Source organism: Salmo salar, chromosome ssa11 (genome assembly GCF_905237065.1).
Source record: "Salmo salar chromosome ssa11, Ssal_v3.1, whole genome shotgun sequence".
In the NCBI taxonomy this organism is placed as follows: domain Eukaryota; kingdom Metazoa; phylum Chordata; class Actinopteri; order Salmoniformes; family Salmonidae; genus Salmo; species Salmo salar.
Window position 1 is genome coordinate 20,120,157 of NC_059452.1, and position 120,213 is coordinate 20,240,369.

Genomic DNA, 120,213 nt, shown 5'->3' on the forward strand with positions numbered 1-120,213 from the left:
AAAGAAAAACTTGTAAAAGCTATCCCATGAGTGATCTAAATGTATCATACCGTGTATAATGCTTGTACAATATGGTCCTCTTTCAGAATAAATTCTTATTCAATTCAAAACTCTTCTTTGTCTGATTTGATTGCGCTACAATTTTTAGCCACAGCAAATGCGTTCTCCAACGTACCCAAAATCATCTGGTGTGATTCCCTCTGGAGTGACGGATCCAGACCCCTCTCCTATTGGCTGAGGGCTAAAGACGAATTTTCCATTTATGGATTGTTTGGTAAGGCTGTTCAGTCAGCTACCAGCCTCGAAGTTTAACTTCACCGCTCAAACATACAACAGCAGCATTCGGGAGCCCGAGTTCAGTTCCTATGTCGATTTATGTTTAGACTATAGCTACAGAATGGACAGAAGAAGCTGGTCCTGAGGAGAATCTGTGCGTTCCTGCTTGGAAGGCGTCTGCGATCCTATTGTTTATTTTGACTTTGTCTTGTTTGTTTTCTTAGCTGGCCAACTGCAAAAACAACGTTTTAAATTTTTTAGTAATAGACGACTACTGAGATAGCCCCTGTTCAATACGGAATACAAGGATACATTGTAACTGTCTGGGGAAGGAGAGAGAATGGTAAGATAACTTAGCTTTTACAGACCATTTTCTTCTGGATAACATGTCATATGGATATGAAGGAACACGATAATGTCTCTTCTTGAAAGGGACGTGAAAGTTCTTTATAGATTTTTAAATATATGGAGGTCTGATGGATTCGTGACACTATGACGTTAAATATCATGTCAACATTTTTATAAATCGCAAAATCAGCATATTTCTATTTCACAGATTAAATGTTAAATGCAAGGGTATATCATTTGTCTAAATTGTAAAATAAGGTTGAAATTGCATCCTGTAAATTGTCACCAGAATATTTTAAGAAATGTTTAACTAGTCGTTCAACAAGGTAATCTCGTCATGAGTCATAGTCTACTGAGGTGCTGCAAGGATCATTTTTACAGGCTAATGTGAAGTTGCCTATTTTTGCAACCAATAGCCTTTATGGTATTAATTGTCATAGAGAATAATAACATAGCGAGATGTATGAGTGCCTATTTCACGGAGTTATATATTTAAGTAGACAGGAATTGAAATCATTAGGTTTTGTTTTGCTACAGTGTAAAGTTAAATTCAAAGAACAACGTGGACTAAATGCCTCTTCTAGTCTCAATCCGACCTAGCAGGTTGTATGGAATGTTGATAAGAATGCAACAACAATCCAATCCACTATTTTTCCTCTCCTATTTGAGTAGTAACCTACCTACCATATGTTTGTGATAAAAGTTCTCTCTCACACTCTCTCTTGCCCTCCCTCTCTAACTGAGCAGGATTGTGTGTGTATATATAAAATGTTTTGGACAACAGTGTGTATCTGATACCAAAGCCTTAGTGAGACATGCTAAAGATGAAAATTGGATCTCTTGAGATCTAGAGGGCCCTGTGGAAACAGTCTGCCCTGTTTGTTGTTAAACTTGTTTGTTTACTCTCTCTGATACAGCTGGGTCACACTGCTCACAACTAAGCCAATATTGCATAATGGAAAAAAAACTTATCATTTTTAATTGTTGTCTACTCAACAACTTTCATCTCACTTACCATAAAAGTATACATCTGGGGGGGTGTTGTAAAAGAAAGGTGGCCTGCAGATACAGTCCCTATAGCAACCACCTATACTGACGGACAGTCACATGCAGCTCCCACTTCCTAGGTACAGTGTTGGCCCGGCCCTACTTTGAATAAAACAGGTTGGTCATGGAAGAGGAGACAGAGAGCAGCCTGTGTGTTATCCACATGGAGACCGGTTTCTCCTGCTTACTGAATGTCATCCCAGCAGTTTAAGCGTACCGGTGAGAGTTATGGAGAAAGTTGTCCCTGTTGCGTGGCCTCTTCCTTTGTGTTTAGATCACAGTTCATGAGGCCATTGCCATTGTGGCAGATATCCCACTGTGGGTATCAGCTAAAGTACTGTTTATTGAATCCAACAAGTCAACTGCAGTATTTTGATTTAATTAAAGGAGAAATCTTCTTTTTTAATCATTTGTTCTGCTTGAATTGCCCAAATCCACTGAATGACTTTGCTTGACTTGTAATGTCATGTACTGTACACTGAGTGTACAAAACATTAGGAACACCTGCTCTTTCCATGACATAGACTGACCAGTCGAATCCAGGTGAAAGCTATGATCCCTTATTGATGTCACTTGTTAAATCCACTTAAATCAGTTTATATGAAGGTGAGAAGACAGGTTAAAGAAGGATTTTTAAGCCTTGAGACAACTAAGACATGGATTGTGTATGTGTGCAATTCAGAAAGTGAATGGGAAAGACAAAAGATTTAAGTGCCTTTGAACAGAGTATGTCAGTAGGTGCCAGGCGCACCGGTTTGAGTGTGTCAAGAACTGCAACGCTGCTGGGTTCTTCACAATCAACAGTTTCCCGTGTGTATCAAGAATGGTCCACCACCAAAAGGACATCCAGCCAACTTGACACAACTGTGGGAAATATTGGAGTCAATATGGGCCAGCATCCCTGTGGAATGCTTTCGACACTTTGAAGTCCATGCCCCGGTGAATTGAGGCTGTTCTGAGGGCAAAACGGGAGGGGGGAGGGGTACAGAGCTCAGTTACGTGGTACTGAGGGTTTGTTCCTTGTGGGAAACCAGATCTACAGGCTATACATTTTACATTTACATTTTAGTCATTTAGCAGACGCTCTTATCCAGAGCGACTTACAAATTGGTGCATTCACCTATAATATCCAGTGGAACAACCACTTTACAATAGTGCATCTAAATCTTTTAAGGGGGGGGTTAGAAGGATTACTTTATCCTATCCCAGGTATTCCTTGAAGAGGTGGGGTTTCAGGTGTCTCCGGAAGGTGGTGATTGACTCCGCTGTCCTGGCGTCGTGAGGGAGCTTGTTCCACCATTGGGGTGCCAGAGCAGCGAACAGTTTTGACTGGGCTGAGCGGGAACTGTGCTTCCTCAGAGGTAGGGAGGCGAGCAGGCCAGAGGTGGATGAACGGAGTGCCCTTGTTTGGGTGTAGGGCCTGATCAGAGCCTGAAGGTACGGAGGTGCCGTTCCCCTCACAGCTCCGTAGGCAAGCACCATGGTCTTGTAGCGGATGCGAGCTTCGACTGGAAGCCAGTGGAGAGAGCGGAGGAGCGGGGTGACGTGAGAGAACTTGGGAAGGTTGAACACCAGACGGGCTGCGGCGTTCTGGATGAGTTGTAGGGGTTTAATGGCACAGGCAGGGAGCCCAGCCAACAGCGAGTTGCAGTAATCCAGACGGGAGATGACAAGTGCCTGGATTAGGACCTGCGCCGCTTCCTGTGTGAGGCAGGGTCGTACTCTGCGAATGTTGTAGAGCATGAACCTACAGGATCGGGTCACCGCCTTGATGTTGGTGGAGAACGACAGGGTGTTGTCCAGGGTCACGCCAAGGCTCTATACACTGAGCACTGGGAGCAGAGCAGACTGCATAACAGGGTTGACCTGTTCTAGAGAGACAACACGTGGGATATGGACATAGGGCAGGGTTGGTAATGACAGTATATACACAGTGTACAAAACATTAGGAAGGTGTTAGGAAGGTCCATATCGCACGTGTTGTCTCTCTAGAACAGGTCAACCCTGTTATGCAGTCTGCTCTGCTCCCAGTGCTCAGTGTATGGAGCCTGTAGATCTGGTTTCCCACAAGGGAATCCAAGGAACAAACCCTCAGTACCACGTAACTGAGTTCTGTACCTTGGCTAACAGTCGAGCTGAAAACGTAAAGTTATACAGTGCATTCGGGAAAGTATTCAGACCCATTGACTTTTTCCACATTTTATTACGTTACAGGCTTATTGATTAAATTGTTTTCTTTCCCTCAACAATCTACACACAATACCCCACAATGACAAAGCAAAAACAGGTTTTTAGAACATTTTGAAAATGTATACAAAAAAAACCAGATCACATTTACATAAGTATTCAGACCCTTTACTCAGGACTTTGTTGAAGCACCTTTGGCAGTGATTACAGCCTCGAGTCTTCTTGGGTATAACGCTACAAGCTTGGCACACATGTATTTGGGGAGTTCCTCACATTCTTCTCTGCAGATCCTCTCAAGCTCTGTCAGGTTGGATGGGGAGTGTCGCTGCACAGACTTTATCAGGTCTCTCCAGAGATGTTCAAGTCCGAGCTCTGGCTGGGCTACTCGAGGACATTGAGACCTTTAGCCACTCCTGTGTTGTTTTGGCTGTGTGCTTAGGGTTGTTGTCCTGTTGGAAGGTGAACCTTTGCCCCAGTCTGAGGTCCTGAGCGCTCTGGAGCAGGTTTTCATCAAGGATCTCTCTACTTTGATCCATTCATCTTTCCCTCGATCCTGACTAGTTTCCCAGGCCCTGTCGCTGAGAAACATCCCCACAGCATGATGCTGCCACCACCATGCTTCACCATTGGGATGGTGCCAGGTTTCCTCCAGATGTGACGCTTTTCATTCAGGCCAAAGAGTTCAATCTTGGTTTCATCAGACCAGAGAATCTTATTTCTCATGGTCTGAGAGTCTTTAGGTGCCTTTTGGCAAACTCCAGGTGGCCTTCATGTGCTTTTTACTGAGGAGTGGTTTCCGTCTGGCCACTCTACCATAAAGGCCTGGTTGGTGGAGTGCTGCAGAGATGGTTGTCCTTCTGGAAGGTTCTCCCATCTCCACAGAGGAACTCTGGAGCTCTGTCAAATTGACCATCGAGTTCTTGGTCACCTCCCTGACCAAGGCCCTTCTCCCCCGATTGCTCAGTTTGGCCGGGCGTTCAGCTCTAGGAAGAGACTTGGTGGTTCCAAACATCTTCCATTTAAGAATGATATAGGCCACTGTGTTCTTGGACATCCAATGCTGCAGACATTTTTTGGTACCCTTCCCCAGATCTTTGCCTCAACATAATCCTATTTTGGAGCTCTAAGGACAATTCCTTCGACCTCATGGCTTGGTTTTTGCTCAGACATGCACTGTCAACTGTGGGACCTTTATATAGACAGGTGTGTGCCTTTTTATAAATCATGTCCAATCAATTTAATTTACCACAGGTGGACTCCAATCAAGTTGTAGAAACATCTCAAGGAAGATCAATGGAAACAGAATGCACCTGAGGTCAACTTCGAATGCACTGTATTAGAACAATGTTACAATTACAGGAGTTCCAATATAACTATTTTACGTGATCTTCCATTGGGGTAAATCCATATGAATTCAATCACTTTTTGACAGTATCCCTTTTGATTTAAACAAAACTTTCCATACATGTTTGCCCATGGAAGAAGTGGTCAGAAAGTTACTTTTTGGACCTGAATGACAAAACATTCGGGTGATAGAGGTGCTCAGATTTGACCCATTTTCCATACCCCACCATACCATGTGACATCCATGTCTTCATCACTGGAAAAGATAAATGGTTTAGTTTGATATAATTTAAAACGTACGAACGGGGTTGTCAAACTATTTGATAATTTGTTAGACCCTACATCATCTGATATTTTTTGTGTTGTGCCCGATCATGGAAATATGGAAATCATGGAAATATCAATCTTATCCCTTAAGACAATTACAATTTAACTGGTACACCGTTGAAATTTGAATTAAAATTTTTACTTCTAATTACTACCACAAAGAGGACCGCCGGTCCACGCACCATCCAATGTCAACTTAAATGGTAATCTCTATTCTATGATTTCAAATTTCAATAGGTTTCCTATGGAGGATTGATAGTACAATTTAAAACAGATATTACCATTTTAAGTCAACGTAGTCTGATTTGTGGACCTCCAACCATCTTTGTGATACCATTTGAAAGTAATTAAAAAAAAAATAGTTTTCCCATTTTAGTACGTTTATTAGCCAAAACATGACACCCACCCTGTATTCAAGAGCATGTTGTGTCTCAACCGATGGCGGGCACAACACATAAAAAATGAAATTATTAAACAGTTTGACAACCCTGTTTGCAAGCTTTTAAATTATATAAATTTCAACTGTATAATTTCCAGTGATGAAGACATGGATATCTAATAGTATGGTGGGGTATGCAAAAAATATCAACTTTGAGCATCTTTATCTTTTGAAGCACTCTTTCTCTTTCTGACCATTTCTATAATGGGCAAATATCTATGGAAGGTTAAGTTCAAATCAAAAGAGGTCCTGTCAAAATTGATTGAATTCAAATGGTTTACCCATTGTCCTCCTGTATGAGGTACCATAAAATGCATGCATTTACATTGCTTGATGACTGGATGACCCCCTCTCTGTAGGCTCATGATGGTTTTAAAAACATTATCTTCATCCTTCTGTAGTAGATTCCAACGAATAAACCCAAATATGAGGATAGATAGATTTAGCATGCTGTGCACACATCTAGATGAGCCAGCATTCGACAACTTTTAGCCTTGAGGCACAATCTGACTCACTTCAGAGGTAATATGCTGCGGTGAACCCAAGTCCCCTAGATCTGCTGAAGTTGGAGATATTCTTATTTACACTAGCGCTTGTGGGCGGTTCCCTGGCATGGGTGCTGAATTGCATGCTGAATGACCAGAAGAAAATGGACTGGTTTCCTTCTGGTGAGGTAGCTTTAATGACAGTAGAACATATGTGCTCTATATACAGATCCCTTCATCAGCGACAGGTTTATTGAGCATAATATTCAGTAAGCAGAGAATGGAAAGGTTGAATTCAAAACAATATGAAACTGTTGGACACAACTGAATGTATCCTTTCATTGAACCAGGTGGAATACATTTAATACATCTTGCATCTTAACATTTTGCAGCACTGGAACAATTGGACATGAAAGGAGCAATTGTTTTTCCAGGTTTGCTCCAAAAGTAGGTAGCTGTTTTGCGTACAACGTCATCTGGATGTGTCAGAAGCTGGCTCGTCATAAAGACTTTCTGTCAAATAATAAACCTTCCCCAGATATTCTCCTCTCTTTAGTCTGATGTCAGAGATAAAGAATGAATGTAATGCACCAATGTGAAACACACTGCAGTTACTCAGTGCAAAACTCTACCTTTTTTAAAGGCTTTTTGGGGCCACATTGAGGGAACTCTAATATTTGGCTTGTGTGGAGAGAAGCAGTCTGTCACTCTGACTGTCTGGAGCACCAGACAGTAGCATCACTCACAGGCCCAACTCTGCCAGATGCTGAATACTAGGTCAGTATGACAGCACATGGTTTTTATCAGCTTTTCCTGCAGGGAGGTGAATGCTCATTAACATCGCTCCATTTCAAAGCCTGTGCTCCATTTTCCCACCCTGCAATACTGAAAAGATTTTTGCAGGAATTCGAGCCCCTCTTCTGGGGAACTTGTTCAATTTGTTCACAGAGATCCAGTTAACCTACACTCTCCTCTTTATCAATCCCACGCATATTGGTCTTTGTTACAAAGCTCCATCTTCATGTTCGTGGCGTTCCGTAAGCCATCACACAGGTTCTAAGTTCCGACTCACTGACTTTCAGAACAGATGGCAGAATCAGACTGGATCAAGAATCAGATTTATTAATGGATGTTAAACGCTTGTCTTAGCCTTACTATTCTGACAATGTTCTCACAGAAGCTCCTCTGAATGATATTTACTCATTAGTTGTAACCCCTTGTGGTTTGTTTGTGCAAAATGAAAAGTTAAAAGGAACGAATTAAAAACATAAAACTGGCTAAAATGAGCATTTCTTTAATTGAGCTTTTTATTGAAAGTTTAACATTTTCATTCGTTTTATAAAGAGCTGCTGTTGACCTGTCTTCAAACAGATATGCTGTCTGATGTGATGCCACATCCTGCCATGTCTTTTAAAGTGCATCACATTAGAGGATACCGCTTCATGGTGACCATTCATGATGCCATTAACACAGCAACTTCCTCTGTTTGGCACTTACTTAGTATTCCTCAGCAGTTGATCATGGTGGCAGTTTGTTCTCCAAACCAAAACCCCATTGTTCTTCACTGACAAGTAAATGTTACCTTTGTGCAAACTAATACCACCTGCTAACTGGCCATTGACACCTGTTTATAATGTCAATCTATTGGTTTTGGAGCAAGCAAAAATATAGAGGATTCTCCTTTTAGATCCAATTGTATACACATTTTCTGCCTCACCTTTTTGTAGTGAACGTTTCCATAAATCATCATTTTATTTTCTGCTTTCCTCAGTCGGTTCAGTGATGGCAGTGGGCCAGTAACTGGAAGGTTGCTGGATCGAATCCCCGAGCTGACAAGGTAGAAATCTGTCGTTCTGCCCCTGAGCAAGGCAATTAACCCACTGTTTCACGGGCGCCGAAGACGTGGATGTCGATTTTAAGGCAGCCCCCCGCACTTCTCTGATTCACAGGGGTTGGGTTAAATGTGGAATACGCATTTTAGTTGAATACATTGTTGGACAACTGACTAGGTATTTCCCTTTCCCTAATGCAGGCCTTTGATATTATTTGAAACACATCCCTCAGCAACCTGGGCCAGCTGTGAATGTGGTGGTCAGGTGAGGAACAGCCAGCTGCATTTTCCCCTCTGTAAAGTGATCTGGGTCTGTGTGTCCCGGCCAGCTCACTGTCAGCTCCCCTCTTCTCTTTTGGCTCGCCCAGGTTTCCTGCTGCCCAGCTCTTGGTACAGCACACCATTTGTGAGCCTGGCTCTCGCACCACTACCCACAGGACTGGGAGCCCAGCAGGCTACCCTCACTGGTGCTGCAGCCCAATGGAGAGCACAGTCTGTTCTCACAAGGAATGTCTCCCATTACCCCAGTGAGGGATGGGGAGGATTGTGCCAGGCAGCTCTTTGGTCCCATGCAGAGGAGGCCACTTGATCAGACTTCTAGGCTGATGTGATATCTTCTCTCTCACAGACAATACCCACCTGTTCTAGTCTGGGCCACAAATAAACAGCTGCTATGTTTTATAGGTGTCATGTGTAGTAAATGGAAACTCATGTTTTTCCTTGAAGTATGTAGGTTTGACATATATTTTAGGCAATTTCATGCTGTGAGACAAAGATTTCACAACATTTGTCACTATAATTTTCATATTTTCCAAAAGTAGTTACCGTGATATCAGCCCCATTGAGCACAGCTGGAGTCTTCTGTCTGCCTCTGGATATTTTCTGTCTTGTCTGTGGATCTGAGCTGAATTGACAGGGTTCTGTTTGCTCACTAGCATACAGACAAACATGCCCTGAATTCCATGGGGGATGCCTGCGTTCCAGTAAAAGGATAGCTCATCTCCCAGGTCTATCCATCTCTTTCCTGGGTGCACATATTAACCATCAGTTGCATGTTAATGTCACTTTAGGGTTACAGGTGCATAACTAATAATGCTTATTATAAAATGGGTGGTTCGAGCCCTGAATGCTGATTGGCTGACAGATGTGGTATATTAGGCCGTATACTACAGGTATTACAAAAAAATTATTTACTGCATTGGTAACCAGTTTCTAACAGCAGTAAGGCACCTCGGGGGTATGTGGTATTTGGCCAACTAACCACGGCTAAGGGCTGTATCCAGGCACTCCGAGTTCCTTAGTGGGTAAGAACAGCCCTTAGCCATGGTATATTGGCCATATACCACACCCCCTCGGGCCTTATTGCTTAATAATAAACAAGTAGCACCATAGTGAGAGACAAGTAGATGCTCTAGATGTCCTAATTTGCATGATCTGTTTTCCCTTATTTTGTGGTTGGTTGCTTTACCTTTGTAATTTTCAACAGATATCCACTGTCTACAGTCTCCCACACTAAGGAGGTGGAACTCTGTTCAGCAAGCTCTGACCTAACAAAATAGTAAACTAAGTCCTATCAGAAACTAATATTTGCTTGTGTTTTCTCACCCGTTAGGACAGCTGTGGAAATGGAAAAATGTCACGCACTGTCAGAGCTGAGTTCCATTTATCTGTTCAGCTTGTTTCCTTCCCACTGTCGCATTATGTCAAAAGATCATAGGCCTCTGATTCAGTGTTTGGGCTCTAGCAGTGCCCCATGGAGACGTTATCAACCCCCTCTGTCTGTCAACGTGCCCTAGGTCACCATTGTTTTCACCCTGCATCACTTCTCAGATTAAGTCTAATGGCTCATTATGTTTTTCCTATAATCATAAATTGTATACTATTGTGCCACACAGTTTCCCACTGTATTGTGCCAGTAATACCCATCATCTCATTAGCTACAGTACCAGTCAAAAATTTGGACACGCCTACTCATTCCAGAGTTTTTCTTTATTTTTGCTTTTTTCTAGATTGTAGAATAATAGTGAAGACATCAAAACCTATGAAATAACACATGGAATCATGTAGTAACCAAAAAAGTGTTAAACAATTCAAAATATTTTATATTTGAGATTTTGGCCTTGATGACAGCTTTGCACACTCTTGGCATTCTCTCAACGAACTTCATGAGGTAATCACCTGGAATGCATTTAAATTAACAGGTGTGCCTTGTTAATTTGTGGAATTTCTTTCCTTCTTAATGCGTTTTGAGCCAATCAGTTGTGTTGTGACATGGTAGGGGTAATATACAGAAGATAGCCATATTTGGTAAAATACCAAGTCCATATTATGGCAAGAACAGCTCAAATAAGCAAAGAGAAACGACAGTCCATCTTTACTTTAAGACATGAAGGTCAGTCAATCCGGGAAATTTCAAGAACTTTGAAAGTTTCTTCAAGTGCAGTTGCAAAAACCATCAAGTGCTTTGATGAAACTGGCTCTCATGAGGACCACCACAGTAAAGGAAGACCCAGAGTTACCTCTGCTGTAGAGTTCATTAGTGTTACCAGCCTCAGAAATTGTAGACCAAATAAATGCTTCAGAGTTAACAGACACATCTCAACATCTCCTGTTCAGAGGAGACATGGTTGAATTGCTGCAAAGAAACCACTACTAAAGGACACCAATAATAAGAAGAGACTTGCTTAGGCCAAGTAACACGAGAAATGGACATTAGACCGGTGGAAATCTGTCCTTTGGACTGATGAGTCCAAATGTGATAATTTTGGTTACAACCGCCGTGTCTTTGTGAGACACAGAGTAGGTGAACGGATTATCTCGGCATGTGTGGTTCCCACCGTGAAGCATGGAGGAGGAGTTGTGATGGTGTGGGGGTGCTTTGCTGGTGACACTGTCTGTGATTTTATTTAGAATTAACCAGCATGGCTACCACAGCATTCTGCAGCGATACGCCATCCCATCTGGTTTGCACTTAGTCCCACCATCATTTCTTTTTCAACAGGACAATGACCCAAAACACACCTCCAGGCTGTTTTTAAGGGCTATTTGACCAAGGAGAGTGATGGAGTGCTGCATCAGATGACCTGGCCTCCACAATCACCTGATCTCAACCCAATTGAGATCGTTTGGGATGAGTTGGACCACAGAGTGAAGGAAAAGCAGCCAACAAGTGCTCAGCATATTTGGGAACTCCGTTGGAAAAGCAATCCTCATGAAGCTGGTTGAGAGAATGCCAAGAGTGTGCAAAGCTGTCATCAAGGCAAAGGGGGGCTACTTTGAAGAATATAAAATATATTTTGATTTGTTTAACACTTTTTTTGGTTACTACATGATTCCATATATGTTATTTCATATTTTTGATGTCTTCACAATTATTTTACAACGTAGAAAATAGTACAAATAAAGAGAAACCCTTTTAATAAGTAGATGTGTCCAAACTTTTGACTGGTACTGTATGTGTATGTATGTATGTATGTCTTAACTGTCCATATCACTGAACCAAACATCAACTGTAACCCTCAATGAAAATATCTAAAGGGTGTGATTAATATCAGAGAATCAAGAGATCGTCAGCTGGAAATAATTGGAACTGTGTTATATTGTTCCCTTCAAAGCTGGAGAGGACTACAGACAGCCTACTGCAACATCTATCATTTTTATTCTTTTCACATTTTTACTGCAAAAACCCTTTGAAAGAACATTTTATGAGAAATGTGTCTAAAGGATTGCAGTGAAATCTGGTATGTGATTTTTGTCACAGTGAAGCTGATTGTGATTCATTAAGATTTGTCTTTGTGGAATGTAAATGTTGTCATTGGATTCATTGTGTATATTCAGAACAGTAAGTCATGAAGCTGTATTTGGGATCACTATTCTGTGTGTCTGTGACTGAGTTTGAGCTCTTTTCCATTTCTTTTTTAGACCTGGTCAGCTGCTTGGGCTGTTCAGACACAAAGTAAGTCGATGACGAAACAAAGTATTCCAAAATTAAGTATTTTATATTAGCTCTCTCTGGGCATGTGGTGTGGAAACACAGTGATAGACAGCAGCCTCATACCCAGTCCCAGACAGACTGTAAATGGATGGGTGTGTAAAGTAAAGGACTGTGCCGGTGTTCTGTTGGGTGAGCCAGGTTATTACCAGTGTTCTGTTGGGTGAGCCAGGTTATTAGGCCATACTTGGGGAGAGTGGAATGCTTTCTGGGGAGAGGCCTTTGTTGATGACTTCCTGAGTGTTTAACGTCAGCTCAGATGGGAGTTGTGCTGCTCTTGGTCGTCAGCCAGCACCCATTTCCCGGAGTGGCTGGGAGTAAGATGCTCTAGCCAGCATCATAAGTCTGCCTGTTTTCTATGCCATCAGGAGTACACACAGCCTTTAATCTCTCTGATGCTACCTTCCTGGGAGCCATGCTAGATGTTAGCATTTCAGGATAAATGATCACCCAATCTGGCTCTACTGTTCCCAGGACATCCCTGTTTTTTTTCATGCACCCAGTTGAATTTGAGTTTGACTATGGTGAATAATCCCTTTTAAAAAATTTTTTATTCAGGCCAAAAATAGATGGCAGAAAGAGGTTGAGTTCTTGCTAGTATTTAATAAAGCTCCCACATGTCTGGCTTTGATTAACTTCTCAGTTATGCTTCCCTTTTGTGGGCTGCTAATATCTCTTAAAAGCTGTTGTGTATCTGTATGAATCTGTCAAACTTTGTTTAGGCAGGGCAGTTTTATGGCAGGCTGTAATTTATGCACTCTAGTAGTGGACTTACTGTACATTTGGCACCTAGTGTGGCTTCCTCTCTGTATACGTACACAGCAGCAGCAGGGCCCAAAAAACAAATATTGACTTGTATAGAAGTCGCTTTGTCTTAGTTCACCTCTGTCGGACAGCTTATCACACAGCTGATGTTATTGACACAGGCGGTTTATGTGTCTTTGTGTGCTCTTAGTGAAATGAATGCGTTCTCTGCTGTTGCCTTGTTGGACTGATCACTACGTCAGGTAGAGGTCGACCGAATTAATCGGCATGGCCGATTTTTCAAGTTTTCATAACAATCGGTAATCGCCATTTTTGGACGCTGATTATGGCCGATGATATTGCAATCCACGAGGAGCCTGCGTGGCAGGCTGACCACCTGTTTCGCGAGTGCAGCAAGGAGCCAAGGTAAGTTGCTAGCTAGCATTAAACTTATCTTATAAAAAACAATCAATCTTCACTAGTTAACTACACATGGTTGATGATATTACTAGGTTAACTAGCATGTCCTGCATTGCGTATAATCAATGCGGTGCCTGTTAATTTATCATCGAATCACAGCCTACTTCGACCAAACGGGTGATGATTTAACAAAAGCACATTTGCGAAAAAAGCACGGTCGTTGCACGAATGTACCTAACCATAAACATCAATTCCTTTCTTAAAATCAATACACAGAAGTATATTGTTTAATACCTGCATATTTAGTTAAAATAAATTCCTGTTAGCAGGCAATATTAACTAGGGAAATTGTCACTTTTACGCTAAGTGCAAGCAGAGTCAGGGTATATGCAACAGTTTGGGTTCTCTGGCTCGTTGCGATTTAATTTTCCAGAATTCTACATAGTTATGACATAACATTGAAGGTTGTGCAATGTAACAGCAATATTTAGACTTAGGGTTGCCACCTGTTCTATAAATACGGAACGGTTCCGTATTTCACTGAAAGAATAAACGTTTTGTTTTCGAAAATTATAGTTTTTCGGATTTGACCATATTAATGACCTAAGGCTCTTATTTCTGTGTGTTTATTATATTATAATTAAGTCTATGATTTAATATTTGATAGAGCAGTCTGACTGAGCAGTGGTAGGCAGCAGCAGGCTCGTAAGCATTCATTCAAACTTTACTGTGTTTGCCAGCAGCTCTTAGCAATGCTTGAAGCACAGTGCTGTTTATGACTTCAAGCCTATCAACTCCTGAGATTAGGCTGGCAATACTAAAGTGTCTATTAGAACATAAAATAGTCAAAGGTATATGAAATGCAAATGGTATAGAGAGAAATAGTCGACGCGTCATAATTCCTATAATAACTACAACCTAAAACTTCTTAACTGGGAATATTGAACCACCAGCTTTCATATGTTCTGAGCAACGAACTTAAACGTTAGCTTTTTTACATGGCACATATTGCACTTTTACTTTCTTCTCCAACACTATGTTCTGCATTATTTAAACCAAATTGAGCATGTTTCATTATTTATTTGAGACTAAATAGATTTTATTTATGTATTTATATTAAGTTAAAATAAGTGTTCATTCAGTATTGTTGTAATTGTCATTATTACTATATATCTAAATCGGCCGATTTTAATCGGTATCGGCTTTTTTTGGCCCTCCAATAATCGGTATCGGTGTTGAAAAATCATAATCGGCCAACCTCTACTGTCAGGCATCTATTTGCCTCCTGAAAGGACTGGTTCATAAGCGGAGGAATGAACTTGGTGGAGCCAAAGGAGGAAAATGAACCATACATCCAATGTATAAACTGGGCCCTTATTCTATTTATACCATGAACAAGCACAAAGCATGCTTTGCTACACACCCAGCCAGCCACACCCCTTATGACGAGGTTCTCTTTCACATTTCTTTCTGACGTGTCACACCACCGCCTGTATCCCTCCTGTTCTGTCTCTGTCAAAGATATCTCTCTCACTCTCCGTTGCGGTGATAAAAATCCAGGCGCTGAAAGCACTCAACGTGTCTTAGAGAATATACATCCGCCTATCTTTGCTCCAGCCACACCATTTAACAGTGTTTGACCTTCACAGACCTATCCCACAGTAACTTGTGGCATCTGGGCTCATTTCAGCCGTGTTATGCCACAGCAGTACTGGGCCCAGGACCCAGACAGTTTTGGTACACATAGTAAAAACAACTACTGCTGCATTGATGTGTTTTCCAGTGAGTGGCCCTCCCTCTTCTCCTTCTCCCATTCAGGAGTTCTCCTGTCTAGGCCTGGGAGGTCCTTTGTCATATCTGTTTCAATGGGCCAATTAGTCCAGACCATAACCCATCACTGCTTCTGGGCTAAAGCCTCACTAATTCAGAGGAGGGTTTTTCTGTTTATAAGGCAATTGACTCTCCTCCTGGCAACAGTCTTATCACAAGAGGAGATACCTCCTGCATCAGGAAGAAGTTTGGTGACTCAGACCCTGAGGGTGGAGTCTTTACCATGTCATGAAAGACTTCTAAAGGTCTATCTTCAAGATACCCAGTGGATATTTAAGGGTGTATTGTATTTATGAGAAGTGGTTGGCTCCTGACTAGCAGGTGATTTCACAGCTGAGAAGCAGTATTTGGTATAATCCTTCAGTCATAGGGGTTTTCTTTGAGAAAACATAATTTTAGAGTGGTAATTTATGCTCTAAAAACACGTTGCTAACTGATTACATTGGGATAAAATCATATATGCCGCTCTATTTATGCGAAGGAAAACTTAAAATGACTTCCAGCTGATTTCCTGGTAATTAAAAAAAAAAAAGTACAGTCTTTTATGTCCAACAACAAATGTTTTTTTGGGGGGGGGACAAATAAAATCACCCAGGGGCCGAATTTGGCCCACGGGGTGCGTATTGGGGAACTTTGCAGTATGGTATTACTTGTTGGGAATGGGAGGGTATCCCTGCAGGTGTCACACCTCACACAATGGCATTTTGTAATCAGCCATGTTTACAGGAGCTAATTGAGGTCTACCTGATTTTAGAGAGTGAATGTTGTTGCCACAGCAATGTTAAGCAGTGCCATGGGACCCACTTAGATTTCCCTGAACTAGATCTCCTATGTGTGGCAAGCATCTACCCGGTAATGTATGGAAAGCTGAAAAAGAAGGACGGAATGTTCTCTTTGACAGAGAGAGCAAACCGCCATACAAAAACTGAGACCAGGGAGATATTGTCTTTGCAAAAATATATAATTCCTATTTTAGGTGCTGAACATTTGCAAAAATTCTCTTCCTATAGGAGGGCTCCTAGCTGGAAGCTGTGTGACTGAAACCTGAGACTTGTCTGGACAAATAGCAGCCACTGTGTGGCACAGAAAATCATTGGTATGAATGAGAGCCTACTGCAAATGGTTTGTTTACGTTCAAGCTGCAAGAAAAAGAGTGTGGCTGTTCTTAAGAGTAGGCCTACCCACGGCGACATCTAGCTTTTTTTTGGTCTTTCTAAGTTCCACCATATACCATAGCATGTGATATTACATTTAATTATTATTTTTATGTGGCTAGAAGTGAATCTTATCATAAACATTGTCATGTATTTAAGGGGGACTTATAAACCGTAGATGTATTCTCATGAAATATGACATTTCACATGAGTTTCCATGGATTCAGTACATAGGAGGAATCTCTCTTTTGAAACCTCTCCTCCTGTCTCAGCTTACATCTCTCCTTATCTCTGTTTGTTCTCCCTGGGGAGGACACAGGCACCCAGCTACCCAGCCCTACCTAGCCCTGCCCTACCTACCCTACCCTACCTAGCCCTGCCCTACCCTACCTAGCCCTGCCCTACCCTACCTAGCCCTGCCCTACCCTACCTAGCCCTGCCCTGCCCTACCTACCCTGCCCTACCTACCCTACCTAGTCCTGCCCTGCCCTACCTAGTCCTGCCCTGCCCTACCTAGCCCTGCCCTACCTGCCCTACCTAGCCCTGCTCTACCTAGCCCTGCCCTGCAGGCTACAGCTCTCTCCAGTTCACACTACCATCAGCGACTATCTAGAGTTGATTTAGTACAATTGTGTAACAAACTCTTTGAAAAATAGGGCCTCTTTTCACTTGTCTTATGTAAAAGCTTATTCAACGTGTACGTCAGCCCTGGCCCAGATAAACAGGATAAGAACTTAGACAGATAAGGAGTAGTGGTGGTTTTCTCTGCATTATTGATGTTGGTATATATTTTCTAAGCAGGTGAGTTCAGGGTAAGCTGCACAGCAGAATGAGAGAAGCACTGCAGCCTGGATTCTCATGTCTACCACCTACACCTAATAGATATAGACCGAACTGCATGTTTACAGGTGTTAATGTCTCTCAGACAAACACTGAATTGACTAATCGGTGTAAGTCATATTTTCATGCCCATGAGCTTTGGTAGCGGGGACTGTTTCCACTGGCATTGGGCTCTGGGTGTTTTTATTAATGGGGAGTTACGGGTGCCAGGCTAAGAGACTCAGACAGGGTCAGAAATGTTTTTACTTATTGATGCGAGACAACTATTAGTCCAAGTCTGGGTAGTGTTCTTAGGCTTGGCATGGATGTCTCCTCTACTGGCATGGTGCTGAGCAGTGGTGAAGCAGGCTCCCCGTTGGCTGTACCCTGGGTCTTGCTGCTATGATGACCATGGTCCAATCTGGGTCCAGATCCAGCTGAGGAAGAGGCTGCTGTCTAGGGTGCACTGTGACCCTAATGAATATCCCATCCCATGGAGAAGCTGTGCATGGCAACAGTCCCACACTGCTGCTTATTGTTACTTCTCTTTTCTCATCTTGAAATACCCAGGATGATGATTCAGACTGTTCAGTCTAATATTAGAGACACCACAGTATTCTCAGTCATCATCCAGGGTTTTTCAACCTCTCTCTCTTTGATTGCTTTGTTTTCTCCTCTTGACTTGTGGAAGGTTTACTCTCTGTCAGCACTCTGTTCCTGGCACTGCTCTGAAATGAGTGGTTTTTAAAAGTGCAGATACAGCAGTTAATCCAGAGAAGTGATAGAGTCCAGGTGGAAGCACTGCTTAGTGTTGGGCTTGATTTAGTTCTATTTAGTTTATGTCTGTTAAAGGGGCAATCCGCAGTTGAAATAATAACAATGCGCCCCTGTTTCGGTAAAAACTTGAGAGATGGCTGGAGAAACCACTCTGAAATATAATGTTGACATCCATGATATCAACATTATAGTTTTAACCATGTTTTGAGGCTATACAGTGTTTGTTTACATTTACTTTGTTTACAAACATTGACGTAAAACGAGCTGATATCTTGGGTTCTGAAGGGGTACGACAGTTGAACTAAGCTCATGAGGCATTTATAAGTTATAGTCTTCAAGAATCAATTAGTACGCACCAAAGATGGATGTTACAACTGCAAAGGTCATAGCTGATGTATGGCTGTGTGACCTGGCTGTGACCTGGGGTCATGGGGACAGGAAGTACTAACTGATATCATGCCTTCCAGTGCTAGATATAGTGTGGTTGGTGTGGAGGATATTTTCTTCAAGGTTTGGGGTGGTGGGAGGGGTTGGAATTTTTTTATCAACAAAATGCATGATGGCATTTCATACTGTAAGACTTAGTATATGTGCATCTGTCCAAAGCTTCTCAAATCTGTTTAAATTAAACCAAAAATCATTTATAAAATCCTAATCCTTCTTTGGGAAGGGAAACCTGACTGCTTTCAGAAATCAGGTCAATTGAACTGCTACATGGTAGCACATGTATGCACTTATCCAACACTGAGTAAAACCTTTGCATGAACAAAATACATTTGTAGCCTGATCCTGGCCACATCCCAAGCAATATCCACCAAGATTGTTACTGGAAAGAGATCCAGTTCTGTAGTAGAGTGCAGCACCCAGAAAGTGGTCTTCTTAACACATGGTGGGCTCTGTCAAATCCAAGGTTGGAAAAGGAGAACAGAGTAAAAGTGGGGAATGGGGGGGGGGAAAGTCCCGCCTGTTGTACTGAATCAAACCCAGCCATTTCCCGAACTCGGCTCTGTTCAGCACTCTCCATATATGGTAATGGTATTTGCATGAAAAAAAGCCTGACATTATGAATCTGGGGCTGATGCAGAAATTCCTCAACTGCTGTCGGGTTAACTTTAAGGAAAAGCTCTGGTCCCAAACCTGGGAGACTTTAAGGAGTTGATTGTTATTTCAGAGAGAGAATGAGATCAAGTAATGAATCAGGTTAATCCTAGATCTCTTTGGACAGAGGTCCCAATCATACTTCCTGGGATCAAGGTTGTTTTGACATCTGTGAAACACATAATATGTGACTGGAACTGTACAGAAGCAAAGATCATTAGTTATGACTGATGCTCTGTAGTATGCTGTTACTAAGGGCGGTCTGTGTGTAGAAGGTGGTTGTTAAGATGTGCTCAAAGTGAAGTCATATTATTGGTAGCTCCCAGTCCCATCTGTCCCCCAAAGGGACAGTATGCTCTCCGACCTCCAGCACTGACTGACTCTCACCTCAACTTTTCCACTAACCTGGGGAATCACTTACCAGAGAGAACAGCATTCTGCTCTAGGCTAGATCTCAGTCAAAACACATAGGTAGGTTTCAACCAGAGCCATACATTCGCAGTTTATGGCACAGCATCCAACAAGCAGTCAATGATTGGCTTTATAACCACTGTCATCAATAAGCCATTATACATTCTTATCAATATTTATTAACAATTTTATTGGTGTTTTAGCAAATTATTGTAAACATCTCAAAGTACCCAAGGTTCTCCTCTATCCCCCATGGAAAATACTCTGAACTTTTGGCTCCTGTGTTTCTGGCTTACATCCTCTCCCTCTTCAAATAGAACATTATCATTCCCAACAAAGCAGCAACAGGATGAATATAGCACTCTAAATAGCCTAGTGTGGTACTTCATTTTCATTTGTGGACGTCGGGTTGTGTCCTACAGCATACATGGTGTAGGATTTGCCTGGGGTTGTGCTATAGATCTGGACTGTTTTATGCATATTCGTGGTGGGCTCAACTGCGACATCTGTAGTAGATTCCAAGCACAATGCAGTTAATGTCATAGCTACTGCTTTAGAGCATAACAATGAGATGAAGCTGATGTGTTGGATTTCAGATGAGTATGGAAATACAACAGAGAAGCTCAGTATAATATGACATTATTACATGTTATTGATCAACTAGTCCTTTTTTTCTGAATATATATGATCGCTGCCTGGAAGACTGGACTGTTTATCTTGTGTAAAGGGCTCTGTGATCCTCTGACTTGGCTCATGCTTTATCAAGAGTGACTCAGACAGACTCACATACTTTGATTGTGATGTAGTCAAACATGGAAATGCAGTATAACAAATCAGCTGTCTGTGACTAGGTGAAGAAATCTTTCTAAGCCAAACCTTCATATCATAATCGCTACACACAGCCTACATCGTTGTCACCATATTAGCTAACGTCATAGTCAACATAGCTACTAGAACTAACATGTTAATAAACCTGCTACAATCATGCTGTATTGTCAGCAAGCAGTTTAGCAGTTACACTGGTGGGCCTTGTGGTAATAAATTAATAAAACCAAAAGTTTACCTTGACTTGGAAGCAGGGCCTAAAATTAACACCTGCCACGTCCCAATGCGGGTAGATTTAGGCATTGGCGGGTAAGGTGTCGATTTCACCTATTAAAAAATTATTTAACCTATTTTAGAATAAGTCTGTAACATAACAAAATGTGGGGAAGGGGTCTGAATACTTTCCAAATGCACTGTATATCTTCAAATTCCTGAGACACCAATTTCCCAGTGTCCCATCAATATTCTCTTCATTCACACATCTCCATCGAGGTGTTTATGAGCTCCCAGTGTATGGAATCACATGTAATGCACCCTGCTTAGCGCACCAATGAGAAGAGAAAGCAGCCTTTTCTTCTGTTTTAAATCTGATCCCGTTAGCGGGATCAAAATCCAGCGAAAAATCATATCGCCAATTAGCATTAAAAAATTATCATAATTTTTTACAAAAATAAAAAATATTTTTTTTTTTTTTTATAGATACACCTCTCCTGAATCGACCCACGTCGTCCGATTTCAAAAAGGTTTTACAGGAAAAGCAAATCATTAGATTATATTAGATGAGTCCATCGTAAAAAGCAGCTTCATAGCCATTTTCCGACCAACCACTTCCATCACATATTATCAATAAACAGCTAAATGTAGCACTAACCTTTTACAAACTTCATCAGATGGCACCCCTAGGACATCATGTTATACAATGCATGCATTCTTTTGTTCAATAAAGGTCATATTTATATATAAAAACAGCATTTTACATCTCTGTCTGACGTTGACTACCTAATTTCCCCTCAAAAGCGTCCCGGTAAACAATGCTACGTTTCAATAAATTGCTATACTATAACGATTTTTTAAATGTATATTGTCAATCTAACATTTATAGATGAATATCTCTTGAGAACACCCGTCATACCAGATTTTAAATTAACTTTACTGGGTAATCACACTTTGCGATAAAAGGAGATGCGATACTCAGAAAATCAGCTAATATACAGTGCTCGGCGCCATCTTGGATGCAACAGTATGAACCATCTCATCTTCAATAATATTGTCAATAATCGCCTACCTTTAGTTGTCTTCATCAGAAAGCATCCCAGGTCCACAACAGATGTATTTTCGGTCAAAAAGTCCATACTTCACGTTCCATTAGCCTGATGTTGGTAGCGCGTCCTATGGCTCTCTCCAAACGCAGCTCTGCACTTCATACTGAAAGCAATCCTCGCGCATGTAGGTTCGTTCAAACATGTCAAACGTTGTATAAAATAAATGTTCAGGGCCACTAACACCAAGAGAGCCAATAAGATTCGAGGGGGATGATTTCATTGCCTTTAAAACCGTTTCCAAAGGTGGGGGCAGACATGGCCGCCGGCGTCATAATGGTGATGGCCCATCCCCTGTGACCAATTTCAAACTCCTGTCATTCACTGAGTTTTGACTCTATAAGGCTCAAACCACTGTGAAAGGACTGGCGACATCTAGTGGAAGCAATAGGAAGTGCCAAAATATTCCTAAACCCCTGTGTTTTTCAATGGGATAGGTTAGAACTCAATACAACACATCAGGTATCCACTTCCTGTCAGAAAATGTCTCAGGGTTTTGCCTGCCAAATGAGTTCTGTTATACTCACAGACACCATTCAAACAGTTTTAGAAACTTTAGAGTGTTTTCTATCCATATATAATAAGTATATGCATGCCCTATCTTCTGAGTTTGATTAGTAGGCCGTTGAAAATGGGAACGATTTTTTTTCAAAATGCGCTGTGGCGCCCCCTATCCTAGGGTATCCTCAAGAGGTTAAAAAAAAAGTAGTAAAACATGATAATGGGAACTGTCTGGAAAATGAATGGAGCAGTAATTTATGTCTTGGCTCCTGAGGAAAATGCACATAGAAATAGTCTGAGAAGCTATTAACATTACTCACTATGTTCCATGCTAAGAGTGAGTCTGTAAAGAGAGGTTGTGGTATTTATTTTGTTGGTGTAAGAAAATTGAGCCACCCCTGAGAACGTTAAGGGTTCATTTGAGCAGTCTCTCTGCTTGACTTGGTACAAGTCAATTACTGAAAGTTACCATGGCTTTCCATTGGTGTATTAAATCTACTGTGCGTTACTATATTTTACTGTAATTTCACCATGGTTTTGCTCTGTGTTGCTTTGGTAGAGAAAGTACGTCTTAGTGCAACTGTACTTTTTGTCTTCAACCACAAATTGCCATTTAACAAGTGATTGTCACATTGTACCATTCAGTCTGTTGTAGCCTATGGAATCTGAAATATGGAAGTATTGCTGCCATCTAATCTATGCACCAGCCCTTTCCAATCTGAACCACTTCAAAAGTTGAAACATAGCATTCCAGAACCAGGAAGAAAAAACAGGCGTAGAAATACAAATCGTTCAGCCGTATGTAAAGCTGCCCTTCAGTTCAAAGGTAAACTAAAATAGAATAGGAGCGATTTTAAAATGCTCTTTCTCAGTGGAATCAGGAGGCAAACAATGCGTTAAATGGCATTGAGATGTGTCCAGTGTTGACTAATGTTCTGGTCTGTGGCTTTGATTGGTTCTCCATCCAGGAGAATAAGACTCACTCCTCACAGCACATTGTAATCCTTTCCTCAGTAGCCAGATGACATTGACTCACAGCACATGATGAATACCCTAAGCTTTCTGGAGACCCGCTCTCAGCAACAAAAAAAACCAACTGGAACGGAGGAAGAGAGGGGGAGGGAGGTAAAGGGAAAGGTCTGACAGCAGTCAGAACACAACATCAAAGAGCCAAAAACACACTGAAAGCACTTTTGGGAATCTTGACCTTGCACCTATTAGAAGTGTAAAAAAAATATATAAATAATAATAATCTAAACTCTGCATGGGTGAAAATGAGTTACTCAGGGGAAAGCCCAAATTCATTTCAGTTGTTGGACAGTTTTCTGCAAAAAGTTTTGGCTGCCTACTCCAGTACTCTCACCAAATGTGATTTCAGTCCTAGGTAAAGGTAAGCTTCTGCTAATTAAGTTTCTATGAGCTTATAGGGCCATGATTTTTGTCCTGGTCAGGTCACGTGGTCAGAAACTCCTAGCCTAGATATTATTCTGTCCTTTATAGTTTGATGTGGCTGCAAGCAGTCTGAAGGCATCAGTCTGAAGGCACTAACAGATGTGTATTGTGTTCCAGGGGAGCCGGGGCCACTACCGGTACCACTGGCAGAGCCACAATGTCAAGCAGAGTGGAGTGGACGACATGGTGCTCCTCTCCAAGATCAACGAGGACGCCATTGTGGACAACCTCAAGAAGAGATACATGGACGACTACATCTTTGTATCCTTCACATTCACACACCGTTCACACCTCGATGAAGAATGGCTAAGCCCTGCCATAGACACACTCCCACTGTTCCCAGAATAGCTGAGTGACCATTCACAGTGCTGTAATAACTCAGATTAATGATCTAGTGTTTGAGGCTCCAGACACTGGGCTACTCCCACCATGTATCGCCAGTGGTGAGGGGGAGACGGGCCTCTTTGCGCCCCTATCTGGACCCCTGACTTCAGCTTCCTTCTCCTCCAGGCTGGAATGGATCTTAATCAGGTTTACTCTGTTTTAATCTCACCATGCAGCAATGTGGAAAGAGGTTGGGGGGGGAAGGGTTGCTGAGAAATGCACAGTGAATGTGAGCAGTGCAGCTACTTTCCTACAACAGTAATGGTTTTGTGGGGCTGTGCTGAGAGCATTCAGGGCCAGATCTGTAAATGCCCCAGGCCCGTAGGCCTATACAATCCCTAAGAAGAGTATTCAGCTTCACTCTTACAGACCTCAAGAATATATTGAGGTTTAAAGTTTTGTTCTTGTGCCCATATAATGTATCCAAGTAGTGTTGAAATGTTTGGGTCTCTGAATGACCCTTTTGATGGAAGATGTTGAAAGTTCTGGAAGGAGCTCATTAATTAAAACCTCATCTGTGTCCTGGCAGTCTTTAGGATTATAGGGTTGAGCGGATGTTAGCCGTTTTAGATTGAAAACTCTGAGTCAATCCTCTGATTGTGGTCAGAAAATAACATCAACACAGAGTGTTTCAGCCAGTGACGTACTGGGGCTGGGGTCACTGCAGGGCGCCCTCAATACTAGCTTTATGTGCCGGGAGCTGCTTTGGGCTACAGGGCCAAAACCTCACATCACTACACTGCTGGGCTGTTCACTCTGATGTGTGAACACTGTCTTTACAGGGCTTGGGTCCAATCACCACACACTCCAGTGCTACCACACAGATGCACATTGCAATGATGTCATGGGCTCAATTACTCACAGTTAGGTCATTTTTCTCCAAGAGGGACTATGTCAAGATTTATAAATATCTTCTGAAACTGCATTGTCTTAAAGAGTAAAATGAGTGGAGGGTTGTCATTGGTGCTCAATGCAGATGACTAGTGAGCTCTGGGAATTCTTAGTTGTTTTTTTCCTTTGACTATGTGAGTCACTGGGACCTGAACGGTTGACATTACTGGTACATATGTTAGTATGACCCTTAACCTCTACAGACTTATATTGGCCCTGTTCTCATCTCTGTTAATCCGTTCAAGCAGATGCCATACTTTGGGGACAAGGAAGTGGAGATGTATCAGGGCGCGGTGAGCAGCCTTTTCTCTTTAGACAGGAGTATGAAAACTCTGCTATCAATGTATTCAACTTGTATCCTAATTATTTGCACAACATCACCTCATACTTGGAAAAGTTAAGATAAGTCATGTTTTTAAGATGTTATCAGTAGAAAGAACAATGTTTTAAATGAACTGGGTTAGGTGTGGTTCAGATATCTTTTCCAGCAGCACCCCTCAGTTGGAGCAGATTTAGAAACTTGCCTTACCCATTGAAAAGGCCTGGCAATACCTTCAGTTCAGCCTGTTCAAGTCGGTATTATTTAAAGTGTTCTTGGCCAGCCTACTGAAAGCTGCCTTGGCTGCCAAATCAGACGTTAACTATGCTTGATAAAAACAGTTAGCCCTCTAACTTTATTACTTCATTACGTGAATTACTCTTACTTCTTTACAGTCTTGCCTTTACAGTCAGTTTTCCACTTAGGACCAAGAAAATGGACCCACCCAGTTTTTCTTTTTACGAGATATTCTTATATCATGATCTCTGTTGAACTCCCAGGCCCAGTATGAGAACCCTCCTCACATCTACGCCCTGGCAGACAACATGTACAGAAACATGATGATCGACAGGGAGAACCAGTGTGTCATCATCAGGTGAGTCAGCCTGCCTGCTTTTCTCGTTATTATGTTTCAGGCACCTCCCCTCCCTTTTTCAGTGTTCGTGTATGGGGAGAAAGGGTGACAACTGACAACCATAACAACAGAGCTGGTATGTGGGAAATGCCTGTGAATGCGGCAGAAGTCGGGAGGCAGAAGTCGGGAGGGATAGGAGGAGACTGCATGGTGACAGGTGGAAGAGTGCTGCTGTTCAATGTGATGATAATAGATGGGAAGGGAACCAACAGGATACACCACCTGACTGGGAGGAGTGCTGCTGACTGATAGTGCCCTGCTCAGTCTGGGTTTTTCAACCAGTCTTAATCCACCCTCCTCATATCACAGCCTGCTGGGAAAGGCACACTGGGAAATACACCTTCTAAATATATGGCCTCAAGGCTCTTTTCTTGTGGCAGCTGGTTGATTTTTAGAAACGTTTCTCAGGATGTAGAATGAAAACAAACACAGCGTCTATTTATGCATTAGCTTCCTGCTTTTATAAAACAGGAATTGCACCTGCATAGTACTTTGTTGCCCATGCATAAGTCCTCTCTTACGATACAGGAAGGGGGAGGGACTGTTCCTCTGCTGTTATGGATTGAGAGCGGATGAGTAGTGACAATTAACACATTTGGGAGTATGCTGTATATTACACTCGGATACGGATTATTCGCCTCAGACAGACCGATGATCACAGACAGAGAAAATGTTATGGACTCTTTGGCCATGCCCCAAATACAGATTTCTTTCCTCTTTAGACCACTCAGCTGAAAATACTTGACATTTGAAAGCAATATGATTGAACCAAACCAAAGTCGGTCTTACCAAGCAGTGGTCAAGAAGGAAATGTAAAATGGCCTAACTGGCCATTAAAATGTGTTTGGTCACAGCCCTGGATTCCTGGAAGCTAGTGGTAGTCCAGAGATCCTTCCCTAGTGTTGTGAAGCCTATAGTGGGTAACATGACTGTACAATGGGTTCCCATGGGAGGAGGCCTCCCAAGGGAAAAGTGTTGTCTCATAGTTGGGGCTTTATGTTGTGGGCCAGTCACCTGGGGCCCGGACGGTTACTGTAGTGCTTACCTCATGGCGAATGGCCCCTGGTTCAGCACTTTCCTCCCGTTGTTTAGACAGCTGCCAGTACAGATTCCCACATAAAATGAATGGAAGTGGATTTGTGATGCACCAGATCAGCAAACAAAGCCCTTCATGAAATTGCTGTCCAGGCAGTGTGGTCAGCACTGTACTGTGTTGGACCTTTTTCTTTCCCACTTATTAAAGAAGTCATTCAACATGACATGAGTCATCTGACGTGGTCAAGTGGTGTTGACTGGGATTTCTGTCAATGTCTTGACTTCACAGATTTTTCTGCACTCACATTTTTGGGAGAGGAAAGCTAAGTTACAAAGGGCAATAAAGATGTAGAGTATTATTATAAAATAGTTAATACATTTTTTTTTTTAATCTATCTCCCTGAGTGGTTAAAACACAAATGATGCCATATGAAATATAGAAGTGCTTGCGCTTCTACAAACACTGACGCTGCAATATTTCAAATCCCATAGCACCATTTGTGTTGTGCAAAGTTTTTACCGTCCTTTTTTACCAAGGCTCTGGCCAGTGAGTTTACAGTTTTATCCCGCAAAGTGTGGCCTGAAATGTAGTGTCTAATGACACACTATATTCTACCCTCTGCTCATATAACAGTTTTCTTCTGCTTATTAGTTCTGTAGGGAAGTGTCTTTTCTCCCCCATTGATATGAAAGTCTTGGTAATGGGTCATTGTTTCCATGAAACAATGACATGGGAAATGGAGAATCCATCTAAGTTTTTTGTCACTGTTAATGGAAGGACCCTTCAGTTGCAGGAAATGATGCTATCTAACAAGTCGAAATGAAGCCAGACTTCAGTCACACCTCGTGTGTGTGTGTGTGTGTGTGTGTGTGTGTGTGTGTGTGTGTGTGTGTGTGTGTGTGTCATACAGTAGTGGCTTGGGAACACAATGTGCCTAATCATACAAATCTGCCGTAACTGGTATCCATCGTTCCAGATTATACTCGCCATGCATTCCGTTTCACTCATAGCTGATGTCTGTAATGATCACTTCAGGTGCTTTCTTTGTCAAGCTGAGCTGAGTGACATCAGTGAGCCCAGTGATTCAGCGCTGAATGTAGTACTTTACAGTCTGTAACGACATGACTCTCCTTCTGTCCTTGTTTGGCCAATAAATGGGAGAGGCAGTCAACAATGTGTTAAGCATCTACGTGCTGTGTAATTACAACAATGGGCGCACCCCTCAGGAGGGTAAAAATAGGATGTGATTCAAACTCCAGCCCCTAGCCTGCTCCAGCTGAAAAGAACATGCTCATAAGTCCACGTGTGCAGATGGGTTCTCTTAAGGGTGAAGGTCCTACAAATGCTTATTGGCAAAGATTAGAGGGAACATTGGATCACATTTGGTCGCTAGTCAGTGTACTGACTGTATTTTGAGTGCATTGTAGTGACCACTATATCTAGATCTGTTATCGTTGTTTTGAATAGCTGTGTAACAAGCTAGACTGAATACTATAGAGGAGCAGAGTCCAGTATCGGCCTTAGTGAGAAGAATAAGCATATAGAGTTGCTTTGATGACTTCTTATGGCTTCCTCTAACGGTCTGCAGCTGGGTCGTCTCAGAAGGGCATTACCGACATGACTCCCCTTCAAAAAATGAAATAAAAAAAACAGACTCCTGTCATCCACTGCCAAACCACATATGTCTAAATAAGTATGACCCTGGTGAAGTGAAAGGACAGGAGGAAAAATACAAGGAGAGGTTGAGGAAAGAGAAGGAAGAAAATAAACTGGGCAAATGTGACAAAACAGGATTAGTGTTAATAGCCCCTTCTAGAGTGGGAGGTTTACTGCTGAGATGAGTCTGATTTTGGTTGGCATAAACCACAGAGAAGGAGAGCTGAGTGAACATAGGAAGTGGAGTCTCTGTGGACAGGAAGTCAAGAGATGGTGTTTCACCTGGTCATTCTGGATGTTTGAAAAAAGTTGCTTTGAAGTAAAGGGTTTGGCTCAGCTGGGAGAATTCGAGGAAGAGCATTTTGACTGGCTCAACTTCTGTTCCTACATCGCACATTGAAGAGAAAAGAGCCCTGGGTCAAATTGAGAAATACCCTCCTTCAATAGTAGGCCACCTTCATGCTAATTGGGGATAAGAAGAGACAATAAAGCATCATTTTGGTAAACCCCTACTGACCCTCTTAAAACCAGGCTTAGAGGAGATTTTCATGGAGTGTTATTTAACATGCAACTGTCTGGTATCATAAATCTACAACTGCTTTTTCAGCTTCGCAGTTCAGTTAAATTTCCACAGAGAAAGTGTATACTCTCATTTACTTGTTATTTCCAGAACTGTGTGTTGCCAAGTGTGCTAAGAGGGACGTCCTCTTGAATAGCAAGGCAGGCAGAGTAATTACAGCATCTGGTTACTGACAGCCTTTAACTAACAACGTGGGCATCCTTGAATTGTACATTGTGTTTCAGAGGACTGCCCTGTTATATGGACCGTTCTGACCTCTCTACTCTGTGTTTCAGTGGAGAGAGTGGTGCAGGGAAGACTGTAGCAGCCAAATACATCATGGGCTACATCTCCAGAGTATCTGGAGGAGGACCCAAAGTGCAGGTGAGTCCAGAGAAGCTACTTCCATTTTACACCGTGAAACACAGCTCAACTACAGTTGTGAAAATGTAATTAATCTCAGACGATCACACATATCCACTGTCATTTACAATGTACCTTATGAGGTCAGTCCATCCTAATGACCGGATGCTGTTTCCTGTCTAAACCTCCCTTTTCCGCACCACCCAAACCGTCTCCTGCCATCCCTCCCTCTTATCTCCCATTATCAGCCCATCCAACCCCCAAATACCCTTGTTCCCAACCCCCCAGCAGCCATCTGTCCCCCACACTACTCAGCAGATGTCCTGTCCACAAGCCACCCCTCTCCACCAGCCTCCCTGGTATTAATGGCCCACTCAAAAGGGCTTGGAATTTCCAGTCTGTGGGAATATAAACTGGATCACAAGATGTCATTTTTCTGTCTGATTAGTATAGTGCTTTTTCCACCCTGGAATTATTGTACTTTAGTCAAGGTTTCAAGTTCAAAGCTAATATTAGCTATCACGCACTCAGTCATGTGGAAAAGGGTATATGCCTATTTACTGTAAATTTTCCATGTACAGTCCATTCCGAAAATGTATTCAGAGAAAATGTTGTTACGTTACAGCCTTTTTCTGAAATAGATTAAATTGTTCGTTTTTTTCTCATCAATCTACATACAATACCCCACAATGACAAAGCAAAAACAGGTTTCTTGATTTTTTTCCCAAATGTATTACAAATAAAAAAAATTGATTACATTTGCATAAGTATTCAGAACCTTTACTCTGTACTTTGTTGAAGCACCTTTGACAGCGAGTATGACGCTACAAGCTTGGTACACCTGTTTTCGCTTGGGAGTTTCTCCCATTCTTCTCTGCAGATCCTCTAAAGCTCTGTCAAGTTGGAAGGGGAGCGTCGCTGCATGGCTATTTTCAGGTCTCTCCAGAGATGTTCGATCGGGCTCAGGCTGAGCCACTCAAGGACATTCAGAGACTTGTCCCGAAGCCACTCCTGCATTGTCTTGGCTGTGTACTTAGGGTCGTTGTCCTGTTGGAAGGTGAACCTTCGCCTTCAGTCTGAGGTCCTGAGCGCTCTGGAGCAGGTTTTCATCAAGGATCTCTCAGCACTTTGCTCCGTTAATCTTTACCTCGACCCTGACTAGTCTCCCAGTCCCGGCTGCTGAAAAACATCTCCACAGCATGATGTTGCCACCACCATGCTTCACCGTAGGGATTGTAGTGGCCAGGTGATGAGCGATGCCTGGTTTCCTCCAGAAGTGACGCTTGGCATTCAGGCCAAAGAGTTTGATCTTGGTTTCATCAGACCAGAGAATCTTGTTTCTCATGGTCTGAGAGTCCTTTAGGTGCCTTTTACCAAACTCCAAGTGGGCTGTCATGTGCTTTTTACTGAGGAGTGGCTTCCGTCTGGCCACTCTACCATAAAAGCCTGATTGGTGGAGTGCTGCAGAGATGGTTGTCCTTCTGTAAGGTTCTCCCATCTCCACAGAGGCGCTCTGGAGCTCTGTCAGATTGACCATCAAGTTCTTGGTCACCTCCCTGACCAAGGCCCTTCTCCCCCGATTGCTCAGTTTGGCCGGGCGGCCAGCTCTTGGAAGAGTCTTGGTGAGTCCAAACTTCTTTCATTTAAGAATGATGGAGGTCACGGTGTTCTTGGAGCTTCAATGCTGCAGAATTTGTTTTAGGTAACCTTCCCCAGATCTGTCGCGTCTCGGAGCTCTACAGGCAATTCTTTTGTGACCTCATGGCTTGGTTTTTGCTTTGACATGCACTGTCAACTGTGGGACCTTATATAGACAGGTGTGTCTTTCCAAATCATGTCCAATCATTTGAATTTACCACAGGTGGACTCCAAGTTGTAGAAACATCTCAAGGATGATCAGTGAAAACAGGACGCACCTGAACTCAATTTCGAGTCTCATAGCAAAGGATCTGAATACTTATGTAAATAAGGTATTTCTGTTTTTTAATTTTGTAAATATTTCTAAAAACGTGTTTTCTCTTTGTCATTATGGGGTATTGTGTGTAGATTGATGGGGGGATGATTTAAACCAGTTTAGAATAACGTAACAAAATGGGGAAAAAGTAAAGGGTTGTGAATACTTTTTGAATGTCCTGTACATGGTTCTGCATTGTTACTGGCTATGAGTCTTCTGTGCCTTGCATCTTTTAAATCATTTTAAGATGTACTGAAAAGTGTGCTTGTAACTTTTGTTGAAGAATGTATTTCAAATAAATATGTGCGGTCTATGTAGTATATTACAGAAATTTCCCTTGGAATTTCTATTGTTTTATTGAATAATGTCTCCATTGTGTTGGAAACCCCCTACCTCTCTCAATACCCTTCCTGCCTAATTTGGCTTTGTCAATCCCTCTGTCCACATGTCTCATTCACATGGTCTCCCCAAGTCCTGTGTGCATGTGGTATGTGTAAGTGCTTGTGGAATGCATGCTTTGTGTGTATGGTGTAATGTTTTGTGAGTGACTGTCACTTCACTCCCCGTCTACTCAAACAGACAGACTGAACAGTAGAGTTGTTGTATGTGATTATCATCACCCTGTATCGGTTTCTGACTGAAGAATGCATATCAGATTACCATGCCCCTGAATCATATGCATGCAAATCGATGTGAGTGACAGATATAGCATGTGTTTTTAAACTGGGAATTGTATGTGTTTTGAAGTCTCTCAGGTGGCTCTCACAGAGCATTTTGATTAGTTACATACAGCTGAAGTCGGAAGTTTACATACACTTTAGTCAAATACATTTAAACTCTGTTTTTCACAAATCCTGACATTTAATCCTAGTAAAATGTCCCTGTCTTAGGTCAGTTAGGATCACCACTTTATTTTAAGAATGTGAAATGTCAGAATAATGGTACAGTGATTTATTTCAGCTTTTATTTCTTTCATCACATTCCCAGTGGGTCAGAAGTTTACATACACTCAATTAGTATTTGGTAGTTTTGCCTTTAAATTGTTTAACTTGGGTCAAACGTTTCAGGTAGCCTTCCACAAGCTTCCCACAATAAGTTGGGTGAATTTTGGCCCATTCCTTCAGACAGAGCTGGTGTAACTGAGTCAGGTTTGTAGGCGTCTTTGCTCGCACATGCTTTTTCTGTTCTGCCCACAAATTTACTATGGGATTGAGGTCAGAGCTTTGTGATGGCCACTCCAATACCTTGACTTTGTTGTCCTTTAGCCATTTTGCCACAACTTTGGAAATATGCTTGGGGTTATTGTCCATTTGGAAGACCCATTTGCGACCAAGCTTTAACTTCCTGACTGATGTCTTGAGATGTTGCGTCAATATATTCACATAATTTTCCTTCCCCATGGTGCCATCTATTTTGTGAAGTGCACCAGTCCCGCCTGCAGCAAAGCACCCCCACAACATGATGCTGCCACCCCCGTGCTTCACGGCTGGGATGGTGTTATTCGGCTTGCAAGCCTCCCCCTTTTTCCTCCAAACATAACAATGGTCATTATGGCCAAACAGTTCTATTTTTGTTTCATCAGACCAGAGGACATTTCTCCAAAAAGTATGATCTTTGTCCCCATGTGCAGTTGCAAACCAAAGTCAGGCTTTTTTTATGGCGGTTTTGGAGCAGTGGCTTTTTCCTTGCTGAGCGGCCTTTCAGGTTATGTCAATATAAGACTCGTTTTACTGTGGATATAGATACTTTTGTACCCGTTTCCTCCAGCATCTTCACAAGGTCCTTTGCTGTTCTGGGATTGATTTGCACATTTCGCACCAAAGTACATTAATCTCTAGGAGACAGAACGCATCTCCTTCCTGAGCGATATGATGGCTGTGTGGTCCCATGGTGTTTATACTTGCGTATTATTGTTTGGACAGATGAACGTGGTACCTTCAGGCGTTTGGAAATTGCTCCCAATGATGAACTAGACTTGTGGAGGTCTACCATTTTTTTTTCTGAGGTCTTGGCTGATTTCTTTTGATTTTCCCATGATGTCAAGCAAAGAGGCACTGAGTTTGAAGCAGGCCTTGAAATACATCCACTGGTACACCTCCAATTGACTCAAATAATGTCAATTAGCCTATCAGAAGCTTCTAAAGCCATGACATCCTTTTCTGGAATTTTCCAAGCTGTTTAAAGGCACAGTCAACTTAGTGTATGTAAACTTCTGACCCACTGGAATTGTGATACAGTGAATTATAAGTGAAATAATCTCTGTAAACAATTGTTGGAAAAATGACTTGTCATGCACAAAGTAGATGTCCTAACCAACTTGCCAAAACTATAGTTTGTTAACAAGAAATTTGTGGAGTGGTTGAAAAATTAGTTTTAATGACCCCAACCAAAGTGTATGTAAACTTCCGACTTCAACTGTATGTACGGTTTAACTGAGCCCTGGGGTTAAGTACAAAAAGCTGTTACACTCGAACCGCCATGCCACTAAAGTTTTTTTTCTTCATAGAGGACAATAGTTCAGGGACGCCAAAGGATTCAAAGAAATGCTACCATTCCACATTGAATAATAGATCGGTTAATAGTTCGGTCTCCACGACGCTGTGCTGATTTAAAACTCATGGGCTCCTGATATGCAGATGTCTCATGGGAAAGATAATGTGCTCCAGACGCTATGAGAGCGGAGCGACGTTGGAAAGTTCCAGAGATGGTGCATGTTGATCTGCCAGCAGGGATGTGGATCACTGCAGAGTGTAGTAGTGTCTCCCTACCCACTGTCTCTATACCCTACCTGTCAGTCACTAAAATGAGCCTACTGTCTGTCTGCTCCCTCACAGCACGTCAAAGACATCATCCTCCAGTCCAACCCCCTCCTGGAGGCCTTCGGGAACGCCAAGACAGTGAGGAACAACAACTCCAGCAGATTTGTAAGGGTCCCACATCTTTCCAAATCTCTCTTTTTTTTTTTATTAGCGGAATGGGGGCGCCTAACATCATATGGTTGGCACTGTGTTCTGCCCTGGAATGATTTGAAGGTGCTTCGCGGTCATTTCCGGAACCAAAGCAAACACAAGGACGTCCAGTGCAAATAGAGAAGAGAAAAAAAGGAGATAGTGAATACTGTGTTACTGCCTTCTCCCGTCTCCCCTTGGCTGGGGCTGCTAGCCTCGTGTGGCCTGGTTAACCAGGGCTGTGGGGACACACTGTCCAGAAAGAGTGGGGCACTCCACTGCCAGTAGAGATGCACATAGAAAAAAAAAATACTATACTTTAAAGACAGTTAGCTTGGAAAGAGGTTTTAAAGGCAGACTTTAGTGCCCTCTAAAGCCAGTTTACCCACTTACAGCATTCACAACAGAGCCTAGTGTTAAGTATTGTATTCATGTTGACAGACAAGGCAGTATTGTCTCTGTTCTTAGTTTTCCTGGTTTAGTTTGGGGAAAGTAAATTAGGTTTGACTCATGGTCTGAGAAATGGTTGAGGAAATCTCCCTGTATGAATAGTGTCTCAGTGTCTCAGTGCACTCTGGGGCTTCAGACCGGCTGGGAATGGGATAGACATTACAGAGGACAGACCTGTCTGGAGGAAAGAAGGAGAGAGCGGGAGAGAGAGAGAAAGGGTTCAAGCCTTAGTACACACACACCACTGGGCTGCAGGTGTGCACCTGAAGTACAACTCGTGATGGTTGTTATTTCCTGCTCGGAGAGGTCTGGGTTTTAGCTTTTGCAAGGCCTGCGCTGATACTAAAGCGCCACACTCTCCTCCTTCAGGGGAAATACTTTGAGATCCAGTTCAGCTCCGGCGGCGAGCCAGATGGAGGGAAAATCTCCAACTTCCTGTTGGAGAAATCGCGCGTCGTCATGAGGAATCCTGGAGAGAGGAGCTTCCATATATTCTATCAGGTGAGGGACTCCAGTAACGGTGCGTTTTTATCATTTTCCTGTTTAATAAGAGTGTTTATGCACATTTTAGAACTGGGGAAATGTGTACAGGAATTGTCTCGCAGTGTCCATGAGTGAAATTCAGCTTTCAGGACACTAACAAGTACACTCCGGTAAGACGAGGGGGGGCGGTCTGTGCATATTTGTAAACAACAGCTGGTGCACGAAATCTAAGGAAGTCTCTAGATTTTGCTCGCCTGAAGTAGAGTATATTGTGAAAAATTGCAGGGCACACTACTTGCCTAGAGTTTTCAGCTATACTTTTTGTGGCTGTTTATTTACCACCACAGACAGATAATGGCATTAAGACCGCACACAGTCAGCTGTATAAGGAAATAAGCAAACAGGAAACCACTCACCCAGAGGCAGCACTCCTAGTGGCCGGAGACTTTAATGCAGGGAAACTTAAATCAGTTTTACCAAATTTCCATCAGCATGTTAAATGTGCAACCAGAGGGGAAAACATTCTAGATCACCTGTACTCCACACACAGAGACGCGTACAAAGCTCTCCCTCACCATCCATTTGGTAAATCCGACCACAACTCTATCCTCCTGATTCCCGCTTACAAGCAAAAATTTAAGCAGGAAGCACCAGTGACTCGGTCTATAAAAAAGTGGTTAGATGAAGCAGATGCTAAACTACAGGACTGTTTTGCTATCACAGACTGGAACATGTTCCGGGATTCTTCCGATGGCATTGAGGAGCACACCACATCAGTCACCAGTTTTATCAATAATTGCATCGAGGACGTCGTCTCCACAGTGACTGTACGTACATACCCCAACCAGAAGCCATGGAATACAGGCAACATTCGCACTGAGCTAAAGGGTAGAGCTGCCACTTTCAAGGTGCGGGACTCTAACCCGGAAGCTTACAAGAAATCCTGCTATGCCCTTCGACGAACCATCAAACAGGCAAAGCGGCAATACAGGGCTAAGATTGAATCATACTACACCGGCTCCGATGCTTGTCTTATGTGGCAAGGCTTGCAAACTATTACGGACTACAAAGGGAAGCACAGCCGCGAGCTGCCCAGTGACACGAGCCTACCAGACGAGCTAAATCACTTCTATGCTGGCTTCGAGGCAAGCAACACTGAGGCATGCATGAGAGCATCAGCTGTTCCGGACGACTGTGTGATGCTCTCCGTAGCCGACGTAAGACCTTTCAACAGGTCAACATACACAAGGCTGCGGGGCCAGACGGATTACCAGGATGTGTGCTCCAGGCATGTGCTGACCAACTGGCAGGTGTCTTCACTGACATTTTCAACATGTCCCTGATTGAGTCTGTAATACCAACATGTTTCAAGCAGACCACCATAGTCCCTGTGCCCAAGAACACAAAGGCAACCTGCCTAAATGACTACAGACCCGTAGCACTCCCGTCCGTGGCCATGAAGTGCTTTGAAAGGTTGGTAATGGCTCACATCAACGCCATTATCCCAGAAACCCTAGACTCACTCCAATTTGCATACCGCCCAAACAGATCCACAGATGATCCAATCTCTATTGCACTCCACACTGCCCTTTCCCACCTGGACAAAAGGAACACTTATGTTAGAATGCTATTCATTGACTACAGCTCAGCGTTCAACACCATAGTACCCTCAAAGCTCATCACTAAGCTAAGGATCCTGGGACTAAACACCTCCCTCTGCAGCTGGATCCTGGACTTCCTGACGGGCCGCCCCCAGATGGTGAGGGTAGGTAGCAACACATCTGCCACGATTATCCTCAACTCTGGAGCTCCCCAGGGGTGTGTGCTCAGTCCCCTCCTGTACTCCCTGTTCACCCACGACTGCATGGCCAGGCATGACTCCAACACCGTCCTTAAGTTTGCAGACGACACAACAGTTGTAGGCCTGATCACCGACAACGACGAGACAACCTATAGGGAGGAGGTCAGAGACCTGGCTGGGTGGTGCCAGAATAACAACCTATCCCTCAACGTAACCAAGACTAAGGAGATGATTGTGGACTACAGGAAAAGGAGGACTGAGCATGCCCCCATTCTCATCGACGGGGCTGTAGTGGAGCAGGTTGAGAGCTTCAAGTTCCTTGGTGTCCACATCAACAACAAACTAGAATGGTCCAAACACACAAAGACAGTCGTGAAGAGGGCACAACAAAGCCTATTCCCCCTCGGGAAACTAAAAAGATTTGGCATGTGTCCTGAGATCCTCAAAAGGTTCTACAGCTGCAACAGCGAGAGCATCCTGACTGGTTGCATCACTCCCTGGTACGGCAATTGATTGACCTCTGACCGCAAAGCACTTCAGAGGGTAGTGCGTACGGCGAAGTACATCACTGGGGCAAAGCTGCCTGCCATCCAGGACCTCTACACCAGGCGGTGTCAGAGGAAGGCCCTAAAAATTGTCAAACACCCCAGCCCACCCCAGTCATAGTCTGTTTTCTCTGCTACCGCATGGCCAAGTCTAGGACAAAAAGGCTTCTCAACAGTTTTTACCCCGAAGCCATAAGACTCCAGAACAGGTAATCAAATGGCTACCTGGACTATTTGCATTATGTGCCCAACCCCTCTTTTTACGCTGCTGCTACTCTCTGTTTATCATATATGCATAGTCACTTTAACTATACATTCATGTACATACTACCTCAATTGGGCCGACCAACCAGTGCTCCTGCACATTGGCTAGCCGGGCTATCTGCATTGGGTCCCACCCGCCAACCCCTCTTTTACGCTACTGCTACTCTCTGTTCATCATATATGCATAGTCACTTTAACCATATCTACATGTACATACTACCTCAATCAGCCTGACTAACCGGTGTCTGTTTGTAGCCTCGCTACTGTATATAGCTTGTCTTTTTACTGTTGTTTTATTTCTTTACCTACCTATTGTTCACCTAATACCTTTTTTGCACTCTTGGTTAGAGCCTGTAAGTAAGGTCTACACCTGTTGTATTCAGTGCACGTGACAAATAAACTTTGATTTGATGTGCTATTTGGCTCCTGAAAGCTGGTCGAGTTGTTCTCACTGTGTACCACTTGAGGTCTCTGGAAGAGAGGTGGCGGTCAAACTCCCATAATGCAACTTTCTTGACATGTGAAAGGAGAATAAAGCATATATCTCTAAATTGGGTGTAAAATGTGTGGTGCTTTCACTTAATGAGCATGTGCGTATGGTGCTGCCTGTCTAAAAGACTTCTGTCACGTAGAAATGTGAGGAAAGACGATGCGAGTTCACAGGTTGAAAGCTCCTGTTGACCTTTTGAGTCTAGAATTACTGTATACAGGTTGTTACTTGACAGACGTGTAATCATCTAACACTGTCTTCTGTTTGTGCAGTTGATAGAGGGAGCCACTGGTGAACAGAAGAGCAGCCTTGGAATCACAAGCCTAGATTACTACAATTACCTCAATCAGTCTGGATCCTACAAAGTGGATGACATCAACGACAAAAGTGATTTTCAGGAAACTATGGTACGTTTACTTGGTATCTTTCCATTGTTATTGTCCTCTCTCTCTTTCTCTCTCTCTCTCTCTCTCTCTCTCTCTCTCTTTCTCTCTCTCTCTCTCTCTCTCTCTCTCTCTCTCTTCTCTCTCTCTCTCTCCTCTCTCTCTCTCTCTCTCTCTCTCTTCTTCTCGGCCTCTCTTCCATTCTCCTCTGTTGTTTTCATTCTGTACCCTGTACTGCACCTGTTTTTGCTTTACCAGTGAAACCACAACAGGAGTAATTAGAGGACATAGTTTAGGTAACACAGCACACGTTTTAATACTTACAGTGTCTTGCAAAAGTATTACCCCTCCTTGCCACTTTTCCTATTTTGATCCATTACAACCTGTAATTTAAATGGATTTTTATTTGGATTTCATGTAATGGACATACACAAAATAGTCCAAATTGGTGAAGTGAAATGAAAAAAATAACTTTCAAAAAAAAAAATAAAAAAAAAATGGAAAATGTATTCACCCCCTTTGCTATGAAGCCCCTAAACAAGATCTGTTGCAACTAATTACCTTCAGAAGTCACATAATTAGTTAGATTGCACACAGGTGGACTTTATTTAAGTGTCACATGATCTCAGTATATATACACCTGTTCTGAAAGGCCCCAGAGTCTGCACCGCCACTAAGCAAGGGGCACCGCCACTAAGCAAGGGGCACCGCCACTAAGCAAGGGGCACCGCCACTAAGCAAGGGGCACCGCCACTAAGCAAGGGGCACCGCCACTAAGCAAGGGGCACCGCCACTAAGCAAGGGGCACCGCCACTAAGCAAGGGGCACCGCCACTAGGCACTAAGCAAGGGCACCGCCACTAAGCAAGGGGCACCGCCACTAAGCAAGGGGCACCGCCACTAAGCAAGGGGCACCGCCACTAAGCAAGGGGCACCGCCACTAAGCAAGGGGCACCGCCACTAAGCAAGGGGCACCGCCACTAAGCAAGGGGCACTATGAAGACCAAGGAGCTCTCCAAACAGGTCAGAGACACAGTTGTGGAGAAGTACCGATCAAGGTTGGGTTATAAAAAATATCCAGAACTTTGAACATCCCACAGAGCACCATTAAATCCATTATTAAAAAATTGAAAGAATATGGAACCACAACAAACCTGCCAAGAGAGTGCCGCCCACCAAAACTCACGGACCAGGCAAGGAGGGCATTAATCAGAGAGGCAACAAAGAGACCAAAGATAACCCTGAAGGAGCTGCAAAGCTCCACAGTGGAGATTGGAGTATCTGTCCATAGGATCACTTTAAGCCGTACACTCCACAGAGCTGGGCTTTACGGAAGATTGTCAAGAAAGAATCCATTGCTTAAAGAAAAAAATAAGCAAACCCGTTTCGTGTTCGCCAAAAAGCACGTGGGAGAATCCCCAAACATATGGAAGAAAGTACTCTGGTCAGATGAGACTAAAATGTAGCTTTTTGGCCATCAAGGAAAATGTTATGTCTGGTGCAAACCCAACACCTCTCATCACCCCGAGAATTCCATCCCACAGTGAAGCATGGTGGTGGCAGCATCATGCCGGGGGGGATGTTTTTCATCGGCAGCTGACTGGGAAACTGGTCAGAATTGAAGGAATGATGGCTGGTGCTAAATACAGGGAAATTCTTGAGGGAAACCTGTTTCAGTCTTCCAGAGATTTGAGACTGGGACGGAGGTTCACCTTCCAGCAGGACAATGACCCTAAGCATACTGCTAAAGCAACACTCGAGTGGTTTAAGGGGAAACATTTAAATGTCTTGGAATGGCCTAGTCAAAGCCCAGACCTCAATCCAATTGAGAATCTGTGGTATGACTTAAAGATTGCTGTATACCAGCAGAACCCATCCAACTTGAAGGAGCTGGAGCAGTTTTTCCTTGAAGAATGGGCAAAAATCTCAGTGGCTAGATGTGCCAAGCTTATGGAGACATAAGCGACTTGCAGCTGTAACTGCTGCAAAAGGTGGCTCTACAAAGTATTGACTTTGGGGGGGGGGTGAATAGTTATGCATCTTCAAAGTGGTAGGCATGTTGTGTAAATCAAATGATACAAACCTCCAAAAAATCTATTTTAATTCCAGGTTGTAAGGTAACAAAATAGGAGAAATGCCAAGGGGGTGAATACTTTTGCAAGCCACTGTAAACCTGCATTTCAACCCTGGGTTCATGTCTCCTGTTCGGTCTCTGTCCACTACCAGCATGCCATGGAGGTGATTGGCATCTCGGGGGAGGACCGTGGCCTGGTGCTGCAGATCGTAGCCGGAGTCCTGCACCTTGGGAACATCAACTTCAGGGAAGCAGGGAACTACGCCGCTGTTGAGAGCGAGGAGTGTACGTACCAACCCATGTAACTTTGTTTATGTAGAGGGCTAGGTAGAGCTTGTTGCTTGCACCAATCCAGTCCTTTCACATCTGAGGGGAGTCAACAGGGTGTGGGAAGGGAGAAAGGGGTCAGACTCTCTCTGTGTCTCCAACCTCCAGACTGGCATGTCCCCCTAGCGTTCCTCTCCAGTGTCCTGGGCTGCCCTTTATGGGACGGGTTAGGTTAGGAAGCACATTTCTCAGCACGCTGCGCTGACTGTTTTCACTCCCCAAAGCTTCATTGTGTTAATGCAGGGCTGCAGCCAAGCTCCAGGCCACACTGAATTACCAGAGAAAATAAAAAACTATTTTCAATGTCTGAGCAAATTACATCACAGACTAAAATTACTCAGAGAAATGCAGCCTCTTCCTGCCCCACTCCTACTCTCCCCCCGCCCCTCTCTTCCCCTTCCTTCCTCCCTCCCTCCCTCCCTTTTTCTCTACTTCCTTGCCCGCCTCACAGCCACCCATCCAGGCTGAATTATGCAATGTAGCACCTCTGGTTAGCCAGGGTACAAAGCAGCGTTGTGTAGTCTCTGCGTTTCCTCTCCCCCCTCCCCCCTATCTCACTTCCTGTCTGACTGCAATGTGTTTCACATATCAAGACTCCCGTTGCCCCATATAAAACCACACCAACACAAGTCGACAAACAGCTGCTCACACTCAGCCAAACAAATCCCTGCCTCAGATCCACTAGAAAAAACACTCCCTTGTACAGTACATATAAACCTCTAACCATCCATCTGACTGGTATGGATCATTATTTTGGGTAAAGATGAACTGGCTGCTCGTCATTGATACTATCTATATCCTCTTTGAGGGAAAGGGCTACAGCAGGAGATGCAGCATGGTCCTGAGGATAGACTTGGCCTGTGCTGTGGTATGGAGTACAGTCGGTCACACCTTCATTTCCCAAACGGGGGCTATTTGATCCGTCTGATGCATTCTCAGACACCGTCAGACCCAGAGACTGAGAGCAGTTTCCTTCTGGGGGAAGTGACTCAGTGTAATGAGGAAGGGAGGGGCTCTCAGGAGAGTCCTAATGGCCCTCCACATGCTCAGGCCTCTGCTAGGAGAACCCAGTTGTTGTGGCTATGACAGGGAGGAGGGAGCAATGAGTCATCACCAGACTTGATTGTATTCCGTTTTGCTGTTGAACCCTTTGTTTCATTGTATCCAACATATTCAGAATGTACTGGTGTTTTGTTTCATGAGGAGGGTGTGTGCCACATCCGTAGAATGTCTCTTTCTTCATTCTCTCTTGTCTCTCTCTCTCTGCAGTTCTGGCCTTCCCTGCGTTTCTGCTGGGGATTGACCAGAAGCGGCTGAAGGAGAAGTTGACCAGCAGGAAGATGGACAGCAAGTGGGGCAGTTCCATGGAGTCCATCGACGTGACACTGAATGTGGAGCAGGCGTGTTACACACGGGACGCCCTGTCCAAGGCCCTGCACTCACGTGTTTTTGACTTCCTAGTAGAGGTATGAATGGACACTCCTTCTCCATGACCTGTTGACCTTTAGAATAATACCCGGTCCTCTCCCCTCTTAAATGGCCAAATGTAACAAAGCATTATTTTTTTCTGTTTCAGTCCATCAACAAAGCCATCGTGAAGGTTCATCAAGAGTTTAATATTGGCGTGTTGGATATCTATGGATTTGAAATATTCCAAGTAAGTTTTCTGCAGATTTGCCCTTTTTATGTTTTGTGATTTACATATAGAAATCATAGCATAAGGTGATACATGGTCACTACATCTCAATAATCATAGTAAAGTTTGGGTAGTTAAACAGCTTAAAGACACAGGATCAGACTGATTTTGTAAAGTGTCCGGATTATGTCCCATCTCTTGATTGGGACAGCATTCTTTAATGGACTTTTCTAATCTGATTAGCTGTTTGTTTAGGTTGCATTATTGGGGGTCTCACTGATGCCCCCTGAAAAGGACTGGCCTTGATTAAATAATGAAACAGGACAGCTTCAGTGTCGTAGCGTGGCTACAGTCTCAAACCATGATGTACCTGTCCTCTGATACCTAACATGAGCTAATGTTAAGCTGTATGTTTAGATGGCATACAATTGTTATCGAAACAGTGGTTGGGTCCGTTCACAGTTCTTGTGTTTATAGACAGGCCTATTACTAACGAAGCACAGAGAAAATAAACCTCAGTGCTCAGAGGGCCTGAGAAGGGAAATATTGGGTTTCTTTAGCTCAAACATTTGTCTCAGGTCCCAGGTCTATTGTGGTGTGAAGTATTGCGTGGATGTTTTCCTCTAGCCACACCAGGCTGACTGGTAGATAACCTCACCTCATAAACAGGGCCCATTCAGGAAGCCCAGAGGACTTCCCCAGCTCTCTGTGTCCGTACGGATGACTTCACTCTCACAGCCTCTCTGGTTTATCACTAATGCATCATCTCTTTCTGTGTAGAAAAATGGCTTTGAGCAGTTCTGCATCAACTTTGTAAATGAGAAACTGCAACAGATCTTCATTGAGCTCACGCTTAAAGCTGAGCAGGTAATGTTTTGGGCTTTTCACTCATTGTTCTCACACCTTTTCACCAGCAGAAGCTACTTGTCTCATGTTTAAGTAGAGAATTATCATCTGACCAATCACTCTCCTCCCCCCTCTCTCTCTAGGAGGAGTATGTACAAGAAGGCATCCGGTGGACTCCTATCGAATACTTTAACAACAAGATTGTCTGCGATCTCATTGAGAGCAAACTGGTAAGCAGAGTCCCCAGTGCCCACTATTAATTTAATGCACACCTTGAAGTCACACATAAATGGGATAACAGGAAACAGTTGTGAAACTGCTTTAGATAGATCTGTAGTTTGTTATGCCTGCCGTCTAAATGCTCCAAATAAGAGCAAACACTCTGCCAATTGAGTTACAGTAGGGCCACCGAAGCCTCCCCACTCTTCCCATGACCGGCAGTCTAACATCCTCAAACGTGCCGACATGCCTCTTAATTTGATTTATCCGTCCCGCTGAGAGGCTTAATCCATGAAATCCACAACAAGGGCGACCCTTAAACAAGCTGAGATCTGAGGCAGCCAAGCAGGGAGTCTGTGTCCAGTCTCTGACTCCTCTGTTTTAGACCAAGCCCAGTTGGCTACATCTGTGACTGTGGTAACTTTACCAGAGCTGCATTTCCACTAGTGACAAAAACCTGTGTTCTCTGTTTGTGACTTTGCCACAACTAAAGAGCCAGACACACTGCAATGACTGTCACCAGTGAAGGCCACTGGCCGCCGTGTCCATGGACACCGTGTGGAGCCAGATAGGGCAGCAGCTGTGTGTGTGTTGTGATGACATCATTCAGTGTGGGTGTGTGATGTTCTGGGATGCAACGCGGTAGATAATTGTGAATTGGCTCTGCTGTTATGCTTTGAGCTGGTGGAGTACACAACGAATACTGTAACCCATGTTTATCACTTTAGTCTATCTCTGACATTGATGTATTTATGTGGAATTCAGAAAGAGTGTCTAGTGTGTGGAGAAAGTTGGCATTGTCAGTAATAATCAAGATGGTCATGGGGGATATGTTAATGTTTTAGATCTGATGTCGTGGCTGAGGTTATTCTCTGTGTTCATCTCTTTGGTTCTCCTCCCAGAACCCCCCTGGCATCATGAGCATCCTGGATGACGTGTGTGCCACCATGCACGCGGTGGGCGAGGGGGCAGACCAGACCATGCTGCAGAAGCTGAGGGTGGCCATCAACTCCCATGAACACTTCAACAGCTGGAACCAAGGCTTCATCATCCACCACTATGCTGGCAAGGTCTGCAACACTGCAGTATACCTCTTCTCTTCTCTCCTTATCCCTCTCTCCTCTCATCTCTCCCCCTATCTTTCTCTCATTCTGTCTTTCATACTGTTGTGCTCTTCTTCTCATGTCGTCTCTTTCTCTTTTTCCAGTCCTTTTCTCACATGCCACAAGTCCTAATGAACCATGTCATAATGGCTTGGAGGGGTCCTACATCATCATGGATTAGAACATTCCTACAGTACCACCCCAGACTATAGTGGCTATACCAATGATCTATACACACTCTATGTATATGAAGCTGTAGTTGGGAAGCAAGCTTAAAAATGTAACATTGGTGGTCTTGCAGAGAACCTGTCATCAATCGATTCTCTTTTGTCAATGAGTTCTTTGTTGTTCTTAACATTCTCTGTTAATTTTGATAGGGCACCTGGATTGAGCTGACGGTACTAACTGCTATCTGAATGGGTTAACTTTGTGCTGTGATCGTCACTAACCCTCTAACATCTCTCCTCCAGGTGTCCTACGACGCAGAGGGCTTCTGTGAGAGGAACCGTGACGTCCTCTTCAGTGACCTCATCGAGTTGATGCAAAGCAGCGAAATGTAAGTCACTCATCACTTATGCAAGCATTAGAGAGCATATGCAGCTAGCTGTTCTTTCTGAGACCGGGCTGAGCATTTTGTTTAGAAGTCCACAAAGAGAGATCTTCTATTATGATGTATATGAATGGATGCATCTGAGACTTGCAGATTACTAGTGCAGCTGGAAAAGGCAGTTCAATAGGAGTGTGCAGGGCTGGAGGTGCTCTCCCCTCTCTTGGGGGTTTGCTCAGGACTTCTAAGGTCTGGCGAGTGTCTCACTGTCTCCCTAGGGAGCTACATTGAGGAGTAGACTCCCCTGACCGTCTTGTGCGTTCCTGGGCCTCCTTTGAGCCGCCAGTGGCCATCTGTGCAAACAGCCACCACAGCCTCTAAAGCCCTTTTGTGTGTAGCCTGCAGGGTGGGCCATGCCAAGACCCCAAAACCCCATTCAGACCCCAACCCCCACTCCCCACACACACACACACAGACGCAAATGTGTGGAGGGAAAGGAGCCTCATTCCTTAGCGCAGCAGGTCTGCTCAGAGAAGAAAGAAAATATCATTATAGTCAGCTGGACATTGTTAGCGTGCTGCTGGTCCATCTGCACACACAAAGTCCACTGATCCTCCCTTATGTCCACATGGCCTAGATTAAAAAGTTTAAGACCAGACAAATACTCATGCAGGGAAAGATGGTAGCTCTCATGTGTAAACGTTTGCACATTCTGTGTCCTGACAGTCCCTGTATTTGTTTTACATGACTAATATGTTTGTCAACAACAAATAAATAATTCCTTAAGCAGTAGATTTCTTGAACTTGAAACTTTGTTAGTTGTTATTTACAACGGGTTTATTTGAGGACTGCAAAATAAGCACTTTGAGCACTTCAAGTGATAAACAGAAAGGTTGAGATCAGAACTATTGAGAGGTTCTGGAATCCTGGCAACTATGTGCTACATTCTGACCAGCACACATCCATCATGGGTTTAGAGACCATGTTGTGAGTGAGGACATTCTGACTGTAGCATGATTAAAAGGAATGAGTATAAAGAAAATACCATATTTGCTGGTATAACTTTCCAGTCACAGTGCAATAAAAATGCACATTTCGAGGAAGTAAATGTCACAGTTTGGCAGGAGAGCAGCTAAAAACCACAGTTATTCAAACTTCAGCTCAGTTCCCTGAAGCTAAACAACAATGTGAGCTGAGCCACTGGCAGCCAGCTCAGAGATTCCACAGACCTGAGTTTGCTGCTTCTAAGAAAACTCAAGTGGAGAACAGTCTTAGCCTGGTCTTCTATATACGTTGTCCATCAGTCCTTATTACACCTGGTTCTCCTCTACAGAGCTTTCATCAGGGCCCTGTTTCCAGATAACCTCAACGCCGAAAAGAAAGGCCGGCCGACGACAGCGGGCAGTAAAATCAAGGTGTGTTGAGCTGCTGTGAGACGTGTGTTTGTACGCCGTACATCAGTGACATGGGTGTATCTATGGGCCACGCGCCTACCTGACCTTATCACTCTCTGTCAGGTGCAAATCCAGAGCATTCAGATGAAAAGCTCATTCACTCCAGTGTTGTTTTAGTGTCGTCTCTGTGTTCCAGTGATGACAGTTTTAATCAGGGACGTGGTGCCATGTCCTCTAACACCCATCAGTATCTCTCAAGCACAAAGATACCACCTTGTAATCAGTCGCGTCAGTGCTGTGTCCCTGAACACTACAGCTTGGAGTACAAACAGTTATTCAGCAACAACATGTCGATACAGTTTATATGTTTTAACCACAAACTATTCTTCATCCTCTCCCTCCTCCTCTTCTTCCTCCTACTTCTCCGTTCAGAAACAAGCGAATGACCTGGTCCAGACGCTGATGAAGTGCACCCCTCACTACATCCGCTGCATCAAACCCAACGAGACCAAGAAGCCCAAGGACTGGGAGGAGAGCCGGTGAGTGTCTGAACACTGAAATGTCAGGGAACTGCAAAACACATAGTCTTTGAGATGTGTGTGAAATAATTTACAGTCTGTTTTGGAGATTGTCAATTGATATTGAGCAGGATATCACATTACTCAACTCAATGTTGTTAGGTCTGCTTGTTGAATCACTCACTGGTATTGTATTTCCCTGTTCTGGCCTCTTTAAGACTGTGTGATGGAGGAAGTCTCTGAGACACTCTTACTCTGACTCCCTCTGTTTTTCCTTCCCGCTCTTTCTTCCCTGGCTGGGTACGAGATGTACTGATGCAGGGTGCTGTGTTGTTGGGGCCTAATGGTCTTCCTGTTGTGAGCAGCAGTGAGCTGGGCTCAGGCTCAGGTCGGGCTGGCCTAATTACCACCAGAACTGCTGTTTTCACAGGAAGCCTGGGTGCATTCTTTAGTTCCTTACAGTATCCTTAGTGTTGGAACATATCAATTATGTTATAGCCCCACCGTTAGGTTCAACATAAAATAGAATTGATCTATTTAGATTTATCTTAGAAATGGAGGTAGGTAGATGCTGACAGATGAACGTCTTCACTGCTATATCTTTGTGGTGAAGGGTTGGTTGAAGCATCTGACCAACCTTCTTCATACATCCCAGCCAGACTGACCCTGTATTCCCCTCTCTTCTTTCTTCAGGGTAAAGCACCAAGTGGAGTACCTGGGCCTGAAGGAGAACATCAGGGTGAGGCGTGCTGGCTATGCCTACCGCAGAGTCTTCAGGAAGTTCCTCAACAGGTAAGGCCCTTCCTTATGGGGGAGAGTGGCATAAAGGAATGAATGAATTCTACACTTTCAGTGTAAATCTAATTTTAATGGTCACATACACGTGTTTAGCAGATGTTACTGCAGGTGTAGCGAAATGCTTGTGCTTCTAGTTTCGACAGTGCAGCAATATCTAGAAAGTAATATCTAACAATTCCATAACATATACCCAATACACACAAATCTAAGTAAAGGAATGAAACTAAGAATATATATACTCAACAAAAAAAGAAACGTCCCTTTGTCAGGACCCTGTCTTTCAAAGATTATTTGTAAAAATCCAAATAACTTCACAGATCTTCATTGTAAAGGGTTTAAACACTGTTTCGCATGCTTGTTCAATGAACCATAAACAATTAATGAACATGCACCTGTGGAACGGTCGCTAAGACACTAACAGCTTACAGACGGTAGGCAATTAAGGTCACAGTAATGAAAACTTAGGGCACTAAAGAGGCCTTTCTACTGACTCTGAAAAACACCAAAAGAAAGATGACCAGGGTCCCTGCTCATCTGCGTGAACTTGCCTTAGGCATGCTGCAAGGAGGCATGAGGACTGCAGATGTACTGTGAGACGCCTAAGACAGCGCTACAGGGAGACAGGATGGACAGCTGACTGTCCTCGCAGTGGCAGACCACGTGTAACAACACCTGCACATCTGAACATCACACCTGCGGGACAGGTACAGGATGGCAACAACAACTGCCTGAGTTACACCAGGAACGCACAATCCCTCCATCAGTGCTCAGACTGTCCGCAAAAGGCTGAGAGAGGCTGGACTGAGGGCTTGTAGGCCTGTTGTAAGGCAAGTCCTCACCAGAAATCACTGGCAACAACGTCGCCTATGGGCACAAACCCACCGTCGCTGGACCAGACAGGACTGTCATTAAATACTCTCGACTGATGAGTTGCGATTTTGTCTCTCCAGGGGTGATGGTCGGATTCGCGTTTATCGTCGAAGGAATGAGCGTTACACTGAGGCCTGTACTCTGGAGCGGGATCGATTTGGAGGTGGAGGGTCCGTCATGGTCTGGGTCGGTGTGTCACAGCATCATCGGACTGAGCTTGTTGTCATTGCAAGCAATCTCAACGCTGTGCGTTACAGGGAAGACCTCCTCCTCCCTCATGTGGTACCCTTCCTGCAGACTCATCCTTACATGACCCTCCAGCATGACAATGCCACTGCTCGTTCTGTGCGTGATTTTCTGCAAGACAGGAATGTCAGTGTTCTGCCATGGCCAGCGAAGAGCCCGGATCTCACGAAGAGCCCCCCCCCCCCCCCCCAGAAATGTCCAGGAACTTGCAGGTGCCTTGGTGGAGTGGGGTAACATCTCACAGCAAGAACTGGCAAATCTGGTGCAGCCCATGAGGGAGATGCACTGCAGTACTTAATGCAGCTGATGGCAACACCAGATACTGACTGTTACTTTAGATTTTGATCCCCCCCCCCTTTGTTCAGGGACACATTATTCATATTCTGTTAGTCACATGTCTGTGGAACTTGTTCAGTTTATGTCTCGGTTGTTGAATCTTATGTTCATACAAATATTTACACATGTTAAGTTTGTTGAAAATAAACGCAGTTGACAGTGAGAGGACGTTTCTTTTTCTGCTGAGTTTAAATGTACAGTTGAAGTCGGAAGTTTACATGCACTTAGGTTGGAGTCATTTAAAACTCGTTTTTCAACCACTCCAGAAATTTCTTGTTAACAAACTATAGTTTTGGCAAGTCAGTTAGGACATCTACTTTGTGCATGACAAGTAATTTTTCCAACAATTGTTTACAGACAGATTATTTCACTTATAATTCACTGAATCACAATTCCAGTGCGTCAGAAGTTTACATACACTAAGTTGACTGTGCCTTTAAACAGCTTGGAAAATTCCAGAAATTGTCATGGCTTTCGAAGCTTCTGATGGGCTAATTGACATCATTTGAGTCAATTGGAGGTGTACCTGTGGATGTATTTTAAGGCCTACCTTCAAACTCAGTGCCTCTTTGTTTGACATCATGGGAAAATCAAAAGAAATCAGCCAAGGCTTCAGATTATTTTTTTTTGATCTCCAGAAGTATGGTTCATCCTTGAGAGCCATTTCCAAATGCCTGAAGGTACCATGTTCATCTGTACAAACAATTGTACACAAATATAAACACCATGGGACCACGCAGCCGTCATACCGCTCAGGAAGAAGACGCATTCTGTCTCCTAAAGATGAACGTACTTTGGTGCGAAAAGTGCAAATCAATCCCAAAACAGCAGCAAAGGACCTTGTGAAGATGCTGGAGGAAACGGGTACAAAAGTATCTATATCAACAGTAAAACGAGTCCTATATCGACATAACCTGAAAGGCCGCTCAGCAAGGAAGAAGCCACTGCTCCAAAACCGCCATAAAAAAGCCAGACTACAGTTTGCAACTGCACATGAGGACAAAGATCGTACTATTTGGAGAAATGTCCTCTGGTCTGATGAAACAAAAACAGAACTGTTTGGCCATAATGACCATCGTTATGTTTGAAGGAAAAAGGGGGAGGCGTGCAAGCCGAAGAACACCATCCCAACCGTGAAGCACAGGGGTGGCAGCATCATGTTGTGTGAGTGCTTTGATGCAGGAGGGACTGGTGCACTTCACAAAATAGATGGCATCATGAGGAAGGAAAATGATGTGGAGATTTTGACGCAACATCTCAAGACATCAGCCAGGAAGTTAAAGCTTGGTCGCAAATGGGTCTTCCAAATGGACAATGACCCCAAGCATACTTTGTGGCAAAATGGCTTAAGGACAATAAAGTCAAGGTATTGGAGTACAAACCTGACTCGGTTACACCAGCTCTGTCAGGAGGAATCGTCTGACCCACTGGGAATGTCATGAAAGAAATAAACGCTGAAATAAATCATTCTCTCTACTATTATTCTGACATTTCACATTCTTAAAATAAAGTGGTGATCCTAACTGACCTAAGACAGGGAATTTTTACTATGATTAAATGTCAGGGATTGTGAAAAACTGAGTTTAAATGTCTTTGGCTAAGGTGTATGTTAACTTCCGACTTCAACTGTATGAGTCTTTTTCGTGTGACACTATCTGCCCTGCCCTCCCAGAATAAGGACAGAGGTTGGTTTTGTATGCCCCTATCCCAGTCAGCAGCATAGTGTAGGGCGGTCTCTCTCTCATCTCTCTCAGGAAAAGGACACAGGGTCGGCATTTGGAGGCAGTCGGGAAGTGCTCACTTTGCTAATGTTAGTGTTGGCAGGTTCGAAGGAACAGGCTGTGGGGTGTGCTGAGCCTGCTGATGAGAACCACTGCTATAGAACACAGGGAGAACTCAGGGCTTCTGTTGTCGGATTTATACACATACTGTGTAAGAGTCATCGTGAAAAAGCACTGCTGAGTTTAGAGTTTGGTTACTGTATTGTTAGACTTGTGGTGTGGTGAATGTATTTTCTTAATGCGCCCCAGGCCTCTTTCTTCTCCCTTGCATCATATAGGACAAGGATAGCAATAGTATACGCTTAATCTCTCGCAAATGCTGCAACAACAACGTCCAAATTTTCAAAATGAGGGTTTAGTTGTGGATTTTTCTCTCAATCTTTCTCTTCATCTAATTATCTCTCTCTCCCTCATTATGTTCCTCAGGTATGCCATCCTGACTAAGGAGTCGTGGCCTACATGGCGTGGAGATGAGAAACAGGGTGTTCTTCATCTTCTACGTGCAGTCAACATGGACCAGGACCAGTTCCAGCTTGGATGCACAAAGGTCTTCATCAAAGCACCAGAGTCTGTAAGACCACCCCTCTCTGACCTGCCTACATACAGTTAAACCACTCCTCTCTCTGACCTGCCTACATGCAGTTAGATTACTCCTCTCTCTGACCTGCCTACATATAGTTAAACCACTCCTCTCTCTGACCTGCCTACATGCAGTTAGATTACTCCTCTCTCTGACCTGCCTACATACAGTTAAACCATTCCTCTCTCTGACCTGCCTACATGCAGTTAGATTACTCCTCTCTCTGACCTGCCTACATATAGTTAAACGACTCCTCTCTGACCTGCCTACATACAGTTAAACCACTCCTCTCTCTGACCTGCCTACATGCAGTTAATTACTTCTCTCTCTGACCTGCCTACATGCAGTTAGATTACTCCTCTCTCTGACCTGCCTACATACAGTTAAACCACTCCTCTCTGACCTGCCAACATACAGGGAATATGTACAGTGAATATGTACTGTAAACTGGCCTCTTCCAGTAAGTATACCCATTCAAGTAACCCATTCCATGAAACTGTACCACCAACCTGCCTTCGTCCAATGAAAATACCACCTACCTAACTTTCTTCTAATAGGTTAGAACCGGTGTAGAATTAGACCTCTCATAGGCTACAGGCTGCCATGGTGTTGTTGACATGTGCGTTGGCATGCAATAATTCTGTTGTCAGGGAGAGAAATCCAAGACTCAAGAGTTTTTAGACTGAACACCATAAAAGGTAGTAGTATGCAGGAACATGTCAGTATATCTGTGATTGGGGAGCAGGAAGGAGCGGGTTAGACACAGCTCTGGTGTCCACGTCAGAGCTGTTGAGTCAACACTACACTGGAACTCATACACAAGTGCGAGTCTGTGGTCAAGGAGGTGGTGGGACATTGGAGGGTGTTTTTTCCACCGTAACTGCACTTTTTCCCACTGCTACAATGAAAGCTGTGATTGTGGCTAGCCCTTGAGATCACTTATTGACATCTGTACACACATGCGTGAAGATACATTACATTACATTACATAGTCCTGAATCAGGCCTTGTGTGATTTCAGCAGCAGACTGCCAAGTTCCCCCTCCCCCCTCATTGCCCTACTGAGGTGTGCTTATGAAACACAAATATCACACAGGGGCGGACCCTGCGATTACCCAGCTGCCAGGCTTCTCAAAACAAACCTCCCTCTGATAAGACGCTGACACAAAGTCATTAGTTCATGGCTAAAGCATTTTTTTTCTCTTCATACAATTAGATGACATAGTTTGAGTCCAGGCCAAGAGTAGAATCACTCTCTCTTCAGAGTAGACTGTCTCACAAGGTGCTAATGGATAACCCTGTGAGACACTGTCAGAGGTGTCACACTGTCAGGTGCTGCTCAGAGTTAAAGGTCTGGATGGCTTAAGCACACTCCCAGCCCAGGTTAAACACTGGCTCCACATTCTCTTTAACAGTCATCTCCTTCCTTTCATAGTCATTTTTATCCTCACTATTGTTTTTTTCCCTTTTTTGTTTTACATGTATAAAGCAATCTTTATTTGTATAAATCAATCATACTTTATATTCTATTATGAACATACTACTCATACTTGTTTTTATTACTCTTATACAATTTTTGATTGTTATTGTTATTTTACTGCATTGTTGAGGAGTGTTAACAAGCAGGCATTTCACTGGACCGTGTGCATGTGACCAATAAACTTAGATTTGATTTGACATTCGGATCTAGTTTGAATTTGTTTAGTAACTATAGGGTAAATTGATAGGACAAGACCGAGCCTGTGTGGCCTGTGCCAGGGGTGGGGCAGTGCCAGGGCTGCATTGGGCGCGTGTGAGTGGGCATGATGTTTAGTCTGGGACAGGGCAGGGGGAGATTTGATGCTGGGTGTCTGGGGAGCCATCAGGAAATGAGAGGGAGGGAGCAGAGCCAGGGTGGGTTTAGGACTTGATGGCCCACCCACCCATAGCACTGTTACTACTGTATATGGGTCTGGACAAAATAGTGTATTAGGCAAGGCTCCTTTCAATGGATGGCTTATCTATCCAAAACCCATTTAGTCAAAGTGTTTTCGCTTTGGAGAGAACATTATAGTGTTATGCTATTATATACTCATAGGAATCTGAAAAAACCTGACAACTTGAAATTGTGTTTGTATATTCAGATTTCTTCAGGCATTAACAGTATGTCTGTTCAGTCATCCCTGTCATTGTATTTGGGTGTGTCTACTAATATATGAGGTATGCCCAGTATGTTTTGCTGTCACAGGTTGTTCAGGTATAAATGTTTTCATATCTGTGCCTCTTTCTACAGCTCTTCCTGTTGGAGGAGACGAGGGAACGTAAGTTTGACAGCCACGCCAGGGCCATCCAGAAAGCCTGGCGCAAGTATGTGGCCCGCAAGAAGTACGTTCAGATGAGGGAGGAAGGTGAGTGACAATCACGTTTTGAAAAAAACAAACTAGTCTAATCATCATGACTAATATTCAAACTTAGATTTTAAACAGTGTCAAGGTTCTGGTCTAATGCTTCTAAAAATGAACTGAATTGAGACTGTATGTATGCATTCTTGTCTGACTGCCTGTCCCCGTGTGTCCATCCCCAGCCTCTGACCTGCTGGTGAACAGGAAGGAGAGGAGGAGACACAGCCTCAACAGGAACTTTGTGGGGGACTACCTCGGTATGGACGACAGGCCTGAGCTACGACAGTTCCTGGCCAAGAGGGAAAAGATTGACTTCGCTGACAAAGTCACAAAATACGACCGTCGCTTCAAAGTAGGTGTCTTGAACAGCAGAATTCTCTGTTTGTTTGTTTGTTTGTGATATTGTTAGTCCAATGACCATTTGTCTCCTCTCTGTCCCTATGTGTTTCCAGGGCATTAAGAGAGACTTGATCCTGACCCCGAAGTGTATGTACCTGATTGGGAGAGAAAAAGTGAAGCAGGGCCCTGAGAAAGGTCAGGTGACCGAGGTGCTGAAGAGGCGGATTGATGTGGAGAAGATCCTGGCTGTGTCTCTCAGGTAAGACCCAGATATTATGACCCAGGTCCTGAGCTCCAGGAGCGGCTGGCAGGGTCTGCTTAGCCCCATACTGACTGTTTAGTGTTTATTCCCCTTAGGCAGTAAGAACACACAGGACCAGCAGACTCAAGGCCTCGCATAGTCAGCTAGTTAAAGTGTAACAGTTTTCACCAGCGGTCACAAATAGATAGTTGCACAATGTACTGTACATAGAGACTATTGGTCTTGTCAGTGACGTCATCCAAACGGTTGTACATTCATGGTATCCGGGTTTCGGTATTTTCAAGTACAAAAGATACTATTCACTGGGTCTCAATAGGAAAGTTGATAAACAGCTCAGGAATCAGCCCCCCATTACACATGAGATTGTTCTGTCAGCTCACAGAAACCCACCATGTTAAGCTACAGCTATCTGCAGAAATGTAAAAGCTACAAAGTCTGGATGTACGATCACTCAAGTCCCCATGTTCCTTTACATGTCACACATGGGGTATTACAAACATGGAATAGATTCAAACCTCTTGTATATGTCTGCTCCTGTGTGTGTGGGTGTGTAAAGGCTATATGAATACATGTTCTCAACACAACTACAAAGTACGCTTCAGAGTAATTATTTTATTCTACCAGGCAGGTCAATTAAGAACAAATTCTTATTTACAATGACGGCCATTTGTTTTGTTGAAGTCACCAGTAAAGACGAATAATACTGACAGCATCAGCCCAGAGGTCAGGTCAAGTCAATTATTACGACCCACATTACTCTGTGACCCACTAAGCTCGACATTTGCAATAAACCAGCGAGGGGGGAAAAAGGAAAAAAAAACTTGACTGGTCAAAGCTGTGTTTAACACTCAACTAGATTATGAGTGTAACTATGGGACTTGTATGATCATATAGCTTGTTGAATGTTGCACATGGGGCTTTGTTTTTGGTGGGGACATTATAGAAGACTTTGTAGAGGCTTTTGAGTCTGTGTGGGTGATTGTGGGGTTGTGGGTAATATGAACCAGGTGGTGCTGGGAGGGAAAGCAGGCATTGTAAAAAGCTCATTGGAGAAGTTCATTGGGGGGAAACAGTGCATCGCTGTGTGAGTTGCAGGAACAGGTTTCCCTCTCTCCTTAGTTACCTGCTGCTTTGTCTCTCGCTGGTTATATGCAAATGTCAAGATTAGTGGGTCATGAAGTAATGCGGGTCGTAATAATTTAGCTAACCTGACCTCTGGGCTGATGCTGTCAGTATTATTCGTCTTTACTGGTGACTTCAACAAAACAAATGGCTGGCATCGTAAATAATTTGTTCTTAATTGACCTGCCTGGTAAAATAAAATAATTAATCTGTGCCTTTTACATGCAAATGTACTATATTTACCTGAAGATAGAATCTGTGTTCTGACGATAGAATCGAATGTCGAATTCACAATCACTCGCCTCCAACATATCAGTTCAAACTTCAACTCAAACTTTATTCATATCTGTCACATTACAGTGCATGTCACAAAGTTTCTCCCCAGTCCCAACTGATTGGTCTGTCCCTGTCCCTCAGCACGATGCAGGACGACCTGCTGATCCTGCATGAGCAGGAGTATGACAGCCTGCTGGAGTGCACCTTTAAGACCGAGTTCATCAGCCTGCTGGCCCGCAGGTTTGAGGAGAGGACCCAGAGGAAGCTGCCGCTCAAGTTTGGCACCACGTACGTGCTGTAAACACAAACATGCATTTAAACAGACAGTGTTATATATCGGTGGAGCGAATGTAGACAAAGCTTTGGTCAACATGATTTACAATACTCTAGGGTAGTTCTGGAAATACTGCATTTGATTTGGTACTGAGATAACGGATGACATTTCTCTGGCAGTTTCCAGTGTATGGTTTGAGTCAGTGGTTGTAAGGGAGATCTCTTTGCTCTGTCTCTCAGACTGGAGCTGAAGCTGAAGAAGGAGAACTGGGGTTTCCTGAGTGGAGGCGGCTCCAGGCAGGTGATGTTTGTCCAGGGCCAGGGGGACGTGGCTGTCACAAAGCCCTCCAGTAAGACGCTGCAGGTCAGCATTGGAGCCGGGCTGCCCAAGAACACACGTGAGTATTACAGGAGTAGTGTGTACCATCCCTTCACATCAGGATTCAATAGACATGATGTTTTCTTAGTGTTGTCTGAAACATGCTGTTTACTGACTTAGTCCCCTTTGTAGGTCCCACCAAGAAAAGCTTCACTCAGAGTCGCTCCAACGTGTCCAGAACCCATCAGAACACTCCCACACGGGCTGCCCCTGGGCCTCCAGGTAGAATAATCATTAGATGATGTAGGCCCTCACCCCTGTACATAATAAAGCAGTTAGCAACAGTTAGCTGTTTCCACTTAATGACAACCATCTTCCTCTTTGTCACAGTTGCCCATCAGAATGGTGGTCCGAAAAACACCAACCACATAGCCAATCAGAGGAACGCCTCACAGTATTCCAATCAGAGGCTTCCGTCAACAGGCAATGGGTCCCGCCCCTTCCTGCCAAACAACGTCATTCTGAAGGAGAGAGGCAGCAGCCATCCTAAGCCCAACCAGCCAAACCTGGATTGTCTGAAGGTCCCTGACCAGGGGGCGGCAGGGTGAGTACTGGCAGCAATAACCCTGATTACCTCCCAATACAGAGCCCTTAGAACTGATAACTATAATGACTTACTATACAGGTACATTTGCTCTTACATAAACATGTAAATACTGAGGATGAGTATGGTGTGAAACATGGTGCAGTGCTGTTTGTGTGTGAGCCCACACACACACGTGTCCTGCTGTAACTTGGATGATGTATTCCTTTATAGTAACGGAGGCGCCCGGACAGCTTCGAATGGAGGAATGTGAGTCTGAGTGTTTGCGGTGTGTTGGTTCAGGCCTTAGCCAAGCCAGGCGCAGCTCACTGGCATGATGTGTATCTCTCCTGTAGCTAGATGCTCTCCTTCTTGCTTGTAGACATCTCTCTAACAGCTGATGTTGAATCAGAAGAAGGCAAAACCTATCATCTGATTGGACGAAACTACAGAACAAAGTCTGAGCCCAGTAACATGCTATCAATCATTCTGTTGTTGAAGAGTAATTTTGCTCCAGAATTATACCTTCAAAGGCATGATATGGATTCCTGATATGGAATCTATTCTCATATAATATCGCTAGATCCCACTGCTTGCAAATTACTGGGCTTACTTTTTTCTCCCAGAATTGGGTCTGGTGTCAGCTAACACGGAAAACCTTGATTGGGTACGTCTCAATGGTTTTGAGATATCCTGGATACAAATCTTGGGGAAGCAAGATATAACTTTTTTATTGGTGATTAATTTGGTGTGATAGTTTGGTTATTGGTTGACTTCGTGAAGGGGTTGTGTGTGTATTTTTCATCTCTAGCCTTCAAGTTAATTCATTGTATTTACAAACTACTTTCCAGTGTTTTACACCCCATAATACCATGAGACTTACCCCCACACCATGGGGTTACCAGTGTGTTATGCTAATGTAAGCTCTAATGTTGTTATTGTGACACTAAAGACTTGTGGTGCGCATAATCAACCACCTCTGCGAGAAGGCGTTAAAGTTCACTGTTAGCCATTGTTATGTACCAGCTGAAAAGTACCCAGGGCCTTGCCTTGGCTCCAATGCAGAGCAGGTCCACCGGAGCCATGGGTGCCGGCCTGCGTAGATGGAAACAGAAAAGTCTGAGCCTTCTGGGTAAAACACTGGGATCAATAGTGTTGTACTGAGACAAATCTATGGGATGGCTCGCCATCTTGTGGTAGAACTGTGCATATCAACTTCTATTTAGTCAGGTGTCTTTGAAAGAAACAATGGAGTAAGCACAAACCAATACTAACTACCACACAAACTCACATGGTATGTTCTTTCATCCCAATATCAATAACTTAACATCCTTTGCTAAAGCCACACAATAATCAAAAGCTTTCCTAATGACTGACTAGTGTTCTAGTCGGCCAGTAGAATAGTGTTACACTAATGAAGGATAGGAGACTATTTTCTTTGATAACTAAGGCTCGCTCCTGTTGTCTTTCTCTTTATTCCTCAGTGTCCAAAGACAGTCGGTCAGTAGACCACCCCCAGGAGGGGGGCGACCCAAACCTGCCCCCAAACCCAAGCCCCAGGTGCCCCAGTGCAAAGCCCTTTATGCCTATGATGCTCAGGACACAGATGAGCTCAGCTTCAATGCAGACGACGTCATCGACATCATCAAGGAAGGTAATATACAGGAGACAGAAATCATACCGTCATCGCACAAAGGGAAAATTATTGGATTTCGTTTGGTGCGGGGTGCACAAAACGTAACACTTTAGTCCCACTGTAAACTAAGTCTTCTTTCTTGATCAGATGCTTCTGGCTGGTGGACGGGGAGGCTACGGGCAAAGCAAGGCCTGTTCCCCAACAACTACGTCAGCAAGATCTAGGAGCTGCATGAAGAACAGCTGACTGTCAATCACCAGAAGAGAAGTACACACCTCTACAGACCAGAGGGTGGAGATAGAGCTACTAAACAAAACAGAGATTTTGTGAGACCGAGAAGAGAGAAACTGACATTTTCTCCACTCCTGCATTGTAGCGTTATTCTGGACAGACAAGAGGAGCATCAGGCTTGCAATGAAGTTCTATTTTTATGGGGATCTGAGGACAATACTTTTTTGTCCGGGGGCAAATCGCTACTCAATCCCTGTGAGCACTGAACAAAACTATTTATTGTATTTATATAGCTTTCTACATTCTCCCTTCCCTTTTTCACTTCGCTATGGTTTTATGGTGATATTTTGGATGCATAATATGTGGAACCAGGTTGCAATTACATTTTTCAAATTTCTCATTTTGGAAATGAAAGGGTTTTAACATGAATTCGGGGTTGTTTCCAAGAAGCCACTGTCTCTGTTTCAGTTTAATGGGGATTTGTGCTGCTAAAATGAATTTAGATGGTATTGGCTATAGAAATCTATGTAGACACATTTTTACTTTATGGACATTTATATAGTTCATTGCACTGTGATTTTATAAACTTCGGCAATGCATTTCCCTAGGAAAAGTGATCGAATGTGTTTGATAACCAATTCTTATTGGTCAACTAAACGGATGCAATCACTTTCGGGAAAAGGAAAATGTCTTCAGGAATCCCCCTGCTCTTATTTCCAAAATCCAAGTGATAACTCTAGGACCACACTGTACTGTACTCTGTGTATTGTCTGGTTTATAAGCACTTTATCAGTAGCTACAGGTACTAACTTGGACAGACTGGTAACTACTGCCACAGCTAGTAATCCTTGGATGTTTTGAAAGATTGCCAAACTAGTGATGGGCCTAGTTACTGGAAGATCATTTGTTTACATGGATCTAAAACGCCTGTATGCGCATCTCTTGACATTTAGGAATTAAGTCAATATTCTTTGTTACAATTTAAATTAAGTGTTTCACTGCAGGATTTAATTTTTATTCATAGTGCTCTGCTTTCCATTCCATGTAGCTTTAAGTGCACAGTATGGGTCATTAGACAGTGAATGGCATTTATTCTTTCAGGTGAAAGTAAAAATTCCACTGACCACACACTTATGGCACTGAATGATCTTTTCTTCCTGGTTTCCACAGTTTTTCAATATCGCTCACTTTATGCATCAAATCATTTAGGTCTGGACTCAATCCATTGACGCTCTGAAATAAGGTAAATCCCGATTGAGCATTTACCAATCACATCTTCAGCACTGGATTGAACTGTGGAATAAACAGTCAAGCATGTACTAATGTAGTTTCAATGCGCTAACTGGCCTCCTGTTCTGCCCTAGCTGGTCAGAACACTCCTTTCCCTACTAATTACCATAGCTGTGTCGGTAAGACTGTACATGCAAACAGATCTGGGACTACGCTACATTAGAAGCTGTTCATACTAATGACCTTCATTATGCTGTACTAAACTTAAGAGTTGATGTAAAGTGGCAGGCCCATATTGGAACAAACTATTAGTTATGTTCTAGTCATACTTCTGTAGGTTTGTTGAATAAGACTTGGTACTTTGACTACAGGTGGCGTTTTACCCTTCAAGAATAAAATTGAAACCACCGGCTGTGGCTTTTAATGACCATTTTCAACAGCAACTAAAACTTAGAAAATAATTGCTACACAGCCATGTTTAAAAGCATCTAGATTATTGGTCAACAAAGTTTATTTACATGTACTTAAGGCCATCTCACAATGGATTTTCTTAAAGATAAAGTGCAGCAGACTGTCCGCATTCGCGTTTAGGTTCTGGGAGCAGAGCAGCAGCCATGTCATTTACAAAGGTAGACTTCAGCTGATCGCACACTTGTTCTTGACAGCCTGGAACACAATTACTCAATGTTTCTTCCAAGATCTGACATGTAGCAATTTACCCAAACGTATAAGATTGGGTCACTACAGCAGGGTCAAGCCAGAGGACCACTTACCTGAAGGTTTGTTCGCCCTTCATTGACAATATTTTTGGCGATGTGCTCCATGATCGGCTTGAGGTGGTTCTCATTATAGGTAGAGTAATGCTCCTGTGTTGAGTCTGCACAGGGAGTGGAAACAATGACCATATGTTGCTAGCACCAAATCAGTTAGACAAACCAGGTTGAGTTTTGTAATTTATTTCTGATACACTGAGTGGACCATCCCAATAATTGCCACAAAACCGTACGTTACCCAGTTGAGCTCATCAAGCAGCAGCAATCTCAGAAGGGTGGTAGTGCACTATGTCATAGTCAAGGAGGGTCAGTCCCATGAGGTACTTGGCTAATGTGCTTCTCAACAGCCTGAAAAGACAACCACTGGTATTACTAACCTTCTGGTAACCTATCAGTGGTTGGCTATTCCACCTAACAAATAATTGCAGTTACTGTTGATGGGGTGATTTGAATAATGACACCCATAAAGAAATGTGTATGAAAACATGCATGTCATTGAGTAGCCTACATTGCCAGCCTTGGAGGCTCTCCTGAGGAAGTGTAGGGGTAGAGGCCACCCAAGCTCAAAGTTCAGACTTTGCAGAATCAGCTGCTCCATCTCCCGAATATGGGCCTTGGTGAATGCATTCTCTGTGATGTAAACGAAATCACTAGTCTCCGGGGAATACATCTCTTCATACTTGGACGCCAACATGGCAGTCACACCAACCAGCTGGAGCTTCTTGCGGCCAATAGTTTGCACCTAGATAGTAGTAAAAATAAATAAAAAAACATGGATCCGCTATTTTTTTGAGTTTTTTTTTTTACAAGGCTTACCTTGAGAAAACAATCCAGGACGGCCACCATCAGATAGTCTCCTGCTATAGCTGGAGCCTGGAGTGCACCTGAATCAGCCAGTCAAATCAGGAGAGCAGGCGTCCATTGATCTCATGGCCAGACAGACTGCTGGGTCTGTTAAGACATTTCAAGATTAACTTAGAGACCAGTACAAAATATTTAACGAGTCATCACCATGTTAGCCTAGAGAAAGCACAAGTTAACTCAAGGCGCTGCAGATATAGATTCAGAGCACGGTTGTGGCAAGTCTGACTCCCCTTCGTCAATGTCTGCTACTGAGAACGCCTGGCACAATGCCTCTTTCATGGACACGTTAGACATTGCAGGCTGAGGAACTTGAGGCCAAACAGTTGCTGGCTGGTCTTGGTTTATAGATTGTTCCTGCCAAAGTCTCAACCAAACAGTCTTCTGTAGAGAGTATAGAGAAGTATGTTTAATTTTTTTTATTTAATCTTTAAGCAGGTAGGCCAGTTGAGAACACGTTCTCATTTACAACTGCGACCTGGCCAAGATAAAGCAAAGCAGTGTGACAGAGTTACACATGGGATAAACGAACGTACAGTCAACACAATAGAAAGAGTATATACTGTGTGTGCAAATAGCGTGAGGTAAGGCAATAAATAGGCCATAGTAGCGAAGTAATTACATTTCAGCAAATTAACAGTGGAGTCATAGATGTACAAGTAGAAATACTAGTGTGCAAAAGAGTATCTAGTGAAATCAGACAGACAATGGACCAAACAACGCCGGGTAAGACAACATACCTTGAACGGCACCGCTTTGCTGGCATTGGGAAAGTTGGACAGTTCCCCAAACACAGCCCTTCTTGCTCCAGCTACGTTTGCTTTTCCCCCATTAAATGTTGAATGATTCTCCCCCCCCAAAAAAGGGAACACAAAACATACATCTAATTAACTTAAAGGTCGGCAGTTTTTGCCACGTTAGCTAGCAAGCGAAGGCTAACGCGTCAGCTAATGACAAATTATTTAGCCATGCGCAATTACTGTTACCTTAGCTAGCTAAATGTTTTAGCCGGTTAAGTAACTTTATTTTAGGCAAAGCATACGCTCGTTTGCCAGCGTGTATTTCCTAGTTGCTTAACGTTACCTACTAACTTAAATAGCACATTGGCTAGCTAACTATAGTAACGTTAGCTGTGAGTAACATGCACACAAACACATTAGCTGGTCCAAATTGTAAAAACTTAACGCAGAACGAACTTCTAATGACATCTTCACGCTTGGTTAAAAACAAGGCTATAATCGGCAAAAAGATGCTTTTAGTGCCTGCAGGCTTGCTGTTTACACAAGGCCCAAGTAAAGAAGTGTTAAAGTACCCTTCCACAGTCATTCAAATACCGCTCTGTTGATTCTAATGGTATACCGCGTCATAGAATGCATCTCTGTCATTGGTTACCTAAGAGGAATCACGAATGACGTCACACAGTCACAATCAGAACGGATATCTATGATAAGAACCAAACAAAAATTACACATATTTTTGATTGAATTTAACTATCTTATTAAAACATTATCCCTAGTGAACAACAACAAGAATAACATTTTCATGAATCTTTATAATGATATTTTTTCAGTGATTACAATTGCACTAGAATTGTTATTTTTTGTATTATTTCACAGATATTTTTGGGATGTTTTAGTATTTTCTTGTTAATACCTGCGTTCTGTTTTGTATGCTGTAGCAATGTAAGTTGTTGATCTGTATTATGAATAAAAATAAATAAATAGAAATCTATGATACGAACCCCCACCCGATTAGAAAACGATCACCCCAATCAAAGGGTTTCCACTAGTTACCACAGCTACAAGGTCACAATTGGCTATACAGTCAAAATTTATGAATACAATTAATGGTTAGGTTTAGGCATACGGTTAGCAGTGTGTTTAAAGTTAGGGTTAAGGTTATGTTTCAAATGACATTTTAAGAAGATCAATTGTAGAAATAGGCGGGTTTTGTGACTTTGTGGCTGGGGTAGCTAGCTAGTGACGACTCAATCAAAGAGAAATTGACACTACTCATCCAAAAACGACACTTTCCTTTTAAATTACAAAAAACAATGCATATTGTCATTTGAAGAAAAGAGAGAAAATAGTTGCATTAATGTTTGCAACACACACCATACCATTTACACAACCTTTGGCCCCAAGTGTCCTAGAGCGTTGGGTCAGTAACTGAAAGGTTGCTAGATCGAATCCCCGAGCTGACAAGGTACAAATCTGTCGTTCTGCCCCTGAACAAGGCAGTTAACCCACTGTTCCTAGGCCGTCATTGTAAATAAGAATTTGTTCTTAACTGCCTTGCCTAGTTAAATAAAGGAAAAATAAAAAAAATGTCTGCAGCATGGATTTATTGCTCAGCAGAGGACACATCTCAATATTGCTGATAAATCCACTTGGCCAAAATAACGTTCTATGAATTGACCAAAATGCTAATCTTGGCTACTCTAATTAAGAAACACTACACATGGTCTTCCCTGATTGATGAGTAGTAATAAGGGGAATATTCATAAAATCAACATAAAATGCATAAAATACGTTTTTGTATTCTTGCTGCAGACTCTTTCGATACATGGATGGATACTTCAGTTAATCTTTACTTGATGATTCGCCATAAGGCTTATAAACAGATTATAAACCGTTTCTATGCATTTTACTGTCATGGCACAAACCATTTTTTTTGGGGGGGGGGTTGAATAGGCATTTTTAGTACTGCTATATATTACATTATATTACATCCACAGTACCTTCAGAAAGTATTCATACCGCTTGACTAATTCAACATGTTGTTGTGTTACAGACTGATTTCCAAATGGATAAAATGTTTTTCTCTCACCCATCTAGTGAAAACATGTTTTTATAATTTTTTGCTAGTTTACTGTAAACAAAATACATAAATATCTAATTTACCTTAGTATTCACACCCTATCAATACATGTTACAATCACCTTTGGCAGCCTTTAAGGCAGCAATTACAGAGTCTTTCTGGGTAAGTCTCTAAAAGCTTTGCACAACTGGATTGTTCAATATTTGCTCATGATTTTTTTCTAAATTCTTCAAGCTCTGTCAAATTGGTTGTTGACCAATGCTAGACAACCATTTTCAAATCTTGCCATAGATTTTCAAGCAGAATTAAGTCAAAACTGTGACTCGGCCACTCAGAAACATGTACTGCCTTCTTTGTAAGCAACTGTGTTTTAGGTTATTGTCCTGCTGAAAGGTGAATTAATCTGTGTCTGGTGGAAAGCAGACTGAACCATGTTTTCGTCTAGGATTTTGCCTGTGCTTAGCTCCATTCCGTTCTTTTTTATCCTGAAAAACTCCCCAGTCCTTAATGATTACAAGCATACCCATAACATGATGCAGCCACCACTATTCTTGAAACTATGGAGAGTGGTATTCAGTAATGTGTTGTATTGGATTTGCCCCAAACATAACACTTTGTATTCAGGACAAGTAGTTCATTACTTTGTCACATCTTTTGCAATATTAATTTAGTGCCTTGTTGCAAACAGGATGCATGTTTTGGAATATTTTTATTCTGTACAGACTTCTTTTCACTCGGTCAACCTCCCTGGTCTTTGTGGTTGAAATTCACTGCTCAACTAAGGGACCTTACAGATAATGGTATGTGTGGAGTACAGAGATGAGGTAGTCATTCAAAAATCACAATAACACTAGAATTGCACACAGAGTCCATGCAACTTATGTGACTTAAGCACATTTTTACTCCTGAAATGTAGGCTTTCCATAACAAAAGGGTTGAAAACTTATTGACTCAAGACATTTCTGCTTTTCATTTTTAATTCATTAGTAAAAAAAAAATGTCAAACTTAATTCATTCCACTTTAACATTATGGGGTATTGTGTGGAGGCCAATGAGAAACATTTTAAATTCAAGCTATAGCACATTTGGAAAGAGTCTAGGGGTGTGAATACCAAGTGTTAACATTTTTTGTCAGTAGTAGACCCCTCAATGTGCAGTTGTGAAATATGGACAAACATGCATAGGTGAACGGTAAGGCACAAATAAAACAGACACAGGAAAGAGTTCTAACTTTATTAATATTATTTTAAAACTAATATAAATCCCATGGAATATCCTCCTGGTGCCATTAAGTCTATGAATGCATGGATACCTGCCATAAGTACTGCATTCCAACACTCCATTCAAAATTATTTTTTTTCCAAAACTCAGCAATCAGAGTGGAAATACATGGCCTCAGCGCACTCTCTTCACAACACTCCTGTCTGTTCTCTCCTGTGCAAGTATATGCAAGTTAGCAAGTCGAGAATAATATTAGTGTTATCTTTTCAATGGCAGCAAAGAGAGATTGCTGCTGCACAGCTAAAGAGAGAGAGGGAGAGAGAGAAAGTGTGGGTAAGAACAATGATCTGGGACGTAGGAATAATCAGCTACTTTTTTATTATTCTGAGCTGAGCGCTGTGTATTTCCCTCTGAAAAAAGAAACGGAGGATAAACGAAAAGCAAGGATAAACCAACGCCATTCCCAGTTTCCAAACAACAGATATCCCCAGGTTGTAGGCTCATGTGAAACTGGTTGCATCTGTGGGCCTGAGATCCCCTTATAGAACCCAGTTTTCCATCTGGGGCCTGTCTGAGTGAGAAATCCAAACAGAACACAAACTGTATCCTCAGCAGACCTCAACAATCATTCCATTGAAAAAGAACAGATGTGACATTCATTTTCTTTTTCTCTAAAATACATTAGATGACGTGTGAATGGTGTTTAGTCAAATCAAGGTGGTGCAGGAGAGGTGTAAGACACGCATGTGCATTTTCTGGGAGGTGAGGTGAAGCTTGAGTTTATTCCCACTCTAGAAATACTGTGTGAACATGAATACAGCAGCTGATCAGTTTAACATGATATTTTCCTAATTAAGGAATGTCTTGATTTACCTTCTTAGAAACGAAACGTCTTCCACTAGCAAACCACATTGTCTAAACATAAACTAATCAATACAATGATCGGTAAAATGAGTCCTGCAATGTTTTTAAATGGAGGTTAACGTTCTACTCCAGTAAAGCAAGGCATTAGGTATATAGAAATGCTTCTTTACTAGAGCAGCTATCCTCACCTGCAAGTTGTTAGGCCATGAGAAGCCCACAATATATGTGCAAAGAAGTGCATTGCGAGGAGCCATGCAAAAAATAAAACAAATAAAAATAAAATATGACACGAGGAAACAATCAAAAGCTACATAAAAGCTTTATAAATACAATAACATTTTAAATCCTTAATGGAGATGTCAATTCGAGCAGTATTGTACTGTGTGATAGCTGGCACTCTAGGCTCAATGCTTTTTTAGCCTGATGTTTTTATTTTCTCATAGTGGATCTGCGCAGGTAATTCATGCCCTCTTTGGTTGACTGCAGTACTGAAGAAAAATTCAAACAAAACAACAAATAAAGAAAATTCCAACAAAGAGTTGTTAGAAAAACAGCATCAACTCTCAACGGCAGACAACTGCGCCTCGATGTCCACTCTGCAGATGGGGCACTTCTTATTGGTGAGGAGCCATTGGTCCACACACAGTTGATGGAAAAGATGCATACAAGGTAGGCGTCTGTGGAAGAGAGAATATATTGTTAGACATAGACTTTGAATTCCATCTTCATAATGAAAAGATCCTGTAAAGTTGGAATGAAATGACAATGAATAAAATGTTTAATTTGGTTTGCTGAAAGATGGAAAATTATCATTTATACATTACAGTTCTTACATTACACCAACAGAGGGCAGAAACTCTTAAACTCACTTGATCACATGAGCACATATGTTGAGCTCCAGAAATGTCCTCTGAGACCAGTCATTTTCAGGCACTCAAAGGATTGGCTTATCTGCTGATTACTATACTTTTGGGTGTTGAGAAAATCTCCAAGGCATATCAAGAGAAAATGTGGAAAAAGAACTGGTAGTTCTCACACAAAAACAGCCCCGCATTAAAACACACACGCTACAGTATAACTGTACCTGACGTCTTCCCCTTCCTCCAGTATTGACAGACAGATGGTGCATTTCTCCTCTGTGTCTTCGTCCGCCCCCTCATCTTCTTCTTGCTTACCATGCAGCTTTCTCTGTTAATGGAAACATTGGAAAACACCATTATAGATACACAGCACCACAGTTTCCACAAAGACAACTTTTATTCACATTATAAAGACGTATTACAAACAGGGAAGGCTGAGACCATTTTATGAGGGTTACCGTCAAACACAATAAATTCAGGGTTCACAGGGTGTAAACATTACAGGTACAAACCAACTTGCGAATGAACTATCCTTTATGACTGATAGAGGGCTTACTGTATACAGTACAAGCATTATGAGGGTGAACAGATATCCCTATGAGGACAGAGAGAATGGTCATTTTGTCCTGGCTACAAAACATGTCATGTCATCCCTATGGATCAAGGTAATATGGATTTAAAAATATATATTTAAATAAATATTTACAAAAAAACCTAAAAAAAAAATCTATGAAATGTTTCTACTGCCGAATCCCCTTGCCCCCAACACTACTACCATTAACAACTATAAATGAGCAGAGACATGTTTCCAAATTGAATTTGTTCATTTTTTTTCTCACCGAGTCGGAGGTTGCGTGCATATTTTTCCCAATAGTTGCCCATGCTTCAGGGGTTAACTGTTCATCAATGTCTCGCTCAGTCTCCAACACCTTCTGTATTGGGCAGCAGGTTATTAGGTTACTTATTTAAATACATTTGGAAAACTAGGTGGAATCTTTCCCTACAATGTTTTCTAAGGCTGAAACTTTGGTTGAAAGGGACACCTTCTAGTTTCTACAGCATCTGGCTTAACGATAGCAATACATTCATATTTTGAAAGGAACACAAAATAACCACTGTGAGTGTGCACTCTGTACCAGAATAAAATCTTGTGCAGACATGCACAAAATGCATCACAGCAAACTACATTAAACAGGATGTGTTCTGAAACACACACACAGTTTTATAGGAGTGCTCTCACCTTTTTGTACTTGTGTGGGTAAGTGCACCTCTCTATAGTTCCCTGAGAGGCCCCTCGGTTCACAGTCCCCAATCTCTCCTCTAAATGCAGCAGATCCTGAGGAAATAGGGCAGGAAAACAACCCAACATGAGACTGAGCCAACCCAGTTCCACACAGCTCATAAGCCACAGCACTCTCTCAGCTCCTTCATAACTAATTACCAGGGCCAGGAGAGTTTCCTCACCACCTGGCGTGTGCAGGAAAAACTCCAGGCCCTAGTTAGTATATCTTTACTATTCGAGTGTTACCTCATAAGTTCGTCCAAATCCAGTCATTCTGGATGAGATGTAGCGAATGTGCGGGTAGGTTACTTCAGACATGCCAGTGTGCTGTGAGGGAGGCAAAACAATTCCATGGAAATATGTTCACTTCAGTGGAGTACAGTAATTTGTTTCTGTGGGCTACAGTTCATGAAGCACATATAGGGATATATAGCATTATCAACTAAATCTGCTGACACTGCTTGACTTGGGTATAAATTCCGGTTAGCATTACCGAAAACTGCATTTTTGATAACCACAGAAGTCTCACAATTTCATATCTTCTGACATTGTGCATTAACATCATTTCAAAGGGGCATCCATTGATTTCAGGCTGCTGGTTATGTTGAATATGCACTTGAAATGCCTTACGGGCCACCATTAATTGCCAATGCATTATTCATGTGGCCCAACAAACCATCCTTGAAATAACAGATGTTATAAATAGAGGGCCAGCATCATTAATCTAAGCCATACTTCAAAATTATTCTAATGTAGGCACGTGTGCTTAGAGTGAGGGTGCCAGTCATGCACCCACCATGAAGGGGATGGGGAAGTGGTGCAGTCTTGGGGGAGGGTGGTAATGGGGCAGGTGAGGGTGCAGGTGTCCTGAAGGATATGGCGCCACGGTCACTCCAGCCTCGATACCCAGCTCCCTACAGAAGAAAACCAGACCAACAACAGTCCTCATCAACTCGTAGACATTGACATCACAGGTGCCATTTTAACAGTGCAGGTGAGGGCATACATGACTGACTATATCCTTTGTGCACAGCAGGCCACACATACGTCGGTATTTTTTGTTTTAATACTCTTGGCCCTACACGCAAGGCACTGGACCTCCACTGCTCTAAATGGTACTAACCATGCAGTCCTCTGCTCAGATTGGCGTGGGTGGGACGACATGGTCTGGGGCACGTGGATGTGATGGCCATGGCCGTAGTTGGGGTGCATTCTGTGGGGGTGTGGAGGGGGGCGCTCATGTGCTCGTCTGGAGAAGAAAGAGAGGTGTATCAGAAACATGAGATGGAAAATACTATAATATTGTCCCTGTAATCAGACAATTGGAAGCTACTGTCTGTGCTTGCAATTATGTTGCTGCCATCAGACGGGTTGGACCGGGGCCAGAGGCTACACTCACGTGGGGTGTTGCATCATCCTGCGTCTCTGGACCTCCATCCTCTGCAGCATCTCGTGCTGGTGCAGCCTCTGCACGGAGGTCCCCAGCGCAGGCATGTGGCGCTGCAGGGCCTGGTGCTCCGCAGGCAGGTGTTGGGGAGCACTGGAGCCTGTGTGGTGGTGGGCAGGCAGAGGGGCAGGGGGGGCGGGGGCACGGCGTGGCCAGGGGGGTGGGAAGGCAGGGGCGTGTGGAAGGGATGGACGGGGTGGGGGATGACGTACTCACCCTGTGGAGCGGGCTGAGGAGGGGGAGGAGGGTTACCATGGGAATGGGGGCAGGTGTTAGAGGGCTGGTGGTGCAGGGAGCGTGCCAGGGGGGCGTCTGGGTGTCAGAGAGCGTGAGAATGGTGGGAAAAAGTTGAGAAGTAGTTAGTAACACCTTACCAGACTGCCTTTAAGTCCCCTTCCTTATGATGACACCTGATCATCATCATCAGTTATGACTCTCCACACTGAAACATGCTGCCTGGCTGTTCCCTGTGCTGAGCAGGTCTCCCACCTGAGACCGCGGACAGACCCAGCCTCTGCCTGTCTCCCTCCCTACTGCAGAGAGAAGGGGGCCGGAGCAGGAATGACTGTCTGACGTGACTGAGTGTAGGCACTAGACAGGTGCGACAAACAGTTCCTGTAAATATGGCCCCACCAGGGAGCCCCGCCACACTCCTTCTCATTCCACACAGAGATATTCTGAGGAGAATCAGCAATTAACAAGGCCTGTTTGGTAGCACACCCACAGCACTTAGCATATTAAACATCAGGTGTTTCTCTTAATTACTATTAGCACTGGCTTTCAAGAGTGCCGTTGTCGGCATAATCTTTCAAGGTCTGGTGGTAATAGTTACTGTATATATCCTAAAGGCTCACGTGTTTAGTACAGTAGTATGCAGGCTCTGCATGGGAATAACACACTATAGTTACTACTGCAGCATTTCATTTTCCTATCAAATCAACACTTAAACAAAAGAAACCACAAAATAATATCACCTCCCAAAATAAGAAGGCCATCTCCCATTTGGTGCAGATGTAGCTCTACTCACAGGAGGGGTGCATGAAGTGCCTGCAGGTGGATAGCTGTGGCTGTGGCTGAGGCTGGGCCACCATGGCTGAGCTGAAGGAGTCCACCACTGCGCTGGGCTGGTTGGGCCCTGTTGCATTCTGGGAGTTGTAGGCAGCGGGCCGCGACGTGGAGCCTGGGCAGCACGGGTCAAAGGCTGAGGTGCCATGGAAACTACCGGCCCCGCTGCCCCCGCCGCTCCGCAAGCCACTGTTGCTCAGGTCGACCGGCAGAGTCTGCTTGGGAGGGGAGAGACAGAGATAGGAGGGTTGGAGAGGAGAGGGGAATGGAAAAGGAAAGAATAGGTGAAAGAGATACAGGGAAGGGACGTATGGAGAGAGTAGAACCAGAATATGATGTTATGGTGCTACTGTCTGACTTTGATCTCTGTAGGTGACAGAATATATAACTAACCAGTAAAACACTAAACTAAAACCACAGGGCTTCATGGTCCAGCCAGCACAAGATACAGGTACAAGACAATTGGCTTTACAGATTAGACTACAGTAAACCGTCTGAGATAATGAAATCTAAGTGATGGAGTTTCAATTCATAGTAGCAGCCCTCCCTCGTTGAATTATTCAAATAAATAATAATATTTAGACTGATGCATAAAACATGACTTATTCACCTTATGCAGGCAGCATGTCTCCTTTCTCTGAGCTGTAGCTGAGGGTGGTATCTACATGTAGGCCAAGCCCATCAAAGGGCACAGCATTTTGCCTCACCCATGCAACTACTTCCTCCTTTTCATGGTAGAGACCTGATGGCACAGTTTTGAATACTTGCCCCAGCCCTGCATGAATTATGTAGGAATCAGAGAGTATCCAGACAGAGACGGAGGTCTATGGAGGGAGCCCCAAACCTGACCTGCAGACACAGCCCTCTCAACCCCACTACACTTTAACCACACACTCCTCCACTTTGATGGTAAATAATACAATTCAGCAGCTACTAACAAATTAGCACAATTGTAACTATTCAGCAGTGAATCTGGCTTCAAGGGAGGCTGCCAGCTAGATCCTTTGTAACGTTTATGTTAAGATACTAGTTATTTGTCTGTATCAGTTCCTATTCTGTTTTTTCCTTCTTAATCCTTCTTAATCACCTTGAATCTGATTCATTGGCTAGTGCAGATATTAACGGAACCTTTTGTTTAGATACACAAAGACTTGGTCAAAGATACATTTGAATGCGATGGTGCCATCTGCCAGGGAGAACATGGCTTGCATAGTTTACTAAAACTATAAATGATTTCTAATTTATCTCCAGCTATTGTCGGCGGAAAAGGCAACCTTTTATCTCCTCAGATACTATTCATTTCGCCTACTTTTATAGATTTGGGGAAAAAAATAAAATGATAAAATACTTTCAAGATTTAAGAAATCAAATTTTTCATATGGACTATATTTATAAAATGTTACTGCTATAAGAAATGCATAAATTCTCTGGTCGATATACACTGCTCAAAAAAATAAAGGGAACAGTTAAACAGCACAATGTAACTCCAAGTCAATCACACTTCTGTGAAATCAAACTGTCCACTTAGGAAGCAACACTGATTGACAATAAATTTCACATGCTGTTGTGCAAATGGAATAGACAACAGGTGGAAATTATAGGCAATTAGCAAGACACCCCCAATAAAGGAGTGGTTCTGCAGGTGGTAACCACAGACCACTTCTCAGTTCCTATGCTTCCTGGCTGATGTTTTGGTCACTTTTGAATGCTGGCGGTGCTTTCACTCTAGTGGTAGCATGAGACGGAGTCCACAACCCACACAAGTGGCTCAGGTAGTGCAGCTCATCCAGGATGGCACATCAATGCGAGCTGTGGCAAGAAGGTTTGCTGTGTCTGTCAGCGTAGTGTCCAGAGCATGGAGGCGCTACCAGGAGACAGGCCAGTACATCAGGAGACTTGGAGGAGGCCGTAGGAGGGCAACACCCCAGCAGCAGGACCGCTACCTCCGCCTTTGTGCAAGGAGGAGCAGGAGGAGCCCTGCAAAATGACCTCCAGCAGGCCACACATGTGCATGTGTCTGCTCAAACGGTCAGAAACAGACTCCATGAGGGTGGTATGAGGGCCCGACGTCCACAGGTGGGGGCTGTGCTTACAGCCCAACACCGTGCAGGACGTTTGGCATTTCCCAGAGAACACCAAGATTGGCAAATTCGCCACTGGCGCCCTGTGCTCTTCACAGATGAAAGCAGGTTCACACTGAGCGCGTGACAGACGTGACAGAGTCTGGAGACGCCGTGGAGAATGTTCTGCTGCCTGCAACATCCTCCAGCATGACCGGTTTGGCGGTGGGTCAGTCATGGTGTAGGGTGGCATTTCTTTGGGGGGCCGCACAGCCCTCCATGTGCTCGCCAGAGGTAGCCTGACTGCCATTAGGTACCGAGATGAGATCCTCAGACCCCTTGTGAGACCATATGCTGGTGCGGTTGGCCCTGGGTTCCTCCTAATGCAAGACAATGCTAGACCTCATGTGGCTGGAGTGTGTCAGCAGTTCCTGCAAGAGGAAGGCATTGATGCTTTGGACTGGCCCGCCCGTTCCCCAGACCTGAATCCAATTGAGCACATCTGGGACATCATGTCTCGCTCCATCCACCAACGCCACATTGCACCACAGACTGTCCAGGAGTTGGCGGATGCTTTAGTCCAGGTCTGGGAGGAGATCCCTCAGGAGACCATTCGCCACCTCATCAGGAGCATGCCCAGGCGTTGTAGGGAGGTCATACAGGCACGTGGAGGCCACACACACTACTGAGCCTCATTTTTACTTGTTTTAAGGACATTACATCAAAGTTGGATCAGCCTGTAGTGTGGTTTTCCACTAATTTTGAGTGCGACTCCAAATCCAGACCTCCATGGGTTGATAAATTGGATTTCCATAGATTATTTTTGTGTGATTTTGTTGTCAGCACATTCAACTATGTAAAGAAAAAAGTATTTAATAAGATTATTTCTTTCATTCAGATCTAGGATGTGTTGTTTAAGTGTTCCCTTTATTTTTTTGAGCAGTATATTAAAGTTGGGGAAACCAAAACAGGAAGCAGAAGTAACAGCCAAACCTCCAACAATACTACAATGTAAAAAACATAACAGGGTGTTGATGCTCAGGCCTACCTGGTCGTGGTATTGGGTGGAGCTGCTGATCCCTCCCCCTCTGCATGGTGCAGGCAGGGCAGTGGGCCTCTCTAGGGGGCAGCTGGGCTCAGGAAAGGGCAGAGTGGGTGGAGGTGGGTGCTGAGGCACGTGGTGATGGTGGTGGTGGAAGTGGTGGGCGTGGCTGTGCTGCTGGGAGCCTGGCTGCTGGGAGGGCTGGGCCTGCAGGCAGCTGGAATGGCCCAGGGTCATGTGACCAGGGGAGGGCCCGCCGCAGGGGGAGTGCTGCGGGCAGCAGGAGGGTAACCTGGGCATGGCCGCGCCCCCACTCTCTCCTGCCACGCCGGATGAGCCTCTTCTGCTCTCATCTGATAGAGAGATGGAAAACACCTTTAAGCTTCAATCATTATTCATAGATTACCCATAGGAAAAATTACTAAACTTATAAAGGCACACAAGGTTGACATCATGGCTTTCTGGAGAGTCTATGGTCTGTCTTACCCTCCGTGCCTGCGGTACCCCTTGATCCCTGTGCCAGCGTGCTGTCTGGGGCTGGGCCTTGACCAGGGCAGCTAGTGGAGGGGCCCGGAGCATCGTGGGGCTCTGAGGTAGAGTTATGATGAGAGGAGGAGGAAGAGGAGGAGCTGACAGTCTGAGGGTGAATGCTGTCAGAGGTGGATGGTACAACAGAGAGATCTGTGGTAGGGAAGAGAGACAGGTAAACAGAGTAAATGTGGGAATTTATTATGTAGCAAACATATCCATCTGTGTATGTGTGTGTGTAGCAGGGTTTCCGTCAGGAAAATGTGGCACCGGACATTTGACCGGCAGCATTTTAATTTACCGGACCCATACGCATTGGGTACATAACCTATTAGGGTGGCCACCCAAAGTGCTCAGAGTGACAAAAATCACATGTATATTATGGTAATTCATACAAACAGAACATGCAAATCAAGGACGCAATGATGTGCAGTCCTTCTTACCAAATTCTGATGTGCACTTTAAAGAGGTTAAAATAACTGTCCACATTTACTTTTCCTCAGCTAACAAGACAAGTAAAGAACAGCAAAATCACTAGCCTATGTCAATCTACTATCCCCCATAGTAGAACAGTGACCTATTCTATTGGTCAGCTTGTCGAGAAAGAAATAGCCTATTCCAAAAACTCGGACAATTGCGGGATGATAGATCCCAAATTCATACAACCAGTATGCCTAGGCTACATAAAACAAACGTTACAAAGCAATGAGTCTGATGAAACAGATTAGAACATTTAGCTTAAAATGTTGATAAACTATTATTTGCGCAGCAATGCGCACAAGGCAGTAAGCTACGCGCGAATGTTTGTTCCATAACCCAATTAGCGGGAAAACACCTATCAAAAGGGCACGTGATTGCAGAAATTTAGAAAGAGGGGAGATCTAATATGCAACACCTGCATGGTTTGCTAATATGACTAGGATTGTGCCTTTGGACACAGGACAACAAAATAAAGTTTATATCAAATGACTGCCTTCACGGATATGGTCTGAGTTTGGATAGGCTACTTTGAAGCAAATTAAGACATGCCTCATACAATGGCTTGCAAAAGTATTCACCCCCCATGGCATTTTTGCTATTTTGTTGCCTTACAACCTGGAATAAAAATAGATTTTTGGGGGGGTTTGTATCATTTGATTTACACAACATGCCTACCACTTTGAAGATGCAACATATTTTTTTTATTGTGAAACAAAAAATAAATAAGACAAAAAAAACAGAAAACTTCAGCGAAAAATACCTATTCACCCCCCAAAGTCAATACTTTGTAGAGCCACCTTTTGCAGCAATTACAGCTGCAAGACTCTTGGGGAATGTCTCCATAAGCTTGGCACATCTAGCCACTGGGATTTGCTTAGGGTCATTGTCCTGCTGGAAGGTGAACCTCCGTCTCAAATCTCTGGAAGACAAACAGGTTTCCCACAAGAATTTCCCTGTATTTAGCACCATCCATCATTCCTTCAATTCTGACCAGTTTCCCAGTCAGCTGCCGATGAAAAACATCCCCCCCCCGGCATGATGCTGCCACCACCATGCTTCACTGTGGGGATGGTATTCTCGGGGTGATGAGAGGTGTTGGGTTTGCACCAGACATAACGTTTTCCTTGATGGCCAAAAAGCTACATTTTAGTCTCATCTGACCAGAGTACCTTCTTCCATATGTCTGGGGAGTCTCCCACATGCTTTTTGGCGAACACGAAACGTGTTTTGCTTATTTATTTTCTTTAATTTATGGCTTTTTTCTTGCCACTCTTCCGTAAAGCCCAGCTCTGTGGAGTGTACAGCTTAAAGTGGTCCTATGGACAGATACGCCGATGTTCAAAGTTCCAGATATTTTTTTATTTTTTATAACCCAACCTTGATCTGTACTTCTCCACAACTTTGACCCTGACCTGTTTCGAGAGCTCCTTGGTCTTCATGGTGCCACTTGTTTGGTGGTGTTGCAGACTCTGGGGCCTTTCAGAACAGGTGTAAATATACTGAGATCACGTGACCGATCATGTGACACTTAGTTAAATAAAGTCCACCTGTGTGCAATCTAATTATGTTACTTCTGGGGGTAATTGGTTGCGCCAGATCTTATTTAGGGGCTTCATAGCAAAGGGGGTGAATACATATACACGCACCATTTTTTTCATTTCACCAATTTTGACTATTTTGTATATGTCTATTACAGGAAATCCAAATATAAATCAATTTAAATTACAGGTTGTAATGCAACAAAATAGGAAAAACGCTAGGGGGATGAATTATTTTGCAAGCCACTGTATGTATTAAAACGTTCAGGTTTCAAACAATTAAGTATATATTTTCAAAATGCATACTACCTCCAGCTAATTGCAAAGTGGTGTGTGATGCGCTGATGAAGAGCCTATGCTTTTGCTGTTTGAGATGCTGTAGCAGCAGCTCTCGCGCTCCGACAGATTTTCCACTCAAAGGCTCTGTATCTGTATGCTGTAGGCGTGTGATAAATAAGATATCCCTACATAACGAATATACACAGAGTGAACAAAACATGCTCCTTCCATGACAGACTGGCCAGGTGAATCCAGGTGAAAACTATGTCACTTGTTAAATCCACTTCATATCAGTGTAGATGAAGGGGAGGAGACACGTTAAAGAAGGATTTTTAAGCCTTGAGACAAGGATTGTGTATGTGTGCCATTCAGAGGGTGAATGGGCAAGACAAAATATTTAAGAGCCTTTGAACGGGGTATAGTAGTAGGAGCCAGCCGCACCGGTTTGTGTCAAGAACCGCAGCGCTGATGGGTTTTTCATGATCAACAGTTTCCTGTGTGTATCAAGAATGGTCCACCACCCAAAAGACATCCGGCCAACTTGACACAACTGTGGGAAGCATTGGAGTGAACATGGGCCAGCATCACTGTGGAACGCTTTCGACACTTTCTAGAGTCCATGCCCCGAAGAATTGAGTCTGTTCTGATGGCAAAAGCGGTTGCAACTGAATATTAAGAAGGTGTTGCTAACGTTTTGGACACTCAGTGTAAGCCTACTATACACATGGCAATTTGATCTGCTTTCTATTTATTTATTTTTTAAATTGGCCAAAAGCTGGCTATTACCGCCTAACAGAAACCCTGGTGTGTAGACTGGCTGCAGTGGCTTGGCAGCCAGGGAGAAGAAGAGACCTCATTAGCATTCCACAGTGTGCGCTCCATCTGCTTTTCATAGTCACAAATTAATTTCTCCTCCTCAAAAGAAATGCAAATAGGCTCACATCTCACACTGCTCTATTATTCTGTTATCAGTCACACGGTGCGAGACCATAAAGAAAATGCACCAAATTGGAGTTAAGTCACATTAATGCTTTGGTCTGGTTTGCTAATGCCTCAGGTTAGAGGGCAAACTGGTCTGGGAAAACATAGCCATTAGCCAGAGATATGTAGGATGTTGGAATGGTAAAGCCATTACAAAAACAGTCAGTCCACACATGATATATAATAACAAATTGAATGTATAATTTGCTTTTCATTGAAATAAATAAAAACAAACAACTAGACAGAGCAACTGAAACCAAGAAACCAGATGACACTACAAGGAACATATATATCTAATGGAGGACCTTCCTAAAGAGGAGGGTTTTCAGGTCATTTTTAAAAGGTGTATATGCAATGGCTTGGGGCTGTCATGAATGTATGAACTGAACTGGAGTAAGCCTATACATCTGGTGAGAATAATGTATGTACAGTTGAAGTCGGAAGTTTACATACACCTTAGCCAAATGCATTTAAACTCAGTTTTTCACAATTCCTGACATTTAATCCAAGTAAATATTCCCTGTTTTAGGTCAGTTAGGATCACCACTTTATTTTAAGAATGTGAAATGTCAGAATAATAGTAAAGAGAATGATTTATGTCAGCTTTTATTTCTTTCATCACATTCCCAGTGGGTCAGAAGTTTACATACACTCAATTAGTATTTGGTTGCATTGCCTTTAAATTGTTTAACTTGGGTCAAATGGTTTTGGGTAGCCTTCCACAAGCTTCCCACAATAAGTTGGGTGAATTTTGGCCCATTCCTCGTGACAGAGCTGATATAACTGAGTCAGGTTTGTAGGCCTCCTTGCTCACACGCACTTTTTCAGTTCTCCCTACATATTTTCTATGGGATTGAGGTCAGGGCTTTGTGATGGCCACTCCAATACCTTGACTTTGTTGTCCTTAAGCCATTTTGCCACAACTTTGGAAGTATGCTTGAGGTCATTGTCCAGTTGGAAGACCCATTTGCGACCAAGCTTTAACTTCCTGACTGATGTCTTGAGATGTTGCTTCAATATGTCCACATAATTTTCCTTTCTCATGATGCCATCTATTTTGTGAAGTGCACCAGTCCCTCCTGCAGCAAAGCACCCCCACAACATGATGCTGCCACCCCCGTGCTTCACGGTTGGGATGGTGTTCTTCGGGTTGCAAGCCTCCCCCTTTTCCCTCCAAACATAACGATGGTTATTATGGCCAAACAGTTCTATATTTGTTTCATCAAACCAGAGGACATTTCTCCAAAAAGTACGATCTTTACCCCCATGTGCAGTTGCAAACCGTAGTCTGGCTTTTTTTATGGCAGTTTTGGAGCAGTGGCTTTTTCCTTGCTGAGCGGCCTTTCAGGTTATGTCGATATAGGACTCATTTTACTGTGGATATAGATACTTTTGTAACCGTTTCCTCCTGCATCTTCACAAGGTCCTTTGCTGCTGTTCTGGGATTGATTTGCACAGAACGCGTCTCCTTCCTGAGCGGTATGACGGCTGCGTGGTCCCATGGTGTTTATACTTGCGTACTATTGTTTGTACAGATGAACGTGGTACCTTCAAGCGTTTGGAAATTGCTCCCAAGGATGAACCAGACTTGGAGGTCAACAATTTTCTTTGAGGTCTTGGCTGATTTCCCCATGATGTCAAGCAAAGAGGCACTGAGTTTGAAGGTAGGCCTTGAAATACATCCACAGGTACACCTCCAATTGACTCAAATGATGTCAATTAGCCTATCAGAAGCTTCTAAAGCCATGACATCCTTTTCTGGAATTTTCCAAGCTGTTTAAATGCACAGTCAATTTAGTGTATGTAAACTTCTGACCCACTGGAATAGTGATACAGTGAAATAATCTATCTGTAAACAATTGTTGGAAAAATTACTTGTGTCATGCACAAAGTAGATGTCCTAACCGACTTGCCAAAACTATAGTTTGTTAAAAAGAAATTTGTGGAGTGGTTGAAAAACAAGTTTTAATGACTCCAAGTGTAAGTGTAAACTTCCAACTTCAACTGTATATGAATTGGGGATGAATAAATACAGAGCTCTTCAAATGGACTTTGTAATTCAATGTAGGCTACACTCATCAGGAGTCGGCTGTCTGTCCCCTAAATCCAGAGTGAAACCCTTTACCCACATAAGCTTTAATACTGCCAGGTGTATTTCATTCATTGTGCCTAATGCCTCCACATTTACAATGAAGAGCATGCTTCTGGCTACTGCTCCAGTGGCTGGCATCGCTGTGACATTTTATCATGTTACAAACATGATAACATTGACAGTATGAAACAACATGCATCAGAAATGCATTGGGTTGATGAGTAAAAGCCAACCAATGAAAGAGCAGTCGCTCTCAGGGGCACGGTCGCTATTAATATCCCTCCATTTGATGAAAAGATACAGATGAATCATTATTAAACAGTGCTCGATGACGGGAACATTTCAAATTGAATTGTGATGACAAGACAATTCTTATTTCAAGTTAGCGACACCCACTCACTCCCAGGTTTGGAGAGTTGTGTGGAAGAAGCTAGCTAATCCTATTAAACAATAGAGTGTAAATGAGAGTATTTAATTTGACATGTAATATTTCCCAACCCCCTACGCAGTGTTGAGCTGGATCATGTAGGAAAGCATTAAACTCATCTAAATCCTAGTATTGGACGCCCACATTCATATGCTGTGCGACAGTCCGGCTATCGTATGCAGCATCTATGAAAAAGCTGTTCCCCAATGTAATTGATTTTTACACATATAATCACCAGATCTATTTTCTTTCTGCCTCGAGAGTATACTTGCTTCTCTGTATCCGTGTGTGTGTGAGTGACACACACACAGAGAGAGAGAGAGAGAGGAGAGAGAGGAGAGAGAGAGGAGAGAGAGAGAACGTGCAACCATTTGTATGTTGCTCATATAAAAATTACTGTCCCAGGGGACTACTGTAAACTCGCCTTTGTGTTGAAAGACGAATGAGCCTAGCTTTGAAAGAAAACACAGTGGAAAAACAGAGGCCTGAGTATAAGTCTAGGACGTCTATGTGACTGTTACATCATATAGTTCATCTCAGAGTGGTATTGGGGGTCGGCACGTCCTCATGCTCACCATCCTCGTCCACTGTGAGGTCCACCACCTCCCCGGCACTCTGGCGCAGCGGCTGGATGACAGTAGAGAGGCGGTGGCGGCTGCGCAGCTCCTGGGGTCGGTTCTGGGAGCAGCTGGGGCCCCAGTACATCCTGCCGTGGCCCCCCACCGAGCGAGGCCTGTGGACACAAACACACAGCCAGTTAGAGAGGAAGGAGAGGGGGGGTAAACAATCAGATTAAACAAGGCTTCAGTTTTCAGACTGACTGGGACCACGCTGATAATGCCAGGTTATCTGGACCCCGGGCCTGGGCTACGGTATTGTAACATTGTAACAATTCTATGAGATTGCTGACCACACAGCCCTCTCAATGGAGACCAGTGGTCAGTGGATGAGACCCAGTCCATAGGACTTCATGGAGAAGTGAGAAATTCCAGACAATTCAGCCCATTTTTCCTCCCAAAGCAAATCTCTTGCTTTTCCCAGCCTGATTGTCCTTTAAAGCAAATATATAAACAAAAGTTCATTTTATGATGTAATTTATCATGTAGTAAAAGGGAAAGTTGAAACGTTGTCATTTGGAGGCAGGGGATGGTCCCCACAGCTTTTTCTGTGTGATGAGCACAAATCAGCCTCACTTTGGGCGCTGCTGGAACGCCTGGCTGGAATGTAAATAAGAGCCAGCTGACATGAGTGCTAGCGCTGCAGCTAATTCATAAAGACAGTCTACACACAGCCGCGCGCATGAGAGACACACAGCTGTGCAAACCTTTGAGAACCACACAGAAAGATCATGTTTGTTTCACACACATGGTTTCTTCCACCACACCCACTAAACTACAAAACAAGCTTGTGGAAAACACAATTCAACATACAACACACAGAAACACCTCTACCTCATCAAGCCTCAGCTACCACACACACATTGGCTTAAGTCACAACCATTGTGCATCATTGACTGTGCTCTCTCCTCTCCCTTTTGCAGTCTTCCTCTCTCCCCATCTCACTGCCTCAGTCTTTCCTCCGGCCTTCCGCTATCTTGTGTGATGTGGGAGTCCAGAGAGTATCAGTGTGCCGTAAAGCAGGATGAGAGGGGGGAGCATAGGGGATAGAGTGCCTGCCGTAAAGCAGCCTGTCATGGAGAGATGAGGCTGGGGAAGAGAGAGAGAGCAGTGAACCAGGCTGAGGGCCAAGACCAGGCTGAGGGAAGGGGAGAGCCAGGAGCAGAGAGACTCCTGCTCCTCTCAACACAGGGCTGCTGCTGGAACCTCTAAACCACAGGTTGCATCATCAAAACAATAAGATTACAGACAAGCATGGTGGGCTGCTGCTATTCCAGTGAGACCAATGTGTGTGCACAACAATAGCAACGCCACACACACACACACACACACACACACACACACACACACACACACACACACACACACACACACACACACACACACACACACACACACACACACACACAGCCATGTAGGCCTAAGAAGTCCTTCTAATAAGCAGGCGTGTGAGAGAGTGTCCACTCACACTCAGTCTTCTCACACAATTCAGCAGAGGAAATGCCATTCTAACTGCTGTGGGCTGCATTGGTGCTGTGATGTGTGGGGGGGGTCCCATTAGCTCATACTGCTGTCCATTCCATTTCCTGTCAGACGGACATACTTCACAACAAACGAAAAAGAACGGAAGGCAACAAAAACCTATTAGTGCAACTTCTGATGTTGGCAATGCAGAAAAGAGGAAGAAAAGCCTCCATGGCATGTCCCATGGGGCAGTTCACCTCACCCCCCCATGTGGAGCAGTGAAGGTGGTACACACAGAGAGCCAGTACAGAAGGTGTGGCTTGATTGTACTGTAATTGGCACCTGCTCCTCCTCTCTCCCACCTCGGGGCCCGGGGAACAGGCTAGCCCACCTCGGGGCCCAGGGAGCAGGCTAGCCGACCTCGAGGCTCAGGGAACAGGCTAGCCCACCAGGGACAAGCACCTAATTACCCACAGCGTAGACCTGGGATTATTTTGTAAATACCTGTTTACCACAGTGGCCTCTGAGGGGTGGAGGCGAGGGGAAAACAGAACACAGTAAACATGAACACTGTGGGAACTGGGGGCTTGGCAGGACCAGGGTTTTGCCATCTCCACGCACACTCTGCCAAATGCCTGAGGGCTTAGAGGGCTCGACAGTGGGGCTAACTGCAGGGACGGGATCTATGGACTGTGTATAAAGGCTATGGTACTGGGGGGAGGAGGGAGAGGGCGACACAATTAAGGGACTAAATGGACTGTGTGTGGAAACAAACAATATGAAGCATCTGGTACTACATCACAGCAAGACAGAAGCGCAAGCTGCATGTTCTGCACCAAAATCCAAAGCCTTCACTGATACTGAATATGGCACTTACGCATACTCACACCCTCTATCCCAACCATTATCCTCTCTGCACTGTAAACAAATGATCTTTCAGCGGAAAACCGGTATTGCTCATCCTGCTGCCCTTTGACCTCCACATCCAGTACTCCTCGCTACACCTCCCCCTTCAGAAACAGCCCTTCTCTGCATTCTCCTGCAAGCCAGGGCAGCTCTGGGAGGTGCAGGCAGAGATAGGGAAATAAAACACACACACACACACACCCTCCCGTAACTAACTACACTCTGCTCATTCACTTCCCGGAAATACCTAGGGAGAATATGGTCAACCGAGCATGAAGAAAGAGGGAGAGAAGGAAGATAGAGAAGGGAGAGAGATAAGGGGAGAGAGAGCGAAGGGAGTGAGGGATATCTACAGGGAGAGAGAGGGAGTGATACAGTAAGAGAGCGGAGGGAGGGAGATTACGGAAGAGAGCGAGGGGGAGGCAGGAAGAGTGATAGAGCAAGTGAGGGAGCGCCAGAGAGGGAGGAGGGAGATAGAGAGCAAGGGCTGGGGTGAGGGAGAGAGAGAGAGAGAGCAATGCTTATGTAAACCCATCTGTATCACACTCCAAATATTTACAAGCTCTCTGAAAAAGACAGCCCTTTTCAATTTCTTAGAGGGCCCTTACTGATCTCCCTCCCTTTACTGATCTCCCCCCACCCTTTACTGATCTCTTTCCCCCCTTTACTGATCTCTTCCCCCCCTTTACTGATCTCTTTCCCCCCCTTTACTGATCTCTTTCCCCCCTTTACTGATCTCTTCCCCCCCCTTTACTGATCTCTTTCCCCCCACTTTACTGATCTCTTTCCCCACTTTACTGATCTCTCCCCCCCCCCTTTACTGATCTCTTTCCCCCCACTTTACTGATCTCTTTCCCCCCCTTTTCTGATCTCCCCCCCTTTACTGATCTCTTCCCCCCCCTTACTGATCTCTTTCCCCCCCCTTACTGATCCCTTTACCCCCTTTACTGGACCCCTTTCCCCCCTTTACTGGACCCCTTTCCCTCCTTTACCCCCTTCCCCCTTTACTGATCTCTCCCACCCCCCTTTACTGATCTCCCCCCCTTTACTGATCTCTCCCACCCCCCCTTTACTGATCTCTTTCCCCCACCCTTTACTGAACCCCCCTTACTGATCTCTTTCCCCCCCTTTACTGATCTCTTTCCCCCACCCTTTACTGAACCCCCCTTTACTGATCTCTTTCCCCCCCTTTACTGATCTCTTTCCCCCACCCTTTACTGAACCCCCCTTTACTGATCTCTTTCCCCCCCTTTACTGATCTCTTTCCCCCCTTTACTGATCTCTTCCCACCCCCTTACTGATCTCTTCCCCCCCCTTACTGATCTCTTTCCCCCCCCCTTTACTGATCTCTTTCCCCCCCCTTTACTGATCTCTTTCCCCCCCCTTTACTGATCTCTTTCCCCCCCTTTACTGATCTCTTTCCCCCCCCTTTACTGATCTCTTTCCCCCCCCTTTACTGATCTCTTTCCCCCCCCTTTACTGATCTCTTTCCCCCCCCTTTACTGATCTCTTTCCCCCCCCTTTACTGATCTCTTTCCCCCCCTTTACTGATCTCTTTCCCCCCTTTACTGATCTCTTTCCCCCCCTTACTGATCTCTTTCCCCCCCTTTACTGATCTCTTTCCCCCCCTTTACTGATCTCTTTCCCCCCTTTACTGATCTCTTTCCCCCCCCTTTACTGATCTCTTTCCCCCCCTTTACTGATCTCTTTCCCCCCTTTACTGATCTCTTTCCCCCCCTTTACTGATCTCTTTCCCCCCCCTTTACTGATCTCTTTCCCCCCCCTTTACTGATCTCTTTCCCCCCCTTTACTGATCTCTTTCCCCCCCTTTACTGATCTCTTTCCCCCCCTTTACTGATCTCTTTCCCCCCCTTTACTGATCTCTTTCCCCCCCCTTTACTGATCTCTTTCCCCCCCTTTACTGATCTCTTTCCCCCCCCTTTACTGATCTCTTTCCCCCCCCCTTTACTGATCTCTTTCCCCCCCTTTACTGATCTCTTTCCCCCCCTTTACTGATCTCTTTCCCCCCCTTTACTGATCTCTTTCCCCCCCTTTACTGATCTCTTTCCCCCCCCTTTACTGATCTCTTTCCCCCCCCTTTACTGATCTCTTTCCCCCCCCTTTACTGATCTCTTTCCCCCCCCTTTACTGATCTCTTTCCCCCCCTTTACTGATCTCTTTCCCCCCCCTTTACTGATCTCTTTCCCCCCCTTTACTGATCTCTTTCCCCCCCCTTTACTGATCTCTTTCCCCCCCTTTACTGATCTCTTCCCCCTGAATATTTCTGAAAAGGCCAGGCACGTTTAGCCTTATCAACTCCTGGATAACACCGTTTAAAATAAGTCACACTGCACAACCTGAATAGATCTACAGAGGAGCACTGTCAGGGAACAATCAATCACGGGCAAGCTAATCGCGTGTCTGTGGGACAGAGGGAACATGGGAGAAATTAACAGGGCCACTAAAGCTCCAGTCAGTCAAGCCAAGTGGGTGAAATTCTCCATTGGGGTTCCAGACCTGCAGAATGGGCTCACTGAGATGGTGAGCCCAAAGAGAGTGGTCAGATGAGCTGGCCTCTGGAAGGGGGGCTTGGCTTTACTGCTAAAAACAACCGGAGGCATGTGGCCTGATCCCCAGTGCAGCTCTTCTCTGGGTACGCTATGCACTATGCATTGCTATAGAGAGACCCTGCCTGCCCCCCTGCTATTCCACTCCACAGCAGCCTGAACTGGTCTCTAAACCGGTTCTTTAATTGCTCATCCACACTACTAATCAACTATGTTATTACTCTTCTTGTTCCTGCTCTGGTTCCTCTTCGCACACACACACTTTCCTGAGATGTTAAGACTTGATGCTATTACACCCCGGTTCCCCCCCACTCCCTGCATTCCACTCATAGCACACACACACAGAGAACTGGGAGCCTGGAGATGAGTCACGTCAACAGTCAGAGCCTGAGAGAGGGAGCGCCACCAACTGACCTTCGGTTTCACACAGAGGGTCCCATTCTGGGAACAGCAAGACACTACTCAACATTTCATTGCACTGCCCTACATACAGAACAAATATCCTACATCTAAAAACCTACCCTTGAAAACAACATGATCACATTCCTTGCAGGCACTAAATGTATTATACGATAGATACTGTAGGTCAATAACATAGGACTAACTGGGCAGATATGGAGTTGCCTATTTTAGTGTTGTTTGTAGAATGTGGAGGGGGCTCCTCTCATCCTGAAAATAATGGGAAGTGATGCCACATGACTGGTCATACCAGAGAGACAGGAGGCTTCTAGAACCTTCTCTGGCCCCAACGGGCCTGTTTAAACAGAACACTCCATGACATGGCTGTGCTGTGTACCTCCTCTCTAGCCTTCATAGAGGCGGCCATATTTGGCTGATTATCTTCCTGAAAGCATAACGACCGTGTTAAACAAAACATAAACGTATTGATAACAATGCTAGCATGCTATGCTAAGGATTACATTAGTAAGGAGCATAATTACACAAGGTGGATTAGCTAGCTAGTTAACACACTATACAGCGACAGGAACCAACCAATCCACTAACATGCACGTGAATGACACGGCCTCATTAAGTTTGCATTTATGTAGCTAGCTGAGTATTTACTGAAGCAAATTAGTGGCTCATTCAAGGACACAGCAGCTGGGAGGCTCACCTGGGATTACTAGCAAACTATCTCGTCTCCAGTCAGCCATCCATTCCCCTGATCAATAGGCCTTACTTACTGCCACCCTGAACATCTGCATGTCATTCAGATGAAATGGAAAAAACATGAAAATGCACTGGGCTCATTGGGCTGGCCACTCCTGATATCTTTAGACCTATGGTATGCTTTGTGCACATGTAGAGATTGGTGACAGACACAGGGTTGAGAAAATTTGCCTATTCAGAAAACCTTGAAGTATTTTTAAGTGTCAGAACAGTGTTTTGACCTGCAATGGGATAAAAGGATACATAAAATCAACTATGTAGGTTTATTTTGTTTACTTCACTCCCCAGATACCTAGCCATTACCTACAAGCAGGGGCGACCAGTCATTCAGGGCTGTTTGAGCCCCACCTGTTTAGCTTTTTTTGTTGCCCGTTTTGCATGTTGTTTTGGCATTCATTTGTGTCACATATCAGTTTGCAAACAATGTAAAAAAAAAAATAATATCACTGAGTTAATAAAGCCGCATACCAAGTTAGTCTCTTTTTTGCTTTCTTGAGAAGGGCAGCGCCAAAATGCAGGGGTTTCAGCCTAGCTCAGTGCTTTCGTGGGGTGGGGCAGCCAGGAGAAAATATGGAGCGTAAGGGTTGGTAGTGTTCTTGAGTTGCGCCGTGATTGGCTCAGTTTTCTGTCACGCTTGGGGACATTTAAAAAAATGTAACCTTTATTTACCTAGGCAAGTCAGTTAAGAACAAATTCTTAATTACAATGACAGTGTCAGAACAGTGTCAGCTGTGAACTACATCACTGCAAAATCTACGGGTAGAGCTCGAAAATTCAAGACCCTTGGGTGCTGCCATAAAATTACATTAGAAGTGTCCATCCAAGAAGGCTTAAGGTCATTGGCCACAGATAAAATGACATGAAATCACGTTAGATCTACAGTAGATTTGATTGGAATGAAAATGTTAGCTAGCAGTCATCATGAATCAAGTCGACAATCTGCTGGTAAATCCTTTTCAATCCCTGTCATATGAAGATAAATAATAATGAGAAATTATAGATAAAACGTATCGGTGCTCATCGGCCATAAACATTACACAAGTTGGAAATCGTAAATTCAACAATGAGTGGTTTGAAAGGGATCAGTGGCTAACTGCAAGCATTGCAAAGCAATCACTAGCCTGCTATTCAGTGGAGTGGGTGTGTGGTCCAACTCTGGGTTTAAGGGTCTCTTTTCCAAGCTTAAAAGGATAAACATTCAACATTGGCCATGCTGTCAATCCAGCATGACCTCTGCCGTGCTCAAAACTGGGAACTTTTAACTGGGAAATCTCTGACTTCAGTGAGTTCAAGACAACTGGGAACTCGGAAGAAAACGAGCTCCAAATGGGAAAATACATTTTGAATGGTAATCCAACGCACAATTGCAAGTTGGGAACTCGGGCCTATTTCTAGAGCTCCGACCTCAAGATCACGGACGTCATCATGATTCGCCACTGTTTGAAAAACATATATTTTTTTTCAGTTCCCAGCTGTCTTGAAAGCACCATAAATCCAGAGAATGCCAGACTTTGATGACAAAGTTTGATGACAAAATTTGCCCACGAAGGACCGCTGCACCACCTTTCTGTTCAAGTGAGCACAGCATAACACGGAGTCCAAAAATATCTTGTATGCTGCTGCATAAATGTAATATGCCAGGTAGATATGTATACTGTAGCTAAGAAAGTAATACTAAATGTATGTTGTGTAGTAAGCTGTTAGTAGCCCATGTGCCTCACTAATAATTTAATCTATTGTCACCTCTTAATTTCACCTACTGTTCTGACTTGGTGGTGCCTATAACCTGTTTTAGAGAAATGCAATCATTGAATATTGTAAGAGCTTTCATTGTCTGCCTATACGCCGCCTTTATTTGTCCTACGGTTCTGAATTGGTGTACAGGGAGAATACTGTAAGAACAGCCCATTTCAAAAGTGCTAAACAAATAGTTATATTGAAAACATCTGTCCTAACTCGCTCATTAATGTCTTAATCAAAATAACAGATTGCCTCATCCTCACGTCGTCCCCTTACTCCATAGTTTGAACATCTCAATTGTCAGTAGAAACCACATTTCTTTAAGCAGTCAGCCATATCAGCTGTTTTTTAAAGTCAGTAAATTAAGCTGACTGAACTGTTTCGCTGCCAGACAAGGCTCCGCTGATAGCCAGGAGTAGCAGTGGTAAGGTGTTGGGACTGCTGTTGGGACTCTGCTATTGGGACAGCTTTATGCATAGTGCATTTGTAAAGTTTTCAGACCCCTACATTTTTCCCACATTTTGTTATGTTTATTCTAAAATAGATTTAAAAAAATACTCATCACAATACCCCATAATGACAAAGCAAAAACTGTTTTTTAGAAATTATTGCAAATGTATTCTAACTAAAAAAACAAATATCACATTTACAATAGTATTCAGACCCTTTACTCAGTACTTTGCTGAAGCACCTTTGGCAAAGATTACAGCCTCTAGAGTATAAAGCTACAAGCTTGGCACATCTGTATTTGGGGAGTTTCTCCCATTCTTCTCTGCAGATCCTCTCAAGCTCTGTCAGATTGGATGGGGAGCGTCGCTGCGCAGCTAATTTCAGGTCTCTCCAGAGATGTTCGATCAGGTTCAAGTCCGGGCTCTGGCTGGGCCACTCAAGGACATTCAGAAACTTGTCCCGAAGCCACTGCTGCATTGTCTTGGCTGTGAGCTTAGGGTTGTTGTCCTGTTGGAAGGTAAACCGTCGGCCCAGTCTGAGGTCCTGAATGCTCTGGAGCAGGTTTTCAACATCCCCACAGCATGATGCTGACACCACCATGCTTCACCGTATGGGATCGTGCCAGGTTACCTCCAGAAGTGCCGCTTGGCATTCAGGCCAAAGAGTTTGATCTTGGTTTCATCAGTCCAGAGAATCTTGTTTCTCATGTTCTGAGTCCTTTAGGTGCCTTTTGGCAAACTCCAAGTGGGCTGTCATGTGCCTTTTACTGAGGAGTGGCTTCCGTCTGGCCACTCCACCATAAAGGCCTGATTGGTGGAGTGCTGCAGAGATGGTTGTCCTTCTGGAAGGTTCTCCCATCTCCACAGAGGAACTCAGGAGCTATGTCAGAGTGACCAAGTTTTTGGTCACCTCCCTGACCAAGGCCCTTCTCCAATCAATTGAATTTACCACAGGTGGAATCCAATCAAGTTGTAGAAACATCTCAATGATGATCAATGATAATAGGATGCACCTGAGCTCAATTTCAGCTCTCATAGTAATGTATTTTTAATACATTTAAAAAAATTCTAAAAACCTGTTTTCGCTTTGTCATTATGGGGTATTGTGTGTAGATTAATAAAAAAAAATGGTTTTAGCGAATTTAAAATGAGGCTCTAACGTAACATTTGGAAAAAGTCAAGGGGTCTGAATACTTTCCGAAAGCACTGTAGGCCCTAACAGTTTGTGGGCACCGTTTGTCACCGTTATAGTGCAATAAATGTATTGTTTAGTGTTGTGTTGTGGCTTTGCTGGCATGTATAAAGGTTTTCTACAAGATAAATGCTACAGTAACTGAAACCGACCATTTGATTTCCAGAGCAGAATTTCTGCTGGAATTCTGCTCATTTGTCTCACAAGAGACAACGCATATCACAAACAGAGTGCAATTCATTTGGGTTGACAGAGTGACTTTGCTGGCAGGAGTGAAATTCACAGGCTTGCTATTTCTGGCAGCAGAGGGTGGGATAATGAAATCAAGCTGGTGGAAATGATTCTCAGCGCTATGCACCAAGACACCTCAATAACAATTAAAGAGAGGAGAGGGGTTCAAGGAGAGAAAGACGAGGGGAGACGACTAGAAACAAATCCGAGAGGAACACCACTATAACAGTACCGATATAATGTAGCATAGCGCTCTCACACTGGCACTGCTGTAAAATCCCAATGCATGAGATCAACTCTCCTCAGGTCATGGCAGAGAGCATTTTCAGAAGACATCCCACATGAGTCAGATAGAGAAATCATGTAGGCCTAGGTCTATGTAGAAAGACTACACTCTGGGTACCCACTTCACAAAGCCTGCCAAAGGCCCTGGTGACCTGTAACCAGCTGGCATTTACCATGTTTTAGTAACCATATCGGTTCAGGAGAGCGTGCCGCGAGAAGAAAAGCAAATCCACCTGGATCTAATGTCCTGGTTCTTTAGATCAGAGACTGTACCAGAGAGACCCTTGAACTAGACCTGGAGTTCCCTGACAGGGGGATCAGAGGTAACTGGACCTGGATCAGAGTGAACTGAGGGTCAGATGAGAATGCCCTGGGGGGAGAGAGGGTCTCTCGTTAGATTGTTCATGGAGGATGGGGAGAGAGCTTGTGTATTACTGTATGGAAGCCTTGCCCTTGAAGAAGACAGCGATAGCAACAGCTGGGAGAGCTGTGGAATGCCAGTGCAATGCTGCAGCCTGCCAACTTCACGGCCAATCCCAGATGTGCATCATCTCCCCTGCCATAGCGATAGCAGCAACTTCTCCATAGGGGCCAAATAGCACTCCAAGAGCCTACACTGCATTTCTGAGGTATCCTGGAAAAACACTACCCCAGCCCAATGTGGCAGTCTCAGTAAATGTTATGACACTTGATGAGAAGCCAGTGCTCAGCAAGCCTCTATTAGACGCACCACAGTTGACTGATTATATCGACAGAGCCACGAGGATAAAGTACTGTCAGTACTGCAGGGCCAGGCTGTCTCAGGACACAAATGAAGGCTGGTGCCATTTAGATTACTGTCACAGCTTAAAGATGGGGGGAAATATTGAGATTTATGTTTTTTCTCCTGAGAGAGAGAATTTCACAGCCAAAGTACTTTACCATGTCACTTCATTCGATTTTCCACTGTGGTTCATTAGCTCTGTACAGCGTTGATCTCCTCAGAGAGGAGACAGGGGAAGGTGCTCACCTGAAGCCATCTCCCACGTTGACTATCTCCACCTCGCTGTCGGTGGAGGTGACGTTGATCTCCTCGCTGGCTGGGACAAGGGGTGCAGGGGTCGCCTCGATCACCACCACGTCTTCATCCAGAGAACCTGGAACACAACACAGTCAAATCAAAGTTATTCATCACATACGCCGAATCAAATCAATTTTTATTTTTATTTTTTTGTTACAGTGAAATGCTTACTTACAAGCCCTTAACCAATGATGCAGTTAAGAAAATAACGGAAAAATTTTAATTAAGAAAAAAGTAAGAGATAAGAAAAACAAATAATTAAAGAGCAGCAGTGAATAACAATAGCGGGGCTATAAACAGGGGGTACCGGTACAGAGTAAATGTGTCAATGCGCGGAGGCACTGGTGTCGAGGTAATTGAGATAATGATGTACATGCAGGAAGGGTTGTTAAATGAATACAACTAGTATAGACTATATAGTGAAATGCTTGCTTACGAGCCTTTCCAATTGATGCAGAGTAAAACAAAAAAATGTAACACGAGGAATAAAATAAAATACACAAGAATGGAGCTATATACAGGGAGTACCAGTACCAGATCACTGTGGAGCTATATACAGGAAGTACCAGTACCAGATCAATGTGGAGCTATATACAGGGAGTACCAGTACCAGATCACTGTGGAGCTATATACAGGGAGTACCAGTACCAGATCAATGTGGAGCTATATACAGGGAGTACCAGTACCAGATCAATGTGGAGCTAAATACAGGGAGTACCAGTACCAGATCAATGTGGAGCTATATACAGGGAGTACCAGTACCAGATCAATGTGGAGCTATATACAGGGAGTACCAGTACCAGATCAATGTGGAGCTAAATACAGGGAGTACCAGTACCAGATCAATGTGGAGCTAAATACAGGGAGTACCAGTACCAGATCAATGTGGAGCTAAATACAGGGAGTACCAGTACCAGATCAATGTGGAGCTATATACAGGGAGTACCAGTACCAGATCAATGTGCAGGGGTACGAGGTACTTGAGGTAGATATACTATATATATATACAAAAGTATGTGGACACCGCTTCAAATTAGTGGATTCTGCCATTTCAGCCACACTGGTTGCTAACAGTTGTATAAAATCGAGCACATAGCCATGCAATCTTTTTATTTATTTAACCTTTATTTATTTAACTAGGCAAGTCAGTTAAGAACAAATTCTTATTTACAATGACGGCCTACCCCGGCCAAACCCTAACAACGCTGGGCCAATTGTGCGTCGCCCTGTGGGACTCCCAACCACGGCCGGTTGTGATACAGCCTGGAATCGAACCAGGGTCTGCAGTGACGACTCTAGCACTAAGATGCAGTCTTAGACTGCTGCGCCACTCGGGAGCCAAAAGCTTTGAGACTTTCAACGTGGCACTGTCATAGGATGCCACCTTCCCAACAAGTCAGTTCGTCAGATTTCTGCCCTGCTAGAGCTGCCCCGGTCAACTCTAAGTGCTGTTATTGTGGAAATGTTTATGAGCAACAATGGCTCAGCCGCAAAGTGGTAGGCCACACAAGCCACAGAACAAGATAGCCAAGTGCTGAAGCGCGTAAAAAAATTGTCTGTCCTCGGTTGCAACACTCACTACTGAGTTCCAAACTGCCTTTGGAAGCAACATCAGCACAAGAACTGTTCGTCGGGAGCTTCATGAATTGGGTTTCCATGGCCAAGCAGCCACACACTAGCCTAAGATCATCATGAGCAATGCCAAGCGTCGGCTGGAGTGGTGTAAAGCTCACCACCATTGGACTCTTGAGCTGTGGAAACGCGATCTATGGAGTAATGAATCACGGTTCACCATCTGGCAGTCCGACAGATGAATGTGGGTTTGGCGAATGCCAGGAGAACGCTACCTGCCTGAATGCATAATGCAAACTGTAAAGTTTGGTGGAGGAGGAATAATGATCTGGAGCTGTTTCACGGTTTGGTCTAGGCCCCTTAGTTCCAGTGAAGGGAAATATTAACGCTACAGCATACAATTACATTCTAGACGATTCTGTGCTTCCAATTTTGTGGCAGCAGTTTGGGGAAGGCCCTCACAAAGCGAGGTACAAACAGAAATGGTTTGTCGAGATCGGTGTGGAGGAACTTGACTGGCCTGAACAGAGCCCTGACCTCAACCCCATCGTCCACCTTTGGGATGAATTGGAACACCGACTACGAGCCAGGCATAATCGCCCAACATCAATGCCCGACCTCACTAATGCTTATGTGGCTGAATGGAAGCAAGTCCCCACAGGAATGTTCAAACATCTAGTGGAAAGCCTTCCTAGAAGAATGGAGGCTGTTCTAGCAGCTAAGAGGGGACCAGCACCATATTAATAACCAATGATTTTGAAATTAGATGTTCGACGAGCAGGTGTCCACATACGTTTGGTAATGTAGTATATGTCCATGAAGGCAGGGTAAAGTGACTAAGCATCCGAATAGATAAGAGTATACTGGGGAGAGAGACATCCAGCAATTTGACCTGTAAATCCTGATGTAAACATTGTTGAACTGATAATGATCAAATGAGACTCTTTGCTACGTGAGAACCTTGGACTGTATTCATATAAAGTGGCCAGAAATTCTCTTTACGTAAATAAAATTGCAGCCGTTGTAGTACGCAGTTAATTCCATAGAGGTTATACTGTACATGTCTGTTGCTGTATATAGCAGGCTCTGTTGCTAAGATGGCTGGTTGACAACACATCAGCTCATGTGTGTTACGCAGCAACAAACAACCTCCACCAGCATCTTCTGGTGGTTCTTCCTCACCAGGGGAGAAACACACCCAAAGCTAAATAGGAGTATCAGTATCAGTATAAATGAATAGTGATTGTGGTGTGGGTGTGCAGGCTAACAGTCTGTGTACTGGGCCTGTGTGAAATGTAGGTCAGTAAATGCTGCTCTGCTCTCCACTGTCTGCAGGATTTGCAGTGCAATCTCTGCATCTGCACTCTGATTGGTCCCCTGTCCACTGTCTCTCATTCCAGTTCTCATTTCAGCCATGCCTGACCTCACTGTCAGGAAGAGGCCTGGAGTGTGTTCAATACACTTAACATTTCTTAACATCGCAACCAGGAAGGCAAGAGGCTTGTTGTTTTTGTCACACCACCCCAAACAGCTAGTCCTAAATGTGGCCCTTAAACTCGCTGTCTGTTAAATCTACAGACATAACTTACAAGATTAAAATGTACAGTTCAAAAACGAAATTCATTCTAGTCCAGTGTATTATTACTATACTGAAATGATTTTCTAACATTAGGTTCAACTGTGCCATGTGTTGCCTCATAGCTGCTGTGTTGTTTGTGTGTTTCTGTGTAGTGTGCAGTGGCTTGTTGCTCTAGTGAACATCAGCACTCCCAAGTGAGTTCTATTGCAGTGGTCCACTGGGTGCTGCTGCTTAGCACCCTCTCCTAGGCTAGCTACCTCTCTCCCTCATGAAACATACTGCTCTACACAAACACTTCCTGGTTTAGGGAATGTAAATAAGAAGACTATATTACCTCACATCTAAACTGTGAACAATGGCCGATGTGACTATTGACATGGACAAATAAGAGAAATGTCCTGGCTGCTAGCTTTGAATAGAGATCTATTTCAGTGTGTAGTGTCTGCATTCTCAATTTTGCAGTTGAGAGAAGGCAGATTGTGACCTGAGGGGTGTATGCAGCTTGGTCTAACACACAGTATGGTCAGTTGCAGATAGAAATGTAATATATAGAACTGTCATGATTTCCATAGCCTACTGCATGGCATATGTCTATATTGTGACATGAATACAGGAATTAAAGTACTAAAACACTCCTGTCATGTCCATGTATTTAAAGTCTTGTGAATAGGCAGCTTTGTGATTGGGCCTTTTTATGTCCATTACATTCATCCCCTCCTCTGGCCAATAGAGATCCATCTCTACTGACTGCCCCCCCCCTCTCATCTGCTGAACAATGGCATAGTTTCTCCTCAGAGCCCTTGTTGTTAGCAGGCTACAGTGGGGATTAGAGCTCAGTGCTTGAGTCAGTCCTCTCCACCCACCTACTTCCCATAGCAAAAGACACAGAGAGAGGCAGCCTTGCCCCATGACCCCCTCGATCCTTCCCCAGGTCCTTAGCTACATGAAGACATTAAACAGAGAGGTGAAAGAGGGTCAGGCAGGAACGGAAAATTAAGAGTTCCTTGAAAAATTGCGTTCTTTGGCTTGTGTTGTAGCGGTGCAGCTCAGGAAACAGCGGGTGGTTGTCAGAAGCGTGCTGTGCTGCTCTACTGTGGTGTGTTGTGGGAGGAAAGGCTGGGTGCATAAACCCAGACACCTGCGGCTCAGACCGAGGAAGAGGCCTGGTTTCTGGGCTGCCAGGTTTGGAGCTCCGGGTAGCAGAGCGGAGACACATGCCCTTTTGGTGCGAGGTTGGTTAGTCCCCCATCAGCAGTACCTACCTACCTTGCGTGCAAAGTCTATTTTTCATACATATTCACAGGTCAGGGTGACTCAGGGGTGTGATAGAGCGAACCAGTGAGTGACCTCGGTAGAACAAAGAGAATGTGCTACATAATAATGACTGTGTGCAAGACTGAGATATGTGGGAGGGAAGGTGCTATTGCATTTACATTTTAGTCATTTAGCAGACACTCTTATCCAGAGCGACTTACAGTAGTGAATGCATACATTTCATTTCATACATTTTTTTTTTTTTTCTGTGCTGGCCCCCCGTGGGAATCGAACCCACAACCCTGGCGTTGCAAACACTATGCTCTACCAACTGAGCTACAGGGAAATGCTACTCAACAGGCTACTCAACAGGAAATTCAAATGTGCATATATAGTCGAACTTGAAATGTGTGTGTACAGCACCGGGCCATTCTATAGCACCTTTTATAGCGAGCGACGCACGCCCTCATTTGTATGTCTCAAAGTGAAACACATACATTAGAGCTCCATCAAAGCATGTATATTCATGGTAACTGCTGAAGTGCTAGCCTCAGAGGTTCCTAAAGAGGTGTATGAATATGAGAGGAAAAAAAACTAATGTCTCTTGAACATAGGCTGAAAATGCCTGAAACAAAGAGGGCTATGTAAATGTATAAAAATCCTAACAGGCTTGGCCATGCCCAGGGGTCATATTCCAGAAACCCTTGGGCTTAACTTCGCTGTGTGTATTCCACTGCACAAGAGCTATGTCAAAAGAATGGAAAATGCTGGACTTCTCACTGCATCTACCCCTGGCACCTACAAAGATGCATAGAGCTCAAACACTGGACAGAATGTTTTTTAAAACAACTGATTCTTCAATACCCACAGATACATCCACAGAGATGGTCGCCTCGCTTCGAGTCCTTAGGAAACTATGCAGTATTGTTTTTAAATTACTATCGCCACCTGTAGCACTCACTTGTCATAATGAAGTGCTTTGAGAGACTAGCCTCCAGTATTTATGCTGCAGTAGTTTGTGTCAGGGGGCTAGGGTCAGTCTGTTATATCTGGAGTATTTCTCCTGTCTTATCCGGTGTCCTGTGTGAACTTAAGTATGCTCTCTCTAATTCTCTCTTTCTTTCTCTCTCTCGGAGGACGTGAGCCCTAGGACCATGCCTCAGGACTACCTGGCATGATGACTCCTTGCTGTCCCCAGTCCACCTGGTCGTGCTGTTGCTCCAGTTTCAATTGTTCTGCCTATGGCTATGGAACCCTAACCTGTTCACCGGACGTGCTACTTGTCCCAGACCTGCTGTATTCAACTCTAGAGAAACAGCAGGAGCGGTAGAGATACTCTGAATGATCGGCTATGAAAAGCCAACTGACATTTACTCCTGAGGTGCAGACCTGTTGCACCCTCGACAACCATTGCGGCCATGTTCTGTTATAATCTCCACCCGGCACAGCTAGAAGAGGACTGGCCACCCCTCATAGCCTGGTTCCTCTCTAGGTTTCTTCCGAGGTTCTGGCCTTTCTAGGGAGTTTTTCCTAGCCGCCATGCTTCTACACCTGCATTGCTTGCTGTTTGGGGTTTTAGGCTGGATTTCTGTACAGCACTTTGACATCAGCTGATGTAAGAAGGGCTTTATAAATACATTTCATTGATTGATTGACGAAACAGCCTACTGGGAGGAGGTGAGGGCACTCGGAGTGTGGTGTCAGGATAACTACCTCTCACTCAACATCAACAAAACAAAGGAGATGATCATGGACTTCAGGAAACAGCAGAGGGAGCACCCCCCTATCCACATCGAAGGGACAGTAGTGGAGAAGCTAGAAAGTTAGGTTCCTCTGCGTACGCGCCTCTTCAACCTCAAGAGGCTGAAGAAATGTGGCTTGTCACCCAAAACCCTGACAAACTTTTACAGATGCACAATCGAGAGAATCCTGTCAGGCTGTATCACAGCCTGGTACAGCAACTGCACCACCCACAACCGCTAGGCTCTCCAGAGAGTGGTGCGGTCTGCACAACGCATCACCGGGGGCAAACTACCTGCCCTCCAGGACACATACAGCACCCGATGTCACAGGAAAGCCAAAAAGATTGCTAAGGACAACAACCACTGCTTGTTCACCCCACTACCATCCAGAAGACGAGGTCAGTACTGGTGCATCAAAGCTGGGACCGAGAGATTGAAGAACAGCTTCTATTTCAAGGCCATCAGACTGTTAAACAGCCATCACTAACACAGAGAGGCTGCTGCCTACATACAGAATAAAATCAGTAGCCACTTTAATAAATGGATCACTAGTTACTTTATACAATGCCACTTTAATAATGTTTACATGGGCCTCCCGGTTGGCGCAGTGGTCTAAGGCACTGTATCGCAGTGCTAGCTGTGCCACCAGAGATTCTGGGTTCAAGCCCAGGCTCTGCCGCAGCCGGCCGCGACCGGGAGGCTCATGGGGTGACGCACAATTGGCCCAGCGTCGTCCGGGTTAGGGAGGGTTTGGCCGGCAGGGATATCCTTGTCTCATCGCGCACTAGCGACTCCTGTGGCGGGCCGGGCGCAGTGCCCGCTGGCCAGGTGGCTAGGCGTATGGTGTTTCCTCCGACACATTGGTGCGGCTGGCTTCCAGGTTGTATGTGCGTTGTGTCAAAAAGCAGTGCGGCTTGGTTGGGATGTGTTTCGGAGGACGCATGGCTCTCGACCTTCGCCTCTCCCCAGTCCGTACGGGAGTTGCAGCAATGAGACAAGACTACCAATTGGATACCACGAAATTGGGGAGAAAAAGGCAGACATATTTTTTTTATTTTTTTTTTACGTCGGAAGTTTACATACACTTACGTTGAAGTCATTAAAACACGTTTTTCAACCACTCCACAAATTTCTTGTTAACAAACTATAGTTTTGGCAAGTCGGTTGGACATCTACTTTGTGCATGACAAGTAATTTTTCCATCAATTGTTTACAGATAGATTATTTCACTGTATCACTATTCCAGTGGGTCAAAAGTTTACATACACTAAGTTGCCTGTGCCTTTAAACAGCTTGGAAAATTCCAGAAAATGATGTCATGGCTTTAGAAGCTTCTGATAGGGTAATTGACATCATTTGAGTCAATTGGAAGTGTACCTGTGGATGTATTTCAAGGCCTACCTTCAAACTCAGTGCCTCTTTGCTTGATCATGGGGAAATCAGCCAACAAATTGTAGTCCTCCACAAGTCTGGTTCATCCTTGGGAGCAATTTCCAAACGCCTGAAAGTACCATGTTCATATGTACAAACAATAGTACGCAAATATAAACACCATGGGACCACGCAGCCGTCATACCGCTCATTAAGGAGACGCGTTCTGTCTCCTAGAGATGAACGTACTTTGGTGCGAAAAGTGAAAATCAATCCCAGAACAGCAGCAAGGACGTTGTTAAGATGCTGGCGGTAACAGGTACAAAAGTATCTATATCCACAGTAAAATGAGTCCTATGTCGACATAACCTGAAAGGCCGCTCAGCAAGGAAGAAGCCACTGCTTCAAAACCGCCATAAAAAAAGCCAGACTACGGTTTGCAACTGCACATGGGGACAAAGACCGTACTTTTTGGAGAAATGTCCTCTGGTCTGATGAAACAAATATAACTGTTTGGTCATAATGACCATCGTTATGTTTGGAGGAAAAAGAGGGAGGCGTGCAAGCCAAAGAACACCATCCCAACTGTGAAGCACGGGGGTGGCAGCATCATGTTGTGGGGGTGCTTTGTTGCAGGAGGGACTGGTGCACTTCACAAAATAGATGGCATCATGAGAAAGGAAAATTATGTGGATATATTGAAGCAACATCTCAAGACATCAGTCAGGAAGTAAAAGCTCGGTCGCAAATGGGTCTTCCAAACGGACAATGACCCCAAGCATACTTCCAAAGTTGTGGCAAAATGGCTTAAGGACAACAATGTCAAGGTATTGGAGTGGCCATCACGAAGCCCTAACCTCAATCCTATAGAAAGTTTGTGGGCAGAACTGAAAAAGCGTGTGCGAGCAAGGATGCCTACAAACCTGACTCAGTTACACCAGCTCTGTCAGGATGAATGGGCGAAAATTGTGGGAAGCTTGTGGATTGCTACCCGAAATGTTTGACCCAAGTTAAACAATTTAAAGGCAATGCTACCAAATACTAATTGAGTGTATGTAAACTTCTGACCCACTGGGAATGTGATGAAAGAAATTAAAGCTGAAATAAATCACACTCTGTACTATTATTCTGACATTTCACATTCTTAAAATAAAGTGGTGATCTAACTGACCTAAGACAGGGATTTTTTACTAGGATTAAATGTCAGGAATTGTGAAAAACTGAGTTTAAATGGATTTGGCTAAGGTGTATGTAAACTTGCGAATTCAACTGTGTTTTCTACCATCTCTTGCATCTTGCCTATGCCACCCAGCCATTGCTCATACATAAATACATACATACATACTGCTCAAAAAAATAAAGTAAACACTAAAATAACACATCCTAGATCTTAATGAATGAAAAAATCTTATTAAATACTTTTTTCTTTACATAGTTGAATGTGCTGACAACAAAATCACAAAAATAATCAATGGAAATCCAATTTATCAACCCATGGAGGTCTGGATTTGGAGTCACACTCAAAATTAAAGTGGAAAACCACACTACAGGCTGATCCAACTTTGATGTAATGTCCTAAAAACAAGTCAAAATTAGGCTCAGTAGTGTGTGTGGCCTCCACGTGCCTGTATGACCTCCCTACAATGCCTGGGCATGCTCCTGATGAGGTGGCGGATGGTCTCCTGAGGGATCTCCTCCCAGACCTGGACTAAAGCATCCGCCAACTCCTGGACAGTATGTGGTGCAACGCGGCGTTGGTGGATGGAGTGAGACATGATGTCCCAGATGTGCTCAGTTGGATTCAGGTCTGTGGAACGGGCGGGCCAGTCCATAGCATCAATGCCTTCTTCTTGCAGGAACTGCTGACACACTCCAGCCACATGAGGTCTAGCATCGTCTTGCATTAGGAGGAACCCAGGGCCAACCGCACCAGCATATGGTCTCACAAGGGGTCTGAGGATCTCATCTCGGTACCTAATGGCAGTCAGGCTACCTCTGGTGAGCACATGGAGGGCTGTGCGGCCCCCCAAAGACATGCCACCCCACACCATGACTGACCCACCGCCAAACCGGTCATGCTGGAGGATGTTGCAGGCAGCAGAACATTCTCCACGGTGTCTCCATTCTCTGTCACGTCTGTCACGTGCTCAGTGTGAATCTGCTTTTATCTGTGAAGAGCACAGGGCGCCAGTGGTGAATTTGCCAATCTTGGTCTTCTCTGGCAAATGCCAAACGTCCTGCACGGTGTTGGGCTGTAAGCACAACCCCCACCTGTGGACGTCGGGCCGTCATACCACCCTCATGGAGTCTGTTTCTGACCGTTTGAGCAGACACATGCACATTTGTGGCCTGCTGGAGGTCATTTTGGTAGGGCTCTGGCAGTGCTTATCCTGCTCCTCCTTGCACAAAGGCGGAGGTAGCGGTCCTGCTGCTGGGTTGTTGCCCTCCTACGGCCTCCTCCACGTCTCCTGATGTACTGGCCTGTCTCCTGGTAGCGCCTCCATGCTCTGGACACTACGCTGACAGACACAGCAAACCTTCTTGCCACAGCTCGCATTGATGTGCCATCCTGGATGAGCTGCACTACCTGAGCCACTTGTGTGGGTTGTAGACTCCGTCTCATGCTACCACTAGAGTGAAAGCACCGCCAGCATTCAAAAGTGACCAAAACATCAGCCAGGAAGCATAGGAACTGAGAAGTGGTCTGTGGTCCCCACCTGCAGAACCACTCCTTTATTGGGGGTGTCTTGCTAATTGCCTATAATTTCCACCTGTTGTCTATTCCATTTGCACAACAGCATGTGAAATGTATTGTCAATCAGTGTTGCTTCCTAAGTGGACAGTTTGATTTCACAGAAGTGTGATTGACTTGGAGTTACATTGTGTTGTTTAAGTGTTCCCTTTATCGGATGAGCGATGGCTGGGTGGCATAGGCAAGATGCAAGAGATGGTAGAAAACACAGTTGAATTCAGCCAAATATATATATTTTTTACCTTTATTTAACTAGGCAAGTCAGTTAAGAACAAATTCTTATTTTCAATGATGTTCTAGAAACAGTGGGTTAACTGCCTTCTTCAGAGGTAGAACGACAGAGTTTTACCTTGTCAGCTCGGGGATGACAGTTAACAGAAGAAAAGAAAGAGAAAATCAGGACAGAAGAAAAAGGATATCAAAGTGAAACAGTTCTCTAAAGACACAGGAGACAATAATACAAGAAACAACACTTCTGTAGCTTGTCAACTATGTGTCTGTCTATCCCTGTTCTCTCCTCTCTGCACAGGCCATACAAACGCTTCACACCGCGTGGCCGCTGCCACTCTAACCTGGTGGTCCCAGCGCGCACGACCCACGTGGAGTTCCAGGTCTCCGGCAGCCTCTGGAACTGCCGGTCTGCAGCCAACAAGGCTGAGTTCATCTCAGCCTATACTACCCTCCAGTCCCTAGACTTCCTGGCGCTGACGGAAACATGGATTACCACAGATAACACTGCTACTCCTACTGCTCTCTCTTCGTCTGCCCACGTGTTCTCGCATACCCCTAGAGCATCGAGCCAGCGGGGTGGTGGCACTGGAATCCTCATCTCTCCCAAGTGGACATTCTCTCTTTCTCCCCTGACCCATCTGTCTATCTCCTCATTTGAATTCCATGCTGTCACAGTTACCAGCCCTTTCAAGCTTAACATCCTTATCATTTATCGCCCTCCAGGTTCCCTTGGAGAGTTCATCAATGAGCTTGACGCCTTGATAAGTTCCTTTCCTGAGGATGGCTCACCTCTCACAGTTCTGGGTGACTTTAACCTCCCCACGTCTACCTTTGACTCATTCCTCTCTGCCTCCTTCTTTCCACTCCTCTCCTCTTTTGACCTCACCCTCTCACCTTCCCCCCCTACTCACAAGGCAGGCAATACGCTTGACCTCATCATTACTAGATGCTGTTCTTCCACTAATCTCATTGCAACTCCCCTCCAAATCTCCGACCACTACCTTGTATCCTTTTCCCTCTTGCTCTCATCCAACACTTCTCACTATGCCCCTACTCGGATGGTATTGCGCCGTCCCAACCTTCGCTCTCTCTCTCCCGCTACTCTCTCCTCTTCCATCCTATCATCTCTTCCCTCTGCTCAAACCTTCTCCAACCTATCTCCTGATTCTGCCTCCTCAACCCTCCTCTCCTCCCTTTCTGCATCCTTTGATTTTCTCTGTCCCCTATCCTCCAGGCCGGCTCGGTCCTCCCCTCCTGCTCCGTGGCTCGACGACTCACTACGAGCTCACAGAACAAGGCTCCGGGCAGCCGAGCGGAAATGGAGGAAAACTCGCCTCCCCTGCGGACCTGGCATCCTTTCACTCACTCCTCTCTACATTCTCCTCTTCTGTCTCTGCTGCTAAAGCCACTTTCTACCACTCTAAATTCCAAGCATCTGCCTCTAACCCTAGGAAGCTCTTTGCTACCTTCTCCTCCCTCCTGAATCCTCCTCCCCCTCCCCCCCTCCTCCCTCTCTGCGGATGACTTCGTCAACCATTTTGAAAAGAAGGTTGACGATATCCGATCCTCGTTTGCTAAGTCAAACGACACCGCTGGTCCTGCTCACACTGCCCTACCCTGTGCTTTGACCTCTTTCTCCCCTCTCTCTCCAGATGAAATCTTGCGTCTTGTGACGGCCGGCCGCCCAACAACCTGCCCACTTGACCCTATCCCCTCCTCTCTTCTCCAGACCATTTCCGGAGACCTTCTCCCCTTCCTCACCTCGCTCATCAACTCATCCTTGACCGCTGGCTACGTCCCTTCCGTCTTCAAGAGAGCGAGAGTTGCACCCCTTCTGAAAAAACCTACACTCGATCCCTCCGATGTCAACAACTACAGACCAGTATCCCTTCTTTCTTTTCTCTCCAAAACTCTTGAACGTGCCGTCCTTGGCCAGCTCTCCTGCTATCTCTCTCAGAATGACCTTCTTGATCCTAATCAGTCAGGTTTCAAGACTGGGCATTCAACTGAGACTGCTCTTCTCTGTGTCACGGAGGCTCTCCGCACTGCTAAAGCTAACTCTCTCTCCTCTGCTCTCATCCTTCTAGACCTATCTGCTGCCTTTGATACTGTGAACCATCAGATCCTCCTCTCCACCCTCTCCGAGTTGGGCATCTCCGGCGCGGCCCACGCTTGGATTGCGTCCTACCTGACAGGTCGCTCCTACCAGGTGGCGTGGCGAGAATCTGTCTCCGCACCATGCGCTCTCACCACTGGTGTCCCCCAGGGCTCTGTTCTAGGCCCTCTCCTATTCTCGCTATACACCAAGTCACTTGGCTCTGTCATATCCTCACATGGTCTCTCCTATCATTGCTATGCAGACGACACACAATTAATCTTCTCCTTTCCCCCTTCTGATAACCAGGCGGCGAATCGCATCTCTGCATGTCTGTCAGACATATCAGTGTGGATGACGGATCACCAGCTCAAGCTGAACCTCGGCAAGACGGAGCTGCTCTTCCTCCCGGGGAAGGACTGCCCGTTCCATGATCTCGCCATCACGGTTGACAACTCCCTTGTGTCCTCCTCCCAGAGTGCTAAGAACCTTGGCGTGATCCTGGACAACACCCTGTCGTTCTCCACTAACATCAAGGCGGTGACCCGATCCTGTAGGTTCATGCTCTACAACATTCGCAGAGTACGACCCTGCCTCACACAGGAAGCGGCGCAGGTCCTAATCCAGGCACTTGTCATCTCCCGTCTGGATTACTGCAACTCGCTGTTGGCTGGGCTCCCTGCCTGTGCCATTAAACCCCTACAACTCATCCAGAACGCCGCAGCCCGTCTGGTGTTCAACCTTCCCAAGTTCTCTCACGTCACCCCGCTCCTCCGCTCTCTCCACTGGCTTCCAGTTGAAGCTCGCATCCGCTACAAGACCATGGTGATTGCCTACGGAGCTGTGAAGGGAACGGCACCTCCATACCTTCAGGCTCTGATCAGGCCCTACACCCAAACAAGGGCACTGCGTTCATCCACCACTGGCCTGCTGGCCCCCTACCTCTGAGGAAGCACAGTTCCCGCTCAGCCCAGTCAAAACTGTTTGCTGCTCTGGCACCCCAATGGTGGAACAAGCTCCCTCACGACGCCAGGACAGCGGAGTCAATCACCACCTTCCGGAGACACCTGAAACCCCACCTCTTTAAGGAATACCTAGGATAGGATAAAGTAATCCTTCTAACCCCCCCCCCTTAAAAGATTTAGATGCACTATTGTAAAGTGGTTGTTCCACTGGATATCATAAGGTGAATGCACCATTTTGTAAGTCGCTCTGGATAAGAGCGTCTGCTAAATGACTTAAATGTAAATGTAATGATCTTGCAACCTTTCGGTTACTAGTTCAACTCTCTAACCACTAGGCTACCTGCAGCCCCATATATTTATGTACATATTCTTATTCCATCCCTTTACGTGTGTGTATTAGGTAGATGTGAAATTAGTAAATTACTTACTAGATATTACTATTACTGCACTGTCAGAAATAGAAGCACAAGCATTTCGCTACACTTGCATTAACATCTGGTAACCATGTGTATGTGACCAATAAAATTTGATACACCCACAGACACACCCACACCCATCCTAGTCCTGTGATATTGTGCTTTGTTCATAAAATAGCCTAGCTCTGACTGTGAGCTAATTCATCAATCAATATATAGGCAGCTTTTCTCATTGCTGTTGAGCACACAGAGCAGGCAAGGTCTGACACAAAACAAACTTGGCTCAGGGATTAAAATGTTCTCTTCCATGATCAGAGGAGTAATGCATCTTTTACTAGAGCTTTATTTGGATAATTTTCTCTGAATAAAATAACATTTTACTGGAGTCATGTGTTTGAGAGTGTAACGAGCATTTGGTTGATGTTCACTTCCAAATAAAGGGGGAGGGAGACAGTAAACAAAACACAGTTCTGGCTAGAGTGAGAGAGAAAGAGCGAAAGTGCTGCTGGCCTGGTGAAAGAAATCCCAATTCTGAGTGTCTTCAAATAGCCCTGGTAGGACATCTTTCAGCAAGATGGAACAAAAACAGTAATGGTTGCTTGGCCTCTAGGCTACACATCTCATTTCCAGAGAATAACACCACAAAGGCCAAATATATTCCCCCCAATACAGTTACAGTGAGACTAAATAAAACTGTAGGAATAGGCTGTGTACACACTGTAAATGTACATTCTGAAGGCCATTCATGCATTCCTTCGCTCAGTCTTTTCTCGGAGGCTAAACATTTCAATTGCTCTCAATTCTGAGCAAAGCGGATTCACAGAAATTAGCTTGCATTACATTCATTTGACAACATATTTCTGGGGTGTGATGCAACACAGACTTTGACTAATGTGGACAAAAGTATGACATGTTTGGCTCTGCAACATCATGAAGTCCATGACCCATCCCCCCCATACTAACAAGGCCTGCAAAGCAGACAGCTGGGAAACAGAGCAGTTGGACACGAGTGAACGGTGCTACGGATGGAGTCTATCTGTGATTTAACTCTGGCTGGCTATTTAACAGTGAGCGACTCCTTTGCCTCTGGTCTGACTTGTGGGGTGGCAGGCAGACTAGTGGTTAAGAGCATTGTGCTAGTAACCGAAAGATCGCTGGTTCAAATCCCCGAGCCGACTAAGTGAAAAATCTGTCAGTGTCCTTGAGCAAGGAACTTAACCCTAATTGCTCCTGTAAGTCGCTCTGAATAAAAGAGTCTGCTAAATTACTAAAATGTAAAGACCAGTACAATTTACCCTGGTCAGAGCAGCTTCATGTCATACGTCATTGCAAGCTCAGTGTCAGAGGAGTGAGGAAGATGTTCCCCTCTATGGGGATTGTGTGTACTCTTTTGACTCCTAGATGGAACAGATCTTTACTGACAAGTTTCTGAAATACCAGCCCCTTGTGTCACGTCTGAACAGCCTTGGCTATCAGTGCAAACTTTGTAGTGCTGATATTTTGGAGCCTCGGTCATGTACATAGGCTGACAGTACGTGGCCTTCAGATTGCAGACCTGCGTAGGACAAAGGCAAAGCAGCTAGCGAGGTACTGCTCTGTGTCAGCAGTCATGGGCAGCTTAGCTGTATGGAGAAGAATGTGTTTTCTGTATCCATAAGTGTCCATATATCCATGACCTATGAAATGTTTGAATCCTTCAACTGTAATGTGTAATTCAAAAAAAGTTTGTAAAATGTGTGTGCGCACGCGCAAGAGAAAAGGTCTGAAGCACGCACCAGAGTGCATAAGGAGGGTGAGTTTACCTGTGGCCACAGCTGTGCTGCTTGGCTGGCTGCTACTGCTGCTGACGTCTACATACAGCTCGTCCTCTGCCTCTGTGGACGAGGGTGAGGATGACTCGCTGGTCAGCTCCTCACTGGAGCTGCTGGTGCTGTGGAGCAGCGCGTACTTCCTGCGAGCGATTACCTCCCGCTTCTTCCTCTGGAGAAGTAGGCGCTCTTTCTGCTTCTGAGTCCGCTGGATGCCGCCGGGCCCAGGCTTCACAAACCTCTTCCTATGCAGTGACCGCCGCCCACTCAGACACGGCCGCTTCAGCAGCACCGGCTCCACCTCCAACCGGGCCCACTTATGTGAGCGGCTTCCCCGAGTCCGACCCAGAATGGTGCGCAGACCCACCCCGGTCCCGCCCCCTGTGGTGGAGCCCGGCGTCTGCTGTGGGGGCTGCGGTCCCCCTGCTGCTCCCGTCCCTCCAGCCTCCACCTCTTCCTCTGAGCTCAGAGTGTCCGAGTCCCCGAAGCGCAGGCTGGAGGAGGGAGAGGAGGCACAGTCACTGAACGAGGACTCTGGGTTGCGTTCGTCCTCGCTGCGACGCTCCAAGAGATCTGGCTGGTGGCGCTGAAGGGGAAGAGAGCCCTCACTGACACGACCCTCCTTCAGGGAGCAGTCCGAGGGCCCTGGCTGTTGGCTCTTGCGCTTTTTGCGTCCGGGCAGGCCCCTGTCTGGGTCTCTACGGGTCCCTGTGTGACTCAGGGGCCGGTGCCTAGTCTCGGCACACAGCTGTGCAAACTCGCTGCCTGCCTTGCCAATCACCTCCATGTTGGCAGGGAAGCTCTTGGCTGTCTCCATGGGCTCTGGATTGGCCAGCGGACCCTTCAGGTGCTCCTGTCTACCCTGGGCCTCAGAGGGCACCTCGCTCTTCATGCTGCCTGGTCCACGCAGAAGCAATGCCAAGTACACCTCCACCAGCTCCTATAGGTCCATTGGCGGCACCGCAACTAACCTAGTTCTGTGAAACAAGAGAAGATAAACGTTAGACACACTAACAATGTGCAATCATTATTTTTCAATGGAGTTTATGAACAGAAATATGGGCTAAATGTATTATGATAATAATTACATGTGGTGGTAATATAGGGGCACTCGCTATCTCGTTGTTTAGGCAAAAACAGTGCACCATGGTTTGTTTTTTGAGAGCAAATTAATTGAGGCCTTGGGCTGAGTCAGTTGTGTAGCATTTGTTTTATTATCCATTCCTGGCAGTGCATGACTCAGACTGAGTGGTAATCTGGGACTAATCTCAGTATGCTGGCTAGGCTTGATGCTGTAATGAAGGAAACTGATGAGCAAAGTAAGGTCATGCAGCCTGGTAATATGGAAAAGGTGGAAACAAGCACTGGAGCATCTATTTTACCAGTTTAATGTCTCCAGCTCAATTCTCTATTGTAGAGTGATAAAACCATGGAAAGGCTGCGTGGGGAGATTAGGAGACATTTTCATAATGGCATTACTGGAACAGAATGGACTGGAGAACTCGCTTATCGATATCTTCAGAAGGTACCAGGCTACAAGCAACCAATGCTAAGCATGCATCCCTTTGATATAGATCTTGTAAATAAAAACAAGCATGCTGCCATCAAAACACTAGCCTAGCAGAAACTCTTACCAAAATGGAAGCTTCTAGGCCTTCATATAGGCCTAATCTCACCGCTTTCCTCCTATCCATCCACCCTCACCATTTATCACGCTTCCTCTCTCCATCCCTCACCATTTATCACGCTTCCCCTCTCCATCCCTCTTCATTTATCACGCTTCCACTCTCCACCCCTCACCATTTATCACGCTTCCCCTCTCCATCCCTCACCATTTATCACGCTTCCCCTCTCCATCCCTCACCATTTATCACGCTTCCTCTCTCATCCCTCTTCATTTATCATGCTTCCACTCTCCACCCCTCACCATTTATCACGCTTCCCTTCTCCATCCCTCACCATTTATCACGCTTCCTCTCTCATCCCTCTTCATTTATCACGCTTCCACTCTCCATCCCTCACCATTTATCCCGCTTCCCCTCTCCATTTATCACACTTCCCCTCTCCATCCCTCACGCTTCCCCTCTCCATTTATCCCGCTTCCCCTCTCCATTTATCCCGCTTCCCCTCTCCATTTATCCCGCTTCCCCTCTCCATTTGTCCCGCTTCCCCTCTCCATCTTATCCCGCTTCCCCTCTCCATCCCTCACCATTTATCCCGCTTCCCCTCTCCATCCCTCACCATTTATCACGCTTCCTCTCTCCATCACTCACCATTTACCACGCTTCCTCTCTCCATCCCTCACCATTTACCACGCTTCCTCTCTCATCCCTCACCATTTACCACGCTTTCCACTCTCATCCCTCACCATTTACCACGCTTTCCACTCCCCACCCCTCACCATTTATCACGCTTCCCCTCTCCATCCCTCACCATTTATCACGCTTCCTCTCTCCATCCCTCACCATTTATCCTCCTTTCCTAAAATTGTCTAGTCTAATCACATATTTTTTAAAATAGAAACTAAGCCTTTCACCAAGGGCAGGACAGAGTAAAATGTCTTCTGCTTCAATGCAGTCACCTCAAGTCCTTTCCTTTGAATTATGAAAGCAGCCATCTGTTTAAAAAAGGCACGTTGGCTCCATTCATTGGCCTACTTCTTGGTGTGGTGGAGTGGTATAACGTGCACACAGCTGGCAGGGTGGTGTTTTCCTATACTTGATCCACCAGTAAAACACCTCAAACTATGGTTCAGAATAAAATACCACTTTATGAGATGTGTTTTATTTAATGACACAAGTGAACTGGACATTGTAAACTATCCTTTAGAAGCCTTATAATGGTTGGCCTAATGAAGCCGTACTGATTAAACAGTAATGTGTAGAAGACATACTAATTGCCATTCTCCAGCCTGCAATATCCTGTGTATTGACAAGGCTCAGTTTGAAAACAATGAAGTCTATGGTATAATGCGTTGTTCACACTACAGGCCTTAATGCTCAAATCAGTTTTGTTTTTCCAAAACCGCTTTGGAATACTGACTGTCCAAACAGCAAGGTACAAGTGACCAAATCGGATGTGTGGGAGTTCAGTTCAGAGTTCATGATTTTGCTGACATGGCTACGCTAGTTGTCATTGTAACAGGTGTGTGCTCAGTAGTGTAGGCTGATAGGAAGCAGGAGCACCACCACCAATCACTCAGAAGTTATGTAGCATGCTGAGGTGACAATGGCTGCCATGGACATTTCCCAGTCACTTTGAATGTTCAAAATCCTCATGTAATAAGACTAAGCCTCAAAACGATAAGATGAGTCAACTTTTAAATCGACTCCTTTTTGGCTAGCCACAGCAGTCAACTAGCTAGCCGTTCAGCTTTCTAGCACATTCACTAATTTGTGTGTGTAGTCAAACTAGCATGTTCTATCTAGTCAAACTGTCAGAGTAGCTAGCAAGCAACAAGATATACCAAATAGCAGTCTAAAAACCAGTCGAGGGCAAATAAACCAGATTTGACCATTTAGACAAGCTGCAAGGCCAAGAATTAGATTTGTATCTGCTTTCAAACCACATAGGGTGGTTTCAAATGTGGCTTGTAATATCAGATTCCATGTCCTTTTTGGCTGTTCAGACTGCAGGAAAAGGACATATGCATCAGATATGAAAAAAAAAGAAAAAGGATTTGAGTCACTTCAAACTGCCAATGTGAACAAGGCTTTAGTGGCATAGGCTATAACAATGCATCCACAAGACACAAGCACACATTATAGTAAGTGAAGGTTCTGTTCTGTCTAAGCATCAAACACATGTATTTACTGTTAGTCGGGCCCTATAAAATCCGCAATGTGGAGAATGATGGCGGAATCACCGAATCCAGATATTAAAACGGAATTCAACAATATTCAAAAACATATTGAACTTAGTAGGGAATCAAGTAAATGTATTGAAAAGTAATACATTTGCCAAAGTTTATCATAAGATAAGCACAGAACGCGTCAGTCATTTGTATTTCCTGCAACTTTCTGAAGAGGCAATGAGAATGCCCGTCTGTGTGAGGTGCGAGCGTCTACCACTTTGTGTAGCTGTTAGCGATGACGCTAACTCAAACCTGTCCTCTGATAGATGGAAAAGCTCTCCCAAACTTTCTCAATTAATGTTAACTACTAAGTAGCCTATGCTTACCGGCAGAATGATATCATGAGTATTTGTTTAGCAATCTCTACCATCATGTCTGCTACAAAAACAGCATTCTCTTGCTAGGTGCTCACTTCAATTAAAAGGGTAACTACATTCCAAAATATAAATAACTTCGATTTTTCCCAGACCCAAAGAATTGTCTCCTGGTGTGGTTTAAGCATTTTTGTGTTCTTAAAATATCAAATTTTGTTATTTTTCTATTAAAACGTCTGGTTGAGAGCAAAAACCGGACAAAAATTGGAACATTTCAGAAACCTGGGAAAACTAAGAGAAAAGAATTTGAGAGAGAAAAAGAATTGGCCAAAAAATTATTAATTTTATAGGGCCCTATGTTAGCACATCTCAGGCAAAGAAAAAGCACCCAGCAACTGTGGTCAGGTCACAGTGTTTTCGCCGTAGCTATAGCAAATACTGCAATACTATCCAGTCTGTTGCATTCCATTCGCTGACCCTGAGATCTTGATGTTACACAACACGTCAGCATGCAGCACTATTAGCTTATTTAATGATCATAAAGTGTTTGAAAACCTGCACCAGGAAAGTAGTGCAGAGTGTAATTTGGTGTGTTCATGAGCATACACTAGAATGCAAACCTACTGCAAAACCCATTCAGTCAGTGAGTGCCTGGGGTGGAAGCCACTTCCCCCACCCGTTATTTGGACAAGAGTAATTCCAGAGTTATGGATGTTACATTTGCATGCAAAACCACAACTTTAAATGTCTCACAGAATGGACAAACAAAATATAAATTAAAAGTTTGATGTGTTTATCTATAGTACCCCTTGGGGGGAGTGTATACAATATTGCCATGTTGGTTTCACTTTAAAATGACAAAATTGCTTTCTCAAGGTTGACCTTCAACTGGAATTCTCCATATGCATATTAAACCCCAGTGACCCATAAGTAGATTGAGGCATGCAGGAAACATAAGGATTATGTGGGTGCTTGTCTTCAAACTACAACGAAACCCTGAGTGGATTCAACCACTAGGGATCATCGAATCCTCACCAACTCAAGGATTTGTGTAGCCCTGATTTGACTACCATTAAAACATGATATCCACCTCACAAACTAGACAACAGGAGATGGTATCTGGCCAGGAGCCCTCAATGTGTAGCCTAGCCTACTAAAGAAAACAAACATTGAGAGTAGCACTGAACAAATACCTGATACAGTATTCATGAAAACACTTGTGTATCATGACTGTGTTTCCATCTCATGAGCAAAGAGAAGGAAGAGGATGCCGCAGGTGGAGACCTCTGGGAACTGGGGCTAGGGGGGAAGGTGGAGGTGGGGGCGTTCTGAGATGCCCCCTCCCTGGGTTCCAATGTATAACTGCTGCCAGGGAACCAAAGCCCCGACCCATGATCCTCTGAGGCTCAACCCTGTGAGCCACTGATGAGTCCCTGTGCCACAGAGCAAGCAGCGCCATGACACAGAGCAGGCTCAGAGACAGCCACCTTGGCAATCAATCCCCCCTGGCACCAAGGTGGAGACATTTCAGAGGAGAGGGCGTTTATGGGAAAGTGCTTTAATTCATTCCTTGAGGAGCACAATGCAGACCTATCTTGAGCTTCTCGGCACACAGTTTCAGCAATGGCTGCTGAAAAACCAAATCTACCACCTAAGCAAGGACACAAATTATTAAACTATCCCAAACCTTTACCTAACTTAGCTTTTTCTATTTTGAGTGCAGGTTTGTCAATGTGTTCTGTGCAAGGTGTGACTCAAATGGTGGGGTGAATCAGAACTCATTATGCAGTACTTCTACCAGTCAATAATTGTAGAAAACAGTGCAATGAACTGCAGAACAGGAAGTTACACATTCTTGTCTCTACAAAAAAGGTAACCAACATGTTAACCAAGAAACAAAAAGCGAACATCTTTGAGTAAGCAAGCACAGTGCTTCATACATTGCCGCTATGACAGGCCCTTCTGAGAAGCTAAGATGTCATCCTCATCCCAATCACAGGGATTCTTCTAATGCCGTATGAACCAAGCAGCACTGCTAACATTTGCAGTATGTAATGCTGTCAATGGGATGAAAATCCCCTAATGTGCTGACAAGAATGGCCATTTGAATAAACAAATAAATAATAATTCAAAGAACGAACACCTAGACAACCTTTGAGTGATTAAGCATTGGTTTCCTATTCGCGCATGGTACTATATATACTACAAGGTTTTGACATCTCAAATACAGGCTTGAGAGAATAGTGCCATGATGTAGGCGTATTTCAATACTACTACAATTCTGTGGGCAGAACAGACGTGATTACTTCTGATGAACAGTCATATCACTGTTTTTATCAGGTCAAACTAAAACTGACAAAAAAATAATAATAACCATGCTGATGTGCTGAGGGGAAATGCTGAAATAGGCCCCACTATTATCATTCTATAACTGTGCCACTGCTCTGCAATATGGCATCCTGTGGGTTTTAGAAGCTGCCATAGTAACAAGGGAATGTGTGTAGCTACAATTAAGTTTATTTCTAGCTCATATAATTTAAGGTGCTCTGCCATTTCCTAAAATTATAACAGTTTGCCTAATTTCAGTTTGTGACAAAACAAGCAAGAATAGTGTAGAGAATCATTGTACCATCTAAACCGCTGTGAAATATATTTTCCATAACTAAAAATATTGTATTTTCAGCTGCTTGAAGCTGGTGTACAAACCCTAAAGTAAAAGACGCAATAACTACATATAATTACATAAGCATAGAAATAGAACACCTACCAGAGCTACCGCTTCCAAAGCCCCGTTTCCACTGGCACTTCAAATGTTGGCCAAATTCGACCTGGGTCGAGGGAAACCCGGGCCAGCGCAGCCCAGTTTCACAACTGGCGCCAACTCGATTCGAATTCGGGTTGGTAACGCCATTACAATGCAACCACCAAGCGGATCACTGCTCGATGCTGATACGTTTAGCTAGCTTGTCTGGGGCTGTTGCTGTTAGCTAGCACATGGATAAGCGGTACTGCAGTAGCTAGACATAACACAAATTACCACCAAAGCTGGATCCTTTATTCATTTGTACACTACACAATACACTTTTATGAGAACTATCAGCCCTCAAATGCAAGCTACCAAATCAGAGTTGAAACAAGCTAGCTAACGTATGCTAGCTACATCATATCAAACCGGTCGCCTGGTTTTCTAGCTAGATAATAGCCAACACCATGGCAAGCAAGGTAGGAATTATTAGTTATGCTAACAACGACGCTAACGTTTAGTTAGCGAACGTCAGCAAGCTAAATACATGGTTGACTGGCAATTCAACATCTTGCTAGCTGGCAACATTAGCGAAGCCAGCTGCAGTCACATATTAGCTACCTAGCAACATGACATAATTTCTCATTTCTGGGGGAGTGGAAATGCAATTTGAGCTATCCCACCAAGGCCAGCCCAGCCTGGGTTGAATTCAAAGTGCCAATGGAAACGGGGCTTTGGTGTTGCTTTCAATGTGAATGGCATATCTAACTTACATTTCTATGTGAATTTGTTCTGGTCACGCAAAAAGTTACATATTGCAGCTTTAAATCAATCCAGTGATGTGTTATTGTTCTCCAAATTGTGACTATGAGATTAGGTGTCTTCTATCATAGATAAAGTGTAGCATCAACGCAAAAAGAATGGCATCAACATCGTGAACATGAACCAAAACATGTCAGGAGGGAAGAAGTATTGGTGCTTCCTATACTGGAACAGTGCAGAGAATGTAGGGCAGGAAAATGATCGATTGACTGGTCCCAAGTGTACACATCAAGTTTTCTAACAATGAGTCATTCGGTTGACAATGTTCTCCTTTATGCAAAAAAAACAACATTTAAACCATTAGGAAAATACTGTCCCAATGTTTTCTGGCGTGTACTAGGCCTCAGTCAGAGATATTTCCTAATTTGGTCTCTGGCTCTTTAGGTACATAACCCTACTAAATGTCCAAGCCTGTCTATTTATTTAATCTTTATAAAAAAAAAATCATTTTTATTTATTTTTTTGTACCTTTATTAAACTAGGCAAGTCAGTTAAGAATACATTCTTATTTTCAATGACGGTCTTGTAACAGTGGGTTAACTGCCTTGTTCAGGGGTAGAACGACAGATTTTTACCTTGTCAGCTCCGGGATTCGAGTCCAACGCTACCTGCCACATAAATACAACCAAAGCCATACCAAATTTGAAATAGACTACTGCAAGTGTCTTCAGCATTTTGTTTTCTCATCTAGCAATATTAACGTAAGTCAACAAACCTAACACGCTCCCAGGCTGATTTGACAGCGCAGTTTCATTACTTGTAAATAATGTGATGAACATTAGACATCATCCTCCTCTGTCAGTCACAGATACAAAATATTTTGATGTTTCCCAACTTTAGCCAGCACTAGTAAGCTAATGTTTAATTAAGTCAGTTCTACATGGAATGGTCTTATTTGGTTAACTTAACGTTCGCTACTTGGGTTACGTCCGAGTTCATTGTAAAATGTAATAAAGAAATAGCTATTAGGTACATGGCCTGGGCTAACTAGTTTACTTAGTTAGCAAGATGGCAGGGCTGCAAATCTTCACATTCAAAGGTTGGGTTTCTCATGAACTCGCTGATAAGATCCTATTTGCTAATAACCAATGTAGCTAGCTACCTAGCTTGTTCGCTAGCCAACCTCAAAATGGCTCACAACAAGACATATTAGCTACTACCACACTACCGTACCAAGCTAGCTAACGTTAACTACTGAATCTTCAGAGCAAACAATAGCTTGCTGGCTACTGCCTGGCCGTGTTAGCCAGCTAACGTTGAGAGAAAAACAAAGGCAGTTATCTAGTTAGCTAACGTATATTGACTCAACACATACCTGTACTCTCTTGAAATGGGCTTCTGTGTTATTTCGTGGCTCCCTTTGAATTGCATATGCCCTGAATGTACTTAAATAAGCGACACAAGTAAATCGCGATCGAACGACAGTCACCGGGTTGTGAAACTGACAACAGGAACAAAATCGAAGTGGGCCCGTGGCAATACCAACGTCGTTACAAATCAGCGCCTGGATGAAGACCCGAGAGAAAAATGCTTCATATTTTCCCTGGCTTTATGTGGCATATTAACACAGTACGCAATACATACTGTTTTTTCTACGAAAAAACAGAAATTCCATTCCATTTGCCATCAGGGCCCTCGATGAAGTCCCCATTCCTGCCTCTTCGAGGCGTCCAGTGTTGTTTACCCAGCTCGACTCGTCCGTTTACTCTCGATGGCACATAAGGTTGGTTTGCTGGACTTGTGTGAAGCTAGCCACAATAAGGATTAGCCACAAAAGTGTCCGGAATTTGCAATTCGCCTTCAAAATAAAAGGCTCCCATTGAAACATGCAAACGGATACAAATAGTGGAATAATGCCATATTTGGAATAGATCCTGCTAAACAAGGTTGGAATGTTGATCATTAATTCAACAAAATACAATAAGTAGTTAATTTAACAACAAAAAAATCTTTGAAGTCGCACTGTGGATGTATTAGATTTCAGAACTGTGTTGGGGACATACTTATATGCCCTGTACAGCCTTATCTATTGATGTTGGGTCCATGAAATGGGGTATCAGCCTACAGAACACAACTGTGAAGGGTCTACACAAATATTAGTATTTTAGCACGTATTGCAGGACTTTGACACCTGTGTGAAGCTAGCCACAATAAGGATTAGCCACAAAAGTGTCCGGAATTTGCAATTCGCCTTCAAAATAAAAGGCTCCCATTGAAACATGCAAACGTGCCCTCTTCACGACGGTCTTGGTATGTTTGGACCATGATAGATTTGGTGATGTGGACACCAAGGAACTTGAAACTCTCGACGTGCTCCACTACAGCCCTGTTAATGTTAATGGGGACCTGTTTGTCCCGCCTTTTCCTGTAGTCCACGATCAGCTCCTTTGTCTTGCTCACACTGTACATTGCAATAAGAATGTCAATATGCACAATAGGCTGGATAGTGAGGTGATTTCCCAGTTAGTCCCACAAGAAGAGCAACAACGCTAATATTTGTGTAAACTCTTCAGAGTTGTGGGTGTCACAAGTAGGCTGATACCCCAGTTCATGGACCCAAGATCAATAGGTTAAGCTGTACAGGGCGTATAAGTATGCCCCCAACACAGTTCTGAAATCTAATACATCCACAGTGCGATTTCAACTTTTTTCTGTTGGTCAAATTAACTACTTATTGTCTTTTGTAGGCTGATACCTATGGATGTTGGGTCCATGAAATGGGGTAAGGGTGTACAGTGCAATATGAATGCCAATACACATATACTCAGCAAAAAAAGAAACATCCTCTCACTGTCAACTGCGTTTATTTTCAGCAAACTTAACATGTGTAAATATTTGTATGAACATAAGATTCAACAACTGAAGCATAAACTGAACAAGTTCCACAGACATGTGACCAACATAAATTGAATAATGTGTCCCTGAACAAAGGGGGGGTCAAAATCAAAAGTTACAATCAGTATCTGGTGTGGCCACCAGCTGCATTAAGTACTGCAGTGCATCTCATCCTCATGGCCTGCACCAGATTTGCCAGTTCTTGGTGTGAGATGTTACCCCACTCTTCCACCAAGTCACCTGCAAGTTCCCGGACATTTCTGGGGGGGAATGGCCCAAGCCCTCCGATCTAACAGGTCCCAGACGTGATCAATGGGATTGAGATCAGGCCTCGGTGTAACGCTCATTCCTTCGGCGATAAACGCAAATCCGACCATCACCCCATGTGATACAAAACCGCAACTCGTCAGTGAAGAGCACTTTTTGACAGTCCTATCTGGTCCAGCGATGGTGGTTTTGTGCCCATAGTTGCCGGTGATGTCTGGTGAAGACCTGCCTTACAACAGACCTACAAGCCCCCAGTCCAGCCTCTCTCAGCCTATTGCAGACAGTCTGAGCACTGATGGAGGGATTGTGTGTTCCTGGTGTAACTCGGGCAGTCGTTGTTGCCATCCTGTACCTGACCCGCCGGCGTGATGCTCAGATGTACCGATCCTGTGCAGGTGTTGTTACACATGGTCTGCCACTGCGAGGACGATCAGCTGTCCGTCCTGTCTCCCTGTAGTGCTGTCTTAGGCGTCTCACAGTACGGACATTGCAATTTATTGCCCTGGCCACATCTGCAGTCCTCATGCCTGCTTGCAGCATGCCTAAGGCACGTTCACGCAGATGAGCAGGGATCCTGGACATC

The 120,213-nt window shown here is 44.2% G+C and overlaps 2 protein-coding genes and 1 long non-coding RNA gene across 9 annotated transcripts; 1 reads left to right on the forward strand and 2 right to left on the reverse strand.

The window, feature by feature from the left end:
- Window positions 1-277: 277 nt before the first annotated feature.
- LOC106562209 (unconventional myosin-Ie) lies at window positions 278-60,610 on the forward strand. 2 transcript variants are annotated; one of them, XM_045689161.1, is made up of 29 exons: window positions 278-619; window positions 23,743-23,886; window positions 25,104-25,193; window positions 25,720-25,814; window positions 29,401-29,488; window positions 34,256-34,345; window positions 35,189-35,320; window positions 38,675-38,809; window positions 41,011-41,143; window positions 42,455-42,651; window positions 42,762-42,842; window positions 43,602-43,688; window positions 43,811-43,897; window positions 44,789-44,956; window positions 45,460-45,545; window positions 46,870-46,951; window positions 47,363-47,469; window positions 48,142-48,240; window positions 51,906-52,050; window positions 54,331-54,445; window positions 54,622-54,791; window positions 54,892-55,037; window positions 56,580-56,726; window positions 56,952-57,109; window positions 57,223-57,312; window positions 57,421-57,634; window positions 57,848-57,883; window positions 59,098-59,267; window positions 59,397-60,610. In XM_045689161.1, the coding sequence occupies exons 1-29, from the start codon at window positions 617-619 to the stop codon at window positions 59,471-59,473; spliced, it is 3,372 nt and encodes a 1,123-aa protein (XP_045545117.1). In that variant the 5' UTR covers window positions 278-616; the 3' UTR covers window positions 59,474-60,610. The 2 variants fall into 2 exon arrangements, with proteins under 2 accessions (XP_045545117.1, XP_045545118.1); XM_045689162.1 differs by lacking the exon at window positions 57,848-57,883.
- On the reverse strand, window positions 56,479-63,679 carry LOC123725136 (uncharacterized). Of its 6 annotated transcripts, XR_006757513.1 has the most exons (7): window positions 63,085-63,679; window positions 62,300-62,728; window positions 61,992-62,225; window positions 61,722-61,831; window positions 61,484-61,587; window positions 58,637-58,708; window positions 56,479-56,733 (listed from the first exon to the last, which is right to left on the reverse strand). It is a non-coding gene; the product is annotated as an uncharacterized lncRNA (long non-coding RNA). The 6 variants fall into 6 exon arrangements; XR_006757515.1 differs by lacking the exons at window positions 56,479-56,733; window positions 58,637-58,708 and adding an exon at window positions 61,188-61,376; XR_006757516.1 differs by lacking the exon at window positions 58,637-58,708 and having other exon boundaries at window positions 61,484-61,831.
- Window positions 63,680-66,383: 2,704 nt separating this feature from the next.
- On the reverse strand, window positions 66,384-118,268 carry LOC106562205 (E3 ubiquitin-protein ligase Arkadia). The gene is given in 16 exon segments (XM_014126905.2): window positions 66,384-67,926; window positions 68,334-68,437; window positions 68,949-69,041; window positions 69,350-69,445; window positions 69,638-69,718; window positions 70,188-70,305; window positions 70,515-70,640; window positions 70,791-70,927; window positions 70,930-71,150; window positions 71,866-72,121; window positions 75,012-75,358; window positions 75,492-75,686; window positions 81,906-82,063; window positions 92,961-93,087; window positions 108,791-109,773; window positions 117,844-118,268. Coding segments are annotated over 15 exon segments (3,078 nt in total). The 5' UTR covers window positions 109,689-109,773; window positions 117,844-118,268; the 3' UTR covers window positions 66,384-67,805.
- Between the last annotated feature and the right edge of the window lie 1,945 nt (window positions 118,269-120,213).

Coding starts and splice junctions, on each gene's coding strand:
- LOC106562209 (XM_045689161.1), top strand. Junction 25,194..25,719: donor TGGAGATGTATCAGGGCGCG/GTGAGCAGCCTT, acceptor TTGAACTCCCAG/GCCCAGTATGAGAACCCTCC. Junction 42,843..43,601: donor ATGGATTTGAAATATTCCAA/GTAAGTTTTCTG, acceptor CTTTCTGTGTAG/AAAAATGGCTTTGAGCAGTT.